This window comes from Manihot esculenta, chromosome 9 (genome assembly GCF_001659605.2).
Source record: "Manihot esculenta cultivar AM560-2 chromosome 9, M.esculenta_v8, whole genome shotgun sequence".
Classification (NCBI taxonomy): Eukaryota; Viridiplantae; Streptophyta; class Magnoliopsida; order Malpighiales; family Euphorbiaceae; genus Manihot; species Manihot esculenta.
In genome coordinates, this window is record NC_035169.2 from 36,004,366 (window position 1) to 36,106,181 (window position 101,816).

The window sequence follows — 101,816 nt, forward strand, 5'->3', positions numbered from 1 at the left end:
ATTAATTGAACATAGAGAATTATTGTTGTGGATCGGAGTTTGCTCGCTTCATTTCTCCTTGAGAACGTTGAGTTATGTGACTGAAGTGCAGGAGTGCAAGTGTTGATATTATCATGTATTAAAATTCATGTTCCTTGTGCGCATGACTTCTTGATTCGGCAGATGTGATCCTCTTCTCTTTTTCAAGGTAGGGCCAATAATAGATGTTTCACTTGATTTGGCCTACTTTAACTGCTTCATCTTCCTTAATTGTCTCTTGCAAATGCCTTTAAGCTAAAGTGAGACTGTTATTTGTATCTTACGATCAACTTCAGTTGCAAGTGTGAATTTGTATTTGAAAAGTGAAAAGTAAAATTACCCAAATCAGGATGTTCTATCACTCAGCTATAATATGCCCTATTTGCCGCAATTTTAACTTTGTGAATACTGAGTTGTACTTGTGCACATCTGGAGAATCTGAAGTACTTGATATGGCAAAGCTAATTTCTCTGCTCTCAGCTGGTAATGCAACAGAACTCACCTTTCAAAGTTTCCCAAAACCTTCATATTGTTTCTTCTTTGTCTTCTTTTTCTTTTACTATTAAAGGAAAAAATACTATTTATACTTAATGATATAAATAAATTAATTAATTTTTTAATTTTGAAAAAATATTAAAATATTCTGATATTTTCAAAAATCTATTAATTATTTATTTTATTAATTTTAACTATCAAATATTGTAAAAGAAATAAAAATACTCTTAATAAAAATTTGATTAATTAGTAATTTTTTTATAAAATTAAAGAGTCAATTAATAAATCTTTTTAAAATACATAAACTAAACAGTAAAAAGAGTAATTAATAATTTTTTAAAAGTTTAAAAATGTTATAATATATTTTTAAATATAAATAATTAATTAATGAATTTTTTTCAGGTAGTAAGTTTTTCTTCAGTAAATGAACTGGCCTTCTAAGTTATTCTTAAAACTTTATTGGGTGAATAGAAAATCATACCAAACAGATCTTGTCTCCACATTTTGAAACTTTTTCAAAACAATTCTTGTTTGAGACCAGCAAAAGCATGAGATTGTTCAAAGTACACCAAGGATCTTGAATTCATGGAGATTAACTTTTATTTTTTAAAATAATATTATAAAGCTAATTTATCAATATGTTGATTGATTCAATTAAGAACTTTAGTTTGAACATTCAACACATGAAGAATTTCAAATTATAATTGATATTGTATTACAAAATATTAAGTGTGAAGTCTTGCAAATTGCAATTAAAATTTGATTTTCTATGAAGTTTTGTTGATTCAGTTTGTTGTTTAATTTCTTAATAAGGTCAAGATTTAGAAAGTTGAACCACATTCAGGTGCAGAAAAATAAGGAATTATTTAAATTCAAAACCTATTATTTCTTAATAAAAAAAATGAATAATTTTGGTTGAGTATGCTTTTAAACTATGACTAAATAAATCCAATCATGAAGTTTGCTTGAAAGCAGAAGAAAGACTTGAAATGTAGTTGAATTGAATAGGTAGCTAGTTTGCTAGTTGTTTTAAAAAAAGAATAATTGGGATTTCTTTAAAAAAAAAAGTTAATAAAAAAAATTATATTTATTAATATGTGTGAAAAATAAAATTAATAAAAATTAAAAAAGATGAAATTTATAATAAAATTATTTATGAAAATTATGAGCTATTTCTTTAATAATATATTATTTAAAAATCAAACTTCCATTCTTATTTTTTACTTGAATTGACATTAACCTGCCCCTCACTAAATTAAATGAGAATCGCCTTACGCCTTTCCTTGGACATGGTCAACTTCAATGACTTGTAGTTGTGGATTGATTAAAAGATGGGATTATTCTTTTTTTTTTTTCTATCAAGTAAAAAAAAAAAAAAAGCCAAATGACTTGTTCTGTTATAATAATTTCTTGATCTTTATGTCAATGTTCTATTTTTATTATATTGAAGATATAAATTTAAAATAAGGCCAATTAAGCGTTTAAATTTTTATTTAAAGACTAAATCAATTTAATTTAATTAATTAAATTTTATGTTTTTATTTAATAGTTAAATAAATTCTAATTTAATATAAGGGAAATTTACTTTTTAGTCCCTGAAATTTAACGTAATTAACACTTCTGTCCCTCTATTTTAGCGACCCAACACTTAAGTCACTCACTTTCTCTGCCGTCCAAATTCGTAGTCCTTCCGTCCATTTAAACCGTTTGGTCAAATAGTCAAAAGTGAGAGGTGATAATTTTTTCCAGAAATACCCTTCTCTTAATGTGAAATTCCTTTGTTTTTTTTTTCTCTTTCATGCTTTCTCTCTCCAGTTGAAGAAGAAGAAGAAGAAGAAGAAGAAGAAGAAGAAGAAGAAGAAGAAGAAAGAAGAAGAAGAAGCTGCTGCAGAAAGAGTAGGAAGAAGAAGAAGAAGAAGAAGAAGAAGAAGAAGAAGAAGAAGAAGGAAGAAGAAAGAAGAAGAAGAAGAAGAAAGAAGAAGAAGAAGAAGAAGAAGTTGCAGAAAAAGGAGGAAGAAGAAGAAGAAGAAGGAGGTTAATTTTGTCAATTCACGTGTCCCAAACGGCTATTTTGGACGGAAGGACTACGAAGTTGGACAGAAAAGAAAGTGAGAGACTTAAGTATTGGGTCGCCAAAATAGAGGGACAGAAGTGTTAATTACGTTAAACCTCAGGGACTATAAAATAATTTTTCCTTAATATAATATTATTTTTGTAATAATAATATTGTGTAAATATTGTGTAATTGCAGCGTGTGAAGCATCAGGTCACCCTCTTTTTTCCCAAGAAGTATCACGTGATTGACTAAGGTTAGTCTGAATGAAAAAATAAGTAAAAAGAAAGTGTGAATGAAAGGCTAATTCTTCTGTTCAGTTTCAACGACACGTGGACGTCATTTATACTTTACATTATTAATATTAGATTAGATAATGCAAAAAAAAAAATGTTTATTTTTAATTTTTACATTTGAGATTGTTTATTTGTTTAATATTTTCTAACAATTTTAAAATAAAATGCCTTAAATAATCATAAGGTCTCATTTATTGTTAGCTGTACACCTCAAGTTTTTGCTACAGGCCATTAGGCAACGCCAACTTCGAGTCCCTGCAAAATTTAATGCTCGTCATTATGATTTCTACACTATCACTTAAATAACTACAAAATTTATTTTTACTTTTAAAATTTTAAAAATCATCATGATTTTTTTTAAATAAAGATTAAAAATTAAAAGATTAAAACTTAAAATTTTTTAAATTTATTTAAATATATTTATTATTAGATTAAAATTATAAGTGTATTATAATTTATTTTGAAATAAAAAAATTTAAATATATTTTTATAAAATTATACTAAATTTTTTTATTTATTTTAAAATGAAAATTTTTTAAATTAAAAAAATTAAATTCTTTCATTATTAAAAAATAAATTAATTAAATTAAATTTTTATAAAATTTTTATTTCAAATAAAAAATATAAAAAATTTAGGTTTAACTCTTTTAATTTTCTATTCCTCTTATAATTTTTTTTTAAAAGTCTTCTTTTATACAATCATGTGCATTGCCATTAAAATTGTAATGTTCATATCTTGAATATATTAATTTTTATTTTATTTTTTTATTAATTAGATCTCTAAGTTTTTGAATGGCTTCAAATTTCACTTTATATTTAAATTTAAATTAATATCTGTTAAAATATAAATAAATAAAGTTCAAACACCATGCCAAATGCGTTCGACGAAAAATGAACAAATAATTTCCAAAAATGAACTTATCCAAAAGCTGCTATTGATTATCTCTTTTCGTTTGGTTTGAATAATTTATTTTGGGGAAATAGTTTTTCGTAGAATTCACTACTATTCTCTAAAAATAACTAGATATATATAAAAAAAAACATTTTGAAAAGTCTAATTTAGAGTTTTTGTCATTAAGATTTATTATTTTTAAATTAAAATTAATTTGATTAGCTGCTAAACTAAATATAGATTCTTATAATTAGGTTTTTTCATAGTTTTTTAAAGTAAATTAAAGTTTAGTATCTTAATATTGTAATCAAATGAGACCATAATTTTTAATTTAAAAATAAATCCAATTAAATTATATTATATTAAATTTATTTTATCATCAAGTAAAGGTATAAGGGATTATTAAAGTTATATTGTCCTTATTTAGTCATCAAATAAAAATATAAAAATTTAATGTTATTTATTTTTTTAATTACAATAAATATAAATATATTAAAAATAATAAATAAATTACTATTTTACAACGGTTTAAAAAATTGAAAATATAATTTAAAAAATTACCAATAATTTAAGAAAACAAGTTTTTTCTTGAGGATAATACACAAATCGATGAAAGGCAAAGCACCGAAAGCAGTGCTCTCAAGTCTCACCAAAATATCAAAGGTACGTGTGGATGCGCCACAGAGAAGGGAAGGTGGAGTTCAAACTCATATAACATGGCCAAAATAGGATCGTTGCGATTCGTTTAAATTAAAAAAATTGATTAAAATATACAGAAATTAAATTATATTAAAATTAAAATATTTTAATTAAATTTTAAAATATTAAAAATAAAATATAAAAAATAAAAATTTATAAAAAATAAAAATTTATTAAAAATTTAAATCTAACTAAATCATATTTACTCCGTTGGATTTATTTTTTAATTAAAATTAATTCGATTTGATTTTTATAAATATTAAAATTTTAATTTTTAATTTATTTAATTTGATTTAATTTTAAATTGAATCGACCGAATACTTATATGTCAAAAACAAAAATTTAAATTTAAAATTTTTTATTAAAAAAAAAATATCCATATTATACTATTTTATTTTTGAAGTACCATGGCTAAAATAGTAAACCATTATAAGAAAATGAAATGGAAGCTGTCCAATTTGATCAACTAAAATATTCCGAGTCAAACCCACAAAACTGTTAGTTTTTACATTATAATCCATCAATTTTCTTATATTTTTTCTCTATAAATACCACTCATAGCTCCTATGCCATTTCCATCAAAACCCCAATTAAAAATTCACAATACCCACTACCCTGTTGTTAGAGTCTGAAGCAAAAAGGGGTATCATGTTTCAGAACGTAGTGGATGCCATTACTGGTGACAGTAGCACTGATGGTAATAAGAAGATGAAATGTGTGAGTGGCGATGGTGAGTGTAAGAAGATCAAAGGCTCTGTTGTTTTGATGAAAAAGAATGTTTTGGACTTCAATGACGTCCATGCTTCGGTTCTCGATCGTCTTCATGAGTTGCTTGGCCATGGAGTCTCTCTGCAACTTATTAGTTCTGTTAACTGCAGTGACGAGCCTGCGGCTGCTGGTGAGTTTATTTCTTCCTTTCTTTTCTATGCCTTCTGCTTCCAAGTTGAGAGGAAGAAATTCAGGGCAGGTATAATCTGGATTGAAATCAAGTTTCCACAACTATACTCTGATATCCACTCTTGGATTATTTTCTTTTCTGATGATTCATTAGTTCCTTGATATGATCGATGAAACTTGGCTACAATTTACTAGGTGTGAGAAATCAAGCTAAGTCTTGCTTGGTATTGAAGAAAAGAAAAAGAAAAAAGAAAAAGTTTTTTTTTTTTTTTAATTTAAAGAGAAAAATAGAGAAAACCAAAATTTGTTCATTTTCGTGATCTGGGGTTGTGGTTTCATGGTTTTGATTATTCTTTTCTATTTTTTGATACATTCTGGTTATCCTCTTCCTTCCACTTTCTCCTGATGAACAATTCCACTTTTTCTTTTGAGACAAGACCTGTAGTGAAAAAGTGATTCATAATTCCTAGCAGCCTCACTGTTACCCGCAGACAATGAAATAGGAGTGGGAGGACCCACTTGAAATCATCATAATCTGTTGGAACCTATGGTAGGAATTGAGGCTGTGACAACGCAAAGTCACAGTCGTATGGTATTAAGACTTTCTCTTTGTACTAATGGGAATAGCCATAGGGAATCGAAAAAGCATTAAGAATGTCAGATGTGGTCCACCAGCTCCACATTAACCTCAACAAGTGTCAATGCCAGAAACTGTTTCTATTTATTTATTTAAAATTTTCTAGGCTAGGAAACTCTATTTTCAAGATTAATTACCATTAAATAAAAAAAAAAGTTAAATGGATACCTACACATCTTTAATTTACCATTTTTTTTATTAAACACCTCAATATACAATAAACACTTAATTTTTTAAAAAATATTATTTTTAAACACAATTTAATTAAATTTATGATTTTAAAATTAAATTTAAAAATATTTTTTTTCAAATTTTTAAATTTAAAAGTAATTCTTTTAAAGATTAAAAGTTTAAAAATAATATAGTCTTAAAGTCTAAAAGTATTATTTTTAAAGTTTAATTAATAAATTACTATTAAAGTTGTACATTAATAAGTAAAAATGCTAAAATAAATGTTTGTAAATATGCATTTGACCAATAAAAAGAAAATCAAAAGATATATATATATATATTATTTTTTAACTTCCCGTTGATAGCATTTTTCACGACCTGCAGATTAATTATCGATTGTATTTTAAAATTTCTATGCATTAGAGCTTAAGATATGTGAATCCCGGGATTAAATAATAGAATTCAAATGAATAGAAGTGCATATGTATCAGCAGTGGGCGACATCACCATCCCTCTAATTTTGATATTTGCATGCCTTTGTAGAGAATGGCATGCGGGAAAAAGTAGGAAAGCCTGCATATTTGGAAGATTGGATTACTACAATAGCTCCATTAACACCTGGAGACATAGCATTCAAAGTTACCTTTGATTGGGATGATGAGATTGGAGTTCCTGGGGCATTCATCATCAGAAACAATCATCACAGTGAATTTTACCTGAAAACTCTCACTCTAGAAGATGTTCCTTGCCAAGGTCGAATTCACTTTGTCTGCAACTCATGGGTTTATCCTGCCAAACGATATAAGAAAGATCGAATTTTCTTTGCAAATAAGGTAAGCGACCATCATTAGATTTTGATGATAGTAGTAACTTAGCTTGGTTATGACCGAAGCTTGATGAGCTGATGATGGGTTTTTTGTGATTGTATAGACATACCTCCCACAAGAGACGCCAATGCCACTGCGCAAATACAGGGAGGAAGAGCTGGTGAACTTGAGAGGAGATGGAAAAGGAGAGCTTCAGGAATGGGATCGTGTCTATGATTATGCTTACTATAATGAATTGGCAGACCCTGATAAGGGTCCAAAGTATGTGCGACCAATTCTTGGAGGGTCTGCAGAGTACCCTTATCCTCGCAGAGGAAGAACTGGCAGACCACCAGCAAAATCAGGTGCTTTGTCTGCTGTGAATTACTCCTAACTAATTTATATATTCTCATCGAAGATGAGATCTTGATACTGTTTTCTGTTCTTTTGTATGCAGATCCCAAATATGAAAGCAGGTTGCCGCTTCTCATGAGCTTGAACATATATGTTCCAAGAGATGAACGATTTGGTCACTTGAAGATGGCTGATTTCCTTGCTTATGCACTGAAATCCATAGCTCAGTTTATTAAACCTGAACTAGAGGCCCTATTTGACAGCACCCCAAATGAATTCGACTCTTTTGATGATGTACTAAAGCTCTACGAGGGAGGGATTCAGCTCCCTGATGGCCCCTGGCTAGAAAATATAAGGCAAAACATTCCACTGGAGATGCTTAAGGAAATTTTCCGAACTGATGGAGAAAGGCTTTTCAAATTTCCAGTGCCGCAAGTAATTCAAGGTATGATTATCTCTAATCTGAAGCTACAACTGACATTTTTCAGAATACATTATCCTGAACTTAATTCTCCTGTCATTCAATTGTCATGGTCTAACTTCTAACAAGCAGAGAGTAAGACTGCTTGGAGGACTGATGAAGAATTTTGCAGAGAAATGCTGGCTGGTGTAAACCCTGTCATCATTCGTCGCCTCGAGGTACATCGAAGTTCTTTTCCCTTATTGTTTGCGAAGAAGTTGGACTTGTACAAAATTTATTTTGGGAAATTTATAATGGATCTTCTTTATTTCCTTCCAATTTCAACATTTACAAGGAGAGGATGTTGGCCTTTTAATTTAGCACATTTCTGCTACTAAATTTTACTGCAGGATTTCCCTCCGAAAAGCAAGCTAAACAGCAAAAAATATGGCGACCAAAACAGTAAAATAACAGAAGAGCACATTAAGAATAGCTTAGATGGACTTACTGTACATGAGGTAATGTTCCTCTACTTGCTACTCTGACAACTGAGTCGCGTTTAGGATCAAAATCATTGGATGTTCATGATTCAGATTAGTTGAATTCAATCAACTACCATAAACAAATATACCTAAAACATTTTGTGTTAATGGTGATGAAGGCGATCAAGAACAACAAATTATACATACTAGATCACCATGATACAGTGATGCCATACCTGAGGAGGATAAATACTACTTCCACAAAGACATATGCATCAAGAACCCTACTATTCTTGAAAGATGATGGTACTCTGAAGCCTCTAGCAATTGAATTAAGCCTGCCTAATCCTGAGGGAGATCAATTTGGAGCCATTAGCAAAGTATGCATACCAGCTGAAAATGGTGTTGAAGGTTCTATTTGGCAACTGGCTAAAGCTTATGTGGCTGTAATTGACTCTGGCATTCACCAACTTATCAGCCATTGGTATGAAATCTGTCAAGCAAAAAGACTACTAGAAGAAATATATTTAATTGATAACAATGAAGGTTAGTTCTAATTTTCCCTATTTTCTTCACAGGTTGCATACCCATGCTGCAATTGAGCCATTTGTGATTGCAACGAATAGGCATCTAAGTGTGCTTCATCCGATATACAAACTTCTGCTCCCTCACTTCCGTGACACAATGAATATAAATGCAGTTGCTAGACAGACACTTATTAATGCTGGTGGATTGTTGGAGTTTACAGTATTTCCTGGTAAGTATGCCATGGAAATGACATCCATGGCTTACAAAAGCTGGAATTTCACAGAACAAGCACTTCCTGAGGATCTAAAGAAGAGGTAAAAATAATTTCATTCCCTTAATAATGCGTCATTAACCTTCTACTGCATTTCGTTGACAAGTTACCTCTTTGTTGTGTTCAGAGGAATGGCAGTTGAAGATCCTAATTCCCCACACGGTCTACGCTTACTGGTAAAAGACTATCCTTATGCTGTTGATGGGCTTGAGATATGGTCATCAATCAGGGAATGGGTGAAAGATTACTGCTCCTTTTACTACAAGACAGATGACATGGTAATTAAAGATCCTGAACTCCAGTCATGGTGGAAGGAACTTCGCGAGGTAGGCCATGGCGACAAGAAAGAGGAGCCCTGGTGGCCTAAGATGCAGATAAGGGAAGAACTGATAGAATCCTGCACCATAATTATATGGATTGCATCTGCTTTACATGCAGCAATCAACTTTGGGCAATACCCATATGGAGGCTACCTTCCCAATCGTCCAAGCATAAGCCGTAGATTCATTCCTGAAAAAGGAACTCCAGAACATGAGGAGCTTACAATGAACCCAGATAAAGCTTTCTTGAAAACAATCACTGCGCAGCTGCAGACTGTTGTTGGCATTTCCCTTATAGAAATCTTGTCAAGGCATTCATCTGACGAAGTTTATCTTGGACAGCGAGACACACCTGAATGGACAACAGATGATAAACCAATAGAGGCTTTTAAAGAATTTGGGAAGAGGCTGGAAAAAATTGAGGAGAAGATTATAGAGATGAACAGAGATGAGGAACTGAAGAACCGCATTGGACCAGTTATGATGCCATACACTTTGTTATTTCCTCGCAGTGATGTTGGACTTACTGGCAAGGGAATTCCCAATAGTGTTTCGATCTAAAAATTCTCCGCAGGAAAATTTCAGTTCTTGTTTAATATCAATGCACTTTTATGTAGAAAGCTTCAAGTAGCTGTATCAGAATCTGTTCTAGGATTAAGGTAATAAAATTCATAAATAATGGGCAGATCAGAACGTAGCAAACCCTCTTCTTCTTGCTGTTTGGTCGATCTGAAAACGAGAAAGAAATTAAAACTCGTTGAATTGTGAAAAATTCTGTCCCTTTCCATAATCCAGGAGGAATTCTGCCTGCTATTAGAAATTCGAATAGAAATGCTAAAATTGATAAATTCATCCATCAAGGCTTCCAGCAGATTTCCAGGGGATTGTAATTCCATACGCTTGTCGTTTAGCTTTACAATAACGTTGTTCAAGGATAAAACGACATGTCGTATTATAGTATCTGAACAGAAAGCGCTACTTCTTGAATATCAAATCGATGAAAAGGATGAATTAGTATTAAATTCTTGTTTTTTAAATATTAATTACTTAATTTTTATTTCTTAAAACGTCAACATTAAATTTATTTTTTTATAATTTTACATATATATTATTAAATAAATTATTTTTATATGTAATTAATTGTATTAAAATTTAAATATATATATATATATATATATATGTACTTTTATTTTTATTTTTTTTGAGAAATATGTATTTTTATTTTTAAAATTTTATATTTTAAATCTGTACTTTTATTATGAGAAACTAAAAATTTCCATATGAAAATAACGGTTTTTTCAATTTAATAAAGTTAAAATACATAACATATAATTTATTTTCAAGACATTTAAAAACAATAAAGGAGTAGAGACTCAAATTTAAATCAAAATTATATTATTTTAACTACTAAATCATGTCAAATTAGTCTATTTTTTTAAAAAAATTGATATATATAAATATAAATTATAACATAATATTATATATTTAAATATATTTTAATAATTTTAAAAATAATTAATAAAAAATTAAATATAGAAACTTGTAATTTAATAAACTCAAAATACATAGTTTAAATTATTTTATATTATTTAATCGGTCGAATATATACTAACATTTTTATATTAGTTGAGATTAATTTATTAACACTTAAATTATATTTGTAAATTATATAATGCTTGAATTTATAAAAAATAATAATTAAATATAAATTAATTATATTGTTTATTATTTATTATTTATCAAAAAAATTAAAATACAAAAATTAAATAAAAGTAAAATTTATAATATAATCTGATGACCGCTGGAGACACACCTATGACAATAGCCCATTATCTAGAGGCCTTCAAGTCTCCCGCATGAACCAGGTCCGGTCCGGCTAGCCTTAAGACCGGGCTCCAGTTGTCTCCCTCAATCGGGCCGATTCAGTCCATACGGCCCATTAAACAAATTTTATTCGAGTTCAGCTTTAATCCTATCTTCAGGCTCAGTTCGACATTAGAAAGGGATCAACCCATTTGTTTTATGAGTCCATCCGCATGTACGTTCGGGGAGAACCAGAGGCCGTTACGTATGGGTAGGAATTCGATATTCTCGTACGTCCGAATCAACACGACATGGACAAGTGAAGTGAAGAGACAGTTAGTTATGCGTCGTTAGCAGGCAGAAGAAAATGAGTCGTTAGCAGGCAGAAGAAAATGAATACAAAGAAAAAACACTCTCCTAAAAGGGGGCTTTTTTGGAGCTAAGCGGACAGAACAGTGATAAACACTATTTTTTAAATTTCAGATCATCATAATCAATAAAATTTAAAATGTAATTAATAATATATATTATTAATTTTTTAATAAAATATTAATAATTTTTATAATTTTAGATATTAAATAGATTGTTTGATAAGTTAATTCTAAGATTACATAATATTTTTTTCTTAATTTAGTATTTTGGCCACAGATAAATAAGTTATATTTTTTTAAATAATTAAATAATTAAATAATTAATTTCAACTGAATACTGGCCTTCGGTAAAGAGTATGGGGGAAGCCAAGCCACTATAAAACCCACCAAAAACTAAACCTGGCGCCAAATGAAGGCTCCCAAGTCTGTGCAACTCTACAATTCAAAGTTTCTCCTATTCCTTTCTTCCCTCGACTAAAGATATGTGTATTTATGCTTGATAAAATTGAGTGAAAAATCAATGGAGAATTCGAAAATTTTCAGCGTTCGAATTGTATCAATAGATTACTACATGGCACCACCAATACCTAACTTCGATATCTGTTACAGTAGCTTTCAAGGTACGAAGGAACCCTAATTACAATTGCAAGAACTAGATAATCTATCTGAGTTTTTGGGATATGTTGCTTTTGCATCATCATTAGTTTAGTTGCAGCAAATTGTTAATTGGAGTTCAAAGTTGCAGTTTTGCTATTGATTAGTTTGATGTTTTCATTTTATCTGTGTACAAATTTGAGGCATGAGTTGGAAGGTGAACGAGTGTCTAATGTATTTCTTGAACTTTGAAGGTGGGAAGGTGAACGAGGTTCCTGTTATAAGGATTTATGGCTCCACGCCTGCTGGTCAAAAGACTTGTTTGCACGTTCATAGGGTAAGATTACTGTTGTACTCTTATAATTCTATTTGTAATTATATCAACTTGGATTCCTAGTTGATTCCAGCTGCTATTTGTGTGTAATTTGGGACACATTCCGATTTTGTAGCAAAACTGTGCAATTTGTGCTTTCTCAAATGCACCATTAGCCATCAGGGCCTTTCCAGAGCTTGAGTATGAAATTGGTAAAAATAAGCATTTTGTGGATCAAAATAGGGAAAAAATACAAAAAAGTGAAATATGGTTCACTCTTTGACCCTAAGTGACTATTGTTCATTTTTGTCAATTTGTTGCATTTGTTTGTCACAATTAGCATTTTTAGAAAAAATGACTAACACCGTTAATCCATGTTGATATGGCATTGATACATAATAACATTATTATTTTTAGTGTAAAGTCACCATGGGTATTGAATGACCCATCAGTACCATTTGGTGGTACATGATGGTTTGGACTATCTTTGCTAAAGGAGCATAACACAAGGTATTGGATTGACAAAAGCTAAACCACAGCTTCTTGTGAATCAAAGTGCAAAAACACAAGGATTTCTTTGTTATTTTCCCTTAAAAATTTCCCCATATATTTACAGGGCCTGACCTTGATCCATGTAAAATGAATGGATAATAAACATTGCTCATACCTCATAGTAATGGGCTTGAGTGTTTAGTTTTGCATTGGTGGCACTTTTCTTGATTACTTGCTTTTACTTTTCTTTACATAACACTAGTTGTCTATATTTCTGTTGTAGGCTTTTCCATATTTATATGTCCCATGTTCAGATATACCACTTCATCCAGATCAAGAAGGTACAGTTATGTTAGGAAAAAGGTTAAAAGTATGGTTTATCATTAGTGCACAAGTGATACTTGAAATAGATTCCCCCTCCCCACTCTTTGATTGTTCAACTTCAATCTCACAGGTGACTCCTACACAAATGCAATTTCTCTTGCCCTTGAGAAAGCCTTGAAGGTGTGTGCGGTTCATTCTACTTTCGAGTTTCATTATATGTTTTTCATTTTTTTTCATGGCTAAGTTGAATTCACAGCTTAAAGGTAATGCTGGTTCAAAAAGACAACATGTGCATGGCTGCAGTCTCGTGCGAGCAAGGAAATTTTATGGTTACCACTCATCAGAAGAGTTGTTTGTCAAGATAAACTTGTATCCATATGTTTTCTTTTCTAATTTTATTTATTTTTTTTAATTTATGTTTGAGAGATTTACTATTTAGTCTCTCAGTATTACCATTATTAACAAATCAATCCTTATATTTTGAGAAATCTATTAAAATATCTTATATTTTCTCTCCGTCAACGAAATAGTCCTTCCATCCTCTTTTCCGTTAAAAGCAGATGAAGAATGAGAGAAAAAAAAATTTAAATCCAATTTTGCACTCAAATAAAACATCTTATTTAGTCCCTGAGTATTATCATTATTAACGAGTGAATCCCTACATTTTCAAAAATCTATTAAAGCGTTCTTATCTTTTCTCAGATATATTAAAATGTCCTTATTTTTTCTCAGATCTATTAAAACGACCTTATCGTTTCTCTTTGTCAACCTCCTCCTCCTCCTCTTTATTGTTTCTCTCCGTCCTCGAAGAAGAAGAAGAGAAGAAGTGGGTTAGTCTTTTGTTATATTTTTAACGGCAAAAATAGACGGAAGGACTATTTCGTTAACAGAAAGGAAAGATAATGACGTTTTAATAAGTTTCTGAAAATGCAGGGATTGATTTGTTAATAATGACAATACTCAGTACTAAATAATAAATCTCCTTTTATGTTTGCTTAGACGGAAGGACTATTTCATTGACGGAGAAAAAATATAATAATGTTTTAATAAATTTTAAAAAATGCAGAGACTGACTTGTTAATAATAGCAATACTTAGCGATTAAATAGGAAATCTCCTTTTATGTTTTCTTGCTTTTCTTTCATTTCTATAGTGTTCTTGGATTTACATTAGTGAACACCTTGACAAAATCTTATCTATAATCCTCATGATGTCTCTCGTGCTGCCAATCTTCTTCTGGTACTATTCTTAAATCAGCCAGTAATGCATGGTTGTGGTGGCATTCACTCCATTGCAATTTTATGTTGTTGTGCAGTTATTTACCATAACACTACTTTTTTTGGTCTTCTTCTCCAGGGAGGGGCAGTTCTTGATAAAAGCTTACAGCCTCATGAATCTCATATTCCTTTCATTCTCCAATTTCTGGTAAATTTGGACATAATTTGGAGTTAATAAATGAAGTTTTTTTATCATACGAATAAGACTAGATATCCATGAGTTGCAAACTAATTATTGTTGATGTCATTTTATACAATAGTTTACTTGTATCATCATGTCCTTGGTGGTCATTTTCCAGTACTGATGGCATTTGATCACTTTCATGGCTTTCTTTATTGACCCTTCTTTTCTTGATCTTGTCCGGTTGTTAGGATGAATTGTATCCATATCCATATCCAACCTCCTAGTCTACGTGAACCATAGTTACTAAAGGTGCGAGATGCCTTAAGTACAAGGGGTCTTGGGGCCTAGGTGCTCTTAAATGAGGTGAGGTGTGAAAGAATACAAAATGTAATAAAAAATTAAAATTAAATTCGTAACAAAACTTGTCAAAGTTACTAATCTGCAAAACATTTGCTAGTATATAAAATAAAAATATTTTTTTAATCCAAATAAACAAAACTAAATTATTATAGAAATCAACGTCAATCATCCTATATTCTTAAATAATTACTCTTCAATCTTTGTCAAAAGTATCATAATTTTCTTCTTCATCAAACTTCTCTTCATGTCATACTCCTTCATCATCCTCAAAGCATAAACGTCTGTTAATTGTTTATTATCTACTCGCATTTGTGGGTGTTCCACTCGTTTTTAATACCAGCACTATATGCCATGCTACAGATATTATCTCCTTAATCTAAGCAAAGGCAGACAACCGGACACAAAATCATAACAGGTGGGGAAGTCACAACTCAACAAAATCATAGCAAAGTTAAAGGAGAAAAAAAGATGCTTAAAGAAGTTTCCAATCATGGAGGTGTAGAAGGCTGTAGTATAGTAATTTTCCTTTTTAGAAAATCTAAGTACTGGAGAAAATACTAGGAGTCATGAGACATAAATTGAAAAAGAGAGAAGAAGGACAAACATTAAAAGGCAGAAATCATTAAAACCTATACCATTATACCATGCCTTAGGTGTGTCTGTGCCTGGTCTGAGGCACTCGCCTCAGTGAGGTTGCCTGCCTTTTAACTATAAGGCGCTGAGGCTTGAGCTTCTTGTGGCTTGGGCTTCTTGCGGCTTGGGCATGCACTTAACAATTATGGCTCGAAAGCAAGCCATTTACATTGGGACTATGGGATTTGCAAATGTTTGCTTGTGGATTCAGACGTTGTTCTATATCGTGGGAGCAAACCCACTTTCCAACTAGGCCAATCCTTTGATGTGCTTTCAGCATCTAAACATCAATACAAGGCAACTTGATGGTGTAATTAATACTGTTGCTGTATTATGTGAGACAGCTTTGTATATTCTGTTTGACCAAAGACAAGGTTACGCAATTTCTTCCTTTAGTTCAATTCTTGCTTGGGTATTTGTAACTTTGTGTAAAACTTTCATCTCATACTGAGAAATTACTTGTTTGGGGGATTTTCAGACATCACTGTGTTGAATTTCCTCATTTTTGAGTGTCCTATTTAGATTGTTTGAGCTTTTCTTCTTTGCAGATTGACTACAACTTGTATGGAATGGGTCATGTGCATTTATCAAAAATGAAGTTCCGTCATCCTGTACCTGATGTTTATACAATGAGAACATTTACCAGGAATATCCTACATGGACTGGAGATGGAAAATTCGACTTGCATGTCTGCTGATTTTCAGGTTATCCATGTGTCTTTTCTTGCAATATGCTTCTGGGATATATTGGAATCAATTAATACTGGTTGTCTTCTTTAAAAAATTGTATGTAAGGCAGTGGATCATTTTCATTAGGCAGGTTTGAGTGGTGGTGAGTCTTTCGATTCTCCAGTTTGGATATCTTCTACCATTCCAGGTGATTGGATGTGGCAGTTTTCCAGTGAATTTGAGCTGTCATCAGATCAGGGCATTTACCAAATTAAACGCCAAAGCATCTGTCAACTTGAGGGAGATGCTACTGTAGATGGTTTGTTTTGCTTTATAATTATGCCCCTTAGCTTATTCTGTTCATAATTTCATCGCCAAATTGTTGAATATTTGTGGTTTGCAGAGATTCTAAACCAGCAATTTAAAACATATGCATCTCTCTCGCAAACTGGTTCAGATGTAAAAATGGTGCAATCACTTATACCTATTTGGGAGGTTTGCCTGCTGTCTGTCAAATTGGCCTTTTACATGCAATAGATTGATTTTTATATTAGCTGGCTTTTCCTTTGATAAATTTTCTTTCCTTTGATACAGGAAGAATATGAAAGGAGTGGGTTGCATGAGGCAGCTATACCACCTGATCCTGGAAAACCACTTGCTGAGGATGTTTTGAAAACACTGTCACATGAGCTTGATTTTGAGAGAAAACTTAAAGAGTTGTATAGTAAATCTGAAGGCCTACCTTCATTCGGCAACATTGTAAAATGTCAGCAGTCATTAACATCTGCCTATGAAGATATTTTGGGTGAACATGAAAAAATAAATTTTGATAATACCCATGAACAACCTTTAAACTGTTCCGCAGAAAGAGATACTATTGGGTCTTCATCACTGTTGAGTTCTCCATGTGCAGATCAGTTGGACACAACTCCAGCAGAAAGGAAAGATGCTTGCCCAGAATTCTTGTCTGTCAGTGACCTACAATCTACTGAAACAGTTGGAACATTGGATCCAAAGGTTCTCCTTGTTAGCATGTCCTTTCTAACTGTAGATTTTTTTTTCCCTTTCTTTCTGTAAGATCTTATCTTATTATCATAAATGATGAGTTGTTGTCTTCCATTATTGCACATATTAGAGGACTGCTTCAGGTGTTATAAAATTCATTTGTTTCCAGACTGCAGATCCTGAAGCTTTGGACCTTCTAAGGTGGCTTGCCACTTCTCAGGCTGCTGATGATATAAACTCTGATGATGAACTTATTCGTGAGACAATTCTAATTCCACTTTTGCCTGCAAAAACAATTGATGAGGTGCTGGAGAAAGCTAATATGGATTATGAAAGTGAGTCCCAAAAAGAGTGTCAGGACATTCTTGATTCTATTGAAAATTTAGTTGATTTGGAGGGTTTGAAGGAGAGAACTTTTCATTCTATTGGTTGCAGCAATCGAAATCAAAATTTGTCAGAGACTTCTCATGGGGATGGTTTGGTCTCATCTTCTTCCAGAACTGCTGAAAATTTATCAAGGATAGGGATGAAAGATGATTCCAAAAGATGTCAGACAACCGGCACAAATTTCACTACTAAGTGCAAAAGGAAGAAGTCATTATGGGGTTCTTTACCTTTCTCCATGACCCGAAAGGGGAATGATGACTTAGAAGCTGTTGGGTCCAATATAGCTGATGCCTGTATTGGTCAAGGTAAAAGTTGTGTCACTACATCCATGGCTGGAAATGAGGGGGAAAAACGTTCCGATATTCTGTTGAAAAATTTGAACTCAGATGTTTGTGAAGTAAGTGACCTAGTTGGATGCTCAGTACGAGACTTAATGAGAATAAAGCGATGCCACCGAATTGCTCAGCAGGATTGTGGCAATATTGAGGTTAAACATTCAGGGGGAGAGTATGAACAAGTTAATGTTCTCTTGCCAAATAAATTGGACATACTTGCATTACGTGACGATGAATGTGACAAAAATCCTCATGGCTTTACCAAATTTAGGCCTTCAATTACTGACAAACAAACAGTGTTATCAGAGATACATGACTTTAAGTCTGTTCCTCCTAGTTGTCCCTCATTCATGGCTGTACCCTCTGCAGCAAGGCATAGCGCTTTGCAAGTTAGTGAGCATCCTTCTCCAGTGAATAAAAGAAATAAAGAATTACAATGCCCCTGTAAGTCCGACAGGCAAAATTCTGCAACTTCCATGGGCCATTGTGAAACTAATAATGCAAAAGAGTTGGACCAGGAAGATGTGATCTTTAAAGAAGCCCTAACTTCAAATCTTTATAATTCCAAGTCTGATTTATCATCTAACAATTTATCGTGTAAAGATGTTAATTTGGTTGGTAAGAGGTTGGATAAAAAGGAAGCAGCTCTTTCATTCAGTTTGACGGCTTCTCTTACTGAGCAGGAGATATTTCCAAGAGATGATTATGAGTGTAAATGTTGCCATAAAGGCAGAATATGTGAAATTCCTAACCCAAATCCTATGGGCGTGTATATGTCAGCTGACACCCCTGTTCCGCAGAATAAGAATTCTTGTTCTTCTAAACATGTAGGAAGTTTTGGTTTCTCTGTACATGGCAGCTCCATATTTGATGGAGAACCTGGAAGCTTAATCGGCATGACCCTGAACAAGAAACCACCAGTTGTGGACTGGAAAGATGCAGCATCCGAAAATACATCATTTGTGCCTGCTCTATCTTATCACACTTCTCTACTCATTAAGGACAGCAATCTTGGAACTTCAGGTTGTAATTTCCTTTTCATTTATCATATTTAGTCTTCCCTCCCCCCTTCTTTGGCGGATATGACTGCTCCTTTTCTGTAGGGGCCTGTTAGAACTTAGAAGTTACAACTAACCAATTCACTACTGCCCCCCAAACTTATAGGAAATACGTTGGATGAACTTCTCCCATTTTTTGAAGGGGATTTTCAAGAGGAGAAAGTAGTGCAGCACGAGTCCTTTCCCAATGTTGACCCAAATATAGCGCAAGAATCTGCCTTGGGTGTTCCAACTCACTATCAAAATGATGGCTCAGTCTTGTATCTTTTGACACCTGTCTATTCACCACCTTCTGTGGATTGTGTGTATAGATGGTTAACATGCAATCATGAAGGTATGAACTAGAATTTGCTGGCCAAAGTTTCAAATGACTTGGATTTCACATCTAAAAGTTTTTGTTGTCATTGGCAGGTTCTTCTGGAGAAACCAATGCATGGTCAACAAATACTTTGTCCGTTAAAGGTATAGTATAGAAATTTTTTTAAATAGGACCCACAAATTTAAGGATCTATTAACATTAAGCTAATTTTTGTAGGCCCTTCTGAGATAGGTTCAAAAGGCTCTTCACCTGTTTATGGTAATAAGGTCCCTATGGAATTGGACTCTACATCTAATTTAATGCCTATACGAGATCAAGCGCAAAAAGAAATACATCAAAATGTTAATTCAGAATTTCACCTTCAAAAACCTCTGCACAGTGAAGAAAATAATGCAAAAAAGAATGCTGGCGTGGACTGCTCTCTAGATTTATCTCAAATTTCAGGCCCATGTGAGAGATCAAATCCTACTCCCCTCAGTCAAATTGGCTTTCGTGATCCTGCTAGCATTGGTGCTGGGCAGCAACTAACCTTATTAAGTATAGAGGTAACAGCAGATGCAGCATCCACCACACATGATTCTTTATGCTATTATTAACATTCACATTCCATCAACCTTTGGCTTTTTGGAGATAAACTTTTAGTTAGCAACACAAGCCTTGATGGAATCTATCACACTGTCAAGTTGTTAATAATTGTTGATTGAAATGTAACACCTGCTGACAGGTTCAAGCTGAAACTAGGGGAGATCTTAGGCCAGATCCTGGGTTCGATGCCATCAGTGTTGTTGCTCTTGCTTTCCAAAGTGATAATGATTCTGCTATTGAAGTTTGCGTTCTTTTGCATAGTAATAGGGAATCTTACAACAGGTAAAAACAGTATGAATCACATGTTGATATTATTTATACTCTTCATGCTAGGTTGGTTTTTTACATTTTTTCTGAATTTGCATCTCCAATAAATTGGTTGGCCTTTGTTAAGGAACAGAATGGAATGTGTGAAATTAAGCCATACCATATGCTCTACTCCTGTTTAAGTTTGGGATTTCACAAGGAAGAAGTAAAAAAGAAGCTTTAAATTATGAAGGATGTTTCTAATGGTTGAATAAGAGGAACCATATAACATATCCATTTCTTTTTTGGCTTGAGGGTACTTAGTCAAAAAATTGTTGGCTTAGGTCTTTTAAGGTGGCCCCACTTCAATCTGGACTGTATATTAGGTTTTTTTATCTTCACTTTGCTGCTTTAGAGAGAATCTATCTTCTAACTCCATAAATTTGATCTGTCCTAGTTTCTGGTTTATGACATGTGGCATATCTTTTAAACAGTAAATAAATGTTGCCTTCTTACTATGTTAATATTTTTGACAGGAGTTCTGATGGAATATCTGTAAATAAGGTGCTTTATTTCTCCGAGGAGAAGCATTTGCTTAGGCATTTTATAAGGACTATAGGTTTATTTGATCCGGATATTTTAATGGGTTGGGATATTCAAGGTGGTTCTCTTGGTTTTTTGGCAGAGAGGGCTGCGCATCTTGGTATGGGCTTACTTAATAACATTTCTCGCACACCATCAGAAGCCAACATAGGAACCAGAGAAACAGAAAGTGCTGATGATGAAATGCTGGATGCTGTGCTGCATGAATCTTTATTTGCAGATTCTGGTTTGGTAGACCAAGCAGTTATTGAGGATGAATGGGGCCGAACTCACGCTAGTGGTGTCCATGTTGGTGGTAGAGTGGTCCTTAACATATGGAGACTGACGCGTGCTGAAGTTAAGCTGAACATGTATACAGTTGAAGCTGTTGGTGAAGCTGTCTTGAGGAGAAAAATTCCATTAATTCCATATAGAGTATTGACAAGATGGTTTTCTAGTGGACCTGGACGAGCAAGGTATAGATGTATCGAGTATGTGATACAGAGAGCGAGATTGAACCTTGAAATAATGAATCAACTCGATATGGTAGGACATTAAAAGTTTGAAATTTAATGTTTATATATTTTCATTTTCAGATTCACTAAGCTCTTCTTCCTCCCCCTCCTGCTCGCTGTAAATTGCATAATATGTTATGAGTGATATATTGGCTTTAGATTAGTTAAGTCAGCTTTTTCATTGTGTTAAGAAAAAAGTTCAGTTTTGCTTGGGGTAGATCACCACTCATTCTCTCCTCTACTCATTTTTAGCATTGGGCAGTTCTAGGAATTGATTGAATGAATTAGGGCATTTCCAATGACCTCTTGTTTATTCAGCACTCATGAGTCCAAATGGTATATGTTGTATTCTTATTAAATGTTGAAATTTCTAAGGTTCTATCCTCTTTTCTTTTTCCCGTCTTAAAAGTGTGTTTTATCTTGAAATAGTTGCACACTCAATCAAAGTACATCTGCTATCTAGGAACTTTTTGTGCCCCCCCCCCCCCCCCCCCCCAGAATAAAAAAGAGAGAAAAGAAGTCTTCTTAAAATATTGTTTGGCTGGTAGTATGATCTTGATCTTGGTTTGAGTGGTTTTGCAGGTAAATCGAACTTCGGAGCTTGCTCGTGTATTTGGAATTGACTTTTTTTCTGTTCTCTCACGAGGTTCACAGTATCGCGTTGAATCTATGTTTCTCAGATTAGCACATACACAGAACTATCTTGCCATTTCTCCTGGGAATCAACAGGTTATTGTAATGGACTCCTAATTTTTACTGTATGTTACTTGATGAGATATTTTCTGAATAAAATTTTTTTCTGAAAAAGTGTCATCTTGTATATTGGTACTTCAAGTTTCGTTTGAATCGACAAATTTATAGATTCATTTACAGTAAATTTGACATTCTCCTAATGAACCTCTGTTAATTGAGGGTGGCTAAACATGTATCTCCTTACCTTTCTGTAATGCTCCTCAATTTTTTCCCTTGCATAATCTGAAGCATGGAATAATATTTCTAGTTTTTCTTCTTTTTGAACCGTGCTGAGTTATAAATGTTTGTCTATTGACTCTATCTGGATTATATAGGTTGCTTCTCAACCTGCAATGGAGTGCTTACCTTTAGTGATGGAGCCAGAATCTGGCTTCTATGGTGATCCAGTTGTTGTCTTGGATTTCCAGTCTCTTTATCCATCAATGATAATCGCATACAACCTTTGCTTTTGCACGTGTCTTGGGAATGTTACACGTTTGAAGGAAAATACACTAGGGGTTTGTTCGTATTCACCAGATCCACATGATCTAAGGGATTTGAAACAGAAATTCCTGCTTACTCCAAATGGTGTTATGTATGTTCCTTCGAAGGTAATTCACTTCCCTTTGTTTCTATCATAAAATTATTTTTTTACTAGCATGACACATGCATAGCATGTTTTTCTAACATGCTTTCTGTGGAATGTTCTCTAAACAAAATTATTATTGTTGATAAAGCTTAATGGAAGAGATTGCAGACTGAATTGTTTCCATACCATTTTTTTTTGTCTTGTATAAGAGTAGAACTCTTTCCTATTTCTCAATAGCTTTTTTCTTTTATTTCCTTTTCAAAGAAATTGTTTATGACCTTCCATTCATCCTCTTCTTTTAGTTCAGTAACAACAAGTATGCTATTGATCATCTTCTTTATCGTATTATGTTTGACTTGTATTGTCAGTTGGTCTAAATTAATTCACTCAACTTACTCTTAATTTTAGTTCAGTAACAAAAGTTCTATTCCTTGTGGAAATGTCATCAAAAGCTCTTTCTTTATGTTATTGAACCATATTGAGTCCACTCAGAAACTTGACTGGAGTTTGATGTGGTATCCATGAGAGTTTATTTTAGCTGAGCTAGAGATGCAAAAGTTCCATCATTTAAAGTTAAAATTGGTCAATCAGTTAGGGCCATTGCATAGATTTCCAATAACTGGCCACTTCACATTTTTGGCTGCTACTCACTAGAATATGCCCCCCAATGGCTTTATTGAAACAAAATTTGGACTTCCTTTGTGCAACAAATTGAGGTTTAGTTTTCATGCTGAAGTCAAGTGCTACTGTGCTAATTTGAGTGACTATAGCTGAAATTAACGTTTATGAATTCTGCTAAGTTGGGTCCATAACCTTATGAATACGCTGGCAAGAAAACATACAATTTTTTTTTTTTTTTTGGGGGGGGGGGGGGTGTGTTGTTGTTCATAACCTACTCTTAATCTCTGTGGGCATGGTAGTAGCTTCATCTTTGTCGCTCAGAAGTGATGTAACCTAAGCTTAGGTACAAGTAGTTGTCATGTTTTCCTTATTGGATCAATTTATTTCTCATCAGAAAAAGAGATTTGTGCCACTAAATGTATGATTGAATTGAGATGCTCTGGTGAAACATAAATGCTAGAAGTGGTTTTCTACAGTTATTTGCCATTGTAAATTTTGTTTTATCACTTCTTTGCATTGGAGGTGGTGTTCTTATTTTTAATTCTCCAAAAATCTTATTGTATCCAACTCAAAAATTTATGTGAGTCATGCCTCTACTTGGCTGAATAAGAAGGGGAGACAAGGAAAGGAAGTCATATCAATTCTTTGCATTTGCAGGTTCGTAAAGGCATACTGCCCCGGTTATTGGAGGAAATATTGTCAACTAGAATAATGGTGAAACAAGCCATGAAGAAGTTGGCTCCCTCACAGCAAGTTCTTCACAGGGTATGGCTGCTCTATAATAATACTCAAACTGATCATTCAATATATATATAGGTAGAGGTGTTAGAATAATTTCTGCTTGATTTAGATGGATTTACTTCTTTCCTTTGAAAATTTTATTTTGTTTAAGAATTAGAATGAGCTGAAAGTTGCACTCTTTTGGTGCATAATATCTAACGTATCGTTTTTGTTTTCCATATTATCTTCCATAGACTTCCATGTCTGATTTTATCTCTGGAATTAAATGCACATACTCTTGCAGGAGGCAAGATAACATATTTTTAATGCATCTTTGTATAGGCATATTATCTGTGGCTCCAGGACATAGTGCAATATATTTGATATATGAATTAACGTGGATGGCCCTGCCTTGGTGATAGTTAATTATGCACAGACTTGGATATTTAAATGAACTTTCTTATTCTTTCAGATATTTAATGCAAGACAACTTGCTTTGAAGTTGATAGCAAATGTAACCTATGGTTATACAGCTGCTGGATTTAGTGGTCGCATGCCTTGTGCGGAGCTTGCTGACAGTATTGTTCAATGTGGCCGGAGCACACTGGAGAAGGCAATTGCTTTGGTAAATGCAAATGATAAGTGGAATGCCAAAGTTATATATGGTGATACTGACAGGTGTGCAACTCTAGTTCTTAGGTATTAAAAATCTTTTGTGATGCTATTCAGAATAAATTTGTAAGGCACACATGTGAGGTGTACCTTTGGGTGCATCCTATCTTGCTGTTATCAAATGTTGCATCCTCGATTCCATAGTGTTAGATTATTGGAACTGCACCCCTCAAAGGTTAGCTTGAACCTCATACATAGAGATTGGTTATAACTTTGTGATTGTAAGACTAAACTTAGTTACTAGCAATTCTCTTCAAAATTCAAGTATGGGCTTGTGCATGTGTATGCACAAATACGCATGTGTTAGTTCTAGCTTTTTTCTTCAACATTCAAGTATGGCCGTGTGCATGTGTAATTGTGTACGCACAAATATGCACATGTTTGTGTAGTGGGGTCCAACTTCTCTCAAAGAAGGTTGTGCTCCTTTTGGTTCTCAATCTATTATATCTCAATTAGTTTGCAGTGACACCTGTTTGGGGTTTGTTTTATGCAGCATGTTTGTCCTCCTCAAGGGACGCACTGTCAAAGAATCTTTTCAAATTGGGCATGAGATTTCTTCTGCTGTAACTGCCGTGAATCCATATCCAGTGACATTAAAAATGGAGAAAGTCTATCATCCATGTTTCCTTCTTACTAAGAAACGTTATGTTGGTTACAGCTATGAGAGGGTTGACCAGATTGAGCCTGTCTTTGATGCCAAAGGTATTGAGACTGTTCGCAGAGATACATGTGGGGCTGTCGCCAAAATGATGGAGCAGTCATTGAGACTCTTTTTTGAACATCAGGACATATCTGAGGTGGAAACATCTATACTTGTTTCTTTATCAAGTACTATAAAGCCTAAACCAAGATTCATGTCTGAACTTTTGATGTGCCCTCTGTGTGTGTTTACGAGTCTTTTTTTTTTAAACCATAAATGATGAATAAGGGCTTCCTATATTTTTTCCTACTATAGTCTCTTCTATGAAATTTAGATATTTTTTACTAAGTGAAAGCTTCATGTTTACTTGCAGATTAAAGGATATTTGCAGCGTCAATGGACACGGATTCTATCTGGCAGAGTATCTCTTCAAGATTTTGTTTTTGCAAAAGAGGTTCGCTTGGGCACTTACAGTACAAGGGCTTCTTCATCACTTCCTCCAGCAGCAATCGTGGCTACTAAAGCAATGAGAGCAGATCCCCGGGCTGAACCGTGCTATGCAGAGCGAGTGCCCTATGTTGTGATCCATGGGGAACCAGGTGCCCGCCTGGTTGATATGGTTGTGGACCCATTGGAACTTATGGCAGTTGATTCTCCTTACAGATTAAATGATATGTATTACATAAACAAACAGATAATCCCAGCATTGCAGCGAGTATTTGGACTTATTGGTGCTGACTTAAACCTCTGGTTTTCAGAGATGCCCCGCCCAGGAAGGGATACTTTTGCTAAGCGCACGCCATATGTCTCAAATCCACAACGGACTAGAATTGATTTTTACTATCTTTCAAAACATTGTGTGCTATGCGGAGAGTTGGTCCACACATCAACACATATGTGCAACAAATGTTCGCAGGAGGAAACTGCTGCTGCAACAGCCGTAATTGTAAGGACATCGAAATTGGAGAGGGAGATGCAACACCTTGCTGCTGTGAGTATTATGGTTTTATACGTCCGTCTTCTTAGGTGTCAAAAATAGCTATAATTTCCCGATGTGGTGACTGGTGGCTGTACATGTCCTAACTCCTAAGGCATGTATTTTATGGTAGCAGGATTTTCCTGTGTATTCACTAGCTTTAGAAAGTGTACCAAGAATTTGGGCAAATTTGGGAGTAGATTACTATACTTATTTAATGGGGAAATTGAAGTTATTAAATCTTTTGAATTAGTGAGGGGGTCATTTATTGCTTTTTTTTTTTTTGTTTAGTTAGGAAATATTTTTCTCTCTCCTGATTGTACTCATTTTTTTCACATTGGATTTTCTCAAGGATCTTAATTGTGTTGCAGATATGTCGACATTGTGGAGGTGGGGACTGGCTTATGGATAGTGGAGTAAAGTGCAGTTCGCTTGCTTGCTCAGTGTTCTATGAGAGGCGTAAAGTTCAGAAAGAACTACAGGGCATATCTGTTGTTGCAACAGATAAAGGTTTCTACCCTAAGTGTATGGTTGAATGGTTCTGAATGCGGCTCCTATCCATAACGTGTTCGGTTATGTGATGACCAAGTGAAAATTCTCAAGTTTAATCAGGAAAAAAATTGCTGATTAGCCCTGTTGTATAGTTGTGCAGCTTCTGACGACTATACCATTCCAAAATTTTGCCATGCAGGCGTAGCAAAATAATTGGCTGTTGTACTTACCCGTGAATATTCAGATTGAAACATAGATAAAACTGAGATGAAAAAAAGGTGAGGGAAGGAGAGAATATCAAGTCAATTAGAGTGTATTATTACATATAAGAATACATATTAGGTAATAAAATAAATTAATTTTTTAATTATAGCCTAATTATATTTCAATCATATCACATAATCATATTTCTAATTATGCACACAATTACTGTAAATTTAGTCTATTTACAGAAAGTATCTCAACATTTTATCTCAAGTATATGCTTTAAACTTGTTAAAAATATATTAGATTTGTGAACCTCGAAAAGATTTTGTGAAAATATCTGTTAAAACTAGTAAAAATGCATTTCGATTCAATATTTTGCTTAATAAAATTGCAATCCATCTCTTTATATTTTATCCTCTCATAAAAAACTTGATTTGATGTAATATGAAGAGCAACTTAAATATCATATATCAGTTTTATTTGGCCAGTATCGCCATATTTCAATTTCTGAATGAGTTGTTTCAAGAGTTTGCATGTTGTCAAAGTTTTGACTCAATATTTTGTTTCTATATTTGATCTTACAATCACACCTTGTTTTTTACTTTTTCAGGATATAAGATTTCTTCTAATTATAATACAATATTCTGAAATAAATCGTCTATCTGAAGGAAAAGTTATCCAATCTGCATCATAATAGCTGATAATTTGGGAGTGATTCTTGTTCTCGTAGAGTATACCATTTTCTATAGCTCTTTTGAAATACCTAAAAATGCGAATGACTGTATCCCAGTGACTATTGTATGAAATTTGAAAAAATTGACTAACCACACTTACGGCAAAGGAAATATCTGGTTGCGTGATAGTGAGATAATTGAGTTTGTCAACTAATCTTCTATATCTAATAGGATCTTTAAGTGGCTCTCTCTGTTTAGAAACAAGTTTGATATTTGGATCCATTGGAGTGTTCACGTATCTACAGTTTAACAAGCATGTTTTTTCTAATATATTCAAAGCATATTTTCATTAAAATATTACAATATCTTTTTTAGACTGTGCCACTTCAATCCCTAAAAAATACTTCAATTTGGAAATGACTGAACAAATATTGTTTAAACTAAGAGATTTCATCATGATCATTTCTTATAATGACAATACCATCAATATAGACCAATGCATCTATCACCATTATAATGAAAAAATATGGAATGATTAGAATTAATTCGAGACCTTTCAAATTGTTAAACTACAGTGCTGAATCGTCCAAACTATACTCTTGGAGACTGTTTTAGTCCATAGAAAGAGTACCAAAGATAACATAGCCTGACTCCTCCTTAGCAACAAATCCTGAAAGTTGCTCCATATAAACTTCTTTAGCAAACTCTCCATAAAAAAAGGCATTTTTAATGTTTAGTTGATGAAGGTTCTAGTGATTAATTGTAGCCAATGAGATAAGGAGACAAACAGAAATTATTTTGGCTGCTGGAGAGAGAGTATCATTGTAATTAAGCCCAAAAATCCGTGTGTAACTTTTAGCTACAAGGCGAGTTTTAAGGCGATCAATTTTGCTATCAGGTCCCACCTTAATTGTGTGAACCCATCAACAACCAATAGTAGACTTGTCAGGTGGTAAGGATACCAATTTCCAAGTTCCATTGTTATGAAGAGCAATTATTTCCGCAACTATGACATTAAACTAACCAAGATGATCCAATACTTTTCTAATTGTCTTAGATATAAAGACAACATACACAACAAAAACAAAAGTATAATAGGAAGAAGACAAACAATAGTAACTTACGAAATTATAAATGGGATGAGAATTTTGAAAAGAGCGAATATCTTTTCAAAGAGCAAAAGGAGTAGTTGTTGCTGCTGAAGGCATGACCGAAATAGGTGATGATGGAATGCGAGGTGAGTCATTAAAAGTACCTACATCAGGAAGAAAAATATCATTGTTATTAGCAGATAGGTGAGACCAACGTGTGTAGACCTGAAGAGATGGCATGGAAGTGGGAGATGAACACACTGGAGGGAAAGGAGAAATAAGAGTCGGAACTATAGGCAAAGCTATAGGAACAAAGATTTTGTATGCTGGACTAAAAGAAAAGTAAGGAGAGGTTTCAAAAAAGGTGACATCTGCAAATACAAAATATCTGTTATTAGTAGGATCATAGTATTTGTAACTTTTTTGAAACCGTGAATGGCTGAGAAAGACGCATTTAACTGATTTGGGCTGGAATTTGTCTTTGTCAGAAGTATGATCATGAACAAAGCATATACATTCAAAAATACGTAGAGACAACTGGGTGGAATTCTGGTTATGAAATAGAATAGAATGAAGACTTTGATTGTAATACCCGGTTAGACTCCGGTATCGGAATTCCTACCGTCCGGTGGAATCTCGGATGTCGGAGACCTTTAGAAGGGTAAAACCATGTTTTCATGAAATGTTTTAATGTTTTGATGATTTTAAGTAAAGAGGAAATGAGTTTTTGAATAAAAACACCCTTAGAGGAAACTCAGGTTCGGCCGCCGAAACTCAAAATTTGGCCGCCGAACATGCATGCATTTCGGGTGAGCCTTAGGCCCCCGAAGGCATAAGTGAGGGAAGCCCAGGTTCGGTCGCCGAACCTCAAGTTCGGCCGCCGAACATGGCATGCATGCGGAGGCACGTTCGGCTCCCGAATGTGGCTTGGCCAGCCACTATAAAAGAGCCCCTTAGCCGAAATGGGCGAGCTTTCTCCCCATTTTCGGCCAAGGCGAGCCCTTCTGCCGTTCCTCACCAATTTTGAGTTCTTTCCTTCAAATCTTTCAACATTTTCACTAGTTTTCACTTTATTTTGAAGATTTTCGAGTTTAAAGCGAGTTTTGGAGCTTTGAGGTTCAAGAACTCAAATCTCTCCCATCTCCGAGCTAGGGTCGTCTTCCTCTCGATCTACAAGAGGTAAGGGCCGATCTTGAGCTCACTACATGTTTTTAACAAGTTTTAAGTTGATTCTTGAAGTAGAAATGCATGTGTAGGGTTTTATGAGTTTTTGGGTTTATGTTGGTTTATGGACAATGTATGTTGGATTTGTGTTGTTTGATGTGTTGTAGTTGGGGTTTAAGGTAGTTTGAGACCCCTAGGAGCTTGTATGCATGTTTTGGTTGAGCTAAATGCATGATGGTATGAGATGGAGGCATTTATGCATGTTTGAACCAAGTTTCTGCCCTTTGGGAGAAACCAAGTTCGGCAGTCGAAAGGACTTTCGGCCGCCGAACCCTCTTGTGGAAGCAGCCTTCGGCTGCCGAAGCTTGCCCCCGAAAGGAGACTTTCGTCTCTGTCTGGGAGTTTCGGCCGCCGAAAGTGCCACCGAACATGCATGAGTTTCGCCTCTGTCTGGGAGTTTCGGCCGCCGAAGGTGCCGTCGAACCTGCCTGATTTTCGGCTCTGGAGGGACTTTCGGCCGCCGAACCTGCCGCCGAAAGTGCCCTGTCCAGCCTTCCTTTGCATGTTTTGCATGGAGGTTTTGAGGTGTTCTAGGGGGTTTTTGGGGGATGTTTTTAGAGTTATGTTCTAGTTGTTTGATCCCTCATTTGAGTCCACCTGTGTAGGTTCGGACCCGAGGAACCGAGGACCCCAGCAGTGAGTTAGCTGCATCAGTCTTTGTCAGAGCTAGCCAAGAGGTGAGTAGAATAAACCTTTATGTTTTTTTTTAAAGCAAATGAATTATACAGTTGAGCATGTTCATGCATCATGAATGCCATGTGATGAATTAGGTTGTTTGCATTAGAATTCACGAATATGTTGCATTGCATTTATGATGTTGATGTGGATTGGTTATTGAATGATCCTTTAGTCCTCATATGGTATGATGATGTTACGACATGATATGGTATGGAAGTCCAGATTGTACCCATTCTACGTCCCTGGCACATTGGTATGTATGATATGTTATGTTAAGAGAAAGACCGGTTGTACCCATTCTACGTCCCGGCACTTTGGAATGCAGAGGACTATTGGTGACAATACCATCCGAGATGTGATTTGTTGTTATGTGTTGCATTACATGATGGCATGAGATTTAAATGTTGTTTTCTATTATTCTGCTCACTGGGCTATAGTAGCTCACCCCTTTTCCCTTATCCCCCAGGATTGCAGGTACGGGCTAGACAGAGAAGTCAAGAAGAGTAATGAAGTCTTATGTATGTAATAGTTAGAATGTGGACATGACAAATTGTATAATGATGTATAGATATGTAATGTAACGATATTGAGGTTAGAAGTGTGCTTGACCATAGTATATTGTAATCCCTTTTTGATACATGATCTTAATGTTTATTGATGACTATGTTTAGCCAACTCAACACATGTTATGCCACCCATTGGGGGCATTGATGAGATCCCACTGAGGGGTCAAGTTTATGATTATGTATATGTTCAGTGCATGCACAGGTTGAGTTTGGTGTATGATAGAATGTATGAAAGAAAAGTTTTAATTTTTGCGTATGTTGTTGATCATGTATGGGATTAAACAGGTTTACAGGTTACATGTCAGGCTTGCTACGGGTCCCGGCAACCTTAAGCCGATCTGGATCCTAGCGCCGGTAGCGGTCCGATTTTCGGGTCGTTACAAAATGGTATCAGAGCCCTAGGTTCATATGGTCGGACCTAGAGTGTCGGGCTCATAGATGTTATAGAAGGTCAAGCACAATAAGAAGATCCTGTCCACTAGGATAGGATGTGGAGTCCTGTCTTGCATGATGATGTGAAATGCCATGATTATATGCATGTGCATTAATGATATGTGATGAGGGTTCATGTGTGCCCACATGAACCATATGATGCTGATGTTTGCTTGTTATATGCTGCTTTTCAGAAAACAGGATGAGAGGAACTCGTCGATCTGCACGATTGACTGGAGTGCCACCTGAGGATGAGGGCATGAGCGCCCGTCCTCCTACATTGCCTAGGGCAATGTCTAGTAGGTCTAACAGAGAAAGAGCAGTAAGAGACCCTAGAAGGTCTCTGGATCTGGGTAGGAGCAGATCAGTGAGGGGAACAGTTCAGGGAGGAATGTCAGAAGACATGGGGGATGATATGGATGTAGAACAGAGGAGGGATGGCAGTTTGGGAGTTAGTATGTCAGAAGAAGGAATGGGAGAGTCCCAAGGAGGCACTCAGGCCTCGGGATTTGTTCAGCCACCCCACTACCCACACTTCTCACAAAATCCCGGGTATTCGATGGGAGGTACATCGGATTACCCTAGCTTCACCCCTTATCCCACACAGATGCCATACCCACCCTACTACCCACCATATTCACAATACCCAATGTATCCACCCCCACCTTACTATCCAAATCCAGCAAACCCTACCTCAGAAAATGTTGCACCACCTCCACCACCTACAGAACCAGCAGCCCCAGTTACTCAACCTCCTAGACCTAGCTCAACCAGTGGGAGCAAGGTCAAGATGACCGACTACATGAAACTGGGTGCTCCTCAGTATGAAAAAGGGGATGACCCATTTGTGTATCTTGAAAGGGTTAAGGTGATCACAGATGAGATTGGGGCTGATGACAGTAGAGCCATTCAGATGGCTGGGTTCACGCTTAAGTGCAAGAAGGCACGAGAGTGGTTCAAGAACTATGTGAACCCGAGGGTAGACAGCATGTCTTGGGAAGAGTTTGCAAACGAGTTTGCAGGATGGGCTTTTCCCGATAGTTCAAGGGAGCTGAAGATGATAGAGTTTGAGCAGTTGAGGCAGACCGACAATATGAGTATAGAGGAGTTCACAGACAGATTCTTGGAGCTGTTGCCATTTGCAGGGCAAAATCTCGACTCGGATCAGAAAAGGTCAAGGAGGTATATCATGAAACTCCACTCCAGATATTCCTCCTTGATCCAGTCAGCAGATAGGGAGAGCTTCCATGCCATAGTGGATATGGCCCGGAAAATGGAGGCCAGTGCCATCGTTCAGGGAACAGTCAGACAGTCAGTGACACAGTCTTCTGGTTCCAAGACCCCAGGCTCTTCTTCTCTGAGTGCAGCAGCTTCAGGTAGCAAAAAGTGGAGTAACACCACTAGGAAGCCCAATAAGAACAAGTTTTGGAACAAGGTCAAGTCCAGTCTGGGACTAGGGAGTGGCTCGAGCTCTAGTGCGGATAACGCAGTTTGTGCAAAGTGTGGTAGGCCACACAGGGGAGTTTGCCGGGCTGGGACAGCAGCCTGCTTCAGATGCGGGCAAGAGGGACACATGGCTCGGGAGTGTCCTAGGGCAGCTTTTGGAGCACAGTCTCAGCAGACAGATTCTGGTAGTGTGGCTCAGCCAGTAGCTCCAGCCGTGACTCAGGCCAGTGGCAGAGGTAGAGGGAGAGGGGCAGCCTCTTCTTCAGCGGGTTTCAGAGGTGAAGGTCCATCAGCTCCAGCACGGATCTTCACAATGACTCAACAGGAGGCAGATGCATCTAACACCGTGGTGGCAGGTAACTTAGTCATTGGTTGTTCAGATGTGTATGCCTTGATGGACCCTGGTGCATCTCATTCTTTTATTGCTCCGAGAGCCGTCCAGAGGTTGGGGTTGATGATCTCTGAGTTAGAGTGTCCTCTCTGGGTCAGTGGACCCAAGTGTGATCCATCGGTGGTAGAGTCAGTCTGCCAGTGTAGTCCTGTGTTTGTTGAGGGAAGATGCCTTTCCGCCGACCTTGTGGTTCTAGACTTGACAGATTTTGACGTCATTCTAGGGATGGACTGGTTATCTACCCATGGTGCTACCTTGGACTGCAGGGACAAGGTAGTCAGATTCAGAGGTCAGGATGGGTCAGAGGTTGTCTTCAGGGGAGACAGGAGGGGTACACCTAGAGGTCTGATATCAGCTCTTCAGGCTCGTAGGTTGCTTAGGAAGGGATGTCAGGGGTATTTGGCTCATGTGAGAGAGCTTAGCAGTCAGGTTAGAGAGCCCGCCTCGGTGCCAGTGGTTAAAGAGTTTCCAGACGTCTTCCCAGACGAGCTACCAGGTTTACCACCTGCTAGGGAGATAGAGTTCGAGATAGAATTGATGCCTGGAACCCGACCGATTTCTATCCCTCCCTACAGGATGGCTCCAGCTGAGTTGAAGGAATTGAAAGAACAGTTGCAAGAGCTAGTAGAAAAGGGCTTCATCCGGGCTTCATCCGACCGAGCACCTCACCTTGGGGTGCACCAGTCTTGTTTGTCAGAAAGAAGGATGGATCCCTTAGGCTTTGTATCGACTACAGGCAGTTGAACGAAGTCACTACCAAGAATAAGTACCCGTTGCCTAGGATCGACGATCTATTTGACCAGCTAGCCGGAGCAGGTTGTTTCTCCAAAATAGATCTGAGATCGGGGTACCATCAGCTGAGGATCAGAGAAGAAGATGTGCCGAAGACAGCCTTCAGGACTAGATATGGGCATTTTGAGTTCCTTGTAATGCCGTTCGGGTTAATCAACGCCCCTGCAGCATTCATGGATCTCATGAACAGAGTGTTTAGTCAATACCTGGATCACTTTGTTATTGTCTTCATAGATGATATCTTGGTGTATTCCAGGAGTGCAGAGGAGCATGCCCATCATCTGAGGTTGGTTCTGCAGACTTTGAGGGAACATGGCTTGTATGCCAAGTTCTCTAAGTGTGAGTTCTGGTTGAGGAGCATTTCGTTCTTGGGGCATGTAGTGTCAGAGAATGGGATAGAGGTGGACCCCAAGAAAGTGGAAGCTGTAGCTAACTGGCCTAGACCCACTTCAGTGACAGAAATCAGGAGTTTCTTGGGTTTAGCAGGTTACTACAGGAGGTTCGTTCAGGACTTCTCGAAAATAGCAGCTCCTCTGACCAGGTTAACCAGGAAGAATCAAAAGTTTGTGTGGACCGACCAGTGCGAAGAGAGTTTTGAAGAGCTTAAGAAGAGGTTGACTTCAGCACCAGTGTTAGCTCTGCCATCTAGTGATGAAGACTTTACAGTCTTTTGTGATGCGTCCCGTGTGGGACTGGGTTGTGTACTAATGCAGAATGAGAGGGTGATCGCTTATGCTTCTAGGCAGCTAAATAAGCATGAGTTGAATTACCCCACACATGACCTTGAGATGGCAGCAGTAATCTTTGCACTCAAGATGTGGAGGCACTACCTCTATGGGGTAAAATGTGAGATCTTTATAGATCATAAGAGCCTGCAGTACATCCTGAGTCAAAGAGATTTGAATTTGAGACAGAGGAGATGGGTGGAACTGCTGAGTGACTACGATTGCAAAATTCAGTATCATCCGGGTAAGGCGAATGTTGTGGCAGACGCCCTAAGCCGGAAGTCACTAGGCAGTCTATCCCACATCACGGCAGAGAGGAGACCAGTGGTGAAGGAGTTTTACAAGCTCATTGATGAAGGTCTACAATTGGAGTTGTCTGGTACAGGTGCTTTAGTGGCCCAGATGAGAGTGACACCTGTGTTTCTGGAGCAAGTGGCTCATAAACAGCATGAGGACCCAGAGTTAGTGAAAATTGCCAGGACTGTTCAGTCAGGCAAAGATAGTGAGTTCAGATTTGACAACAAGGGGATCCTCCGCTATGGGAGTTGACTATGTGTACCAGATGACATAGGGCTAAAAGGAGACATTATGAGAGAGGCTCATAATGCAAAATACAGCGTTCACCCCGGAGCCACCAAGATGCATCAAGATCTGAAGAAAGTTTATTGGTGGCCAGTGATGAAGAAAGAAGTGGCACAGTTTGTGTCAGCCTGCGAAGTGTGTCAGAGGGTGAAGTTGGAACACCAGAAGCCGGCTGGAATGCTTAACCTGCTACCTATTCCAGAGTGGAAATGGGAGAATATAGCTATGGACTTCGTAGTGGGGTTACCGGCGACGTCCAACAGATTGGACTCCATATGGGTGATTGTGGACAGACTTACCAAATTTGCTCACTTCATCCCTGTCAGGAGTGGCTATTCTGTGGACAAGTTGGCGCAGGTGTATGTTGATGAGATTGTCAGGCTGCATGGGGTTCCTGTTTTAATAGTGTCTAATAGAGGGCCCCAATTCACCTCCAGGTTTTGGCGGAGTCTGCAGAATGCCATGGGTACTAGGTTGGATTTCAGTACTGCCTTCCACCCCCAGACTGATGGACAGTCAGAAAGGACCATCCAGACTATCGAGGATATGCTCAGAATGTGTGTGCTGGACTTTGGCGGTTCTTGGAGGCAACATCTACCTTTGGTGGAGTTTGCCTACTATAACAGCCATCATGCTAGCATCGGGATGGCTCCATATGAAGCTTTATATGGAAGGAAGTGCAGATCACCTGTTTGCTGGGAGGAAGTTGGAGGGAAGGCCTTGGCAGGGCCTGAGCTAGTAGAGATTACCAGCAGGGTGGTACCCATAATCAGAGAAAGGATCAAGACTGCTGCAAGCAGACAGAAGAGTTATGCAGACATCCGCAGACGGCAAGTAGAGTTTCAGGAGGGGGATCTGGTATTGCTCAAGGTGTCTCCAATGAAAGGGGTGGTTCGGTTCGGAAGGAAAGGTAAACTAGCCCCACGATACATCGAACCCTTTGAAGTCTTGAAAAAGATTGGGAATGTGTCGTACAAGCTAGATTTACCTGCTTCAATGGAAAGAATCCATCCGGTTTTCCATGTTTCCATGTTGAGAAAGTTCGTGTCAGATCCGGGCAAGGTTCTTAGTGAGCCTGATGTGGAGATCCAAGAAGATCTCACCTATGTTGAGCAGCCAGTACGGATCCTAGACACCCAGATCAGAAAGCTGAGAAACAAGGAAATCCCGATGGTGAAAGTCCTTTGGAACCACCACAATATGGAAGAGTGCACTTGGGAGACACGGGAGTCCATGCTCCAGCAATACCCTTATCTTTTCTAAGGTTAGTTTCTTATATGTTTCATGTGTTTTATGTGTATGTTATGTTGTGTACCTTGCATGTGCTAGTTGAGGAACATTCGGGGACGAATGTTCTTAAGGGGGGGAGAATGTAATACCCGGCTAGACTCCGGTATCGGAATTCCTACCGTCCGGTGGAATCTCGGATGTTGGAGACCTCTAGAAGGGTAAAACCATGTTTTCATGAAATGTTTTAATGTTTTGATGATTTTAAGTAAAGAGGAAATGAGTTTTTGAATAAAAACACCCTTGGAGCAAAACTCAGGTTCGGCCGCCGAAACTCAAAATTCGACCGCCGAACATGCATGCATTTCGGGTGAGCCTTAGGCCCCCGAAGGCATAAGTGAGGGAAGCCCAGGTTCGGCCGCCGAAATGGGCGAGCTTTCTCCCCATTTTCGGCCAAGGTAAGCCCTTCCGCAGTTCCTCACCAACTTTGAGTTCTTTCATTCAAATCTTTCAACATTTTCACTAGTTTTCACTTTATTTTGAAGATTTTTGAGTTTAAAGCGAGTTTTGGAGCTTTGAGGTTCAAGAACTCAAATCTCTCCCATCTCCGAGCTAGGGTCATCTTCCTCTCGATCTCCAAGAGGTAAGGGCCGATCTTGAGCTCACTACATGTTTTTAACAAGTTTTAAGTTGATTCTTGAAGTAGAAATGCATGTGTAGGGTTTTATGAGTTTTTGGGTTTATGTTGGTTTATGGACAATGTATGTTGGATTTGTATTGTTTGATGTGTTGTAGTTGGGGTTTAAGGTAGTTTGAGACCCCTAGGAGCTTGTATGCATGTTTTGGTTGAGCTAAATGCATGATGGTATGAGATGGAGGCATTTGTGCATGTTTGAACCAAGTTTCTGCCCTTTGGGAGAAACCAGGTTCGGCAGCCGAAAGGACTTTCGGCCGCCGAACCCTCTTGTGGAAGCAGCCTTCGACTGCCGAAGCTTGCCCCCGAAAGGAGACTTTCGTCTCTGTCTGGGAGTTTCGGCCGCCGAAAGTGCCGCCGGACATGCATGAGTTTCGCCTCTGTCTGGGAGTTTCGGCCGCCGAAGGTGCCGTCGAACCTGCCTGACTTTCGGCTCTGGAGGGACTTTCGGCCGCCGAACCTGCCGCCGAAAGTGCCCTGTCCAGCCTTCCTTTGCATGTTTTGCATGGAGGTTTTGAGGTGTTCTAGGGGGTTTTTGGGGGATGTTTTTAGAGTTATGTTCTAGTTGTTTAGTCCCTCATTTGAGTCCACCTGTGTAGGTTCGGACCCGAGGAACCGAGGACCCCAGCAGTGAGTTAGCTGCATCAGTCTTTGTCAGAGCTAGCCAAGAGGTGAGTAGAATAAACCTTTATGTTTTTTTTAAAGCAAATGAATTATACAGTTGAGCATGTTCATGCATCATGAATGCCATGTGATGAATTAGGTTGTTTGCATTAGAATTCACGAATATGTTGCATTGCATTTATGATGTTGATGTGGATTGGTTATGGAATGATCATTTAGTCCTCATATGGTATGATGATGTTACGACATGATATGGTATGGAAGTCCAGGTTGTACCCATTCTACGTCCCTGGCACATTGGTATGTATGATATGTTATGTTAAGAGAAAGACCGGTTGTACCCATTCTACGTCCCGGCACTTTGGAATGTAGAGGACTATTGGTGACAATACCATCCGAGATGTGATTTGTTGTTATGTGTTGCATTACATGATGGCATGAGATTTAAATGTTGTTTTCTATTATTCTGCTCACTGGGCTCTAGTAGCTCACCCCTTTTCCCTAATCCCCCAGGATTGCAGGTACGGGCTAGACAGAGAAGTCAAGAAGAGTAATGAAGTCTTATGTATGTAATAGTTAGAATGTGGACATGACAAATTGTATAATGATGTATAAATATGTAATGTAACGATATTGAGGTTAGAAGTGTGCTTGACCATAGTATATTGTAATCCCTTTTTGATACATGATCTTAATGTTTATTGATGACTATGTTTAGCCAACTCAACACATGTTATGCCACCCATTGGGGGCATTGATGAGATCCCACTGAGGGGTCAAGTTTATGATTATGTATATGTTCAGTGCATGCACAGGTTGAGTTTGGTGTATGATAGAATGTATGAAAGAAAAGTTTTAATTTTTGCGTATGTTGTTGATCATGTATGGGATTAAACAGGTTTACAGGTTACATGTCAGGCTTGCTACGGGTCCCGGCGGCCTTAAGTCGATTTGGATCCTAGCGCCGGTAGCGGTCCGATTTTCGGGTCGTTACATTGATGCTGCAAAATAGAGGAAGACATTTGGTTAACAAATAACAAGCAATAAGGACAACTTTCTCCCAAAAATGCAATGGAACGTTGTGATGTAGGAGAAAGGTGCGGGATGTTTCAATAAAATGTCATTTTTTCGCTCGACAACTCCATTTTATTGTGGGGTGTGGGAACAAGAAGTTTGGTGAGTCATATCCTAAGTAGATAAGAAATGAGTGGATGAGAAAATAAATATTCTTTTGCATTGTCACTTTGCAATATCTTAATGCGAATATCAAATTGATTATGAATTTTAGCATAAAACTTCTGAAAAATAGAGAATAACTCATAACGATTCTATATAAAAAAAAAGCCAAGTACAACAAGATTAGTCATCAAGAAAAGTAACAAAATATTGAAATCTCAGAGTTGTACTAATCCGACTTGGACCCTAAATATTTAAATGAGCAATGTCAAATATAGAAGTGGCCCTATTATTAACTCGCTTGGGAAAAGAAGCTCGAGTTTGCTTCCCAAATTGACAAAACTTACATTCTAAAAAAGGCAAGAAAGAGAGACTAGGAACCGGTTTTTATAACTTATTCAGACTTGGATATCCCTAACGACTATGAATGAGTTCAACAGAAATGGTAGACACAAAAGCAGTTGGAGAGTTAGAAGTAGAAAAATAGTACAATCCTTATGACTCATATCATGCCCCAATCATTTTTCCAATACTCATGCTAACAGATTGTATGGACATTTAGGGGTAAATAAAACATTAGTAAAGGAAATAGAAGGAAGGATATATACATTATCGATCTCTTTAACTTGAGTTACAAACCATTAGCTAATATAACTTTAGATGGTGTAGAAGGTGAAACAAGAGCGGATAAAAGATTAGGATTACCAGAGATATAATCAGAAGCACCAAAGTCGAGGATCCATGAACCCATGGGTAAAGACTTGGTTAGATAAATAAAAAAATTACCAGAATGAGCAATATTTGATTGGGTCATGGGGCTGAATCTGCAGAAAAGAGAAACTGTGATTGTGAACAGTAGATCCGAAGCCACTGTTCAAAAGGGATGTGTGAAGAAGAGCTGGGCAGATGATCGGACCGAGTGAGTTAGAGTTGTCGATTTCCGGCGATGCTAGAGGAAGGATCGCCAGCGTAAAAAAGTCGCTGGAGAACTATTCACGCACCGACACATGTACCAGAATCCGATTTTGGTGGTGATACGTGGAGCTGATTTTGGTGGCGGACTGGTGGGTTAGGTGGTGAGACTAACTGATTTTTAGAAAGTCTCTAAACAAAGGTAGCAGATTTGTCACTCATAACTAGGCTAAATTTCTTGGTTTTGATACCATAAAACTGAGATGAAAAAGGAGAGGGAAGCAGATAATTTAATAAAAAGATACTTGATAATTTCCTTCAAGTTAACTGGGATATATATATTATTTACAAGAATATATATTAAATAAATATTTTATTATATTATTCTTTTATTTAAATTATTTTTAATTTTTTATTTTATAAATCAAATATTAATATTCGAATCATATCACATAATTATATTCCTAATTATAAACACGATCACCACAAATTTAGACTATTTACACTATTTACAGAAAATATCTCAACATAGATAATGCAACTGTTTTATGAATTATGCATGTTAAGTTCAGTGTCCATTTGGCTCATACATTCTATCTTCTCCGTCATCATATACTGCTGCTGCAATTTGGGAAAGCATCGCCTGCATAAAATTCTCAGGGCCTTCTAGTTTGCTGAGAAAGCAAGTGGAATTCTTCATGGATGATAAGATCAACTCCTCCCAAAATTTTCCACTGTATTTTGCATTGTCATAGTGATACTCTAACAAGAAACTAAGGTTGTGTTTGGAAGAGGAGGGAAAATAAAAGTGAGGACGAATGGGTTTGAACTCACAAATTTGTTTCTCGATGAGGGTAGTGATGAGTTTGTTAAGTTCAGCCTAACAAGTGCTAATCAAAGTTCCACTTGTTTCACATATACTATTTTTTAAAAATATATATTTTATATTTTTTTAGTATTTAGGTTGGCATGAACAAGAATATATAATTGGATGGAAATCCAACGTCTTGGCTTTGAAGTTGAGTGTTTTATTTTTTAATTTTTTTTTTAATTTTATTTATATTTATTCATTTTTAAGAGAAATATAAAGAACTAAAAAATACATTTTTTTTTTTTCATTTATCTGAATATGAAAAAATTAAAGAAATATATTATATATTTTCATTTCCCTTAACCCTTATTCCAAACATGTAAGGGTTTGGTCTGTTCGCTGACGCGCTGTCTCTCTCTCTTGAATTCGTTCCAAATGCAGGATTTGGGCACCGTCTTCTAGCCCCCCCACTGTCGCTCTCTCAACAATGGCTCAAACCTCAATCTCTATCCTCCTCATGAGACGCATCACCAAAGCCTCCCAAAACCCTAAACTCGCTTTCTCCCATCTCTTTCGTAACCTTTCCCTTAAACCCTACTCCACCTCCTCCTTACCAGACCCACCAAAACCCTCTTCTCTCTCTGCCCGCATGAGCTTTGTCTTTGATCAAATAGATGCCATCGAACGTGAACGTCTTCAAAAAGATGATACCCTCCAGAGAATCCGTGCTTGGCGCCAATCCAAAAATACCGCTCAACAGCAGCAACAAAACCCAGAAACCATTACCTCCCACAATCCAGAAATATTGAGCTCGCGTAATGAAGGCTTAGAGTCTGGATTTAGAGATAATGATGATTCTAGTTTGAATATGAATGAGAGTAACTCTGTCCTGCTGATGAAGAAAACTGAGATGGAGGTGGTTCACCCGTGGCCAGAATGGATAGAATTGATGGAAAGGTTGGTGCATCAGAATTACTTTGATCATAGAAGGAGAGATGAGGATAAAATGGTTCAAGATATGGGGTTTGATCCTCATTATGCGGGCAATGATGATTACACTGGAATTGACTTTAAGGATTTCAAGACTGTACAAACAGCTTGCGTGAATTTTGGCAAAGACCGGTTTGATATCTTTAGGTTCGTAGTTTATATTTTTGGTCTTGCTCTTGTTTTTGGTGACCTTCTTGCTGTAATGAACAGATTTCATCACAGCATTTTGTTGTGGATGTGGAGCTGGAGTACTGGTGGGAGATGTGTTCCAATGATGGAATGCCTGTGATTAACTGCGAGTGTTCTAGACCATACGATCATATTTATGTGCAATTCAATAGAATAAGACAAATGAGTGGAAATTAGTTAAATTACTACGTGGTTGCTTTATTTCCGACTAATTCCCTCTAATGTTGTTGCAACACAGTATTGCATTGTTCTGTAGTTTGTTTTTTGTGATCCATGGAAGTTTGTTTATGGCGCTTGAAGTATCTTAGATTTCATTTGAATTTGGGTAAAAGAAGTTACTTCATTAAGCTATATATTCAAAGTTTCGTCCTTTGAAGTAAGTGATATTGTGCAGGATCATCTCTTCTAAACCAACCTTTTTCTCTAGTTTCTTTTGAGTTCTCTGTCATTCTGAAAGTAATGAAGTATTAAATGTATACAAAGGTTTTAATGGGTGCAAAGAAAGACTTTTGTTTTCATAGTTTATCTTATATGCATAATATTGTAGTGATCTAAATGTTTTCAAGCACGAGACTATTTATCTAAGTTTATTGATTTTGCGTTTTTAGCAATGTTGGTCCAACTTTTACACTTGGCTTGACATGTGATGAGATAGAAATTTGATCTCAGGTCATTGTCGAGACAAGATATTCAAATTTTGGTTGGCCATGGGTGCCCAAGTGCAGACAAGAAGGTTGTTTTCTCTGCAAAACTTTTGAGGAAGCATGTGCACCTTGATGAAGGTGATGTAAGTGTTACTTTCTTGTTGTTTTACTTAACGCGCTCTAAAATTATTGTATCACTTGTGATGGCCATCTCTTCCTTGTTATGATGAGGTTATCAAACCTTTTATGCAAGTGCATTTAATTGTAAGTGACTGCATTGGGCATTCGCTTTCCTTGTTGTAGTTGACACCCCAACATCCACACCAACCGACAGAAAAAGGAAAAAAAAAACTCTCCTGTACTTTATTGCCTTAAAATGAGAAAGGGATATATTTTTCTTACCATTTTTTCACGCATTATCTTGGATAGTATAAAATTGATTTTCAGTTAAAATTTTAAAGGTGACTGTTTATCCATATTTCAGGTTTGTAGCAACTGCAGTTTGAGAAACTCTTGTGAAAGGGGATATCTGCTAACCAATAAGGAAAATGAGGCATGTACCGTTGATGTTATGCGGGTTCTTTTAACATATGGTTTTGATCCTATAAATGGATCAGTAGTCAATGAGTCTCTTCTGAAACAAAAGTCTGTCAAAACTGTAGTTCGTAAGTTACTTCATGAGGTTGTAAAGCTGAGTGCAATTCCTATAGATCCTAACCTCCCACCTCCAGTTATTAAAAAGCCCCCGCCAAAAGTGAAGCAACCTCCTCCTCCTCCAAAGAGACGAGTTGGACGAGATGATGTTGAGATGAAAAAGGGGGATTGGCTTTGTCCCAAGTATGCTACAGTTTACTTTTTGGCCTGCTTATTTTTCTATTATTGTTAATGCAAACAATGCTAAGTTTGCCAAGGTTGCATATAGTTTTAAAGTGAACATTAATATTTAGGAACTTATTATCCACTTTTTTTTTCTTTTCAAGTTTTTTACCCACTGAATTCTCTCCCTTGCATTCATTCCTTAGATAACCATATCTATCTGCAATTGTACCTAGATGCTCATAATCATCCAAGGAATATATCTCAAAGCAGAAAAGTTCTTCTCCTGGGAGATCGTAATATGCGTTCAAATCTGCATTGGCTGATTTTGTTTTCAATCTTTACTCCAAAAAGATATCATTTTTATTTCCTAACAATGTGTCGTATAAATGTAGGTGTGAATTCATGAATTTTGCCAAGAATACATTGTGCCTACAATGTGATGCGAAGCGGCCCAAGAGACAGTTGCTTCCAGGAGAGTGGGAATGCCCAGAGTAAGTTTTTCAATTTCAATGAACTAATCTGAATTTTCCTCCCTAGCCACCTCTGTTGGATCTTGTAGATTTTTTTTTTTTTAATTGTATGTCATGTTTAATAGGAAAATTTTTGTACTTTGTGAAATTCATTAATGTTGCAATTGGATGGAAGGATTTCAACTAAAGGTGTTTATTTGTGAATAAGTTAATAGAATAAAGCTTAATATACTCTTTGGTTTATTGAATTCATTTAAGTAGATGAGAGCTTAGTTGAGGTGGTGTTCAGTCCACAAATTAATGATCGTATCACTGGGTGATGAACAGAAAAATCTGCCTCTACAAACAAAGCTTTCCCCTTGTTCACGTTCTTTCCACGTGAGGAACCTATGTTGACCGCTTAGGAAACTCGTTAAAGGAAGCTCTAGACCTTAGACTTATTAGTGAGAATCTTAAACCTCTTACAGCTAAAAAATTTTGCTTGTTTGATTTCATTCCCATGGTCCCTTTAAATAGGGGTTAAAATTTTCTAAATAGGAAGGTACAATTAGAATTCTAATCGCAATAAAAGTGCAAGCAATTATCTTCCTAACTAGGAATATCAAAAGTAGCTAAATTGTTATCTAATGAGGAATCTTCATCATCAGTTACTACACGGCTTGGGCCTAGCCAACATTTGCAATTCGCCCCCTATAAGCCTTCCCAACAAACACATCCATAACAGGTGGATTCGAGATTAAATCTTCACATGGATATTTTAAATCCATCCTTAAACAAGTTATTTAGAAACATTCATGATCTAGGATCAATATTTGAATGTAGTCAATCAAAGAAAACCTGCACATTACTAAATCCAAATTCTGTTAAATTCATGCAAAAAGGACCCCAAAAAAATCCACTTCAGATGTGTCTATCCAAATTACTAAAAAATAAGCATGCTGCACTGTATTTTGTCAAGTTAACATTCCTTCTTATTGGTTCTTTCTATGGCAGGTGCAACTTCTTAAACTATAGGAGAAATATGGCATGTTTCCATTGTGATTGCAAGCGTCCACCTGATGAATTTATTGAAAATAAAATGGAACAGATGCAACATGTTCATGAAAAAAGATCGGGGAAGAGTCGCCCAGAATTTTCTAATGCCTGGAATTTTGACTTTGACGACGATGAATCTGATGGTGCTGATGTTGCAGCTTTTGAGTATGCAGATCCTGCAGCTATGAAGGAAGAATCTCCTTTGGGAACTCCAGCTCAGGGAGGAAATTTTAGAGGGCTTGATGATGATCTTAACATAACAAGCAGAATTCCTAGGGTTCGTGAAAGAGAATATTCTGATCCCAGACCTAACAGACATGCAATTGGGTTTGATGATTTTGACGATGAAGATGATGTTGACAGTTATGAGCTAGATACTGAAAACAATAGTCCTGCGTTGAAGGAAACTCAAAATAAGTTTACTCGACAAGACATCTCTGAATTGGAAGATGATGAAAGTTCTGATGATGAGTTGCACACTCATTCTAGGAAAAGTCCTGAATCTTACAATAAGCCATCTAAGCATAAGCATAAAAAGGCAGCTTTATTGGGCTCAGAGGATGACGAATTGAACATTGATTCAGATGAAGAAATTTCAGTTAGTCGCAAATGGAAATCTAGTCATGTCTTTGATGCTAAACATAAAAACAGAGGTAGAAGTGCAACTGGTCTATACAGGGGATTAAGTTTTGGGTCAGATGAAGAAGTTGAGCTTGATTCTGGTGCAGATGATTTTGATGAAGATTTTAGCTCCAGACAAAGGAAAGGAAATAAGCCGGATTTTGGCAGAAGGAACTATCGGAGACATTCTGATAATGATGAGATGTTTTCCCAGAGAAAAAATTATCAGAAGAGCAAAATGGAAGCTGGTGGAAGACGTGACAAGTTCAGAGGTCGTAGTGATTATGACTTTGTAAGAGATCCAAAGGATAAGATTGGGGGCAGAAGGAACTCGTGGAATAAAGATTTTGATAGATCATCTCACAGTTCACGTGGTGAAAACAGAGGATTCCAAGATAATGGTCGATCCGAACGTAGAATGAATGGTCGCGACTTTCAAAATTTCAAGGGGCCAAGACAAGAAAGATTTCGAAACCAGCAACGAGGTCAATCCAGTGATTATAAGATGGACAAGGACAAGGATTTTGGTGGTGAGTTTAGAAACAGCAGACGAGTAATTGAAAGGTAAAGTTGAACCATGGATGATTTTTTTATCTGCTGGTTATGCAGATGACTATCATTTCAGCTCCCAGTTATCATATCAAATGGTCATTCACAGATATTAACTCAGGAAGTTAGAAAATGGTAAATGGTGATCCCCCAATCTGCAGATTCTCAATCAGATTCAGCAATTTTATGGAGTCGCAGACTGCAACTAGCTGTCCCGCCCAGATTGGTAATGTGCCTCTCAATTAGCAGCTGCTTGTCATTTTCTGCAAGGTAGTCCAACGGAATTGGATTCTCTGTTGGCCTCCATGTATGAAATGTACGCTTGTGTTCTCATCTTTCTGAGATCTAATATGGTTGGTTCTTTAGATTCAACAGTTTTCTTGGTTATTTTGATTAGGGTTCAATGTGGGTAGCTACTCATGCTCAATAAAAATATTTCTTTTAATGCCCTTTTACTGGTATCAAATTGCTAATTATAATCTGAAATAACTTAAGTAGTATATTGCTTCTTCTCCCGCCCCTTTTTGAAAATTAATCTGTCCCACTTTATTTGTTATTAAAAAAAAAAATTGTTTTTCATATTTTCTTTATCTATTATTATTTGTAATGCATTTATTTCTTGTTGCTATAGGTTTAAGTTAACAAAAATGATATTTTATCAATTAAATTGTAAATTAATATATGGAAAAATGACTATTTAATTCTACTATTTTTAAAAATACATCGAATTGTTTACAATTAAATAGTTGTTTATTTTAAAGATATAAAAATAAAATAGTTATTATTTTAAAATTATAAGTTTAAATAATTATTCTTTATATCACTAACAAATCTGAATGTTATTATAAATAGATATCATTAATAATTAAAAACGTTAATTTTTATTTCATTTATGCAATGCCTATTCATCACTTACTTTTTTTTTTTAATAATTATTATGTATTTTTATAATGATAACGATTTTATTGATTAATTGTCATATTTTGCATAATCAAGTTTCATTAAATGTCACCAGGTTTTCGCTTTTATATATATATATATATTATTAATATAATAGGAATTTGAATTTGAAAAGATGAATTAGTATTTAATATTTGAAATTTAAAAATGGGTCTAGAATTAACTTTTTTAAATAAGTTGAATCTCTAATTTCCTTCCTTTTTATTTCTATTCTTTTTATTTTTATAGCCTCATCTGTATTTATTTGTTACTTTCACACGAGTAATTTATCTATAAATATTATGTTTTTATTTTCATCAGATGAATATTTAATTTTTTTCAATATTATCTAAACATAATTTTTATTATTATCAATTTTATTTTTATATGGAGTTGGATGGTGGATCCGTCTGATTCTCCCGAACTTATTTGAGTCTTATTCAGTTCGCAAAGTGAAACATAATCTGAAAATAATCTATTTATTACCCTTTAAACTTATAATAAATCGGCCAATATCCTTTTATTTGGACTGCCCGGATTTCATTGTCGGGTCGGATGGCAGTCATCAGTATTATTTAAATTATTTTAAATTAATTATTGATTTGAACTTCAAATTTAAATTCAGTATAGATTTAGTGTACAAGTCAAATTTATTAATCTTTTATTTAATTTTTTTTATGCTGATTCAACTTACCCTATTTTAGTAAACCTTTTCATATTTATCCATATTTTTAATAAAATAGTAGATTTTTATTAATCGGTTATTGTAATTTTAAATAATAATAAATTTTAATTTAACAGAATTTAAGTGTCAATAAAACTAAGAATTTTAAAGTTATATAAAATTGTAATTAATTAAATAATAAAACTTAAAAAATTATTTTTACACTAACAAATGAAATTTAATTATTTATTATAATATATTAAACTATTATGATCCTTTTGATAAGAAATAATAATGGTAACCATTATTAGTATTTATTTATTTTTATATAATATTCATGTGATAATAAAAAATTTATAAAGGATAACCAAACCGACACCAACAATTATCTGTAAAATTTAAATAAATTATTTTACTATTAAGCCCCCAATTCTGTTAAAGTCGATAAGTCAAAATTTTCTCGATATATTGGGGAACATAATTAAATTACGTAGAAATTGAAGGTCCTTGCTGCAATAACCAGCAAAATTTTCAAACTTAATCTACTACAATATTCCATATAAGGCCAAAATGGTAATCACAAGATCACACCGTAGACGACTACTAAAATGCCACGAATGCCACGTGTACGGTGATTAGCAGATAATCAACTTCCCACGTTCAAAATGAAAAAACACAAAACCAAGGATTAAAGAGGAAAAATCAAACCCAAAGAATATGATTGGCTAAGCCACCTTTATATTCAAGTTTCGCGGCAACGCCCCTCTCTCTCTCTCTCTCTCTCTCTCTCTCTAAATCTTCTCTCTCTCCAACTCTTTGTTTCTCTATCTAAGACTCGCTGCTTCACACACTTGAAAAGTAATTCTCTCTCTCTCTATGGTTTGAACCCTGGTCGCCTAGGCTCTAAATCGGTGAGTTTACGGTCGTGGATCTGTGAATTAGGGATCTCAAGTGAAGTTTTTAAAGCATTTTTACTTGGGTTTTATCTAATACACATGAAGATTTTACTTAAAGATTGGCAGATTTTTCTAGTTCTTTCATACTGTTTTGTTGTTTTCGGTGGGTTTTTAAAGTGGGTTTTTGAGCTGGTAATTGATTTATGACTGTTCTATTTTTGTTTTTTTGTGACGAAATTTGCAATTTTTTTGGGGGGGGGTTGGGATACTGTACGGTATTAAAATTATGTTTTTGAATTTTGGGGCTTCTTACATTTTGGTAGTTGTTCTGGTCGTTTTCCTTGTTTTTCCTAGGCCTTCCAAAGCAGCTTTTGGAAGTTGTATTTCATTTGACAAAAAAAAAAAATTGTCCCCTGCGGTGGGGGTTGTTTCTTGCTGGTGTCCAGGCTTAAATTTTGTGTTCAAGATTTCGTCTTTTCCCTCCTTGAAGTGTTTGAGGTGTTGAGAAAAAGCCATGTGTCAACTGATTGCTTGTTTATAGCATTCCATTTGGATTTTTTTGTGCTAAATTTGAACGTAAGCTTTTTGCATAATAAGGTAATTTGGTTGACGTAGATGGGAAAGAATGCAAATTGTGATAGTGCTTTATGCCTTGTAGCAGTAGTAAATTGTTTTTAAAACGTTTGTCTTGTGTGCGTGTTTATTGCTCACACATACCTTGTAAAAACAGGTAAGGCGGGGAATATTGTCAATAATATGCATAAATTGAGCAATGCTAATTTCATGCTATTAAGGAAAAAGAGTTCAGAGAAATGCCAAAACAAAACTTATTTTGCTATTTTGTAAACAGGGTTGGGCAGGGGGGTTTCAGCAAAGTGCTTGTTCGGTGTGATGTAGGACATTGCTAGCCTCTTTTAGAATTTCTATCTCTTGGTTACTATGATATGATGTGCCATATGTTGCAAAATTTAGGGTAATTTATCTTGTTGGAATTTTGAGAAAATCAATCTATGTTATAAACTATGACTGATATATTAAGAACCAAAACCTGAACTTGTATAATCTAATAGTGTAAGACATGGGTTAAATCTTGTGAATGGTGTCTTCTAGAGGTTTTTTCCCAATATTGACACTTCAGTTTGATGTTTGTTGATATCAGTGTTGATGATTTTATGTGATATAATTTACTAACTGCAGTTACTGAATGTTTCAGAATAAGTCCTCAATGGCCCCAACAAGAAAAAAAAGTGTGAATAAGCGGTTCCTGAATGAAGTATCACCTCATAAAGAAGTTAGGAATTCAAACAAAAATAAAGAAAGAGTGTCAGGGGTGAGTCTTGACTTCATTTCCAAGAGCTTACATTTGCTGAAACTATGAGCTCTAGTTGTGTGTTTTAGGTTATCATTGATAATTTTTATTCAATATCGCGCCCTCAAATTTACTTATGATTTGATAAATCTTCATGCTCTAGTTGTGGCCCATTTTTCTGTGCAGTTACAGTAGCTTTTGGTTTCATCTTTTACCTCACTGCAGTAGACTGTGGTTTTGAAACAACTCTTAAAATTTTAAACTTGACTTCTGATATTTCTATTGAAGGAAAACTAACTCATTGCTCCTGTTTTTCACTATACATAATTGGATATTTTAAATTTGTTTGAAAGTGATGCGAGTTTACTAATGCAATTTACCAGAAGAGGAGATTGTCTGATAACTTAGGACCCCGATGGAGTGAGGAGGAGCTTCAGCAGTTCTACAAAGCATATCGAGCTCATGGGATGGAATGGAAGAAGGTTTGCATTATTTTTCCATTGTGCTGGTATACAATAAACAAAATGTACGTATATAGCCCTCCAGTTTGTTTTTATTTTTAATTTATTGATACTTGTTGACTTTCAGGTTGCTGCCGAAGTCCCTAACAGATCTGCGGAAATGGTGCGGACCCTTTTTAAGATGAATAAGGTACCCTTTTGGCTTGGGTGCTTCCCTGGTTGATGGACAGATTTACAACTGATTCATCTTTCTTTCCATCATCATTTTTACAAACTTGATAATTGCATTGCCTCTCATTATGAGCTGGATAACTGAAGCCACTTGATTTAGGGGCCAACCCTCTTATTTCTGGGATTTTGGTGTGGTATTAGGTTTTCTTGAAGTTCAATACCAGTTGTTAGCTTACCCCACTGGTTGTGTAAGACTGGTTTAGTTGGCCTAGTACTCTGTCTGACATGAATTAAACAGTTCCCAGAAAGTTGCGCAGTGGTCTTAAAGGTCTTTCTCTCACTCCATGCACAAAATTGCACAAGGGGAGGGTGGGTGTGTGTGTGTGTGTGTGTGTGAGAGAGAGAGAGAGAGAGAAGGTTTGGGGGATGATATCTTGGTCTAAAATTTGTCAGGGGAATCTCAGAATGCAAGTCATTCAAAAACAGTAATGAATAAAGGGAAAAACTGGACATCCTTATAAAAAAAAGGGGCTCTGCTAAAGTGGCAATGTGAGAGAAGTAATTTCGGGTGACTTTGTCTCTGATACAGAGGGGCCCATATTTGGGTCCATGTTGATGGTTTTGTAAACTGGAGAAAATATAAATATGCTGGTACATTTGCAACTTGCTTGTGTTTTGGTGCAAAAGTGTGGGTTATTGCATTGCTAATAAAATGTCAAGGTTTTTGGTTCCATCTGAGCTTTCTTTGTTTGCTGTTGTTGATTTTTGACGTGGTTGTGGTTTTTCCAGGCGTACTTATCCCTGCCTGAGGGAACAGCTTCTGTGGTTGGCCTTATAGCCATGATGACTGACCATTATTACTCCCAAGTAAGATGGATACACATAGTCCAATTTTCTGATGGAATACATGGTTGTTATTCTAGTTCTGCGAAAAACTGCTTATCTTCATACCATCTATGGGTCTAGCAGCTTCCATTTATTATTTCTTAAATAAAGTTCCTTAGGCTTAAATATATTTATTTGTTTTCTTTCTTAAAAGGAAAGTTGAACTTAGCGCAGCCTTGCATATTTGCAGACTGCTGAGGGAAATGGGAGCTTACAGCAAAGCATTGCAGCTTTGTTGTTAGTCTGCAGACTGCAGAGGGGATGGGTGTCATAAATGGGATTAAACTCTTGGTAGATTACTTTGAATCATGAGTTTCTGCTTGTTATATGCTTATGAGGATATTTTACGAACATTGAACCTTTAGGAAGTGAGCGATAGTGAAGGAGAAAGTAATGATGAGCCAGGAATGCCTCGGAAACCTCAGAAAACCAAGCAGGTGAAAGTCCAGCCTAGCACATCAAAAGATTCCCTGCAGTCGCACTCAATTGCATCAACTGATGGATACTTATCATTATTGAAGAAAGGACACTTTTATGGTAATAGGCCTGCTTACATAGGATAGTATTCTAGACACTATGTGATGTTGGTTGTACTTGTGTTGTTTTCTCCATCCCTTTCATGTCAATTGGTGTTTTAACTTTTACCTCACATGCTTACAATCTTAGGTGGATATATCATTTCCATCTTCTCTCTCTCCCCCTCCCTCCCTCTACACACACAGTTCCACTTTTCTTAAAATCAGATCTTCAAACAATTTGATCTATTTATTGTCCAACTATTTTATCTTGTTTTGAACTTATTCATGCATAAATATAAACATGGATTGGGCTATATTAGTAACTTATTAATATAGCCCATGCACTAAAATTTACCATAGTCCAATGGTGCTCGTGCAACTTGACTTGCAATGTTGATTCCTCATCCTTTCCCCTTTTAATAATATTCTCAGTAATGGCCATTTGAATTGTTTATAAAGAAATGGCAGCTTGAATATTTCCTTAAATTTATTAACGGAGTAGATAAAAGTGCACTGTTTAACCATTATAAAACCATATAAATTATGAGTTTCAATGATTGGAGTTCTCAACTTCATGTTAGGTGGTCAGCCTCGAGCAGTAGGGAAAAGAACACCTCGAGTTGCTGTTTCATATCCATATAAGAAAAATGACAGTCAGAATTATGTTTTGGCGAAGAAGGGCCAGAAGCCCCAGAATGATGTCAATGACGATGGAGCACATGTTGCTGCGCTGGCATTAACTGAGGCGTTAAAAAGAGGAGGTTCTACCCAAGTTTGTCACACCCAAAGTGGAGGAACAGAACACATTAAATTGTCACCTGTTAGAAGCTGGGAAATGATGGTATTTTTAAAATAATATTCATTTCCTTTTTTTTTGTTGCCTTTACTATACTACCTTTTTAGAACTTCAACTTGATAATTTTATACACTATTAGTTTCCAGAGTCGAAGACGGGTCATACAAAATTTCGAGTTGCTTCTGTAGATGAAGAATGGATGGTTGATGGTACAAGCAGGGGAGCTGATAATGGTGCTTATGCCAGGGATACAAGCTCACTGGTGGATATGGAAGGTGTAGGTACTGTAGAAGTTCATCCAAAGGGGAAGAAGTTTTACAGAAAGAAAGTAAAGGTTGAAGAGATTGGGAATAGTCAATCTGATGATGGCGGAGAAGCTTGTAGTGGTACTGAAGAAGGACCAAAAGTAAATGCCCTAAAGGGGAAAACCGATATTGATGGTTCAGATGCAAAAATTGATGAGATGTCTCCACAGGCCCGAAAGAAGAGAAGTGGCAAACGATTCTCTGGAGGTAATTCAGCTTTTTCATTTTTTTTTGCAGGTTAAGCACAGATTTCAGAAGCATTCTTCTTTTCAGGTGCATGCAACTGAGCAAGAGGAAATTGTTCATGGTCTATTATGTTTCATGTTTTCCTTGCATCCTTGATAACAGGATCATACTTCTCATTTCATTCTGATAATGCAAACTCGAAATCTGTTCTTTGAATTCTGCAGCAAAACTGGTGCTATCTTTCCCCATTGGATAAACGAGGAGTGTGATACCATGATTGAGCTAAAAATTCAAGGAATAACCTTGCACTGAGAATTCTGGAAAATTGTTTTATATTTGCTGTGGTGTATTAATGGTTTATTGAGAACAAACTGAGATGAGGATGCTATCATAAGTCTATCAATCAGAAGCACCCCAAATGTTCTCCTAGGGGGTTTTGGCACTTTTTCCCTACTATTTGGGCTTTATTTTCTGTGGAACTGTATGAAAGTAAGTCCAGCCCAGATAGTTGAAACTTTTGGTATTGTTAGTCCGGAAATTGAGATGTCGCAAAGGTTACAGATATGGTTATATCTTATCTATATGGGTAATGGATTGTTTATTCTTATTCCTCCTATTTTTGAAGTGGACTTCATCAATTTCTCTCAACTCTATGTCCATTCCAATGGATTTGATTATCAAACCATTAAAGCAGAGATTATCAACCAACTTAGCTAGTGAAATATTCCAGTCCTCAGATTAAGTTTTATTTCCTCCGAGTCAAGTGGTGATCTAGGAATAGTAGTGCACTGATTGTTAATGTGCAGACAGTGATTGATTGTACTTGAGTACTGACCAGTCACATCATTTTTTATTACTTGAGCACTGACCAGCCATATTATTATTATTACTGTTATGATCTGGGTTCTTTCCAGCTATTAAAATTTTTAAAATTATTATTTTGCATATGCATATATTTTTTCATATATATTTATCTATTTTGATAATTCATTCCTGCTGTTCCCTATGCAGATGAATTCTCTGCCTTGGATGCCCTACAAACGTTGGCTAACCTTTCTGTAATGGAATCTGGTGAGCTTAAATGATAACAAAGTAATTGATTTGGCATAAACATCACTGCTCATATACCACCTGGTCATTACCGAATCATAATTCATATTGGTTTGTTAGAGGTGTTAAACTGTAAATTTGTGTCTGCCAATTTCAGCTGAGCTGACAAGTGGTGCTTTTGTTCCAACGTAATAGTAAGTAAAAAAATGCATACTTCCCATGCAAAGTGTCCGTACCTGTTCATTAGCTTTGTATCAATAGCCTTATAGTTTTTAGTTCATCCCAAGAGTGGAGGAAACATGTATGATGTTGTGGGTAATAATGATAAAGAAGGGAAAAGAAAGATTGAAAACCTTAATATATTCATAAGCATCTGATGCATACTTTATACGGTTGAAATATTATTCAAAGTTCCAAACAGGATATAGATGAAATAGCGTTACTGCATGTTTGGTCAATGTTAATTGTTTTCTGGCACTCTAATTTTTTTTTAATCTTGTTAACCAGTGTTTTTTACAAGGATAGCAAGTAAATTTGTAGAAACTGAATATTTTTCTTGCCTTTCATTATGTAGTTTCATAGCAGGTTGAAGTCCAACTTGGCATCAATTTTTGCTTCATGCTGTAGATTTTAGTTTGTTGTAGGCCTAGCTATGCTATAGCTTTCCATTTGCTCTAATAATTTTTCTTCTCCTCTCTCTCTCTCTCTCTTTAATGTTTGGTCTAGAATCCTCCGTCCAGCAGAATGAAGAAAGAACTGTACTTACTGTGGATGACAAATCTAGCAAACCTGAAGCTACATCTACTAGCCGCCATAGGGATAAAGTTAAACTTCTAGGGCACAGAGAAAAACTGCTTCATCCAAGAAGTGAAGTTGAGGGCGCCTCAAGAAAATCCAAGCTAGGAAGAAATACAGCAATTTATGCTAAACCTGTTTCTGAATCAAAGCAAGGGCCTCAGTTCATCAACAACAATATTAATGTACTGAAAAGAAAACGTCATTCTTTGGTGTCAAAGGTTTCACGTGTCCCTCTCATTCTTTAGTGTTTTTTCATTTCACAGTTAACTTTATGGAAAAAATGAGAATGTGTTCATTTTACAGGTATCAAATGCTGAAGTGCCCATAAAATTACATCTAAGTGAACCATTGGACACTGAGGTATGCTAATTGTTTATTGTTGTTCTTTTTTCTTTTTGTTTTAAAACAATTGTTTGATTTTATTAAATGGCTGTTATTTAGTCCCCCTAATTGGTGTTCCCATGGTATATTTCCTTTAAAGATTGATACAATCTCATTATTGTATGCTCTCAGTTTGCAGGTGTATTTTCTTAAATCTGCAATATCTATTGAGCAAAAGCTTAATCCGGATTACTTAGTTTGATATTTGGTTATCTGTGAGGCAATCACAATGTAAACCATTTATTGCATTTAGTACATGAATTAGCCAGTTCAAGTATTTAGATTACATGACTATGGCTGGTTCAGTGCTTGGCAAAACTTTCTGTATCCTATAAGGATTTTGGGTTGCTTTGTTGTTTAATCATGTGAGCTCAACAGAGGTTATAGCCTGCCATTGTCATGAAGAGAACTTAAGTTTCTTGGTTAAATAAGGGTACACTGAAGCTTGCTCATTTTCCCCCATGTGATCTCCCTGGAGAAACATAAATTCATTTATGGTTAATAGCATCTATCCTGTTTGGATTTAAAGCAAGCTTCCTGAATTAACAAATCAAACTAGAGCTTGTGAAATGTGTTTGTTTTGTCTTGCAATGTGAATGCTTGTCTATTATTCGTAAGCATGGGGGAGCAACAGTTTCATCAACAATCCGGGAAACTCTCGTTTACATGAATGCTTATCCAGCATGCATGAGATGAGTTATTATACATTTAAATTTGAGGCTAAAGTTGGTGCAGGTTTGTGTATATTTTACATGCATATGCATGGTTGAATTGATGTTATTTTTCCTTTTTCCATCCACTTTTTGTAGCCTGTTGATGAAGAAGAGATTATATCTGCGCTTAAAGGAAAACGAACTTGTCAAGTTTCTACTGTTCCAAAGCAACGGAAAGCCATTGGAGTATCAGAGGGATGTTTCAGTGATCAGAAAAGTTCTGCTAATGATGTGGCTGTATCAACCGCTCAAGTTCCTGTTGCAAAACAAGTTACCTTGCAAACCAGTAAAATAAGCAGACGCAAGATGAGTCTAAAGCAATCAATTACTCGTAAAGAGAGGCACTCTTCTGAGAACATCCTGAAAAATCAAACTAATAGATGCTCAATCTCCCTACATGATACAGCATCCTATCTAAGGGTAAATCACTCTTGGACACTTGATATTCTTTTCTATTTCAGTTCTCAAGTGCTCAGAGTCTAATATGTGTGGTTTCTGCTTTTATTTTTTTCTTGATTCATTTTAATTACAGGAAAAGTTTTCTTGCTGTCTCTCATCTCCTATGGTTCGCAGATGGTGTACATTTGAGTGGTTCTACAGTGCAATTGACTACCCTTGGTTTGCGAAAAGGGAGTTCGTGGAGTACTTAAATCATGTTGGACTTGGGCACATTCCAAGATTAACTCGTGTTGAATGGGGTGTCATAAGAAGGTATAATAAAATTTCAGTTTATTTTAAACATATTCAGCAATGCATTTATGTTGTGGAGATCTGGAGTTTATTGGTCAGACGTCTTTTTGAATTGCATTTACTTGTTAATACAGTTCCCTAGGCAAACCTCGAAGATTCTCTGAACATTTTTTACATGAAGAAAGGGAGAAACTGAAGCAGTATAGGGATTCTGTGAGAACACATTATACTGAACTTCGTACTGGTGCCATGGATGGACTTCCAACAGATTTAGCAAAACCTTTATCAGTTGGCCAACGAGTAATAGCTGTGCATCCCAAAACAAGAGAACTTCATGATGGAAGTGTGCTCACAATTGATCATGACAGGTGCAGAGTTCAATTTGACTGTCCTGAAATGGGAGTGGAATTTGTCAAGGTAGTTGAGTTCTCTAATATATAGTTACGCCAGCTTTTCTATGTGATGGTTTTAGTGTCTACTTGGACAGTGTTTTTGGATTCTGTTATTTGTTGTTTGCTCTGTATTTTCCTTGCTCTTTGAACGATGCATAAGTCTTGCATATTCCTTCAGTTTTTCTGCAAGATACTTCTGCTGTCCTGAATTATAAATTGGCCTCTTGCTCATATTACTTTGTTTGTATGCTTACATAGAATAGCTATGCTTCGCTATTGCTTCAAATACTGAATGTTAACTGTGTTGCAGATACCAGTCATCCTAGATTGTTTATTAAGTGGATAATGACTGTTTGCCAACTCCTTAATAGAACTTGAGAGGTTTAATTGGCTTCTTTTACTATAAATACTTGGGCTGTAGATTGCATGGGCAAATTTAGTTTTGGTGGCTACAAAGATGGGTAGTTTAAGTTAATATTCGTGATTTCTGGTGTGATGCCTTGGTAATTTGCTGGGATCATTTCAAGTTTCATATGTCTTAGTCAACTTATTATTTGGACCATGTGCTACTCAGCTACTATTTGGACCCTACTACATTGCTAGTTTACAATTTGCAAGGAGCTACATGATCCATAAAACTGCTTTTTTTCAGTTCCTATGATATGTTATTAAACAACTAGCAAAATAGGGTTTTCCAAGGATGATAATTAGCAGTGGATTTTTTATTGCAACTTTCATATTCCTAACTGTTTATGCGCAAAATTGCTGTAGGCTTGGATTCAGAACATTTATTCTAGGATTAGGCATCTCTTTCTTAATTTCAATTTTTTCCCAGTTGTGGTATTTATGGTAGGACTTTCAGTCTCACCTTTGGGAACGACTTTGAATACTTCTTTACAGGATATAGACTGCATGCCTTTAAATCCATTTGATAACATGCCAGAAGCTCTTAGGAGACATGGATTCTCTGTTATGTCCAAGGAACTGCAAGTGAACGGGCATTCACATATTGGAGGGTTTACTTCAACAAGGCATTTAGACAACTCAGAGATTCCCATGAATACACTGGTAAAGCGTGCACAGGTCAAAATAATTGTTTCAAATGTTAGTTTGCTTTAATCTCTCCAAGTATGAAATCCTTCATGTCAGTCGAGCTACCTTTATTACTTAAATACCCTTCTGCATGTCTTTTTATTCATGACGGAAAATTTTGGTGGTCTCTTGCCCTCCATAAAGCTCTGATAATTAGAGCACTAAGAAGCTATGACTTTTAATCTTAACCATTCTGACTTCTGCACAGGTGGATGCAAACGTACAAAGAAAGGCAGCTTCAGTTGATGTTGTTAATGCACAACAAATAGCCAGTCAACCTTCTGTGGTGGCACGACTTCAAGTGAAGGAAGTTGATATACAAGCTCCTTCTGATTTGAATCATGCTTTTGATAAGAAGGTAGTTGATGTAATCTATACATCATCTGTCATGATTATAGTTAATACACCTTGATCTATTCAGGTGGAACAATGCTAAATGTTTCAGACAATTGTAATATTAACTTATAGTATTTGGTAATTAACTAATCATAAATTGATTGACTTTATTAGCCTTTTCTTTTGATTTGGATGTGGAAAATCCATATTTGCTACCTTGTTCACCCTTTTTGCCTTCCTAGCATTTTTTATCCTTAAAGAGTATTTGCCTTCTGTTATCATGCTACATGTGAGCTTGCACAACCAAATCTTTCTCTGTAAAATTGTGACAGTTTTCCCTAGGTAACCTGGTCGATGGAGCTAAAAGATGCAAATACATGCATCCTAGAAAACCAAATTAATAGAACTCCTTTTGATCTTATAAAATTCCTAGAACTACCTGTAGGGAAGGAGGAATTCTGTGGCCAGCCATGAGGCTTCTATGAATTTGTACATGTGCAAAAATGGTTGCGTTTTTGGACCTTTCTTCAAATTTAGTTTTGTTGTTTGCCTCAATTAGTTGATCTCTCTTGCAGGCCTCTTCTGCTTTAGTCAATTTGAGGCAACACAATGCATACCCAGGGAATACCCTGCCTCCTTGGCTGAAGCCCACTGTCAATTCCAGTTTCCTGGCTGGCCTGCCAAGTTCTCATGATAGTTTTGTTTCTCAAGAATCAGGATCTACTGTCATTGAAATTGTAAGAGGTTCCAGGGACAAGGCACACACAATGATAGATGCTGCTGTTCAGGTAATTAGTTTCTGTACGCAAGTGCCTTTGTGGCCTTTAAAATGTTGGCTTTTAAATCCATGGACTGCCATTTTGCTTATGAGAACATACTATACCTGGTGGTAAGTAGCACTAGTGCCCGTGACGATTCTTTCATTGGCATTGGAGAAGACACCTCCAGTTTTGCTTGTAGGATTTTTCATTTCAAGTTTTTGAATGCTAGTTCAGTTGCCTACATCTGCTGGTTCTTTTAATAGTTTCTCAGCTGCATTGCAGTATTAACCTAAGCAACTTGCATCACTCACTGATGCCATATCATTTCAGGCGATTTCATCCATGAAAGAAGGGGAGGATGCTTTTGTGAAGATTGGGGAGGCTTTAGATTCTATTGATAGAAGACAATTAGCATCAGAATCTAAGGCACAAGAAATCAGGTCTCTGGAGCACGTCAATGGCATTTTAAGCCATCATAATCAGTTGATTTCCAGCACACTGGAGCCCCAAGTTAATAACAATGCGTCTGGGCCTAAATCACACAATAATACCGACAAAATTGAAGCAGCAATCCCTTCAGAGCTGATAAAATCATGTGTTGCTACTTTGCTCATGATACAGGTAACTCTTGAAAATTCCCTATTATTTTACTTATGATTTTCATACCCGAAGGCAGCCGTTAGCTCGAAGAACAACAGCTAAGCCTTAATATTTTACTTGTTGGAGTCTGCTATATGGATCCTTCATTGCCATTCATCTTAGTATTATTTCTCATTATATGCAGACGTGTACCGAACGACAATATCCTCCAGCTGATGTGGCTCAAATAATTGATTCTGCTGTTACCAGCTTGCATCCATGTTGCCCTCAAAATCTGCCAATATATAGAGAGATACAAATGTGCATGGGAAGAATCAAGACCCAAATATTAGCTCTTATACCAACATAAAGCCAATGCCTTTGCTTTCTCTGCTATCAGCATTTGTATATATGAAATGATGCTGAAGTCCTATTGGTTCCCAGCTCCATACGCCTTCATCCTTTCCTTTTTTCCCCTCTAAAATCCCATAATTTTTTTCCTAATTGAAATGGGAATCACCCAATTATATTCCGTCATTATAACTTCATCCCAGCATCTTCCTCTTCAATTGAGTAAAATTTTGACCAAGTGATGTTGTCGTGGCCAGATCATACATACTGTTTTATTAGCTTCCAATTTGATAAAATTGTCCTTAATGCTCTAATGCTACTTTTTATATTTTAAGAGGGATTTTTATTGTTGGTTTATTAAAATTGACTCTGCTAATAACTTTTTTTAAATAACAGAAGTAATATTTATCTTTTTTTTTTTATTAATAAGAAATAAACTATTATAGTGCATTGTTGCACATGCAATAGAAAATAGTTATATTACAACAAAGAAATTAAATGCTTCTTTAAAAGAATCGCTTATCAATAATTACTTGGACATTTTTCTTTTCAATAAATTACTTTTGTATAAGAGAGTAAATTAAAACTTGAAGTCGAATAAATAGTATGCTTTTAAATTCTCGCAAATTTTAAAAATTGTAATCTAAAGATGGGTATTTAGTTATGAAACAATAATAATTAGGGGAAATCAAAAGCAATGAAAAAACATATAATAATATTTAGGCTCGGTTTATTTTAAAAAATATATATAGTATGAAAAATATTTTTTTAAAATAATAGTGTAAAATATTTTTTATTAAAAAATAATATATTTTTAATTTATATACAATAGTATTAATAAGCTTAGTAAATGTAGAAAATTACTTTTTCTTTTAAAAAATAATATAGTTTCTTTTTCTGAGAAATATTTTTTATTAATTTATTCAAATATTTTAAATATAAAAAATAATTTTCAAAAAATATTTTCCCTAAAATAAATGGTTGAACATTTTTTTTAGCATTGTTTAATTCATATTCAACTCTTCAAGTATCAAATTCTTAATTATGGTATTACTTTAAAGTTTTATAAGGTTGGGCCTGCAATTTGTTTTGGCTCATGAACATGTCCATTATTTCCTAACAAAAATGGAAATATTTTTACGAACATGTTTTACAAATTAATATAGAAGGAAAATATTAATTCAATATATAAGTTTAAGAAATCTATAAGAACCAGGATCGAGCACTGCAATTCTTGAGCCTTTGTATTCTGAAATTTTACATACTGAACAAAACACAATGGCTGCTATCAACTTAAACTCGCTTAACCAGAGCACATAAAAACTATAAAGCACATCTTTCTTCTACAGACAACCTAACCTCAGAGACGATGCAAATTAATTCAGCTGGGTTTCTTGCACCATGAAAGCAAATTCCACTTGTGTTCCTATACCCAACCAACATACAATATCTGTGGAAGCTTGAAAAATGAATCATAAATAAGCCATCTCAGGTGAGGCAAAACAATCATAAGAGCAAATGCTGCAGTAGAAAAGATGGCAGAATCATAAATGGAAACAGAACATGAACCAACCAACCACCGACATTTTTACACAGCCCACCAACAATAATGGAGTGCCCCATGCAGTTTACTGCACTTTTAAAGCTTCATTTTACAGCTTCTCCAGCAGCACAATTGAGTTGAGATAATAAATGGGTTGTAAGGGGAAAATTTGAATACTCACAATTTACAAATTCTTTTTATGCTCTCTGAATTTTCTACCCTAAAAAGAGGGCGGGTCTCAGAAGCATGGGACCCTTCCAATGGAAGATACTTAACAGAAAAAGTAAGAACGAAATGAGCCTGTTTTCGGTGTTACCATAGCAGACATTCCATGCAGATCATGGCTAACATCTAGGCTTAACCAAGCAGAAACCTGAACACATCACTCAATGAGATTATCCCTTCTACCCGCTTGCTGCCAGCCTCCACAATCAAAAGTCTCCTAACACCTGAAAGCATCAAAGCAACAAATTAAAGTTATACCTGAGAAGTTCATTAATTACATAAACAACAGATATAAGTGTAAATCAGTATTGCAAGTACCAGGGTTTGCCAGTCGCTCCATCACTTTGTGTAGAGGATCAGATCCTAAACACATGTGACATCTCTGTCCATTGTAGAATCCATACGGTGAATTTGCATCTTGTCCCAATTGCAATGCCTAGAGGAAGGCAGATGACTAGAGTGAGTTCTCTGTCATGCACATGTACTACAAATGAAAATGCAGTTACTCTTCATGTTATTCCCAACGTTATGAATGTTCTCCCTACTTAATTCTACCTTTCACAAAAGGTGGTTTGTGCAGGCTCTGATGGGTTGTTTGAAACCACTGACAAGAGAGTCTGTACAGTTGCATGATAATGAAGTCGTACAAAGAAATAAAAATTGAGAAAATCACCTGATGAATACTGATTTCATCAAGATGAATCTGGGCATAGGCTTTGTCTTTTGCCAAAGCAGTGATATCACTATCAAGAAAATAACATCAATGTGTCATTAGATTAGCAATACATCAATAAACATGGAGGAAAATAAACACAGAAATTCACCTTCGTGAGTATATGTCCAGGAGTGCATCATTATCATCCACAATTGGTATTGAGCTGACTTCAGCTGCAATAAATCATAAAATAGCATAAGCTAAAGCAAAATGTTGTATGACATCAGCTAGATAGAGAGCGAGAGATATAATTCTGAAGTTCTGGGGTTCTTTCTCGATTTGAATTACCCTGAACTAACAAAGATAGGGCATCACCAAGAGAAGCATTTGGTCGCAACATAGCAAATGGCCGTACATTTGATTCCCCAATTTTTGGAACCCAAGTACCCAGAGGTATCATACAAATAGGTTGTCGAAGAACAGGCAAGGAACTAGCTGAGTGCTTAAAATGCCTGCATATACCTGGAATTTAGGTCATATGTTAGTAAACATGTCACATGCCCCGAAGCAATAAACCAAGCAAGGTTAAATGTTTCTTCAAAAAGGGAGGGGGAAAAAAAAAAGCAACCTTACATTTTAATATTCCTGACAGAGAAGTGAGATGTAGTAGCTGTGGAAATGAACCATCTCGTGAAGAAGAATGTATAATGGGAATCGTTGATACTTTGTTTTGCAAAATTTTCAAAGCAACATCTTTCAAAGAATCATATGGCCCAGCCTGCATATATTATAAGAGTTGTTGATAGAAATCTAGTAATACGACAAAATGCAAATACCAGATAAGGACAAACTCCAAAAAAGCCCGTTTCAACTCTGAAGCAATTTATTTGTCCAATCAGATCCACATAATTACAGATGTATGCCAATATGCCATAGCCTACCATATAACATGAGTAGTTCAACACAAATATTGAAACCAGCTATCTCATTTATGTTCTCAGAAACAACATGCACCACTCAATGCTTAAAAAATTCTAGAATTTCAAAGTTAGGGTAGAATTATTAAAAAATTCTAGAACTTCAGAGTTAGGGTAGAATTATTAGAATTCTGGGAACCTTTAGTGCATGTATATGTGAAAGAGTTTCATAGCAAAAATGATCTCACATATGAAAATAATATACAGGCAAACTTCAAGACTTTATCATCCAAGACGCAGAAAACAATAAAGCACAGTGACAGATTTCTTTGTTATCCAGATTATCTTGGCAAGGAATCTTTGAAGCAACTTACATGGATAAGTCGTCTAGAACATGCTCTCCCATTACCATCAATTTGCCTGTTAAGATTTAATTTTCCTTCCTTCCAAGCTGATATAGAATGTGTCTCTAATTCTTCCTCTGTCAAATTAGACCCATGACTTCCAAGCTGAAATTCATGGATTTTATAAATATCAGTGGCCTCTTTTAACACAAACAGGGACATATACAATAGAACAGTTTGATATTCCTATATAACTCTAGCAACATATCATAAAAGAGTGAAGGACATAAATAGTGCAAGTTCAACGTGTATTTATGCAAACATGGTGAGTAATTTATGTATATGGGTGAATGTGATTGATGTGAATGCCAGACAACTTTTGGTAATCAGAGCATGAAAATAATGGAAAGAGAACTACTAGTTCAACTTAACTTTTTCCTTTCAGCTTGTAAAACACAAACTGAAGTGTGGGGTCGTAACCCAGTTGACCAAACCTTTTGAAGAATCATTGTAAGAACAGCCAATATAAAGATGACTTTCCTCAGCGATTCTCCATAACAAATGAAAATATGACATCTTAGAGAAAAGAGTGAGAGAAAGAGAGAGAATACTATAAGCTACAGTTTGAATGCCAAGTAAACAAGAATGTTCATGAGGCCAATGGTTAAAAATATAGCTCTATTTGGTTTACATTCTTTTTGGGGAGCAACGTCTTTCTAGTTGTAGATAAAACTAGAGAAGACAATAGGCCATGTAAGCATTCCAAACCTCGATAAAGTTGTTGTTTTGTCCTTTACTAACATATGCATCTTATACATTTTTCTATCTGAAGTAAAATTATTACTTTCCAAATTCTTCTCATATATATAAATTCTTTTAAGAAGATATTACCTCCGTCCTACAATGTCTGTCGTTTAAGGTTTCTAAACCCAAACTAATAAAACTAATTAATAGCCTAATTTTAGAAAAAATTATAACATTTTGTCTAAAATACTCTTTAGATGGTCATGCATTTTTCACATATTAGTATTAAATGACTTAAAGACTGGAAAGGGTATATATGGAAAATAAAAATTAATATTACCTTGAAATTCTCAAAGTAACAGATAAATTTGGGACAAAAAGATTCTCTAAAATGATAATTACTGTGGGATGGAGGTAATAATAAACTATAATTTCCTTGAAAGTCATCATAGCATACGTTAGCACTGGAAAAGAGTGGCAATATACACACCTCTCTCAAAATCAAGATAAAATCCAATGCACTAAGAACTCCAACAAACTGTCCCTTCAGAAAGTCCCAGAGAGGAGCTAGAGGGACACCCTGAAAAGTATATTAAACCAGAAAAAAATGAAAATCTGCGACAATATCAGCAACACGTATATATGGAAAATACATGAGAAGAATTGGAGAGGATCAAACAAGGTAAGTCGATCATATATAAAATTCTGACATACTCGATGTTTATTTTATGTGAACAAGAACATATGATCTTTGCACGTTTTGAATTAATCTTCTATCTTTGAGAAAAGAGATTCACCTGTTCATGGAGAATATGGAATGCTTGCTTAACCGGTAAATTAACATCCAGGGCAATAACCTATCAGCAACCCAATGATAAAGAGATTAGCGGTCAGTTGAACCCAAATGTATGACTGGATAACTAGCCCAGAAGAAGGTAAAGCATTCAAACCTTGCCTGACTCGGGAAGCAGCTCGTATGCAGTATGCATAGACAAAAATGCAGAAATACGTTGTCGAGAAACCTGCAAATCAGCCTCTGATACCCTTGAGATTGCTTCCTGAGAAGCATCACCAGATGTTTGACCAAATTTTTATGGTAAGATAATATGTAGAAAGAGAGGGAGAGAGAATAATTACAATTGCAAAAAAATACTTCTCTCATTTATCTAATCATTTTAAGGTCCTGAAAGCAATTTGCAGCTTAATATCATTCCTTAATATAAAATCCACTTTTGTGCATTCCCCACTGTCCAGAAGTCAAGAATTTTCAATTAAAAAGAAGCAGTCCTATCTCAATTCCCATAGCTTCTACAAGAACTGAAAAATCCATCACTGCAGAAATCTTTAACCAGCTGCTTTGACAAAACATTTTTTTTCTATCACATCTTTGATTCCCTATTTTCTCGCTTCGGCCCCCTCCCCCCTGTTTCCTATTTGAATATTCACATTCCTCCACGATATCTAAAGACCCGACATTCCGGCAGGCATGGGATGTCTACAATGAACCATGTATACATACAGAATGAACAATATATAATGAATAAAGGACTAACATCATATATACATATGTAAACTAAGCAAGTATAATAGATAACATGTCCTTGTTAACAAGCAGTATTTGCATTTTGCAATGATCATAACGCTCTGAAACCAGGATGACGAGATAATGGGGCTTGATAACTGGTTAGAAATTGAACCAGAATCTTACCGGACGTGAAAAGGCATCATCCAGCTCCATATTAGATCCGGAGAGCTCGAGATCAAGAACTGGAGAATCTACATATGGTTCTCTAGGTAAGAAAACAGTATTTACTACCCCATAATTCCCACTTACAGAGGGCTGGTGATCATCATGCCGCCATTCTCCATCAACAAAAAACTTGTACTACATTTTTAAATGGACATAGAAAATGTCAGTAGCAATGTCAGAATTTAATATCTGATTGTTGCATTAAACATCCATAAGCACGTAATAAGAGAACAAAAGAATCTATCACATTGAAATGTGATGCGCTTAACATATAGTCCCTAACAATGGATTAGAAGGAAAATCCCGTAAAAGTCACATAAAGTCCAATATTTTCTACCTGTCCGAACATAATGTTAGTCTGACACTAATTGGACTCTTATAAACAAAAATAAATTATATTATTTTTAAAACCAATTCTGTTTGATAACCATATATATAATAGTCATAGACAACTATACGCGAATTTGAACCGTTATGATGCAAAATTGAATTGCATCAAACAAATCGAATCGAGAATAGTAAAATAGCAAAACAGTGTTACGACACAAAAAGATAGTCTATCCAGGTAAACAATTCGAGAACCCTCGAGTCCTAAATCATTTAGTTCCTCTCCACATCCCTTTGTTGATTGGTCCAAATAAGAGAAATAAGTTGCAAAATGAGTACCCTTCTCCAAAGCTAGACATACATATGTACATACCTGCGTAAATATATATGTGTGCATGTGCATGTGTGCTTGCATGTGTCTCTATGTGTATGTATATTTTCCATTTTCCCATTTGAACATGAGATTTATTTTGTTTCTTAACACTCCTTGTGTAAGAATGTATGAGTTATGACTATAAAGAAGTTTCAATTCTCATTCTGACCATGTTTCTCTTTAGATAATCATTCGTGTTAACCGCTATACTACATATAGATATAACATGCATATCATAAATTCCAGGACGCCAAATGTGGAAGGAAAATATTTCAAATGTTACATGCCATGACAATAAATAAATAGTCCATAGCACTTAATAATCCCTTGGCAAGATTAGTTATGAGAATAATATCAAGAATAGCAGCCAACTAACCTGGTGGTGTCCTGGTGTTAAGCTGCAAATGACTTGGAAAACAGTCGGGCATCCCTCCATTGGGGACATAGGTATGTGTTCAGTCCAACTATGCAGATAACAGTTCCATTCAAAACCGCCATCAAACATCCAACAATACAATTAATATTAAACTAGAAAAATATCATTTATATGTTCACTATTAGTAAGAAATAATCCTTGTAAGTCATTCAAAAACCAGAGTTTGGTCAATCTAGTAACTCACCCAGTGAAAGAGCCACTGAGAAACACACTCCTCCCTCCGTAAGGCCACACAAAGCGCATAGGAACCATTCCAATATTGTCATGGCCAGTTGCTTTTCCAGAACCAAACATTGCCTTCCCAAAAACGGTTTATATAAATACACGCGACTATCAATACCAATCCACAAAATCCAAATTATGCAAAACTCCTCAACTTGCCAAAAACAAAGCCTCCAAATCAATTGATTGTTAGTATTTTCATTTCTCAACCTCTTCAACAATAATAATTAAGAAAACAATAAACAATTAATAGGGATCCTCCACAGTCTAGCAGAGGACCCCTTACTGCTTACACATGCAGAGTCGCAAATAAAGACCAAAACCCTAAAACTTATCAAATCCAAATCCTTAGAGATCTCCTTGTAAGCATTCAACAAAAAATCACTGAATTTAAGCCCCAAATTCAAGAATTCCCTACATGCAACACCAACCAAACACAAATCCTTCCAATCTCAGCTCCTCATGATCAGCAATTCAAACCCAAAAGTCAACAAATAAAACAACCATGAAAAAACCCCACCAAAAGTCCACTATAGCCTAAGTTGAAGCTTCTGATCCGGCCCAAAAGAAAAACTTTAGAGGTGAATCTAATCTGGGATCCAAAACAATACACACTGGGCACTGAATTGAGTGAGACAATAATGGGTTTTACTGGTAATTTAAGAGGAAAAATGGGGATGAGAGAGAGAGAGAGAAACCCTAATTGTGATGGGGGCGAGATTAAAGGGAAATTGGCATTGTGTTATTGGATCTCAAAAGAGATTCTTTGTGGGTTTTTTTCTTATTTTTTCTTCAGCGAAGAGAATCTGACGAATTAACGACAGAAACTGAAACAGAACACAAAGAAACAAGGGAAATTAATGATCGCGGTAAAACCTAGGAAGAAAGGTTAAATCCAGGTATGATATTTTAATTATTATTTGACAAAAAAAATATTTTAATTATTAATAATAAAATAAAGATATATTTTAATTTTAATAAAATAATCATATACTAATATGGATCAATATTTTTATTCATTTATGCTTTTAGGTCAATTTTAATTTTTTGTAATTAATAGAATATAATTTGAATTTTAAACAATTTCTATTATTTATTTTCAATGGATTCTCTTTTTCACTTTGCTCTGATTTTCTTAAATTGTAATATTTTAAAATTCAGATAAAATAGATCATATATAAAATTTAGTCTAGCATATAAAATTTAGTCTGAAGAGCCACATATTCTTTATTTATTTCTTTTTTCCTCATGTAGTGAAGCATACCTGTCATTCTATTATAGTATTACATGTTTCTATTATGTAAATTTATACGTACAAGCATATCTATTTTTCTATTTTTATCAGACAGTCATTTAATTTTTTTTCGATATGCATACTAATAAGGTCGTGGCACTTTTACTCTCCATCACATCAAATGAGTTAGGCTATTTTTTAATGGATTTAAGCTTTCGATTAGTTCATACTGCTTTAATCGCAGGTTAAATAATACAGAATAGGTCAACCTACTTAGTAATTTCAGTGGATTTTAGGTCTATCTCTTTTCTTGAAAGCTTAATTTTAGCTTGAAAGTGATCGAATAGTTATAGCACAATATTTTACGTATACATTATTTTAATCATACATATAGAAAAACTCCAGCATTTAATAATTTAATTAAAAGAAAGAAATATCTCTCAATCTTAATAATTATAATAAATAAATGGTAAAATTGATCATTTAAGAAACAGCATGCATAGAAAAATCAATAAAAGGAAAAAAATATTAAATATATATATATATATACATATATTTTTCTTTTTTTAAATGAAAGAAATATCATTTTTTTTATCTATTTTAATTAGTGATAAAATGAATAGTAATTTCTAATTCATTATATCTCTAATTAAAGTAGAATTTTTTTTACCTATTTTAATTAGAAATAAAATTAACATTAATCGCTATTCATTATATCTCTAATTAAAATAGGTAACAATATAAATAAATTTATTTATATAATTATTTATTTTATTTGTAATTTAAAAGTTAATATAAATATTTTAATATTAAAAAAAACTTTTGTTTTTCTTTTTTAATATTTAAGAAACCAATAATTTGTCATCATTTTCTTCCTTATTTTTTCTCCTTCTCTCCTAATAATTAAAATTTGCAGGCGCATGTTTGGCAATTGTCACTATTTGACAGATTGGCACCAAAAAGTTGCTTCTCATAATATATACACAACATCGAAACAACTTTCACGTTATTTATTTTTATTTATTCTAAGTGGAAATGACAAGTACTTTGTGATTTTATTATTTTTTATTTATAATTTATAATTTAATTTATATTAAAATAATATTTTATAATATTATCATTAACAAAATGTATAATTATATACGCTGTCAAAATATATTAGATATAAAAAATTTATTCTCTTATTTAACATAAATGATCTTTAAAAAATTAAATAAATTTTTATAAAATTATTTATAATTTCATCTGTATATATAATTAAAAAATTTTAATTTTAAAAATTTTTAAATAAAAGTTTTTTAAAAAATTAACTAAATTAAATTCTTATAAAATTTATCATTCTAAATGGAGGGATCATGAGTTATTATTTTGATATAAATTGAATTTCAAATCCTAACATAAAATTTGATAAATTATATGAATTTTTTTTAAAATATTTAAAATATATTAATTAATAAGTACATTTTATTTGTCTGTATTTTTTAATGGTGTCTAAAATTATTATTTTTTATTAAGAATGTAATGAAAACTTTTTACACTCACATGAGTGTATACACTCATTCAAATCACGATATAATATATGATTTAAAATTAAAAAAATTTTATTCAAAATATGGATGAAAATTTTAATTGGTTGAGTGTATAGATTAATTTGTACACTTAAATGCATGTAAGAAATTTTTATAGTGTGATATTATAAGATATTATTTTGATAAAAATTAAATTACATATATTAAAGAGAAAATAAATGAAATTATATGATATTTTTTTATTTTCTTCTATAATTTATATTGAGTTTAAATTCATAATTTTAATTATTTAATTTCAAAATTAAGTTTATGAAAATATGCAAATTATTTATTATACTTATTTGACCCATTAAAAGCTAATATTTAATCTTTAAATAGTAAATAATTTTTACATTTAATCAGTAATCATTCAATCTTTATTGTAGCCACTGAATTAAATATCCCCTAAACTCATTGAAGAACTTGATAAATTTAAAAAGGAAATTTAAAAAAGTTTACTTGATGACTAATGAAGCTTTACTATTATATAATTGGCCCTACTTGGGGTGAAAGGGCAAAATTAAAGAAGTGTTGGGTAAAAGAGTTTTTCGAGTGATTAGGTCCGGTAGTTAGAGGGCAAGAATAGACCTTTCCATTAGGTCCCTGAATCACAGATTCCAATATAATGATTAGACCCTCAATTTTTTTTTTTTCTTTTGCTTGGCAATGTCTTTTCTACAATCATTAGTTGAAAGCTACTTGCATCTCATTAAGCTTTTCTTTGCACAATAACCATTTTAATCTGTGCTCTTTCTTCTTTTCTACAAAATTTCTTGTTGGGTATTTCAAGAAAAGGAAAAAAAAAAAATTCATCCTAATATAATTAACTAATAAAGAATATATGGCTATGAGCAATAAGTTAATAAAAACGCTTATTCTGTGTGTATGATCTTCAGCTGTAATGGGGATGAACAATGAATCTGGGAAATGCAGCTATATAAGCCACATCAACTGCAATCTTTAGCCTATTCTTCCATGATAAAGATCAAAATCTTGCTCTATGTGGACGACTGTAAATGTAATCGTCGAGAGTTTCCATCTCTGCAGATCCAAAGCAATGCCAAATAGACCTACGCAGAAATGGCGAAGACTAGGCCCATGAAGGATAATGAAGCAGAGATAAGAGACAGAACTTGGTAGAGATGGTGAAGCATAAGGGACGTGTGTGGAATGAAATTGTAAGGGAAAATCAGCTGCAACAGATTCAGTTGGAAGAGGTGGCTGCTTGATGGCTTGGGGACTTATTGCAAGGAGAGTCTCCGTTGATGAGCATGAATAAAAAGAAAGGAAATGGATGCTCGTGATTTAAGAATTCCAAAAATTCTTTTGTTTCTTGGATAGAAAAGATGAAAGCTTTGAAGCTTGTAAAATTGTGCCTACTGAAGTTCTCATCCTTAAGATTATACTGGTGGTATGTGCTTTTCAAAAATAACAATGAAGAGGGAAAGCCGTGGCATTATATTGTAGTTAATTACAACTTAGTAATGTTCAAAGTACAATGTAAAATGTGAAAAAAAAAACACATAATAACAGATAATATGCTTAACAATGCATTTGCTTTTGTCTATTCAAGTTATTCAGGTTTAAATGTCATTCTAGTACAAATAAAACAAGAAGGAAAGTTAAACGGAGAGAAAGAGAGATGAACCACAAGTCACACGGTTGATGGATATAAACATTATATATTCAAACAACAAAATGACTAATTTTGATGAGAACCAGTAGAAATTAAGGATTGATAAATCTGCCTAAGTTGTTTGCCCACATCTGTGATATCTGGCCTATCCTCTGCACGGTAATGAAGACATTGAAGGGCAAGCCTAGCATATACTCTTAGTTGCTGCTCTTTCCCAAGCCATGGCCCTTCTTCAACAATTTTAGGATCCACAAAGTTGTCTATCATTCCATATTCTTCCATACATTTCTCGAAGGACTTCACTAGAACCAAATCTGGGTCATAATTTGATGTTTCATTCGGCGTTTTTTCAGTCAAAAGCACTAGTAGAAGTATACCAAAACTATAAACATCAATCTTCTCATTAAACTTAGATTCTGAAAGATATTCAGGAGCTAGATATCCAAGTGTCCCTATCACATTCTCATCCTGTATGTGGGTTTCACCTTCTGGAATTGATATGGATAATGAAAAATCACTCAATTTAGCCCTGCACTCTTCATCCAGCAGGATTACTGTGGATTTGATATCTCTATGAACAATAGGCCTTGGGAATGCAGTGTGAAGATAAGCAATCGCATTAGCCACATCAACTGCTATCTTCAACCTATTTTTCCATGATAATGGTTGGAAATTGGTTCTATTTCTATCCAAAATTATGCAATCATGAAGGGTTCCCTTCTCTGCAACTTCATAAACTAGAATAGGAATTGGGGATTCTAAGCAACATCCCAGCAGTTTGAGAACATTTTTATGCACACTCATTTGTGATGAAAACACAATATCACTCATACAATTTTGGAGAAGATTTTCATCTTCCTTGTACCTTTTCACAATTACTGGACGTTCTTGCAGAAAACCCTTGTACAATCCGTAGAATCTGTTGTAAAAAAACATTTGACTTTGATCGTAGTTATTTGTTGCATTGTTAAGATCTTGGGTAGAAAAGCAACGGATAGGATTACCTCTGCCATTATTAATGGCAATCGACTTTTCTAATAACAATCTTCCATTTCTCATTGCTGCTGTCTCAGTCTCATTCTCATCCCTGTTGCCTCTAAAGCATCTCATCATCTCGCTTCGATTCGCGGATGTGTGTTGTGTGTTCACAAGCTATGAAGTGGGATTATACATCAACTATAACACTTCGAATCATCTAATTATAGATTTAAATCTGTAAGTGCTTCCATTTTCGTCCACATTATCGAGAGTTAAATGGTTTTGATATTCATTTGATTTGTGATTTTAGGGCATAAACATCATAGAAATTAAATTAACCATTAATAGAAAAACCCAGAATAACTTTTGATGGTGAGAATGAAGAAATACCTGCAGCTATCCCTGAAGAGATGGAGAGAAGCAGAGTGTTGTTGCTCAGCTAAGAGATTGAAATGGAGAATTAACAAGATTTTTTCTCCCTCCCTATCTCGTCTATGTGAAGATGAGATATTAATGTTAAAAATTTTGATTGTATGATCACAGACTTTATAAGTCAATGAGAAATAATTTACAAGTCAATGATAATCCTCAATATCTTGTCCTCGAAGTCGAGGCATGAAAATGGACCGTTTTAGAAATTTCAATGAAATAGCTCGCTGATTATTTACATGCTAATTAGGATCAAGTCCCTTTTTTTATATATAAAAAAAAAATAATAGACTAAATTCATGGAAGAATATAATTTTTATGTTTTCAGAGTTTTCAAAAAACCACCACTTTAGCCAGAGAGTCTATATATTGTAAAATAGGGTTGAATGAGGGAAAAAATCCACCTCCAATTAATTTGAAATTAGAATTTCATTACTATTCTTGCAAATACTGATACAGGAAAAGATTGCATTAATAAAATCCTCTACGATTTGTAAAGGATACTGATTAAACCTTTAAAATTCTTATACTCCTCCCCTTCCTTGATAAGTATATCTTTTGGCAATTTTTTTTAATTTACATGCCCATTTATAATTTTAATGATAATTTCTAAACTTACCCTTATTAATATTAGTCAATACAATAATAAATTATGCCTTTTAATATTTTATAAAAAAAGTATTTTAAAAAAATATTAACCATGTTAATTTTTTTAATTATTATCTCAATAAAATTGATAAAAATAAGATGGACGGAATATATAATAATCGTTGTTTTTGTATGCCTTTCCTTCACTATCATTTCTTCAAACCACATAGTTATAAAAATTTTGAATATTTATATATATATTGAAAATATTTGAGAGTTAATCAACATTATTAATCAACATTATTCACTTAACACTATGTTTGAAAAAAGTTTTTAGAGATAAAGATATAATTTTTTAAAATAATTTTTTTTGGTTGGGCAAAAAATTATTTGACAACTTAGTAATTTTTAAAGTACAGTGTAAAATGCAGAAAAAAAAACAGGTAACGTGCTAAACGATATATTTATTTTTGTTTATTCAAATTATTATAGATTTAAATATCTTTCGACTACAAAGAAAAATGGAGAGAAAGAGAGAGGACTAACAATAGTCACACAGTTGATATGGATATAAATATTATCTATTCAAAACCACAAAATGAGTAAATGACTAATGTTGAAGAGAACCAGTAGAAATTAAGGATTGATAAATCTGCCTGAGTTGGTTGCCCACATCAGTGGTATGTGGCCTATCCTCTGCACGGCAGTGAAGACGTTGAAGGGAAGAAAAAGGCTAGCCCAAACTTTAAAAGGACAAAAAATAAAAATAAATAGCGTTTAAAAAAAAAAAAACTTCACATTGATATACCCATTGTTCTCTTCTCTGTATCTCCATAAATATCAGAATAGGAGTTGGGGACTCTGGGCAACATCCCAACAGTTTGGGAACATTTTTATGCGCACTCATTTGTGATGCGAACACTGTATCACTGACAGAGTTCCCCAGGCATTCCTCATGATTTTCATACTTTTTTCACATTACTGAGCGGTCTTGCAGAAAACCCTTGTACAGTTGTACGATATAGAGACCTTTTTAAAAAGAAAAAAAAATGATAATCGTTTTTTCTGAAAATTAAAAAAAGCACTCATCATAGCTATTTGTTGCATTTTTAAGCTCTTGTAAAGAATAGAAAAAAAGGGAAATGAACTTGAAGAGTCATACAGTTGATGTTGATGTATATATATCATATGGCTAAATCCATAATATGACTAAGCAGTCTAAGCTTGACGAACACAAGTAGAAATTAGTAAGAATTGATAAATCTGGCTAAGTTGTTTACCCACATCAGTGATTTCTGGCCTATCCTCTCCACGGTATTGAAGACATTGAAGGGTAAGGTTTGCATAAGCTTTAAGTTGCTGCTCTTTCCCAGACCATGTCCCCTCTTCAACAATTATAGGATCCATAAGGTTGTCTATCCTTTCGTTTTCTTTCACACATTTCTCGAGAACCTCGAAGAAATACAAACCTGTGCCATAATCCAAAATTTCGAGTGGCCTTTTTCCAGTCAAAAGCATTAGCAGAAGTACACCAAAACTAAAAACATCAACCTTCTCATTGATCTTACCTTCTGCAAAATTTTCAGGAGCAATATATCCCGTTGTCCCACAACAAATTGCATCCCTTATGTGGGTTTCACCTTCTGGAATTAACATGGAAAATGAAAATTCACTCAATTTGGCCCTGTAGTCTTCATCTAGCAGGATGTGTTGGGATGTGATATTTCTATGAAGAATAGGCCTTGGGAATGCAGTGTGAAGATAAGCAATCACATTAGCCAGATCAATTGCAATCTTCAACCTATTTCTCCATGATAAAGGTTGAAATTTTTTTCTACTTCTATCCCTAATAATGTAATCATGAAGAGTTCCCTTCTCTGCAACTTCGTAAACTAGAATAGGAATTGGGGATTCTAAGCAACATCCCAACAGTTTGAGGACATTTTTATGCACACTCAGTTGTGATGAAAACACAATATCATTGATAGATTCTTCAAGAAAATTTTCACCTTTGTTATACCTTTTCACAATTACTGGGCGATGCAGAAAACCCCTATACAATTTGTACAATGCTCCATGAAAAACCAATTGATTTCGATTGTAATTATTTGTTGCATTGTTAAGATCTTGGATAGAAAAGGAACGGATAGGATTACCTCTGCCATCGTTAATGGCAATCTTCTTTTCTAATAACAATCTTCCATTTCTCATAACTGCTTTCTCTCTCTCAATCTCATCCTCGTTGCATCTAAAGCATCTCATCATCTCGCCTGTCCAATATAAACTAAACACGCTGACTTCGGATCTTGTATAAAGCGGGATTATATATCAGCTACGACAGTTCGAATCATCTAAAATTATAGATTTAAGTCTGTAAGTGCTTCCAATTTCGTTATCATTATCAAGAAATTACAGAGTTAAATTGTTTTGATTTGGGAATTTAGAGCATAAACATCAAAGAAATTAACCATTAATTGATGGTGAGAAAGAAGAAATACCTGCAGCTATCCTTGAAGAGATAGAGAGAATCAGAGTGTTGTTGCTCAGCTAAGAGATTCAAATGGAGAATTAACAATATATTTTCTCCCTCCCTATCTCTTCCATGTGAATATGAAATAATAATGTTATTGTTTGATCATAAACTTTACAAGTCAATGATAATCGTCAATATCTTCTCCTCGAAGTCGAGGCATCAAAATGGACCCTTCGGAAATTTCAATGAAATTACTCACTGATTACTTGGATGTTAATTAGGATTAACTCTTTTTATTTTAGAAAAAAAATTCAAAATTCAAAATTCAATTAACTAAATTCATCAAAGAATATAATTTTTATGTTTTCAGAATTTTCAAAGTTATATTGAAAAATCACCACTTTAGCCAGACAATCTATATATTGAAAAATAGAGTTGAATGAGGTAAAAAAAAAAAAAAAACAACTCCCATTAATTTAAAATTATAATTCTATGACAGATGATAAAAAATACACATACTTATATAAACAACAACTTTTCAATCTTGATTATATATGAATATTTTTTTATTTATTGGGCAGACTATATATATAAAACACCAAATTCCAGAATTTAAATTTGACCTAGACAGCACTGTATCAGCAGCTAATTTAGGGATTACAAACCATATGCACTTGCATCAATGCAGAAACTACTAGAAGCATATTCCAAATAACGCCTGCATAAAAAAATAAAAAAAAAAAAAAGAAAAAAGGCCCCTTTATGTATAGAAATCAAAGGTCTGTTGCCCTGCTCACAGAAGCACTGCTATCCATATCAAGGCTTAAGCAGGCGTACTTTGATAAAAGTTCCTGCACCCAATAATTGAGCTGTTTTAGAAGATAAAGATGGAACTATTTTGGAACAAAAATAAAATTCATAATCTAAGTGAACTACAATATGAGCAGTCATCATTATGAAGCTTAAATATTGAGGTAAACCTGATCTTCAGCTGCCACCCCATTAGCCTTTTGCCTCCCAGCCCATCGCTTGGCGTTTCTTTCCAGCAATATATATTTCATGACCTGCAATATATGAAAAACAGAGTAAATGATTCCATCAACATCAAAAATATCTTCCATTCTGGTGCTATAACCACTATATTATCATCTAAATTTGATTTTATACAACCGTTGTATTGTAAAATTTCTCCCCTCAAAGATAGCCTCCAGAGGAGAAAGGCCAAGACCTATTTAATTGCATCAATCTCTCCATTTAAGCCATGTGGGAGCTTAGTATACTGGCAAATCATCTTGGGTATTTCATATAGAAATGAAAAATCAATCCATTTGAGAACACTCAGAGAAAGAGACAAGACAATTTGCTAGAAAAAATTACCTCAAGTACTTTTGCTTTTGTTGTCTCACAAGGGTAAGCTTCTGCTCTGGCTTCCTCCTGAACTAAGCACCAATCAACCTGTCAGGAAAAGAAAAAAAAAAGCTTATTAGTTGTACAGATTACAATTCAAACTTCAACAAGCTGCTCAAGCAATAGTGACCTTGCGCAGGTAGGAAGATAATGAATCGTGCCAAAACCACCACTGCATGGACAACTCACAGTAGTAAGCTGCAGTTTCTGCCAGCATTATCTGCTCAAATTTTTCATAATAATTTGTGGTTCCATTGCCACCCAATGCTATAAATAAACCAAGCACAGTATTGAGCAGATTTCTATCAATATTCTTCCCCTCGCGATCTTCAGCAATCTGTACACAAGGTCACATTCTCTAATTACCACCAACTTGATCAAATGCAATTGAAAAAAAAAATAACAGTAACACTCAGCATGTCAACAGACCAAGTTTATTATAGCTTCCTGACATTTTCCATACAGACTCTCGCAGACCTGAAGATTATCATTGAATTGAGCATTTTAGACAACTCAAAAGGTACAAGAAAACCAAAGGAAATACAAAGAAGTGATCTACTTCAAGACCGTAGAAGTTGCTAACCTGTCTTCCGTAGTAATGTTTTGGGGCATCAGCAAGTAATAGAAGTCCCCTCCGTGGAGCATAGAAACGATCCAGGTACTGAAAGAACTTGTATATAGAGTCTGCAAATGCCTTAAACTCTGACCAAGAATGGGCAACTTCTTTTAACAGTGCTGTCCCATGTTTCCCCAGCAATCTTGGAATCACCTAAACACAAAATGAGATTGGCTCAAATTTAACAGGTGGTTAAAGGGAATTCATTTGAACCAAATTTGCAACAAACAAAAGAACTAAGGACTGAGTCTCACAACTCTAACCTTTTCCATAATTCTCTCCTCTAAACAGTTCAAATATTTCTCATAAAACTGCTCTGAATAGTGCGTACGCTTCTGGGTGCACAGCTTGAAAACACAACTACCACAAAAATGTTAAGGATACTCAATTACCCACTAATAGTCTGATACCCCACATTGCTAACATCTCCCACTCTACTCTAAAAGTAAAAAAACAAAAAAAAAAAAAAAATCGGATTTTAGCCATTCAGGATACTCATATATCTCCATATTTTCTGCGGTAGTAAATGGAGGAACGCACTGTCCATCAGCGAGCAGCTTCTTCCTTGCAATGGCATTTTCTATTTTCTTTAACCGTTCTTCTAACGTCAAGGGAGTATGAGTATCCATCTCGGTTTTCATCTGAACCCAAAAGAGAATTAACTTAAAAAACTAAATTGAACTCTTCAATCAAAGAAAATAATTGGGTAAGATGCAAACCGTAGTACCTGATAAGGAGAGCAGAGAGAATTACGACTTGGGAGGAGGGAAAGCAAATGGGAGGTGAAGAGAAATAATGAGTTTCAAACAGATATAAAAACCCAACAAGCTTGCAGAAGAAGTTCCAAAAAAAGAAAAAAGTCAAACTTGCAGAAGAAGGGGTATAACTTGGCTGCGAAGTAGTTTCCAACAAGTTAAAAAGAAAAAAAAAATTGTCAACCCTCTTCCGGGAAAAAATTTTTCCCAAATCAGGATAAGCGATCCTACCGCAATTTAAAAAATGCAGTAAAATTTACTGCACTTTTAAAATGCGAGAGAATGAAATAATTAAAAAATAAATAAATATATTACTGCGTTTTTAAAGTGCATGCAGCCGCACTCATTAATTTAAATTATAAATTTAATTAATTATTATATTTTATTAATTTAATTTATTTAATTATATATTAAATTTATAAAATATAATTATAAAAATTATATTTATATTAATATTAATTAATTTAAATTATTTGTAATTTAATATTATATTTATTAATTTATATAATTTAATTAATTATATATTAAATTTATAGCATTAATTTAAATTATAAATTTAATTAATTATTATATTTTATTAATTTAATTTATTTAATTATATATTAAATTTATATAAATATAGTTATAAAAATTATATTAATATTATTATAAATATTAATTGTTTTAATTTATTTATGATAAAATATTATATTTTCATATGGAAAAATTATTTTTTAGTTCTTGAGATTTAACGTAATTAACACTTCTGTCCCTCTATTTTGACGACCCAACACTTAAGTCCCTCACTTTCTCTTCCGTCCAAATTCGTAGTCCTTCCTTCCATTTAAACCGTTTGGTCAAAGAGTCAAAGGTGAGAGGTGATAATTTTTTCCAAAAATACCCTTCTCTCAATGTGAAATCCTTATTTTTTTTCTCTTTCATGTTTTCTCTAGTTGCAGAAAGAGTAGGAAGAAGAAGAAGAAGTTGCAGAAAGGGTAGGAAGAAGAAGAAGAAGAAAGAAGAAAGAAGAAGAAAGAAGAAGAAGAAGAAGAAGAAGAAGTTGCAAAAAGGGTAGGAAGAAGAAGAAGAAGAAGAAGAAGAAGTTGCAATTTTTTTCAAAAATACCCTTCTCTCAATGTGAAATCCCTATTTTTTTTTCTCTTTCATGTTTTCTCCAGTTGCAGAAAGGGTAGGAAGAAGAAGAAGAAGAAGAAGAAGAAGAAGAAGAAGAAGAAGAAGAAGAAGAAGAAGAAGAAGAAGAAGAAGAAGAAGAAAGGGTAGGAAGAAGAAGAAGAAGAAGAAGAAGAAGAAGAAGAAGAAGAAGAAAGGGTAGGAAGAAGAAGAAGAAGAAGAAGAAGAAGAAGAAAGGGTAGGAAGAAGAAGAAGAAGTTGCAGAAAGGGTAGGAAGAAGAAGAAAAAGAAGAAAGAAGAAGAGAAAGAAGAAGAAGAAGAAAAAGAAGAAGAAGAAGAAGAAGAAGAAGAAGAAGAAGAAGAAGAAGAAGAATCATTTGGGTTTGAGTTTTGTAATTTTGAAATAGCAGGATTTTTAGTGAGAGTTAATTTTGTTAATTCACGTGTCCCAAACGGCTATTTTGGATAGAAGGACTACGAATTTGGACAGAAAAGAAAGTGAGGGACTTAAGTATTGGATCGCCAAAATAGAGGGACATAAATGTTAATTATGTTAAACCTCAAGGACTAAAAAGTAATTTTCCCTTTTCATATTTATCATTCTATTTTATTATTTTTATTACAATTAATTTATAAATATTTAATATAAATATTTATAATTATAAAAATTATAAAAAATTAAATTTTATTTTATTTTTTTATTTCATAATTTTTCTCATTTCTCACATATTTCTTTTAAAATACTATATAAATATTAATTTTTAATATTTCTAAAACCTCTATAAATATTAATAATTGAAATTACTGAACGTGAAAATACAAATGATAATCACTAGTCATATAAAACTTGATATTCTCATAAGAGGAAGGGACATCCAGTACGGATAACATTTAATTATATTTAATATTATTTTTTAACTTTATCATTTATATATATATGTTAACTTATTTTTAATACATTTTATTATTATTACGTATTTATATTTATTTTTTATTTAATTTTTTATATTTTTTATATTGATAAATATAATTAATAAAATAAATTGTATATATTCTTAACATTAATTAATACATTTATAAAATAAATTATATTAGTATATTTATATATATTCTTAGCATTAATTAAATTATATAAAATAATAAAATAAAATAGTAAATATGATAAATATAATATTATATTATAAATAATTTAAATTAATTAATATTAATATAATTTTATAATTTTATAATTTTTATAAATTTAATATATAATTAATTAAATTAATAAATATAATGTAATAATTAATTAAATAAAAATTAATTAATATTAATATAATTTTTATAATGATATTTTATAAATTTAATATATAATTAAATAAATTAAATTAATAAAATATAATAATTAATTAAATTTATACGTTAAATTAAATGAGTGCGGCGGAGTGCGTGCATTACCCTACTTTAAAAAATGCAATAATATATTTTTAATCACTCTATCTTACTACATTTTAAAAGTGGGATAGATTTTACTATACGTCTAAATTGTGGTAGAGTATTTTCCCTCTGATTCAGAAAAAAAAAAATTTCCGATCAGAATTTGAGAACTTTGTTTTTCTTTCAATTTGAAAAAGCAAAAAGCCTAAGACTCCAATGACGCTAATCATGTACACAGAATTTATGGAACATTAGCATGACGATAAATTATATAGCAAAGCGGCTGTAACATACTAGACCGATAAAACAAGCCAATAAGAAATAATATCTATAAATATATATTATTATAATTTTTTAAGATCAAATAAAATTATAATTTATATATTATTATAAAATAAAAAAAATAAATATATTATTAAAATTATTTTTTAATTAACTGGTTCAATCTGATACATCCGCTTCATTTTTTCAGCATGACACCAGTTAGGAATCTAGTTGGCGTGGCATCCAATAAATATCTGCCACGTTATTAAATGAAAATCAGGGGTAATATGTTTTGGGTAGGGGTGAGCATTCAGTCGGTTCGGTTTAAAACCGAACCGAACCGAATAAATCAAAAATCGAAATTTTAGTGTTTATGAAAACTGAATCGAACCGATTTTAGTCAGAAACCGAATCGAACCGAACCGGTCTGGTTCGGTTCGATTCGGTTTGATCGGTTTCGATTTTTAATAATTTTTTTTATTTTTTACACTTTATTTTTAATATTTTAAATTTTAATTAAAATATTTTAATCTTAATATGATTTAATTTCTCTATATTATTGAAAAAACATATTATCATCATTAATCGGTTTGATTCAATTTTTTCTGTTTTTTCTGATCAAAACCGAACCGAATTGAAATAACCGAAATTTCTAAAATTAAAAATTAAACCGAACTGAAATGAAATGTATAAAAAACCGAACCAAATTTTCAAATCAATTTGATTCGATTAATTTTTTCGATTTGAACCGAATGCTGCTCACCCCTAATTTTGGGCTTATTGTACAAAATGCCTTCATATTTTTTTCATGATTATGATATATCTTCAATTTTTTAAAATTATAATTAACTTCTAAAATTAATTTTACTAAAATTACGTATCATGTTACGTTGAGTTTTATAATATTTAATAATTTTTAATTTCATAAAATTAATTTTAATAATCTAATATAATTATTAAAAAATAAAAATTAAATTTTACTGTCCAAAGTTAAAAAGTAAAGTTAACCATAAAAAATATAAATATTTGATTTTTTTTATTCAATAGGACTATAAAATTTTTTAAATCGTTAAAAGGAGAGTTCTATGATTTTTAAAAGTATCAAAAAAAAAAAAAAGCAAGATTGATGTTCATTAAATATTATTATTAAATATTATTATTTAATATTTATGTATTCTCTCTTTTATAATTTTTATTTATTTTGTTTTTTATATATATTAAAAAATATTATTTTTATTAATTTTATAATTATATCTATTTTACATACATCAAATTTTATTAAATATTAAGATATATTTTTAAAAAAATTAAAATAAAATAAAATAAAATAGATTTATAATATCAATTCATATATTATTATAGTGAAAAAAAATGAATAATAATTTTGAAATAATTAAAAAATAAAAAATAGATAAAAATTATAAATCAAATGGATTATATATAAATTATTAATATTATATAAAAATAAAAAATATATATGAAATATACATAGTAAATGGTGTAATTTCATATAAAAATATAATGAAATTTTATTTTTTGTGTCAATAACGTAAAATTAATAACCGTGTTTATCTAATATTAGCAAATATAAAATTGCACTCATTAAAAATCAAAATTTTACATTTGGATGAAAATGATAGCAATATCAAATTGTTAGGGTGAATTACAAATTTTGCTTGTGAATTTTGGCATTATTTTTTTAAAATCAATTTTGGCATTATTAATAAGTTTATTTTTATTTATTTTACGATATTATTAAAATATTTCCGAACATTTAATTTTTTAAATCAAATTTCTAAATATATTCTAGTATTTTATACTTGTTTTAAATAAATGGCATTTAATACCTGAAATTTGTTATTATTAATATTTATGAAAGACGCATCATTTCTATATTAAACTGATATTAAATAAATTTAATATTTAAAAATTATTTTACATTATTAAGTCATTTAATCTATTTAAATATGTTTAAATAACGTCTTGTGATCTTTTGTACCATTAGTATTTATGGTCAAATAAACTAAAATATGTAATTAACTCTCAAAATTAAAATTAACTTAAAACTTGCTAAATAAAAATTAAAAGAACAAAATTACTTTCGATCCTCTGTAGTCTCTCTGTGACTTGATACTCTCGCCTTTTCCTCTTTCTTAAACCTAACTTCTTTTTTAATCTCCATAGAAGATGACCTGCGTCAATTGACTATCAATAAACAATAAGATATTGTTATCACTATTAAGAGTTCCAGAGATATTCCAATCGTCACTTGTATAGTGGGGATGTTTCTCACATACAATCCAATCAATTTTGAGAATATGCAGACTTTTTTGACAGATTTATGGCATCCTTTAAATGGAATATCTATTATGGAATTAGAGGCAAAAAGATATCTGTTTCAGTTTTTTAATAATGTTGATTTTAAAAATATAGTGAATGGGGTCTTGATTGTACAATCGATTTCTCCTTATTTGGAAGGAGATATAAGGTTATGTGGAGACTTTTTGTGACTTGCAATTGAGGTTAAAGAAAGAAGATATCAAGTTTGGTTGTGGTGATTTTCTCAGAGTATCTGTTCGTCAGAACCAGAGACCGACAAGCCTGTAGCTGCGTGATTCCAATAATTCTGCTCCACCGGGTGAGGAGATTGCAGTCCGAATAATTGATGATGCTAAAAAAGGCCAAGAAACATTAAATATAACATTGCTACAGGTTTTCCTTCCTCTTAACAAGATACCTCTAATAACACCCCTGCGAATATGTATGATCACAGACTTTATAAGTCAATGAGAAATAATTTACAAGTCAATGATAATCCGTTTTCAAAAAACCACCACTTTAGCCAGAGAGTCTATATATTGTAAAATAGGGTTGAATGAGGGAAAAAATCCACCTCCAATTAATTTGAAATTAGAATTTCATTACTATTCTTGCAAATACTGATACAGGAAAAGATTGCATTAATAAAATCCTCTACGATTTGTAAAGGATACTGATTAAACCTTTAAAATTCTTCTACTCCTCCCCTTCCTTGATAAGTATATCTTTTGGCAATTTTTTTTAATTTACATGCCCATTTATAATTTTAATGATAATTTCTAAACTTACCCTTATTAATATTAGTCAATACAATAATAAATTATGCCTTTTAATATTTTATAAAAAAAGTATTTTAAAAAAATATTAACCATGTTAATTTTTTTAATTATTATCTCAATAAAATTGATAAAAATAAGATGGACGGAATATATAATAATCGTTGTTTTTGTATGCCTTTCCTTCACTATCATTTCTTCAAACCACATAGTTATAAAAATTTTGAATATTTATATATATATTGAAAATATTTGAGAGTTAATCAACATTATTAATCAACATTATTCACTTAACACTATGTTTGAAAAAAGTTTTTAGAGATAAAGATATAATTTTTTAAAATAATTTTTTTTGGTTGGGCAAAAAATTATTTGACAACTTAGTAATTTTTAAAGTACAGTGTAAAATGCAGAAAAAAAAACAGGTAACGTGCTAAACGATATATTTATTTTTGTTTATTCAAATTATTATAGATTTAAATATCTTTCGACTACAAAGAAAAATGGAGAGAAAGAGAGAGGACTAACAATAGTCACACAGTTGATATGGATATAAATATTATCTATTCAAAACCACAAAATGAGTAAATGACTAATGTTGAAGAGAACCAGTAGAAATTAAGGATTGATAAATCTGCCTGAGTTGGTTGCCCACATCAGTGGTATGTGGCCTATCCTCTGCACGGCAGTGAAGACGTTGAAGGGAAGAAAAAGGCTAGCCCAAACTTTAAAAGGACAAAAAATAAAAATAAATAGCGTTTAAAAAAAAAAAAACTTCACATTGATATACCCATTGTTCTCTTCTCTGTATCTCCATAAATATCAGAATAGGAGTTGGGGACTCTGGGCAACATCCCAACAGTTTGGGAACATTTTTATGCGCACTCATTTGTGATGCGAACACTGTATCACTGACAGAGTTCCCCAGGCATTCCTCATGATTTTCATACTTTTTTCACATTACTGAGCGGTCTTGCAGAAAACCCTTGTACAGTTGTACGATATAGAGACCTTTTTAAAAAGAAAAAAAAATGATAATCGTTTTTTCTGAAAATTAAAAAAAGCACTCATCATAGCTATTTGTTGCATTTTTAAGCTCTTGTAAAGAATAGAAAAAAAGGGAAATGAACTTGAAGAGTCATACAGTTGATGTTGATGTATATATATCATATGGCTAAATCCATAATATGACTAAGCAGTCTAAGCTTGACGAACACAAGTAGAAATTAGTAAGAATTGATAAATCTGGCTAAGTTGTTTACCCACATCAGTGATTTCTGGCCTATCCTCTCCACGGTATTGAAGACATTGAAGGGTAAGGTTTGCATAAGCTTTAAGTTGCTGCTCTTTCCCAGACCATGTCCCCTCTTCAACAATTATAGGATCCATAAGGTTGTCTATCCTTTCGTTTTCTTTCACACATTTCTCGAGAACCTCGAAGAAATACAAACCTGTGCCATAATCCAAAATTTCGAGTGGCCTTTTTCCAGTCAAAAGCATTAGCAGAAGTACACCAAAACTAAAAACATCAACCTTCTCATTGATCTTACCTTCTGCAAAATTTTCAGGAGCAATATATCCCGTTGTCCCACAACAAATTGCATCCCTTATGTGGGTTTCACCTTCTGGAATTAACATGGAAAATGAAAATTCACTCAATTTGGCCCTGTAGTCTTCATCTAGCAGGATGTGTTGGGATGTGATATTTCTATGAAGAATAGGCCTTGGGAATGCAGTGTGAAGATAAGCAATCACATTAGCCAGATCAATTGCAATCTTCAACCTATTTCTCCATGATAAAGGTTGAAATTTTTTTCTACTTCTATCCCTAATAATGTAATCATGAAGAGTTCCCTTCTCTGCAACTTCGTAAACTAGAATAGGAATTGGGGATTCTAAGCAACATCCCAACAGTTTGAGGACATTTTTATGCACACTCAGTTGTGATGAAAACACAATATCATTGATAGATTCTTCAAGAAAATTTTCACCTTTGTTATACCTTTTCACAATTACTGGGCGATGCAGAAAACCCCTATACAATTTGTACAATGCTCCATGAAAAACCAATTGATTTCGATTGTAATTATTTGTTGCATTGTTAAGATCTTGGATAGAAAAGGAACGGATAGGATTACCTCTGCCATCGTTAATGGCAATCTTCTTTTCTAATAACAATCTTCCATTTCTCATAACTGCTTTCTCTCTCTCAATCTCATCCTCGTTGCATCTAAAGCATCTCATCATCTCGCCTGTCCAATATAAACTAAACACGCTGACTTCGGATCTTGTATAAAGCGGGATTATATATCAGCTACGACAGTTCGAATCATCTAAAATTATAGATTTAAGTCTGTAAGTGCTTCCAATTTCGTTATCATTATCAAGAAATTACAGAGTTAAATTGTTTTGATTTGGGAATTTAGAGCATAAACATCAAAGAAATTAACCATTAATTGATGGTGAGAAAGAAGAAATACCTGCAGCTATCCTTGAAGAGATAGAGAGAATCAGAGTGTTGTTGCTCAGCTAAGAGATTCAAATGGAGAATTAACAATATATTTTCTCCCTCCCTATCTCTTCCATGTGAATATGAAATAATAATGTTATTGTTTGATCATAAACTTTACAAGTCAATGATAATCGTCAATATCTTCTCCTCGAAGTCGAGGCATCAAAATGGACCCTTCGGAAATTTCAATGAAATTACTCACTGATTACTTGGATGTTAATTAGGATTAACTCTTTTTATTTTAGAAAAAAAATTCAAAATTCAAAATTCAATTAACTAAATTCATCAAAGAATATAATTTTTATGTTTTCAGAATTTTCAAAGTTATATTGAAAAATCACCACTTTAGCCAGACAATCTATATATTGAAAAATAGAGTTGAATGAGGTAAAAAAAAAAAAAAAACAACTCCCATTAATTTAAAATTATAATTCTATGACAGATGATAAAAAATACACATACTTATATAAACAACAACTTTTCAATCTTGATTATATATGAATATTTTTTTATTTATTGGGCAGACTATATATATAAAACACCAAATTCCAGAATTTAAATTTGACCTAGACAGCACTGTATCAGCAGCTAATTTAGGGATTACAAACCATATGCACTTGCATCAATGCAGAAACTACTAGAAGCATATTCCAAATAACGCCTGCATAAAAAAATAAAAAAAAAAAAAAGAAAAAAGGCCCCTTTATGTACAGAAATCAAAGGTCTGTTGCCCTGCTCACAGAAGCACTGCTATCCATATCAAGGCTTAAGCAGGCGTACTTTGATAAAAGTTCCTGCACCCAATAATTGAGCTGTTTTAGAAGATAAAGATGGAACTATTTTGGAACAAAAATAAAATTCATAATCTAAGTGAACTACAATATGAGCAGTCATCATTATGAAGCTTAAATATTGAGGTAAACCTGATCTTCAGCTGCCACCCCATTAGCCTTTTGCCTCCCAGCCCATCGCTTGGCGTTTCTTTCCAGCAATATATATTTCATGACCTGCAATATATGAAAAACAGAGTAAATGATTCCATCAACATCAAAAATATCTTCCATTCTGGTGCTATAACCACTATATTATCATCTAAATTTGATTTTATACAACCGTTGTATTGTAAAATTTCTCCCCTCAAAGATAGCCTCCAGAGGAGAAAGGCCAAGACCTATTTAATTGCATCAATCTCTCCATTTAAGCCATGTGGGAGCTTAGTATACTGGCAAATCATCTTGGGTATTTCATATAGAAATGAAAAATCAATCCATTTGAGAACACTCAGAGAAAGAGACAAGACAATTTGCTAGAAAAAATTACCTCAAGTACTTTTGCTTTTGTTGTCTCACAAGGGTAAGCTTCTGCTCTGGCTTCCTCCTGAACTAAGCACCAATCAACCTGTCAGGAATAGAAAAAAAAAAAAAAAGCTTATTAGTTGTACAGATTACAATTCAAACTTCAACAAGCTGCTCAAGCAATAGTGACCTTGCGCAGGTAGGAAGATAATGAATCGTGCCAAAACCACCACTGCATGGACAACTCACAGTAGTAAGCTGCAGTTTCTGCCAACATTATCTGCTCAAATTTTTCATAATAATTTGTGGTTCCATTGCCACCCAATGCTATAAATAAACCAAGCACAGTATTGAGCAGATTTCTATCAATATTCTTCCCCTCGCGATCTTCAGCAATCTGTACACAAGGTCACATTCTCTAATTACCACCAACTTGATCAAATGCAACTGAAAAAAAAATAACAGTAACACTCAGCATGTCAACAGACCAAGTTTATTATAGCTTCCTGACATTTTCCATACAGACTCTCGCAGACCTGAAGATTATCATTGAATTGAGCATTTTAGACAACTCAAAAGGTACAAGAAAACCAAAGGAAATACAAAGAAGTGATCTACTTCAAGACCGTAGAAGTTGCTAACCTGTCTTCCGTAGTAATGTTTTGGGGCATCAGCAAGTAATAGAAGTCCCCTCCGTGGAACATAGAAACGATCCAGGTACTCGAAGAACTTGTATATAGAGTCTGCAAATGCCTTAAACTCTGACCAAGAATGGGCAACTTCTTTTAACAGTGCTGTCCCATGTTTCCCCAGCAATCTTGGAATCACCTAAACACAGAATGAGATTGGCTCAAATTTAACAGGTGGGTAAAGGGAATTCATTTGAACCAAATTTGCAACAAACAAAAGAACTAAGGACTGAGTCTCACAACTCTAACCTTTTCCATAATTCTCTCCTCTAAATAGTTCAAATATTTCTCATAAATCTGCTCTGAATAGTGCGTACGCTTCCGGTTGCACAGCTTGAAAACACAACTACCACAAAAATGTTAAGGATACTCAATTACCCACTAATGGTCTGATACCCCACATTGCTAACATCTCCCACTCTACTCTAAAAGTAAAAAAAAAAAAAAAAAATCGGATTTTAGCCATTCAGGATACTCATATATCTCCATATTTTCTGCGGTAGTAAATGAAGGAACGCACTGTCCATCAGCGAGCAGCTTCTTCCTTGCAATGGCATTTTCTATTTTCTTTAACCGTTCTTCTAACGTCAAGGGAGTATGAGTATCCATCTCGGTTTTCATCTGAAACCAAAAGAGAATTAACTTAAAAAAACTAAATTGAACTCTTCAATCAAAGAAAATAATTGGGTAAGATGCAAACCGTAGTACCTGATAAGGAGGGCAGAGAGAATTACGACTTGGGAGGAGGGAAAGCAAATGGGAGGTGATGAGAAATAATGAGTTTCAAACAGATATAAAAACCCAACAAACTTGCAGAAGAAGTTCCAAAAAAAGAAAAAAGACAAACTTGCAGAAGAAGGGGTATAACTTGGTTGCGAAGTAGAAGACTCCAGTGACGCTGAGCCAGTATCATGTGCACAGAATTTATAGAACTCAGCATGACGATAAATTACATACCAAAGCGGTTGCAACATATTAGACCGATAAAGCAAGCCAATAAGAAATAATAACTATAAATATATATTATTATAATTTTTTAAGACCAAATGAAATTATAATTTATATATTATTATAAAATAAAAAAAATAAATATACTATTAAAATTATTTTTTAATTAACTGGCTCAATCTGATACATCCGCTTCATTTTTTCAGCACGACACCAGTTAGGAATCTAGTTGGCGCGGCAATCCAATAAATATCTGCCACGTTATTAAATGAAAATCAGGGGTAATATGTTTTAGGCCTATTGTACAAAACGCCTTCATAATTTTTTCATGATTATGATATATCTTCAATTTTTTAAAATTATAATTAACTTCTAAAATTAATTTTACTAAAATTACGTATCATGTTACGTTGAGTTTTATAATATTTAATAATTTTTAATTTCATAAAATTAATTTTAAAATTTAATATAATAATTAAAACAATACAAATTAAATTTTACTGTCCAAAGTTAAAAAGTAAAGTTAACCATAGAAAATATAAATATTTAATTTTTTTTTATTCAATAGGACAATAAAATTTTTTAAACCTTTAAAATGAGAGTTCTATGATTTTTAAAAGTATCATAAAAAAAAAGCAAGATTGATATTCATTAAATATTATTATTTAATATTTATGTATTTTCTCTTTCATAATTTTTATTTATTTTATTTTTTATGCATATTAAAAATATTATTTTTATTAATTTTATAATTATAATAATTTTACAACATTAAATTTTATTAAATATTAAGATATATTTTTAAAAAATTTTAAAAATAAAATAAATTTATACTATCAATTTATATATTATTATATTATTATAGTGTAAAAAAATAAATAATAATTTTAAGATAATTAAAAAATAAAAAATTGGATAAAAATTATAAACCAAATGGAGTATATATAAATTATTAATATTATATAAAAATAAAAAATATATATAGTAAATGGTGTAATTTCAAATAAAAATATAATGAAATTTTATTTTTTGTATTAATAACGTAAAATTAATAACCGTATTTATCTAATATTAGCAAATATAAAATTGCACTCATTAAAAATCAAAATCTTACATTTGGATGAAAATGATAGCAATATCAAATTGTTAGGGTGAATTACAAATTTTGCTTATGAATTTTGGCATTATTTTTTTTTTGAAAGCAATTTTGGCATTATTAATAAGTTTATTTTTATTTATTTTACGATATTATTAAAATATTTCCGAACATTTAATTTTTTTAAATCAAATTTCTAAATATATTCTAGTATTTTATACTTGTTTTAAATAAATGGCATTTAATACCTGAAATTTGTTATTATTAATATTTATGAAAGACGCATCATCTCTATATTAAACTGAGATTAAATAAATTTAATATTTAAAAATTATTTTACATTATTAAGTCATTTAATCTATTTAAATATGTTTAAATAACGTCATGTGATCTTTTGTACCATTAGTATTTATGGTCAAATAAACTAAAATATTTAATTAACTCTCAAAATTAAAATTAACTTAAAACTTGCTAAATAATAATTAAAAGAACAAAATTATTTCCACGAAAGTTTCTCTCAGTAGTCTTTTTGTGACTTATACTCTCGTCTTTTCCTTTTCCTTAAACCTAATTTCTTATTTTTCTTTCTCTATAAAAGATGACCTGCATCAGTTGACTATCGATTAACAATAAGATATTGTTATCCCTATTAAGAGTTTCAGAGATATTCTGATCGTCATTTATGATTTCTGTATAGTGGGAATATTTATCAGCATACAATCCAATCAATTTTGAGAATATACAGACTTTTTGACAAATTTATGACATCCTTTAAATGGAGTATCTATTATGGAATTAGAGACAAAAAAATATCTGTTTCGATTTTTTAATAATGTTGATTTTGAAAATATAGTGAATGGGGTCTTGGTTGTACAATCGATTTCTCCTTATTTGGAAGGGGATACAAGGTCATGTGGAGACTTTCTGTGACTTGTGGCTGAGGTTGAAGAAAGAAGATATCAAGTTTGGTTGGAGTGATTTTCTCAGAGCACCTGTTCGTCGGAACCAGAGACTGATAAGCCTGTAATTGCGTGATTCTGACAATTCTGCTCCACCGGGTGAGGAGTTTGCAGCCCGAATAATTGATGATGCTAAAAAAAGGTCAAGAAACACTAAACATAACATTGTTACAGGTTTTTCTTCCTCTCAACAGGATGCCTCTAATAACACCCCTGCGAATGTTAATTTGACAGGTAACAGTAAAGCGACTCATCCCGTCAAAGGTCGGGATTTGGTTACTAGTTACAAGCCGTACATTTTATTTTTGATGGAAACAAAAGTTTTTAGTACTCTTATGAAATTTTTTCATAGTTTTTTATATTTTGATAGCTGTTTCTCAGTCAATATATAAGGATTGGAAAACGGTATTTTGTTAATGTGAAAGAGCCATGTGTCTATTTCTGTGGTATTGTTCAATGGATGTTTACTAGTTATTATGGGTTTCCGAAATCGCAACGACAATGTTAATTTTGAAATTTTATTCGAGTTTTATGTCATAAAAACTCTTTTCCGTGGTTTTGTTCAGGAAACTTTAATGATTTATGCTTGAGAGATGAAAAAGAAGGAGGAACATTTTTCCAAATTATTTTATGCAGAGGTTTAGACAAACACTTGAGAAGTATTTTTACCAAATTATCTTATACAGGGATTTGATTTTAAAATGATTGTAAATCTTTGTTAGAGTCTAGAACTGATATTTCTGTTAGATAGATTTGTCGTAGTAGTACTCTAATTGCTCATATTTTGGCTAAAAAATTTATTAGATATAATCGTCTCTCTATTTGAGATGATATTCTTTTTTATTTGATAGAATTTTATTAATACAATTAGTAGTTTTACTTTCAAAAAAAATAATTAAGAGAACAAGGATTTTAATCAAAATTATAAATTTTAAAATTAAAACAAATACAATATGTATTGTTTAAAAATTCAAATAAATGGTCAATATTACTGAAATGACATTTTCATTTTTAAAATTTATGATTATAGATATTTATATTAGTTATATATACTAAAGCCATATTTTAGATAGATTTAAAATAGATTTTAGTAAAATATATAAAAAATATTATATTAAATATATGACCAAACCATACAAAACAACTTATGTGTCTATTATATATATATAATTTAAAATTAAATGGTGTTTATTTTTATACATTTAGCAAATATACAATTAGTAAGGTTATAATTATGATTAATAAAATTTTAAAATATAAATAAATATTATATTATTATAATCATTAAAATAAATTTATAACAATGCGCGTAGAGATAGGAGAAAGAGAAAAAAGATGGAGTGAATTTTTTTTTTTAAAAATATTAATTTGATTAAAGGTAATTTTATCATTTTGTTAGATATTAATGGAAATTATTTTTGATTGGTTACAGGAAATTTCGATTTTGATGGAACTAAATAATTTATACTATAGTTTATTTTAAATAATTATAAAATAGAGGAGCGAATCGTTTAGTGACAAAACTCAGTAGGGATCGAGGAATAACTGTTCTCTGTTCTCTGTTCTCCGACTCTCTAAAAGCCTCCAATTCCATAGCTTATTGATTCGCCGGTTCTCCAAGGCTGCTGAGTTAGGGTTGCCGAGTCAGTAATGGCCGATTTTCAGACCTCGACTCACAGAGCCAAGTGGATCTTCACTCCTCAACAGCTGGTAAGTGATATATCTTACCTGTTTTTCCTAACAAACACTACCAGTCAATCGTCATTTTACTGTTTGGTTCCCGCGAAATCGAAACGAGTACCAGAAAACGAATTAGAAAGGTGGCTTGAAGAAGTAGGGTTTACTTGAGCTCGAATTAAATGACATTAATTTTTTAAAAAATGCAAACAACTAAACCAGATATTTTGATCTTATCCTATTTTAATTGGGTATTCATCTACGTCTTTCAAACTTTTTTTTTTTTTTTCATTTTGTTTCTTTAAATTATAGTGATTAATTAAGTTCAATGCAGGTTGAGAAGCACAAAGTTACTAATCAAAGAGCCAAGCAAATGCTGGAGAAGGTTTGTTGCAGACTTGGTTCCTCTCTTACTCATTCTAATGATAATAAATTTTAGTGTTTTTTACCTTTAAATTTTCGTACCTTTCAAGTGTGGTACAACAAGGATAGAAGTAGACGTTGATGGATCACTGTCATACCCTGAAACTCAAGCCAACGCAGCAGACAATGGTAGACTTTTCCCCCCTTTATCTTTTAGTTTTCCTTTAAATTATGATTATAGATTCATTTGATATGATCCCTTGGTCTGCCTTTTAGATATTATTCTGATGGTATCATCTTTTTAATACCAGCTGATAAGCATTCTCGTCCAAAACCACTCAGCGTTGATGAAGAACAATTTATGCGAGTGTACTATGAATATAAACTACGAGAAGTTTGCAGCGCCTTTTACTTTCCTCATAAAATTCAGGCAAGTCATTCATTTTTCTAAATAACCTCGATGATGATAATTTCATTGAAAAATAGATATAAAAATAAATGGCTTATTCGGGTTTACTGAGACATTGTTGGCATTTCATGTGTTGCAGGCAACTGCACTTATATACTTCAAAAGGTTTTATCTTCAATGGTCGGTCATGGAACATGATCCAAAACATGTAATGTATGATTTGTTGAAATCTTATTTATATCCATGCACATAAAAGTTGGTCAATGCCTATCAGAGTTAGTAGAAGTGATTAGGCATTATATGTTCATAGCATTTTAAATGTCTTGCTTTCAGTGTTCTTAGTTTTTGCTTGATGATGTATTAATAACTTGAAATTACTTCTTTGCATTCACAGGTTAACCTGTATATATGCAGCTTGTAAGATTGAAGAAAATCATGTATCAGCAGAGGAGCTTGGTAAGGGGATTTCACAGGATCATCAAATGATTCTCAATTATGAGATGATAGTGCTTCAGGCATGGATATGACTCTTATATTTACTGCTATCTCATCTTGATTTTACTTTATTTTATATCATATTAAACATGTTCTTTAATATGCAGAGCTTGGAATTTGATCTTATTGTCTATGCACCGTATCGTTCAGTTGAAGGTTTTATCAACGATATGGAGGTAACTGAGTTTGGTTAATTATGCTTTGTTGTGATTCCTCTAGCTCTTCCAAAAGAGTACTACCTTTTATTCTTTTTTCTTATTTGCATTGTAATTGTTTATGTGGTTTGACTGTAAGGCTTACTTCAACATTTTTTCTTGAATTCTGGTTGCAATTACTGACAATTTGTTTTGGCTCAATAGGAATTCTGTCATGCAACAGATGATCAAATTCAAATGCTGAAGGTAATTCCCGTGTATTCTATGATTAGATAACAAGTTTGAGCACTATTTCCATCTAATCATTTTACTCCAATGTACTAGGAGCTGATTCACTATTTTATGTACCCTAAATTGAATATTGAAAAAATTTCCCCAAATGTTTGAACATAGTAATAGAAATGAATTCCAGTAAATGGTTGTAAATTATGCTTCTCTTGTTTATTGGGATATGCAACTATCTTATCTATTTCTTGTGGGATTAAATCATAGTTACCAGGTGTGCTCACCCCACAGGGAATCATAATCTGATTCCAAATAGAATGACACTTGCAAGCCAAACTGCTGCAGGATGCAATTTAGGTTGCCAAAATAGGGTTTCTGTCAAAAAAGGATAGAAGACAAATGAACAAGGAAGGAGAAGAAAGATGAGTAGTTCTTCTTCTACTCATTTTCCTTCCTAAAATCATTTTATTTTAACAACAAATAATGATAATAATAAAAGGACCTCAAAATTTTGAATAATGTGTCTGTTATGTCAAAAATCTATCATATTAATTATTTTTTCATATTAATCAATGTTTTTAATTTTTTTTATAATAAACAATTAAAATATGAATTTATGCTGCATAAATGTAATTCACATATTGAATAAATGAAATTTGCCTAATGCAAACCAAATTGGCATATCACACCTACCCCTGTGTACCCTATAAGTGGCAAATTGTGTACCACAGGCCTGTATCACCACCTGAAGGTACCAAGTCCTAAGTAACTGGGGTTAAACCAGCTTTACCTTTGTGAATTGATAAAATTAGCCTACCATGAAACAAATTGGTGTACCAACTAGGCCTACCCTTGTATATCCTATATTTCATTAATTGGCTTATCTTGTACCACAGGCCAGTATCACAACCTGATGGTGCCACATACTAGGTAGCTATGGGTTAAACTAGCCTTGCCTTTCTGCCTTTTGTCACGGACAGGTTTCATTAACAGCTACACCTGATCTAATCTCCAGCAGCAGTTACTGAACATGGACGAGAAGAACAGAAAGGGGAAAAGAGAGAGAGAGGGAGAGATAGAGAAAGAAACTAATTGTTGTATTACTGATTATCATGAGTGAATCTTTACAGAAGTTCCTTTCTCCTGTATACAAGCATTCCCGCCATTTTAACAACTCATAACTACTTGTAACTAACTATGCCAACTCATCCAACTACTAACTGCCTCAACTAACTCTTCTTACTCATTTCCTTAGCTCAGCTGGTCATAACACTGTTGATGTTTGAATTTAATCTGAATCAATATTTTGCAGGATATGCAAGCAACTGCAATTACGGAGGTTGACAAAATCCTGTTTACTGATGCACCATTGCTTTTTCCTCCTGGGCAGGTATTCTTTATAGAAATTTGTCATTGATATTTAATATAATATCTGTTTCTTTCTTGGATAAGTGAAATTTGTATTAAAAGCAAAGAAGATAAAGCATAGGGTAAAATAAGCAACCAGCCAGGATAAAAAGCTTAAGCCAGAAGCACCATCCTTGATCCGATATACAAGTGGCGCCACTCTGAATATAAGAAATTTCCTTGGTGTGTTAAATTGCTTAATCATAATGGAAGATCTTTTTGGAGTAGCAAATACTTTTTATACAGATCTTCAATGAATGAAGATTCATATTTTGAGAAAGCTTAATGCATAATATTTAGTTCATTTTTCAATTGCTTTCTATGTTACACTCTATATTTCACATTTTTTCTTGGGCATTGCCCCAAATCTATGTGAGGAAGGAAAGATAGTTTCACTATATATATATAGAATTGAATGGTTGATTACATGTAGCTTAACTTAAGCTGGTTTGTCCTACCGTGTAATAGCATCAGCACATTTGACATTATTCATTGATCAATTTGGTGCAATTAGCATTGGCTGCTAGAAAATGAGTATCAATCTATGATAATTGAATGGTTGATTAGTCGTGGCTTTGCTTTTGCTTGTTTGTGCTTTTGTGTGATGACATTTTCTCATTTGTCTTCACTGATTCATCAATTTGATGCAGTTGGCATTGGCTGCTTTGCGAATAGCAAATGAGATGCATCAGGTTCTTGATTTTGAGAGGTTAGGACTGTGATGATTGTTTTTCTGCTACACTGCCCCCTATTGTAGTATGGACTTATTGGTTAGATTTTAATTTATCTGAAGCTGAACTCTTGTTGTTAGCCAAAAAATTTTCAGGGGATGGAAATTTCATTATTTAATATTTGCACATTTCTTTGCAGATATCTCAGAAACATTCTTTCGCGTCAGAATTCTGTGCACACAATTTCAAATCTCACTGAATCTCTAGATGCTATAGATTCTTGGGTATAAATCTATCTTTATAATCTCAGTTTGAATTTATGCAAATTTCTTTTGTCTATCGTCATGATAAGACTGATGGTACATTGATGAAGGAGAGTATCATGTAGTATTGCCCGCAGATTCTAGACTTGGTGAATCCAATCCAATTTTAGGGAAATATGATTTCTTCCTGTGGCATCTGCTAATCTATCATCTTGCCTTTTTTTCTGGTTTTGCATACAGGTAAAGAAATACAAGTTTCCTACAGAAAAGGATATGAAGCACATAAACCGGAAGTTGAAGTCTTGTTGGGGTCATAGTTCACATGACGAGTACTTTCCATATACTTGCTTATATTCAAACAGCTATTGGTACGTTTGGAGCCCACCTTTGTTATTTTTGACACTAATGATTTATTGCTTGTCAACAGTAAAAAGCGGGAGAAGAAATCAAAACACAAGTCCCATAAGAGTTCAAATGAAATGCAAAATGGCCCAACCCTCGCATGATTGTAAGTTTTGCTTTGTATTTTGGAGTTTCCACTTTGTTAAAATGAAGGGAAATTACTATTTGGTCACTGTGGCATAAGGAAACTCATTAATTAATTCATTGGTTTTGAAAAATATATTAAAACGTTCCAAATGTTTTAAAAAGTCCACTAATTGACCCCTCCATTATTTTTTTTAATCTGAGGGATCAATTGTTGAGTTTATTTTTCTAAAATGAATTACTAAGTTCATTGTGGCCTCAAAGGCCACCATATTGTTGCTAAATGTGACAAAGAGGAAACATCAATAGCTCTCTTAGGCAATATTTTTATCTTTTATTTAATCCTTTTCTAAGTTGCATAACTTGACTGGTGGTTGAAAATCTTAGAGGGGAGCAACTTTTGGTATTATTGACTCTGTTTGTTGTGTGATTTCAGGTAAATGGACGTTCAATCTTTGCTTAGGATCTGGCTTGGAAGAGGAATTCTGCCAGCGAAAATGAATTTTGATGTATTAGATGGACGTATGATGCCATCTCAATGTATTAGTAAGAAAAATGTGTTTTTTTCACTTCCAAGAGTTACAAGATGCATGATCACAGAAGTCTTAGCTTGCAGTTCTGTAAAATTGTAGAGATCAACATTCAGTTCAAATTACCAGTACAATTTTGCACTAGGAATTATCTGAGCAATATTCTGTGTTTTCGGCTGCCATGTGAAGAAAGAGATTGCAGTGTTTTTTTCAAGTCTTTTACTTGTTCAAAATTTATGTTTAACCTCGACAATTTGCTTAAAAATATGTGTTTTCATGATAATTTATATTTTCAAGTTTTAATAATTATAGAAAATATGGGTAACTTACTTTTACATCCCTAAAGTATGTTAAATTGACAAGTGTTTTTCTATATTGACTATGTCCCTTGTTAATTATTTTTGCAATAATCAAAATACATTTAAATATATTGTATTATGTATTCATTGAATTATATTAAAATTAACACTTATATTTATAAAATTTTAAAAAATAAATAGTTTAATTTTTATATTTTAAATTTATTAAATTGAAAAAAAATTATTTTGATAGAGAGATTTTTAATTTGATAGAATTAAAATGTAAGTACTAAATTTTTGGGTTTTAGAAATAGAGGAGGTATGTGTTAATTTTGAATATAAAAGTAATTTACTTATAAAATATTCATATTTTATTTATTTAGAATATAATATATAAATATACAAATTTATAAAAATATTTTTATAATTAATTACTTAGTAATAATTACATAAAATATAAAATTAAACTCATGTTTTTTTAGAGTTTTTTATTTTTTTATCGGGGTAGATAACATTTTAGTGTATATATACATTCTTTTTAACAAGTTTTTGTTTCGCTTTCGTAGTTCATGTTGAATCCACATGAGGTAATAATAAGAAATATTGTAAATTTTTTAAAATTTTAAATTTAAATATATTTTCACTCAAATTAATAAGCTATTTACAATCATGTTAATAAGATTAGTTGAGTGCTTTGGCTTCCTGTGGGATTCATTGCAAAACGATGAATATGCATCAAATATAACAGAATCCTTAAAGTATGGCAAGTGAATAGACAAATTCAAAGTGTATAGAATTTTTGCATTTTACTTTGACAAGTGAATAGTCGTAAATGTTACATGGGCAAAGCTGTGGGCCCATCGATCATCTGGCCTTGCCGTGAGAATTTGAAATCTTCATGGGCCTTTTCATTCAAGTTACAGCCCAATTCTAATTCAAAACAGCGTCGCTGCTCTCTCTTTGGTTTGGCATCGAGTAATTTGTAGGAAACGCTTGTGGTTGCCTCCCTCTCTCTCTCTCTCTCTCTCGAGGAGAATACCTCTAACACGTATTCTTTCTTAATGCTCGTTATATTCAACATATTAGGTTACTGGATTTATTCAGATTTGTCATATTTGTAGTAAGTTGTAGTGATTTTACATTACCATTTATATTAACATTAAATTCTAGATTATCCAGTTATTTCCACACACAACTTGTAGTGTTGCTATAGAAGGTTTTGATGAAACCATGTATAAAATATCTATTATTACACTTTTCGATTCCGCATGAATTAGCTGTCCTTGACTTGGATAAAATGGTTTTAATGTCAATATGTGCTTTAAGAAGATCAATGCAGCTCTTGAGATGTATCTGATGCTGCACTTAAGCATAAGCTGCTGCATTTGCAGCAAACAACCATGACTCTCTTGCCTTTTGTCCTATAAAACCGGTGCATCAATTGTCATTCTTTAAATAAATCAGAGTTTCTGTTGCCGATGTGTGAGCTGACGGTCACCGAGAAGCATTATGGTGCTGTGGTCGGAGCACATGGAAGCATCACTCATGGAAAACATGCATTCAATGTTAAAGAAACCATCACTTTATAGCAATGCATTGATATAGTACTTACTTAGTCTTGGAGTTTGCAGGTTATGACATT

At 33.8% G+C, this 101,816-nt stretch overlaps 11 protein-coding genes across 40 annotated transcripts; 5 read left to right on the forward strand and 6 right to left on the reverse strand.

The window, feature by feature from the left end:
• The first annotated feature begins 5,011 nt into the window (after positions 1-5,011).
• LOC110623462 (probable linoleate 9S-lipoxygenase 5) lies at positions 5,012-10,021 on the forward strand. The gene is made up of 9 exons (XM_021768420.2): positions 5,012-5,351; positions 6,702-6,991; positions 7,089-7,329; positions 7,422-7,763; positions 7,872-7,957; positions 8,129-8,236; positions 8,380-8,684; positions 8,779-9,042; positions 9,127-10,021. The coding sequence occupies exons 1-9, from the start codon at positions 5,102-5,104 to the stop codon at positions 9,878-9,880; spliced, it is 2,640 nt and encodes an 879-aa protein (XP_021624112.1). The 5' UTR covers positions 5,012-5,101; the 3' UTR covers positions 9,881-10,021.
• A 1,865-nt stretch (positions 10,022-11,886) lies between these two features.
• Positions 11,887-27,118, forward strand: LOC110622919 (DNA polymerase zeta catalytic subunit). Of its 10 annotated transcripts, none has more exons than XM_021767654.2 (25): positions 11,888-12,113; positions 12,342-12,424; positions 13,176-13,233; positions 13,347-13,396; positions 13,473-13,585; positions 14,412-14,454; positions 14,572-14,640; positions 16,158-16,313; positions 16,425-16,596; positions 16,681-16,772; positions 16,872-17,082; positions 17,191-17,294; positions 17,452-19,027; positions 19,169-19,396; positions 19,474-19,524; positions 19,598-19,926; positions 20,106-20,248; positions 20,749-21,340; positions 21,892-22,038; positions 22,377-22,652; positions 23,909-24,016; positions 24,444-24,670; positions 25,137-25,440; positions 25,657-26,274; positions 26,631-27,118. In XM_021767654.2, the coding sequence occupies exons 1-25, from the start codon at positions 12,014-12,016 to the stop codon at positions 26,802-26,804; spliced, it is 6,024 nt and encodes a 2,007-aa protein (XP_021623346.1). In that variant the 5' UTR covers positions 11,888-12,013; the 3' UTR covers positions 26,805-27,118. The 10 variants fall into 10 exon arrangements, 9 of the variants coding, with proteins under 9 accessions (XP_021623348.1, XP_021623346.1, XP_043816276.1 ...); XM_043960341.1 differs by having other exon boundaries at positions 16,872-17,043; XM_043960342.1 differs by having other exon boundaries at positions 16,872-17,001.
• Positions 27,119-41,362: 14,244 nt separating this feature from the next.
• LOC110622920 lies at positions 41,363-46,769 on the forward strand. Its single transcript, XM_021767657.2, has 5 exons — positions 41,363-42,140; positions 42,852-42,969; positions 43,311-43,663; positions 44,038-44,136; positions 45,109-46,769. Exons 1-5 carry the CDS (start codon positions 41,491-41,493, stop codon positions 46,337-46,339), a joined length of 2,451 nt encoding a protein of 816 aa, XP_021623349.1. The 5' UTR covers positions 41,363-41,490; the 3' UTR covers positions 46,340-46,769.
• Positions 46,770-48,667: 1,898 nt separating this feature from the next.
• On the forward strand, positions 48,668-60,919 carry LOC110622629 (protein ALWAYS EARLY 2). 7 transcript variants are annotated; one of them, XM_021767208.2, is made up of 19 exons: positions 48,668-48,781; positions 50,033-50,149; positions 50,512-50,610; positions 50,717-50,779; positions 51,550-51,627; positions 52,011-52,182; positions 52,745-53,004; positions 53,099-53,471; positions 54,462-54,521; positions 55,227-55,516; positions 55,602-55,658; positions 56,489-56,812; positions 56,925-57,103; positions 57,217-57,499; positions 58,375-58,578; positions 58,775-58,924; positions 59,478-59,690; positions 59,994-60,284; positions 60,448-60,919. In XM_021767208.2, exons 2-19 carry the CDS (start codon positions 50,045-50,047, stop codon positions 60,610-60,612), a joined length of 3,366 nt encoding a protein of 1,121 aa, XP_021622900.1. In that variant the 5' UTR covers positions 48,668-48,781; positions 50,033-50,044; the 3' UTR covers positions 60,613-60,919. The 7 variants fall into 7 exon arrangements, with proteins under 7 accessions (XP_021622900.1, XP_021622905.1, XP_021622901.1 ...); XM_021767213.2 differs by having other exon boundaries at positions 48,677-48,834; XM_021767209.2 differs by having other exon boundaries at positions 48,677-48,834; positions 58,375-58,557.
• Positions 60,920-62,115: 1,196 nt separating this feature from the next.
• On the reverse strand, positions 62,116-68,982 carry LOC110622734 (sucrose nonfermenting 4-like protein). Of its 4 annotated transcripts, none has more exons than XM_021767339.2 (13): positions 68,092-68,981; positions 67,848-67,935; positions 66,730-66,906; positions 65,972-66,079; positions 65,819-65,878; positions 65,512-65,601; positions 64,308-64,442; positions 63,650-63,794; positions 63,392-63,538; positions 63,186-63,249; positions 63,035-63,104; positions 62,680-62,797; positions 62,116-62,585 (listed from the first exon to the last, which is right to left on the reverse strand). In XM_021767339.2, exons 1-13 carry the CDS (start codon positions 68,199-68,201, stop codon positions 62,494-62,496), a joined length of 1,404 nt encoding a protein of 467 aa, XP_021623031.1. In that variant the 5' UTR covers positions 68,202-68,981; the 3' UTR covers positions 62,116-62,493. The 4 variants fall into 4 exon arrangements, with proteins under 4 accessions (XP_021623031.1, XP_021623029.1, XP_043815904.1 ...); XM_021767337.2 differs by having other exon boundaries at positions 63,365-63,538; positions 68,092-68,980; XM_021767340.2 differs by lacking the exon at positions 62,116-62,585 and having other exon boundaries at positions 62,766-62,845; positions 63,365-63,538; positions 68,092-68,982.
• Positions 68,983-72,574: 3,592 nt separating this feature from the next.
• LOC110622394 (serine/threonine-protein kinase ZRK1) lies at positions 72,575-74,481 on the reverse strand. Of its 2 annotated transcripts, none has more exons than XM_021766879.2 (2): positions 73,936-74,481; positions 72,575-73,719 (listed from the first exon to the last, which is right to left on the reverse strand). In XM_021766879.2, the coding sequence occupies exon 2, from the start codon at positions 73,678-73,680 to the stop codon at positions 72,634-72,636; it is 1,047 nt and encodes a 348-aa protein (XP_021622571.1). In that variant the 5' UTR covers positions 73,681-73,719; positions 73,936-74,481; the 3' UTR covers positions 72,575-72,633. The 2 variants fall into 2 exon arrangements, with proteins under 2 accessions (XP_021622571.1, XP_021622572.1); XM_021766880.2 differs by having other exon boundaries at positions 72,575-73,762.
• Positions 74,482-75,679: 1,198 nt separating this feature from the next.
• LOC110623094 (serine/threonine-protein kinase ZRK1) lies at positions 75,680-77,422 on the reverse strand. Of its 4 annotated transcripts, none has more exons than XM_021767969.2 (2): positions 77,061-77,422; positions 75,680-76,832 (listed from the first exon to the last, which is right to left on the reverse strand). In XM_021767969.2, exon 2 carries the CDS (start codon positions 76,825-76,827, stop codon positions 75,781-75,783), a length of 1,047 nt encoding a protein of 348 aa, XP_021623661.1. In that variant the 5' UTR covers positions 76,828-76,832; positions 77,061-77,422; the 3' UTR covers positions 75,680-75,780. The 4 variants fall into 4 exon arrangements, with proteins under 4 accessions (XP_021623661.1, XP_021623662.1, XP_021623660.1 ...); XM_021767970.2 differs by having other exon boundaries at positions 75,680-76,867; XM_021767968.2 differs by having other exon boundaries at positions 75,680-76,913.
• A 138-nt stretch (positions 77,423-77,560) lies between these two features.
• LOC110623095 (cullin-1) lies at positions 77,561-79,942 on the reverse strand. Of its 2 annotated transcripts, XM_021767972.2 has the most exons (9): positions 79,786-79,942; positions 79,554-79,699; positions 79,322-79,418; positions 79,026-79,211; positions 78,872-78,919; positions 78,573-78,779; positions 78,413-78,490; positions 78,016-78,099; positions 77,561-77,886 (listed from the first exon to the last, which is right to left on the reverse strand). In XM_021767972.2, the coding sequence occupies exons 2-9, from the start codon at positions 79,697-79,699 to the stop codon at positions 77,809-77,811; spliced, it is 924 nt and encodes a 307-aa protein (XP_021623664.1). In that variant the 5' UTR covers positions 79,786-79,942; the 3' UTR covers positions 77,561-77,808. The 2 variants fall into 2 exon arrangements, with proteins under 2 accessions (XP_021623664.1, XP_043815644.1); XM_043959709.1 differs by lacking the exon at positions 78,872-78,919.
• Positions 79,943-86,794: 6,852 nt separating this feature from the next.
• Positions 86,795-88,537, reverse strand: LOC122721218 (serine/threonine-protein kinase ZRK1-like). Of its 4 annotated transcripts, none has more exons than XM_043959705.1 (2): positions 88,176-88,537; positions 86,795-87,947 (listed from the first exon to the last, which is right to left on the reverse strand). In XM_043959705.1, the coding sequence occupies exon 2, from the start codon at positions 87,940-87,942 to the stop codon at positions 86,896-86,898; it is 1,047 nt and encodes a 348-aa protein (XP_043815640.1). In that variant the 5' UTR covers positions 87,943-87,947; positions 88,176-88,537; the 3' UTR covers positions 86,795-86,895. The 4 variants fall into 4 exon arrangements, with proteins under 4 accessions (XP_043815640.1, XP_043815641.1, XP_043815639.1 ...); XM_043959706.1 differs by having other exon boundaries at positions 86,795-87,982; XM_043959704.1 differs by having other exon boundaries at positions 86,795-88,028.
• A 138-nt stretch (positions 88,538-88,675) lies between these two features.
• On the reverse strand, positions 88,676-91,061 carry LOC110623096 (cullin-1). 2 transcript variants are annotated; one of them, XM_021767973.2, is made up of 9 exons: positions 90,900-91,060; positions 90,667-90,812; positions 90,441-90,537; positions 90,145-90,330; positions 89,991-90,038; positions 89,693-89,899; positions 89,528-89,605; positions 89,131-89,214; positions 88,676-89,001 (listed from the first exon to the last, which is right to left on the reverse strand). In XM_021767973.2, the coding sequence occupies exons 2-9, from the start codon at positions 90,810-90,812 to the stop codon at positions 88,924-88,926; spliced, it is 924 nt and encodes a 307-aa protein (XP_021623665.2). In that variant the 5' UTR covers positions 90,900-91,060; the 3' UTR covers positions 88,676-88,923. The 2 variants fall into 2 exon arrangements, with proteins under 2 accessions (XP_021623665.2, XP_043815643.1); XM_043959708.1 differs by lacking the exon at positions 89,991-90,038 and having other exon boundaries at positions 90,900-91,061.
• Positions 91,062-94,701: 3,640 nt separating this feature from the next.
• Positions 94,702-100,087, forward strand: LOC110622067 (cyclin-H1-1). 3 transcript variants are annotated; one of them, XM_021766431.2, is made up of 14 exons: positions 94,702-94,904; positions 95,206-95,256; positions 95,345-95,423; positions 95,546-95,664; positions 95,783-95,856; positions 96,038-96,158; positions 96,246-96,314; positions 96,498-96,539; positions 97,831-97,908; positions 98,576-98,634; positions 98,796-98,880; positions 99,100-99,188; positions 99,287-99,367; positions 99,782-100,087. In XM_021766431.2, exons 1-13 carry the CDS (start codon positions 94,845-94,847, stop codon positions 99,363-99,365), a joined length of 1,005 nt encoding a protein of 334 aa, XP_021622123.1. In that variant the 5' UTR covers positions 94,702-94,844; the 3' UTR covers positions 99,366-99,367; positions 99,782-100,087. The 3 variants fall into 3 exon arrangements, with proteins under 3 accessions (XP_021622123.1, XP_021622124.1, XP_043816408.1); XM_021766432.2 differs by having other exon boundaries at positions 94,731-94,904; positions 95,783-95,851; XM_043960473.1 differs by lacking the exons at positions 94,702-94,904; positions 95,206-95,256 and having other exon boundaries at positions 95,263-95,423; positions 95,783-95,851.
• The last annotated feature ends 1,729 nt before the right edge of the window (positions 100,088-101,816 follow it).

Excerpts from the sequence above, each read along its gene's own strand:
- LOC110623095 (XM_021767972.2), bottom strand. The coding sequence starts at position 79,699 with ATGAAAACCGAGATGGATACTCATACTCCCTTGACGTTAGAAGAACGG. Across the intron at positions 78,491-78,572 it reads TATCTTCCTACCTGCGCAAG|GTTGATTGGTGCTTAGTTCA; the intron begins GTCACTATTGCT and ends TTTTCCTGACAG. Across the intron at positions 77,887-78,015 it reads GGGTGGCAGCTGAAGATCAG|GAACTTTTATCAAAGTACGC; the intron begins GTTTACCTCAAT and ends TATTGGGTGCAG.
- LOC110623094 (XM_021767969.2), bottom strand. The coding sequence starts at position 76,827 with ATGATGAGATGCTTTAGATGCAACGAGGATGAGATTGAGAGAGAGAAA.
- LOC110622920 (XM_021767657.2), top strand. The coding sequence starts at position 41,491 with ATGGCTCAAACCTCAATCTCTATCCTCCTCATGAGACGCATCACCAAA. Across the intron at positions 42,970-43,310 it reads TGCACCTTGATGAAGGTGAT|GTTTGTAGCAACTGCAGTTT; the intron begins GTAAGTGTTACT and ends TCCATATTTCAG. Across the intron at positions 43,664-44,037 it reads GGGGATTGGCTTTGTCCCAA|GTGTGAATTCATGAATTTTG; the intron begins GTATGCTACAGT and ends GTATAAATGTAG.
- LOC110622067 (XM_021766431.2), top strand. The coding sequence starts at position 94,845 with ATGGCCGATTTTCAGACCTCGACTCACAGAGCCAAGTGGATCTTCACT. Across the intron at positions 96,159-96,245 it reads ATGAGATGATAGTGCTTCAG|AGCTTGGAATTTGATCTTAT; the intron begins GCATGGATATGA and ends TTTAATATGCAG. Across the intron at positions 98,881-99,099 it reads TAGATGCTATAGATTCTTGG|GTAAAGAAATACAAGTTTCC; the intron begins GTATAAATCTAT and ends TTTTGCATACAG.
- LOC110622734 (XM_021767337.2), bottom strand. The coding sequence starts at position 68,201 with ATGTTTGGTTCTGGAAAAGCAACTGGCCATGACAATATTGGAATGGTT. Across the intron at positions 66,907-67,847 it reads TAACACCAGGACACCACCAG|TACAAGTTTTTTGTTGATGG; the intron begins GTTAGTTGGCTG and ends TTAAAAATGTAG. Across the intron at positions 63,105-63,185 it reads CTGGACATATACTCACGAAG|TGATATCACTGCTTTGGCAA; the intron begins GTGAATTTCTGT and ends TTTTCTTGATAG.
- LOC110623096 (XM_021767973.2), bottom strand. The coding sequence starts at position 90,812 with ATGAAAACCGAGATGGATACTCATACTCCCTTGACGTTAGAAGAACGG. Across the intron at positions 90,039-90,144 it reads AACATTACTACGGAAGACAG|GTCTGCGAGAGTCTGTATGG; the intron begins GTTAGCAACTTC and ends GATAATCTTCAG. Across the intron at positions 89,900-89,990 it reads AGGAAGCTATAATAAACTTG|ATTGCTGAAGATCGCGAGGG; the intron begins GTCTGTTGACAT and ends CCTTGTGTACAG.
- LOC110622629 (XM_021767208.2), top strand. The coding sequence starts at position 50,045 with ATGGCCCCAACAAGAAAAAAAAGTGTGAATAAGCGGTTCCTGAATGAA. Across the intron at positions 53,005-53,098 it reads TTAGAAGCTGGGAAATGATG|TTTCCAGAGTCGAAGACGGG; the intron begins GTATTTTTAAAA and ends ATACACTATTAG. Across the intron at positions 59,691-59,993 it reads TGATAGATGCTGCTGTTCAG|GCGATTTCATCCATGAAAGA; the intron begins GTAATTAGTTTC and ends ATATCATTTCAG.
- LOC110622919 (XM_021767650.2), top strand. The coding sequence starts at position 12,014 with ATGGAGAATTCGAAAATTTTCAGCGTTCGAATTGTATCAATAGATTAC. Across the intron at positions 19,525-19,597 it reads AAATACTTTGTCCGTTAAAG|GCCCTTCTGAGATAGGTTCA; the intron begins GTATAGTATAGA and ends TAATTTTTGTAG. Across the intron at positions 24,017-24,443 it reads CACAGCAAGTTCTTCACAGG|ATATTTAATGCAAGACAACT; the intron begins GTATGGCTGCTC and ends TTATTCTTTCAG.
- LOC110622394 (XM_021766879.2), bottom strand. The coding sequence starts at position 73,680 with ATGATGAGATGCTTTAGAGGCAACAGGGATGAGAATGAGACTGAGACA.
- LOC110623462 (XM_021768420.2), top strand. The coding sequence starts at position 5,102 with ATGTTTCAGAACGTAGTGGATGCCATTACTGGTGACAGTAGCACTGAT. Across the intron at positions 6,992-7,088 it reads GAATTTTCTTTGCAAATAAG|ACATACCTCCCACAAGAGAC; the intron begins GTAAGCGACCAT and ends GTGATTGTATAG. Across the intron at positions 8,237-8,379 it reads ATGGACTTACTGTACATGAG|GCGATCAAGAACAACAAATT; the intron begins GTAATGTTCCTC and ends ATGGTGATGAAG.
- LOC122721218 (XM_043959705.1), bottom strand. The coding sequence starts at position 87,942 with ATGATGAGATGCTTTAGATGCAACGAGGATGAGATTGAGAGAGAGAAA.